Source organism: Rana temporaria, chromosome 8 (assembly GCF_905171775.1).
Source record: "Rana temporaria chromosome 8, aRanTem1.1, whole genome shotgun sequence".
In the NCBI taxonomy this organism is placed as follows: domain Eukaryota; kingdom Metazoa; phylum Chordata; class Amphibia; order Anura; family Ranidae; genus Rana; species Rana temporaria.
In genome coordinates this window covers 189,897,979-190,039,719 of record NC_053496.1, presented here as the reverse complement: position 1 = coordinate 190,039,719, position 141,741 = coordinate 189,897,979, and the positions used below count along the sequence as shown (strand labels likewise).

Genomic DNA, 141,741 nt, shown 5'->3' with positions numbered 1-141,741 from the left:
CCTTTACATTACACAGCCCCTTCACCTTTGGACCCCTTTACATTATTAAACCCTCTGGACCCATTTACATTACTAAACCCTCTGGACCCCTTTACATTACACAGCACCCAGCACCTCTGGACCCCTTTACATTACAAAACCCCTTGCACCTCCTGGACCCCGTTCCATTACACAGCACCCTGCACCTTTGGACCCCTTTACATTACAAAACCCTCTGGACCCCTTTACATTACACAGCACCCTGCACCTCCTGGACCCCTTTACATTACACAGCACCCTCTGGACCCCCTTACATTACACAGCACCCTGCACCTCTGGACCCCTTTACATTACACAGCACCCTGAATCTCTGGACCCCTTTACATTACACAGCACCCTGCACCTCTGGACCCCTTTACATTACACAGCACCCTGAATCTCTGGACCCCTTTACATTACACAGCACCCTGAATCTCTGGACCTTTTTACATTACACAGCACCCTGCACCTCTGGGCCCCTTTACATTACACAGCACCCTGCACCTCTGGACCCCTTTACATTACACAGCACTCTGCACCTCTGGACCCCTTTACATTACACAGCACCCTGAATCTCTGGACCCCTTTACATTACACAGCACCCTGCATCTCTGGACCCCTTTACATTACACAGCACTCTGCACCTCTGGACCCCCTTACATTACACAGCACCCTGCACCTCTGGACCCCTTTACATTACACAGCACTCTGCATCTCTGGACCCCTTTACATTACACAGCACCCTGAAATCTTTGGGTTCACACGTGTGTCCTGGAGTTTGTTGCAGTGTTGGGGTATACGCAGTTTTTCTGCATTTCATCCCCATTTTTAGCTGCAGTGCCACAGACTTCTATTAGCTTGTGTAATTTTACTGTGTTTTCTGAAAGCTCACCAAAGACGCAGTAAAGAGGACATTTAGTGTGCTTTCAGAAAATGTTGCAAAAATGTGTAACCCAATAGAAGTCTGTGGGACTGTAGTGAAAATGGAAGTAAATGCAGGAAAACTGTGTATACACCGACACTGCAACTGAACCGCAGTGCATCAGTGTAATCCCAATTGAGTGCTGGTTCATATATATGCGATGCAGGAATCAGTGCGATTCCTGCATTGCATGTTGCTGGTCGGCCGTTCACGCTGTCTTTTGCAAACTACTACGGGTGTCTATAAATTAATGACACCCCCAGATCGGTTGGCAGATCACAGTGAGAACTGTGAAATGATGCAGGAATCGGATTGCACAGGTATAAACTCCCATTCAATCCGATTCCAGCGCAGACCAAAAAAAGGTTTTGGTGCAAATGCGATTTCAGCCATACAGTTTGTATGTCTGAATTCGCATCGCACAGACATCGCATGTGATATGCACAGAAATGCAGTGCGAATCACATGCAATGTCTATGATCATGCTAGTGAAAAGCCTGGCTAAAAGGAACATGATGTGGCCTATCAGCATAGAGTTAATGACAGGCTCTGCTAGAGGACAACAGAGGAAAGAGGGGGAGTGAAGGATTTGGGGGAGAGAAGAGTCTAGACACAGTGACAGTGCTGATAACTCACTTTATGTTCCCAAGATGATCATATCTCACACGAGTTCAGTCGGTGGCTCTTTAGCTGTTGGCTACTTGTTTAAGTGTTCCCGCCCACACGTTCCTCTCAGATACAGCTGAGCACGGGCTGCACGGAGCATGGAGGACACAGAGGGGAGGGAGGAGGCAGAGCTGATGCAGACTCTTCCATTCCTGTAGAGAGGGGGGGGGAGCTGTACTCACCGAGTTGTTAGAATGTAACAGAGAGTGAGGTGCACAGTAGTGTGTCAGTCTGCCTGAGCTCTCCCTGCACTCTCAGCATATCACATCGCCGCTGCACTACCAAGCCTGCTCTCACTGTTTCATACAGGGGAGGATGGGGGAGACGCCTGACACCCCCCTAATGTGTGGCACCTGGTGCGGTCCGCCCCTTAGTTAGTACGCCTCTGATCAGCAGCGCTCCAAGTCCTCCTAACCTGGGGGGGATTTTACCGTACCTGTCCCCCCCGCATTATTTCCTGGGGGGGATGTGTCCCCCCCGTCCCCCCCGGTTCCTACGCCCATGCCTACGGCACAAGTAAGGGTGAATGGGACCCTTTCGGAGGCCTTTGCATTGTAGAATGGCCCCCGTCAGGGTTGCCCACTCTCTCCCGTAGTTTTTGTCCTCTCCCTGGAACCATTGTTGGCCACCATACGATGGAACCAAGAAATTACCGGCTTAGAAATGACTGGGCTTATACTCAAGTCACCTTTTTGCGCCTGATCTCCCCCCCGATTTGAGGACCCGGCACACATGTATCCCCAATCTTCCTCTACAAGTGTGCAAAGTTTCTTGTCCGGGCGACTTATGGCCGGGTAGCACCAATTTTTCAAAGCTGGGCACCCCTTCCATAGACTCCCATGTTAAATGGTAATTTCTCTGTGGAATTTGAGGACCCCATAATGGCCGGTCGTAGGTCCCCTAGACGCAAAACTTGGCACACATGTAGCCCCACTCTTCCTCTACAAGTGTGCAAAGTTTGTTGTCTGGGGGACCTACGACCGGGGAGCACCGATTTTTCAAAGCCGGGCACCCCTTCCATAGACTCCCATGTTAAATGGTAATTTCTCTGTGAAATTTGAGGACCCCATAATAGCCGGTCATAGGTTCCCTAGACGCAGAACTTGGCACACATGTAGCCCCACTCTTCCTCTACAAGTGTGCAAAGTTTCTTGTTCGGTGGACCTAGGACAGGGGAGCACCGATTTTTCCACGCCAGGCACCCCTTCCTTAGACTCCCATGTTAAATGATAATTTCTCCGGTGACTTTGGGGACCCGTTAATGGCCGGTCGTAGGTCCCCTAGACTGAGAACTTGGCACATATGTATCCCCACTCTTGCTTTATAAGTGTTCAAAGTTTTTTGTCCAGGCGACCTACGACCGGGGAGCACCGATTTTTCAAAGCCGGGCACCACTTCCATAGATTCCCATGTTAAATTAAATGGTAATTTCTCTGGTGGTTTGGAAGACCCGGTAATGGCCTGTCGTAGGTCCCCTTGACCCAGAACTTGGCACATATGTATCCCCACTCTTCCTTTATAAGTGTGCAAAGTTTTTTGTCCGGGCAACCTACGACCGGGGAGCACCGATTTTTCAAATCCGGGTTCCCCTTCCATAGACTTCCATGTTAAACGATAATTTCTCCGGTGACTTTGGGGACCCGGTAATGGCCGGTCGTAGGTCCCCTAGACCCAGAACTTGGCACACATGTAGTCCCATTTGTCCTCTACAAGTGTGCAAAGTTTGTTTTCTTGGGGACCTACGACCGGGTAGCACCGATTTTTCAAAGCCAGGCATCCCTTCCATAGACTCCCATGTTAAACGGTCATTTCTCCGGTGATTTTGGGGACCCGGTAATAGCCGGTTGTAGGTCCCCTTGACACAGAACTTCGCACACTTGTAGCCCAATCTCTCCTCTACAGGTGTGCAAAGTTTCTTGTTTGGTGGACCTATGGCCGGGGAGCACCAATTTTTCAAAACCGGGCACCCCTTCCATAGACTCCCATGTTAAATGGTAATTTCTCTGTGGAATTTGAGGACCCCATAATAGCCGGTCATAGGTCCCCTAGACGCAGAACTTGGCACACATGTAGCCCCACTCTTCCTCTACAAGTGTGCAAAGTTTCTTGTTTGGTGGACCTAGGACAGGGGAGCACCGATTTTTCCACGCCGGGCACCCCTTCCATAGACTCCCATGTTAAATAATAATTTCTCCGGTGACTTTGGGGACCCGTTAATGGCCGGTCGTAGGTCCCCTAGACTGAGAACTTGGCACATATGTATCCCCACTCTTGCTTTATAAGTGTTCAAAGTTTTTTGTCCGGGCGACCTACGACCGGGGAGCACCGATTTTTCAAAGCCGGGCACCACTTCCATAGATTCCCATGTTAAATTAAATGGTAATTTCTCTGGTGGTTTGGAAGACCCGGTAATGGCCTGTCGTAGGTCCCCTTGACACAGAACTTGGCACACATGTATCCCCACTCTTCCTTTATAAGTGTGCAAAGTTTTTTGTCCGGGCGACCTACGACCGGGGAGCACCGATTTTTCAAATCCGGGTTCCCCTTCCATAGACTCCCATGTTAAACGGTCATTTCTCCGGTGACTTTGGGGACCCGGTAATAGCCGGTTTTAGGTCCCCTTGACACAGAACTTGGCACACATGTACCCCTCTCTTTCTCTACAAGTGTGCAAAGTTTTGTGTCCGGGAGACCTACGACCGGGTAGTACCGATATTTTAAACCTGGGCACCCCTTTCTATAGACTCCCATGTTAAATGGTAATTTCTCCGGTGACTTTGGGGACCCGGTAATGGCCAGTCGTAGGTCCCCTAGACCCAGAACTTGGCACACCTGTACCCCCACTCTTCCTTCATAACTGTGCAAAGTTTCTTGTTTGGTGGACCTACGACCGGGGAGCACCGATTTTTCAAAGCCGGGCACCCCTTCCATAGACTCCCATGTTAAACGGTCATTTCTCCGGTGACTTTGGGGACCCGGTAATGGCCGGTCGTAGGTCCCCTTGACACATAACTTGGCACACGTGTACCCCCTCTCTTCCTCTACAAGTGTGCAAAGTTTCGTGTCCAGGGGACCTACGACTCCATAGACTCCCATGTTAAACGTCAGTGTAGTCATGGGCACAGTGAGGAGTGGGCACAGTGGGGTTAAAACAAGTATTTTAAATGTGAGAAGTGGGAGGAGTCTTACCTTCCTCAGCTGTTGGATCTCCGCCCTCATGTCCGCGTTTCCTGCGGCGGTGGTTTCCATTTGGAGGAGAACGGTGGACACCAGATTCCCAAATCCGGGATACTCTTCAGTGCGGGGGAGGGCGTTCTTCAGCACGTCATCCACCGATCTCAGATTGTAAGCTTGCATTGCGATGCTTTGAATTTTAGAATAATAAGTAGAATTTGTCTTCTCAGTAAAAATGTCTCTCTGTAATATCACAGGAGCTTCTCTGTAACACGTCTTCTCTCTTCAACTGTCTACAGTGAAATGACTGAGACCCCTGAGCTCTGCCTTATATTCCCTCCCCCCTGGGTCTCCTGCTGTGACATCACACAGTCTCCATGGAAACCAACTGCCACTCTGCACAGTGTCTATAGGACATCACTGTCTCCATGGAAACCAACTGCCACTCTGCAGGACATCACTGTCTCCATGGAAACCCACTGCCACTATGCACAGAGTTATATGACATCACTGTCTCCATGGAAACCAACTGCCGCTCTGCACAGAGTTATATGACATCACTGTGCAGTGCCCAGAAAGGGGGTTCCACCCCTAAACACAGGGGGTGATATCTGGGAAGAGAATGTTTATTACCCCAACATATTTATATTGTGTGAAAGAGCGTCCCGAGACCTTCGAAATGAGCTGCCATCGCCCTCTGTAGGTGGAGGCGTTGTGGAGGGATGGGGGGTTATAGGTGATGGGGGGAGGAGTTCTTTACTTGGCACAGCACTGACCTGTGATTGGGGGAGGAGCCTTCTGAAATTGGAAGTCGTCACGGCAACAGAATTCCGGCCGTTTTTTTTTTCAAACTACAACTGATCTAATGTAAGTAGATGGGGGGAGGGGAGGGGGGGGCATTATTATTGTGATACTAAAACCTTTCTATTCATGTGTATGGAGTATATATATATATACAGTGAGGAAAATAAGTATTTGAACCCCCTGCTATTTTGCAAGTTCTCCCACTTGGAAATCATGGAGGGGTGTGAAATTGTCATGGTAGGTGCATGTCCACTGTGAGAGACATAATCCAGAAATCACAATGTATGATAACTATTTATTTGTATGATACAGCTGCAAATAAGTATTTGAACCCCTGTCTATCAGCTAGAATTCTGACCCTCAAAGACCTGTTAGTCTGCCTTTAACCACTCAAGCCCCGGACCATATTGCTGCCTAAAGACCCAAGGGGTTTTTACAGTTCGGGACTGCGTAGCTTTAACAGACAATTGCGCGGTCGTGCGACGTGGCTCCCAAACAAAATTGGCGTCCTTTTGTCCCCACAAATAGAGCTTTCTTTTGGTGGTATTTGATCACCTCTGCGGTTTTTATTTTTTGCGCTATAAACAAAAATAGAGCGACAATTTTGAAAAAAATGCAATATTTTTTACTTATTGCTGTAATAAAAATCCCCCAAAAACATTTTTTTTCCTCAGTTTAGTCCGATACGTATTCTTCTACATATTTTTGGTAAAAAAAATCGCAATAAGCGTTTATCGATTGGTTTGCGCAAAATTTATAGCGTTTACAAAATAGGGGATAGTTTTATTGCATTTTTATTAATTTTTTTTTTTTTTTACTACTAATGGCGGCGATCAGCGATTTTTTTCGTGACTGCGACATTATGGCGGACACTTCGGACAATTTTGACACATTTTTGGGACAATTGTCATTTTCACAGCAAAAAATGCATTTAAATTGCATTGTTTATTGTGAAAATGACAGTTGCAGTTTGGGAGTTAACCACAGGGGGCGCTGTAACATTTAGGGTTCACTTTGTGTGTGTTTACTACTGTAGGGGGGTGTGGCTGTAGGTGTGACGTCATCGATCGTGTCTTCCCTATAAAAGGGATCACTCGATCGATACGCCGCCACAGTGAAGCACGGGGAAGCCATGTTTACACGCGGCTCTCCCCGTTCTTCAGCCCCGGGGAGCGATCGCGACGGAGTGGCTATAAACGAATAGCCGCGCCGTCGTCCCGGATCGCTCCTGAAGCCACGGGGACCGCCGCATGTATCGGGGGGGGTCCCGATCGGACCCCCGACCCACGTCAAGCAGGGCACGTATATATACTTGGATGTGCCTGCTGACGTATATGTACATGAGGCGGTCCTTAAGTGGTTAAAATGTCCACCTCCACTCCATTTATTCTCCTAAATTAGATGCACCTGTTTGAGGTCATTAGCTGCATAAAGACACCTGTCCACCCCATACAATCAGTAAGAATCCAACTACTAACATGGCCAAGACCAAAGAGCTGTCCAAAGACACTAGAGACAAAATTGTACACCTCCACAAGGCTGGAAAGGGCTACGGGGAAATTGGTGAAAAAAGGTCCACTGTTGGAGCAATCATTAGAAAATGGAAGAAGCTAAACATGACTGTCAATCTCCCTCGGACTGGGGCTCCATGCAAAATCTCACCTCGTGGGGTCTCAATGATCCTAAGAAAGGTGAGAAATCAGCCCAGGACTACACGGGAGGAGCTGGTCAATGACCTGAAAAGAGCTGGGACCACCGTTTCCAAGGTTGGTAATACACTAAGACGTCATGGTCTGAAATCATGCATGGCACGGAAGGTTCCCCTGCTTAAACCAGCACATGTCAAGGCCCGTCTTAAGTTTGCCAATGACCATTTGGATGATCCAGAGGAGTCATGGGAGAAAGTCATGTGGTCAGATGAGACCAAAATAGAACTTTTTGGTCATAATTCCACTAACCGTGTTTGGAGGAAGAAGAATGATGAGTACCATCCCAAGAACACCATCCCTACTGTGAAGCATGGGGGTGGTAGCATCATGCTTTGGGGGTGTTTTTCTGCACATGGGACAGGTATTAAGGAGAGGATGACCGGGGCCATGTATTGCGAGATTTCTTCCCTGAGTTAGAGCTTTGAAGATGGGTCGAGGCTGGGTCTTCCAACATGACAATGACCCGAAGCACACAGCCAGGATAACCAAGGAGTGGCTCTGTAAGAAGCATATCAAGGTCTCCAGACCTAAACCCAATAGAGAATCTTTGGAGGGAGCTCAAACTCCGTGTTTCTCAGCCCAGAAACCTGACTGATGTAGAGAAGATCTGTGTGGAGGAGTGCGCCAAAATCCCTCCTCCAGTGTGTGCAAACCTGGTGAAAAACTACAAGAAACGTTTGACCTCTGTAATTGCAAACAAAGGCGACTGTACCAAATATTAACATTGATTTTCTCAGGTGTTCAAATACTTATTTTCATCACTGTATATACAGAGGTCACATGACTCCATATATCTAATACTGACCAATCATAGGAGGAGTGTCCCTCCCCCTCTCTATGGATGTACAGGGCTGGGAAAAAGTATTTGCCCCCTTCTCACTGTATCCTTACTAAGGAGGAGTGCGGGGTGTACCAAGATGTCCGCTCTCCCCCTTCTCAGTGTCTCCTTACTATGGAGGAGTGCGGGGTGTACCAAGATGTCCGCTCTCCCCCTTCTCACTGTATCCTTACTATGGAGGAGTGCGGGGTGTACCAAGATGTCCGCTCTCCCCCTTCTCAGTGTATCCTTACTATGGAGGAGTGCGGGGTGTACCAAGATGTCCGCTCTCCCCCTTCTCACTGTATCCTTACTATGGAGGAGTGCGGGGTGTACCAAGATGTCCGCTCTCCCCCTTCTCACTGTATCCTTACTATGGAGGAGTGCGGGGTGTACCAAGATGTCCTCTCTCCCCCTTCTCAGTGTATCCTTACTATGGAGGGGTGCGGGGTGTACCAAGATGTCCGCTCCCCCCTTCTCACTGTATCCTTACTATGGAGGAGTGCGGGGTGTACCAAGATGTCCGCTCTCCTCCTTCTCACTGTATCCTTACTATGGAGGAGTGTGGGGTGTACCAAGATGTCCGCTCTCCCCTTCTCAGTGTATCCTTACTATGGAGGAGTGCGGGGTGTACCAAGATGTCCGCTCTCCTCCTTCTCACTGTATCCTTACTATGGAGGAGTGCGGGGTGTACCAAGATGTCCGCTCTCCTCCTTCTCACTGTATCCTTACTATGGAGGAGTGTGGGGTGTACCAAGATGTCCGCTCTCCTCCTTCTCACTGTATCCTTACTATGGAGGAGTGCGGGGTGTACCAAGATGTCCGCTCTCCCCCTTCTCAGTGTATCCTTACTACGGAGGAGTGCGGGGTGTACCAAGATGTCCGCTCTCCCCTTCTCACTGTATCCTTACTATGGAGGAGTGCGGGGTGTACCAAGATGTCCGCTCTCCCCCCTTCTCACTGTATCCTTACTATGGAGGGGTGCGGGGTGTACCAAGATGTCCGCTCTCCCCCTTCTCACTGTATCCTTACTATGGAGGGGTGTGGGGTGTACCAAGATGTCCGCTCTCCCCCTTCTCACTGTATCCTTACTATGGAGGAGTGCGGGGTGTACCAAGATGTCCGCTCCCCCCCTTCTCTGTGTATCCTTACTATGGAGGAGTGCGGGGTGTACCAAGATGTCCGCTCTCCCCCTTCTCACTGTATCCTTACTATGGAGGAGTGCGGGGTGTACCAAGATGTCCGCTCTCCCCCTTCTCACTGTATCCTTACTACGGAGGAGTGCGGGGTGTACCAAGATGTCCGCTCTCCCCCTTCTCAGTGTATCCCTACTATAGAGGAATGCGGGGTGTACCAAGATGTCCGCTCTCCTCCTTCTCACTGTATCCTTACTATGGAGGAGTGCGGGGTGTACCAAGATGTCCGCTCTCCCCTTCTCACTGTATCCTTACTATGGAGGAGTGCGGGGTGTACCAAGATGTCCGCTTGCCCCCTTCTCTGTGTATCCTTACTATGGAGGGGTGCGGGGTGTACCAAGATGTCCGCTCCCCCCCTTCTCTGTGTATCCTTACTATGGAGGAGTGCGGGGTGTACCAAGATGTCCGCTCCCCCCCTTCTCACTGAATCCTTACTATGGAGGAGTGCGGGGTGTACCAAGATGTCCGCTTTCCCCTTCTCACTGTATCCTTACTATGGAGGAGTGCGGGGTGTACCAAGATGTCCGCTCTCCCCCCCTTCTCACTGTATCCTTACTATGGAGGGGTGCGGGGTGTACCAAGATGTCCGCTCTCCCCCTTCTCACTGTATCCTTACTATGGAGGAGTGCGGGGTGTACCAAGATGTCCACTCTCCCCCTTCTCACTGTATCCTTACTATGGAGGAGTGCGGGGTGTACCAAGATGTCCGCTCTCCCCCTTCTCACTGTATCCTTACTATGGAGGAGTGCGGGGTGTACCAAGATGTCCGCTCTCCCCCTTCTCACTGTATCCTTACTATGGAGGAGTGCGGGGTGTACCAAGATGTCCGCTCTCCCCTTCTCACTGTATCCTTACTATGGAGGAGTGCGGGGTGTACCAAGATGTCCGCTCTCCCCCTTCTCACTGTATCCTTACTATGGAGGAGTGCGGGGTGTACCAAGATGTCCGCTCTCCCCCTTCTCTGTATCCTTACTATGGAGGAGTGCAGGGTGTACCAAGATGTCCGCTCTCCCCCTTCTCACTGTATCCTTACTATGGAGGGGTGCGGGGTGTACCAAGATGTCCGCTCTCCCCCTTCTCACTGTATCCTTACTATGGAGGAGTGTGGGGTGTACCAAGATGTCCGCTCTCCCCCTTCTCAGTGTATCCTTACTATGGAGGAGTGCGGGGTGTACCAAGATGTCCGCTCTCCCCCTTCTCACTGTATCCTTACTATGGAGGAGTGTGGGGTGTACCAAGATGTCCGCTCTCCCCCTTCTCACTGTATCCTTACTATGGAGGAGTGCGGGGTGTACCAAGATGTCCGCTCTCCCCCTTCTCACTGTATCCTTACTACGGAGGAGTGCGGGGTGTACCAAGATGTCCGCTCTCCCCCTTCTCACTGTATCCTTACTATGGAGGAGTGCGGGGTGTACCAAGATGTCCGCTCTCCCCCTTCTCACTGTATCCTTACTATGGAGGAGTGCGGGGTGTACCAAGATGTCCGCTCTCCCCTTCTCACTGTATCCTTACTATGGAGGAGTGCGGGGTGTACCAAGATGTCCGCTCTCCCCCTTCTCACTGTATCCTTACTATGGAGGAGTGCGGGGTGTACCAAGATGTCCGCTCTCCCCTTCTCACTGTATCCTTACTATGGAGGAGTGCGGGGTGTACTAAGATGTCCGCTCTCCCCCTTCTCAGTGTATCCTTACTATGGAGGAGTGCGGGGTGTACCAAGATGTCCGCTCTCCCCCTTCTCACTGTATCCTTACTATGGAGGAGTGCGGGGTGTACCAAGATGTCCGCTCTCCCCCTTCTCACTGTATCCTTACTATGGAGGAGTGCGGGGTGTACCAAGATGTCCGCTCTCCCCCTTCTCACTGTATCCTTACTATGGAGGAGTGCGGGGTGTACCAAGATGTCCGCTCTCCCCCTTCTCACTGTATCCTTACTATGGAGGAGTGCGGGGTGTACCAAGATGTCCGCTCTCCCCCTTCTCACTGTATCCTTACTACGGAGGAGATTTATCTCACTTCCTGTCCCTGTGACACCCATACAAGGAATGTGGGGAGTGAGTGTCATCGGGACAGGAAGTGTGATCTCCTGTGTCCCCATTGGAGATATTCGCCTCCCAGCCCCTCCCACTGCTCCGCCCCCAATACACAATACAAAGAGAGAAGAAAGGAGATCTCACATCGTATGGAAAAGATTTCACATCACATTTTATATTCAATATTCCGGCCCCTCCCCCTTCCCTGAGCTGGAAACCGTCCAATCCAGAAAGGCCGCCTTTACAGAGACCGCCCCCTTTATCAGTGATCAACGTAAAATCAGTCTGAGGATGTGGGCGGAGAGTCTGGTACTCGCAGGCCAATCAGAGAACAGTCATGTGAACGGCAGGCCAATCAGAGAAGTCATGTGACTGGCAGACCAATCAGAGAACAGTCATGTGACCGGCGCACACTCATAGGCTGCACAGCAGATACATCTGTGCCCATCCCCCTCCAGAAGGTGAGACTTCGGGAAGAATGATCCGGCAGATGATGGACTTTGTGTTGTTGAGGTCGGTTTGTCTGTCAATAAAGCTTATTGTCGTCCTTGCAGATTGCATAAAGATTTCCGTGTGTGCCCTCGCTGGGGGGAGGCGGGCCCGGGATGAACACGCCCCCAAGGGGGAGGTACAGAAGAGATGGACACCTCTGGCCAGTGATGGTCATGGTTGGGCAGTGATGGTCACCGTTGGGCAGTGATGGTCACTATTGGCCAGTGATGGTCATGGTTGGGCAGAGATGGTCACCGTTGGCCAGTAATGGTCACCGTAGGCCAGTGATGGTCATGGTTGGGCAGTGATGGTCACCGTTGGGCAGGCCAGTGATGGTCACCGTTGGCCAGTGATGGACATCTTTGGCCAGTGATGGTCACCGTTGGCCAGTGATGGTCATCGTTGGCCAGAGATGGTCACCGTAGGCCAGTGATGGTCATGGTTGTGCAGTGATGGTCACCGTTGGGCAAAGATGGTCTCCGTTGGCCAGTGATGGACACCTTTCTTTGGCCAGTGATGGACACTGTTGGCCAGAGATGGTCACCGTTGGCCAGTGATGGTCACCGTTGGCCAGAGATTGTCACCGTTGGCCAGAGATGGTCAACCTTGGCCAGAGATGGTCACCGTTGGACAGTGATGGTCACGGTTGGGCGGTGATGGTCACTGTTGGCCAGTGATGGTCACCGCTGGCCAGTGATGGTCACGATTGGGCAGTGATGGTCACAGTTGGGCGGTGATGGTCACCGTTGGCCAGTGATGGACACCTTTCTTTGGCCAGTGATGGACACTGTTGGCCAGAGATGGTCACTGTTGGCCAGTGATGGTCACCGTTGGCCAGAGATGGTCATGGTTGGGCGGTGATGGTCACTGTTGGCCAGTGATGGACACCTTTCTTTGGCCAGTGATGGACGCTGTTGGCCAGAGATGGTCACCGTTGGCCAGTGATGGTCACCGTTGGCCAGAGATTGTCACCGTTGGCCAGAGATGGTCAACCTTGGCCAGAGATGGTCACCGTTGGACAGTGATGGTCACGGTTGGGCGGTGATGGTCACTGTTGGCCAGTGATGGTCACCGCTGGCCAGTGATGGTCACGATTGGGCAGTGATGGTCACAGTTGGGCGGTGATGGTCACCGTTGGCCAGTGATGGACACCTTTCTTTGGCCAGTGATGGACGCTGTTGGCCAGAGATGGTCACCGTTGGCCAGTGATGGTCACCGTTGGCCAGAGATTGTCACCGTTGGCCAGAGATGGTCAACCTTGGCCAGAGATGGTCACCGTTGGACAGTGATGGTCACGGTTGGGCGGTGATGGTCACTGTTGGCCAGTGATGGTCACCGCTGGCCAGTGATGGTCACGATTGGGCAGTGATGGTCACAGTTGGGCGGTGATGGTCACCGTTGGCCAGTGATGGACACCTTTCTTTGGCCAGTGATGGACACTGTTGGCCAGAGATGGTCACTGTTGGCCAGTGATGGTCACCGTTGGCCAGAGATGGTCACCGTTGGCCAGAGATGGTCATGGTTGGGCGGTGATGGTCACTGTTGGCCAGTGATGGTCCCGCTGGCCAGTGATGGACACTTTTGGCCAGTGATGGACACTTTTGGCCAGTGATGGTCACGGTTGGGCAGTGATGGTCACGGTTGGCAAGTGATGGTCACCGTTGGCCAGTGATGGTCACCATTGGCCAGTGATGGACACCTTTCTTTGGCCAGTGATGGACACTGTTGGCCAGAGATGGTCACCGTTGGCCAGTGATGGTCACCGTTGGCCAGAGATTGTCACCGTTGGCCAGAGATGGTCAACCTTGGCCAGAGATGGTCACCGTTGGACAGTGATGGTCACGGTTGGGCGGTGATGGTCACTGTTGGCCAGTGATGGTCACCGCTGGCCAGTGATGGTCACGATTGGGCAGTGATGGTCACGATTGGGCAGTGATGGTCACAGTTGGGCGGTGATGGTCACCGTTGGCCAGTGATGGACACCTTTCTTTGGCCAGTGATGGACACTGTTGGCCAGAGATGGTCACTGTTGGCCAGTGATGGTCACCGTTGGCCAGAGATGGTCACCGTTGGCCAGAGATGGTCATGGTTGGGCGGTGATGGTCACTGTTGGCCAGTGATGGTCCCGCTGGCCAGTGATGGACACTTTTGGCCAGTGATGGTCACGGTTGGGCAGTGATGGTCATGGTTGGCAAGTGATGGTCACCGTTGGCCAGTGATGGTCACCATTGGGCAGTGAAGGTCACCGTTGGGCAGTGATGGACACCTTTGGGCAGTGATGGTCACCGTTGGCCAGTGATGGACACCTTTGGCCAGTGATGGTCACCGTTGGCCAGAGATGGTCACTGATGGCCAGGCCAGTGATGGTCACCGTTGGTTAGTGATGGACACCTTTGGGCAGTGATGGTCACCGTTGGCCAGTGATGGACACCTTTGGCCAGTGATGGTCACCGTTGGCCAGAGATGGTCACCGTTGGCCAGAGATGGTCACCGTTGGCCAGAGATGGTCATGGTTGGGCGGTGATGGTCACTGTTGGCCAGTGATGGTCCCGCTGGCCAGTGATGGACACTTTTGGCCAGTGATGGTCACGGTTGGGCAGTGATGGTCATGGTTGGGCGGTGATAGTCACCGTTGGCCAGAGATGGTCACCGTTGGCCCGAGATGGTCACTGTTGGCCAGTGATGGTCACCGCTGGACAGTGATGGTCACCGCTGGCCAGTGATGGACACTTTTGGCCAGTGATGGTCACGGTTGGCCAGAGATGGTCACTGTTGGCAAGTGATGGTCACCGTAGGTCAGTGATGGTCACGGTTGGGCAGTGATGGTCTCCGTTGGTTAGTGATGGACACCTTTGGGCAGTGATGGTCACCGTTGGCCAGTGATGGACACCTTTGGCCAGTGATGGTCACCGTTGGCCAGTGATGGACACCTTTGGCCAGTGATGGTCACCGTTGGCCAGAGATGGTCACCGTTGGCCAGGCCAGTGATGGTCACTGTTGTCCAGTGATGGACACCGTTGGGCAGTGATGATCACCGTTGGGCAGTGATGGACACCTTTGGGCAGTGATGGACACCTTTGGGCAGTGATGGTCACCGTTGGCCAGTGATGGACACCTTTGGGCAGTGATAGACACCTTTGGGCAGTGATGGTCACCGTTGGCCAGTGATGGTCACCGTTGGTCAGTAATGGACACCGTTGGCCAGTGATGGACACCTTTGGGCAGTGATGGACACCGTTGGCCAGTAATGGACACCGTTGGCCAGTGGTGGTCACCGTTGGCCAGTGATGGTCACCGTTGGTCAGTAATGGACACCGTTGGGCAGTGATGGTCATGGTTGTGCAGTGATGGTCACCGTTGGGCAAAGATGGTCTCCGTTGGCCAGTGATGGACACCTTTCTTTGGCCAGTGATGGACACTGTTGGCCAGAGATGGTCACCGTTGGCCAGTGATGGTCACCGTTGGCCAGAGATTGTCACCGTTGGCCAGAGATGGTCAACCTTGGCCAGAGATGGTCACCTTTGGACAGTGATGGTCACAGTTGGGCGGTGATGGTCACTGTTGGCCAGTGATGGTCACCGCTGGCCAGTGATGGTCACGATTGGGCAGTGATGGTCACCGTTGGCCAGTGATGGACACCTTTCTTTGGCCAGTGATGGACACTGTTGGCCAGAGATGGTCACTGTTGGCCAGTGATGGTCACCGTTGGCCAGAGATGGTCACCGTTGGCCAGAGATAGTCATGGTTGGGCGGTGATGGACACTTTTGGCCAGTGATGGTCACGGTTGGGCAGTGATGGTCATGGTTGGCAAGTGATGGTCACCGTAGGTCAGTGATGGTCATGGTTGGGCAGTGATGGTCTCCGTTGGCCAGTGATGGTCACCATTGGGCAGTGAAGGTCACCGTTGGGCAGTGATGGACACCTTTGGGCAGTGATGGTCACCGTTGGCCAGTGATGGACACCTTTGGCCAGTGATGGTCACCGTTGGCCAGAGATGGTCACTGATGGCCAGGCCAGTGATGGTCACCGTTGGTTAGTGATGGACACCTTTGGGCAGTGATGGTCACCGTTGGCCAGTGATGGACACCTTTGGCCAGTGATGGTCACCGTTGGCCAGAGATGGTCACTGTTGGCCAGGCCAGTGATGGTCACTGTTGGCCAGTGATGGACACCTTTGGGCAGTGATGGTCACCGTTGGCCAGAGATGGTCACCGTTGGCCAGAGATGGTCATGGTTGGGCGGTGATGGTCACTGTTGGCCAGTGATGGTCCCGCTGGCCAGTGATGGACACTTTTGGCCAGTGATGGTCACGGTTGGGCAGTGATGGTCATGGTTGGGCGGTGATAGTCACCGTTGGCCAGAGATGGTCACCGTTGGCCAGAGATGGTCATGGTTGGGCGGTGATGGTCACCACTGGACAGTGATGGTCACCGCTGGCCAGTGATGGACACTTTTGGCCAGTGATGGTCACGGTTGGCCAGAGATGGTCACTGTTGGCAAGTGATGGTCACCGTAGGTCAGTGATAGTCACGGTTGGGCAGTGATGGTCTCCGTTGGTTAGTGATGGACACCTTTGGGCAGTGATGATCACCGTTGGCCAGTGATGGACACCTTTGGCCAGTGATGGTCACCGTTGGCCAGTGATGGACACCTTTGGCCAGTGATGGTCACCGTTGGCCAGAGATGGTCACTGTTGGTCAGGCCAGTGATGGTCACCGTTGGGCAGTGATGGTCACCGTTGGGCAGTGATGGACACCTTTGGGCAGTGATGGACACCTTTGGGCAGTGATGGTCACCGTTGGTCAGTAATGGACATCGTTGGGCAGTGATGGACACCTTTGGCCAGTGATGGTCACCGTTGGTCAGTAATGGACATCGTTGGGCAGTGATGGTCACCGTTGGCCAGAGATGGACACCTTTGGGCAGTGATGGACACCTTTGGGAAGTGATGGTCACCGTTGGCCAGTGATGGTCACCGTTGGTCAGTAATGGACACCGTTGGGCAGTGATGGTCACCGTTGGGCAGTGATGGACACCTTTGGGCAGTGATGGACACCTTTGGGCAGTGATGGACACCGTTGGCCAGTGATGGTCACCGTTGGTCAGTAATGGACACCGTTGGCCAGTGATGGACACCTTTGGGCAGTGATGGACACCGTTGGCCAGTAATGGACACCGTTGGCCAGTGATGGTCACCGTTGGCCAGTGATGGTCACCGTTGGGCAGTGATGGTCACCGTTGGGCAGTGATGGTCCTTGGGCAGTGATGGTCACGGTTGGGCAGTGATGGTCACCGATGGGCAGTGATGGTCACCGTTGGGCAGTGATGGTCACCGTTGGGCATTGATGGTCACCGTTGGGCAGTGATAATCACAGTTGGGCAGTGATGGTCACCGTTGGCCAGTGATGGTCACCGTTGGGCAGTGATGGTCACCATTGGCCAGTGATGGTCCTTGGGCACCCAAAGTGAGAAGACCTCCATGCGCCCCTCCTGCATCTTAGATGGGTTGTCCTGATTTTTGGCACCCGTTGGCCCGGTTCCTGAGACCCCCTCACAGGAAGGAGATGGAGGAGCCCGCGTGGAGCCTCTGGTGGACCACCAGGTTGTGGTGGGTGCTGAAACTGCTTCCGCAGTCGGGGCAGGGGAAGGGCTTCTCCCCGGTGTGGACCCTCAGGTGGGCGGAGAAGTGGCCCCGGTGGATGAAGGACTTGTGGCAGTGGGGGCAAGAGAAGCGGCTCTCCTCGGCATGGCTCCTCTGGTGGGCCATGAAGTGCCCGTGGTGGATGAAGGATTTCCCGCACAGGGGGCAGGAGAACTTCTCCTCCTCGGCGTGGAGCCGCTGGTGGGCCAGGAAGTGGCCCCGGTGCATGAAGCTCTTGTGACACAGCGGGCAGGTGAAGGGGTTCTCCATCTGGTGGCTCCTCAGGTGCTTGTTGAGGGTGCTCTTGATCCGGAAGGACTTGGCGCACTGGAAGCAGTGGAAGGGGCGCTCCCCAGAGTGGATCTTCTGATGGGACAGGAAGTAGGACCTCTGCGAGAAGCACCTCCCGCACTCCGCGCAGCAGAAGGGCTTCTCGCCCCCCGGGTGCTGGGGGGACAGGAAGTGGGTCCGGTGGGAGAAGGCCTTCCCGCTGTCGCTGCAGAGGTAGGACATGGGGAACACCGAGCCCTGCAGGGGACGGCCATCTTCCCGCCTGGCGGATTCCAGGTCGGAGCGGTGAGGCGGGCCCCCCTCCATGTTGAGGAAGTCTCCTTCTTCGCGGGGCTCCTCTTTAATGTGGACGGACCTGTACTGGGTATAGGCCACCGGGGTGAAGAGCTCCGAGAAGTTACTGTTGTCACAGGGCCAGTGCTCCTCCTTGATCTGGATGGAGGGGTGCAGCGGGTGGTGTACTGCCCACCCCAGAGCTCCGCCTACGTACAGGAATGGCTCCCTCTTAATGTTCATCATGGTGGGATCTACGGAGGTGTCCCTCTCCTCACAGGAGCGGGGTTCTACTTTAGCTTTAGGAGGTGAATTCCTGGTGGGATTTGGCCCCTCCCCCTCCTGGGTGGAGGCGGATCTCCTCTCAGCCGATGTCCCCGTCAGCGCCCCCTCCTTGTACGCCGTCAGCTTCTCGATGACCTTCTCTAGACAACTGCTCATCTTTGTCCCCGCCGCTGTCATTTCCGGGGGAGTCGCTCCTCCTGGGCGGAGCAACGGCGTCTCCTTCCTGAGTGCTGGAATGCTTTTTTATTTAGGGGAGGAGCAGCAGAGTCTCGCTCTTTATCCTGGGCGGAGTCTCTCACCCTTCTCGCAGACTCTAATCTACTGAGGTGGAGTGTCTATTCCTCATGGGCTGAGTCTCTATTCTACAGAGGTGGAGTCTCTTCCTCAGGGGTGAAGTCTCTCTTCCTCCAGGGTGGAGTTTCTATTCTACAGAGGAGGAGTCTCCCCCCCCCCTCCGGGTGGCGATTCGGAGCCCTTCTCTGTATCCTGGGCCCAGTCTCCCCCTTATACAAAAGTGGAGCTGTTGAGCAGTACTGTCTCTCTCTGTATCCTGGGTGGAGTTTTTATTCCTCAAGGGTGGGGACTGTCTCCCTTATAGGTGGAGCTATTGAGTTTCTCTCTCTCCAGGGTGGAGCAGTGGTGCCTCTCTCTGTATCCTGGGTGGAGTTTTGTTTCCTGAAGGGTGGGGACTGTCTTCCTCATGGGTGGAGTCTCTCTCCCTGATGAGTGGAGCCACTGATTTTCTATCTCTCAAGAGCAGAGCAGTGGTGTTTCTTGCTGTATGATGGGTGACGTCTCTATTCCTCATGGGTGGAGCCACTGATTTTCTATCTCTCCAGGGTTAAAGTAATGGTGTTTCCCTTTTTATCCTGACTGGAGTTTTTATCCCTCAAGGGTGGAGTCTCTCTCTCTCATGGGTGGAGCAGTGGTGTTTCTCTCTATATCCGGGGTGGAGTCTTTATTCCTAAAGGGTGGAGTCTCTCTCCCTCATGGGTGGAGCCACTGATCTCCTATCTTTGCGGGGTGGAGCAGTGGTGTTTCTCTCTGTATTATGGGTGGAGTCTCTCTTCCTCATGGGTGGAGTCTCTCTTCCTCATGGGTGGAGTCTCTATCCCTCATGGGTGGAGTCTCTCTTCCTCATGGGTGGAGTCTCTCTTCCTCATGGAGCTGATGATTTTCTCGCCCTCTCGTATCTCTGGGGTATCTAGAAAGAAGGAAAGCAGAAATGTTATTTCCTGTTTGGAGGGAGGAGTCCTGTGTACGTAGGGTGTGGCCTGCCTTGGAGCACCGCCCCTGAGCTCCTGCGTCTATTCTCAGTCAGTGGAGTGGGAGGAGTTGGGCGGGGCAAGGACACAAATATACCTATACTGGATGTCACTTTTCTAGGTAGAATGACAATGTTGTGTAGTAAGGTGAGTACTGTGGCCCCTGGCAGGATACATCTAGGGGGGGTGGGGCTCTGAATTGTTATTGTACCCGAGGGGGAGGGGCTTTTTTTAAAAACCCATAAAAAAAAATCCCAAACCCCGCCCTGATTTCATCTGAAGTAGATCCTCCGTGTGATTGGACAGAAGCTCCGCCCCGGCGTGTTCCGTCTGTGAATAGCGTCCGCCCATCCCCCCACCCTTATATCTTATGGGGGGGCAATGTGGGGGCTCCATTGTGTGCTGCGAGCGTCTCTGGGAGCCCCGCATACACAATTTATATGGGGGGAGGGGAGGCGGGGGTTATAAATGTAAATACGACCCTGATAGGGATCCTGACCAATGATTGGAGGAGGGGGATTGCTGTGATTGGACGGTGGGGATATAATGACGTTATGTACAGATTACAGGATATTGGAGGGAGGGGGAGGGGAGAGATCAGCCCTCTGATAGTGACATGTTTCACCCCCTCCTCCTCCATCCCGATCACACACAATGCTGAGCTCCTCCCCCTTTATGGAAGAAGACGGAGGGGGAGGGGCTCGTTATACAGGTTCCCCGTCCCGCCCACACCCGGGTGAGCTGTAGGTGTAGGTGGGGGAGGGGGGGTGAGAGGACAGACACTGACCTGATCCGGACCGCCCGGGGAAGACATTCCTCAATACCACACCCACTTCCGCTTCGCGCTTCCGTGTTTGCGTTTCATCCCCACTTCCGGTGACGCCTGCCCATTACAGTTTGCTCCGGAAGTGACGTTCCATCGCCGCCATCTTGCTCCCACCATTGCCCAGTAATGACTGAGTGTGAAGGCGGCAGGCGGACATCTTGTTACACCCACCGGAGTTTTTCATATTTCACAGTTATTTATTTTCAGCACAAAACGGAGTTTATTCGCTTAATTAGAGGATTTGTAAATCCCTCGGACTGTTTACATGCGGAAATCAGAGGTGTTTTCTGTCACATCAGCAGCCATGTGAGGTCAGCAGGTTTAATAAAAATGTAACATGTAAACAGTCCGTGGGAATTACAAATCCTGTATGGAAGCAAATAATCTCCGTTTTGTGCTGAAAATAAATAACGGTGAAATGTAAAACTCCGGTGGGTGTAACAAGATGGCCGCCTGTCCCTTCACTCTCCATCATTACTGTGCAGGGGGTGTAACAAGATGTCCGCCTTCCCCTTCACTCTCCCTCATTACTGTGCAGGGGGTGGAGCAAGATGTCCGCCTCCCCCTTCACACTCCCTCATTACTGTGCAGGGGGGTGGAGCAAGATGGCCGCTTTCCCCTTCACTCTCCGTCATTACTGTGCAGGGGGTGGAGCAAGATGTCCGCCTCCCCCTTCACTCTCCCTCATTACTGTGCAGGGGGTGGAGCAAGATGTCCGCCTGTCCCTTCACTCTCCATCATTACTGTGCAGGGGGTGTAACAAGATGTCCGCCTCCCCCTTCACTCTCCATCATTACTGTGCAGGGGGTGGAGCAAGATGTCCGCCTTCCCCTTCACTCTCCCTCATTACTGTGCAGGGGGTGTAACAAGATGTCCGCCTTCCCCTTCACTCTCCCTCATTACTGTGCAGGGGGTGGAGCAAGATGTCCGCCTCCCCCTTCACTCTCCATCATTACTGTGCAGGGGGTGGAGCAAGATGTCCGCCTGTCCCTTCACTCTCCCTCATTACTGTGCAGGGGGTGGAGCAAGATGTCCGCCTCCCCCTTCACTCTCCATCATTACTGTGCAGGGGGGTGGAGCAAGATGTCCGCCTGTCCCTTCACTCTCCCTCATTACTGTGCAGGGGGTGTAACAAGATGTCCGCCTTCCCCTTCACTCTCCCTCATTACTGTGCAGGGGGTGGAGCAAGATGTCCGCCTGTCCCTTCACTCTCCCTCATTACTGTGCAGGGGGTGTAACAAGATGTCCGCCTTCCCCTTCACTCTCCCTCATTACTGTGCAGGGGGTGGAGCAAGATGTCCGCCTCCCCTTCACTCTCCCTCATTACTGTGCAGGGGGTGGAGCAAGATGTCCGCCTTCCCCTTCACTCTCCCTCATTACTGTGCAGGGGGTGTAACAAGATGTCCGCCTTCCCCTTCACTCTCCCTCATTACTGTGCAGGGGGTGTAACAAGATGTCCGCCTTCCCCTTCACTCTCCATCATTACTGTGCAGGGGGTGGAGCAAGATGTCCGCCTCCCCTTCACTCTCCCTCATTACTGTGCAGGGGGTGTAACAAGATGTCCGCCTTCCCCTTCACTCTCCCTCATTACTGTGCAGGGGGTGGAGCAAGATGTCCGCCTCCCCTTCACTCTCCCTCATTACTGTGCAGGGGGTGTAACAAGATGTCCGCCTCCCCTTCACTCTCCCTCATTACTGTGCAGGGGGTGGAGCAAGATGTCCGCCTCCCCTTCACTCTCCCTCATTACTGTGCAGGGGGGTGGAGCAAGATGGCCGCTTTCCCCTTCACTCTCCCTCATTACTGTGCAGGGGGTGTAACAAGATGTCCGCCTGTCCCTTCACTCTCCCTCATTACTGTGCAGGGGGTGTAACAAGATGTCCGCCTTCCCCTTCACTCTCCCTCATTACTGTGCAGGGGGTGGAGCAAGATGTCCGCCTTCCCCTTCACTCTCCCTCATTACTGTGCAGGGGGTGTAACAAGATGTCCGCCTGTCCCTTCACTCTCCCTCATTACTGTGCAGGGGGTGTAACAAGATGTCCGCCTTCCCCTTCACTCTCCCTCATTACTGTGCAGGGGGTGGAGCAAGATGTCCGCCTTCCCCTTCACTCTCCCTCATTACTGTGCAGGGGGTGGAGCAAGATGTCCGCCTTCCCCTTCACTCTCCCTCATTACTGTGCAGGGGGTGTAACAAGATGTCCGCCTTCCCCTTCACTCTCCATCATTACTGTGCAGGGGGTGGAGCAAGATGTCCGCCTCCCCTTCACTCTCCCTCATTACTGTGCAGGGGGTGTAACAAGATGTCCGCCTTCCCCTTCACTCTCCCTCATTACTGTGCAGGGGGTGGAGCAAGATGTCCGCCTCCCCTTCACTCTCCCTCATTACTGTGCAGGGGGTGTAACAAGATGTCCGCCTCCCCTTCACTCTCCCTCATTACTGTGCAGGGGGTGGAGCAAGATGTCCGCCTCCCCCTTCACTCTCCCTCATTACTGTGCAGGGGGTGTAACAAGATGTCCGCCTTCCCCTTCACTCTCCCTCATTACTGTGCAGGGGGTGGAGCAAGATGTCCGCCTCCCCCTTCACTCTCCATCATTACTGTGCAGGGGGTGGAGCAAGATGTCCGCCTGTCCCTTCACTCTCCCTCATTACTGTGCAGGGGGTGGAGCAAGATGTCCGCCTCCCCCTTCACTCTCCATCATTACTGTGCAGGGGGTGGAGCAAGATGTCCGCCTGTCCCTTCACTCTCCCTCATTACTGTGCAGGGGGTGTAACAAGATGTCCGCCTTCCCCTTCACTCTCCCTCATTACTGTGCAGGGGGTGGAGCAAGATGTCCGCCTTCCCCTTCACTCTCCCTCATTACTGTGCAGGGGGTGGAGCAAGATGTCCGCCTCCCCTTCACTCTCCCTCATTACTGTGCAGGGGGTGTAACAAGATGTCCGCCTCCCCTTCACTCTCCCTCATTACTGTGCAGGGGGTGGAGCAAGATGTCCGCCTCCCCTTCACTCTCCCTCATTACTGTGCAGGGGGGTGGAGCAAGATGGCCGCTTTCCCCTTCACTCTCCCTCATTACTGTGCAGGGGGTGTAACAAGATGTCCGCCTTCCCCTTCACTCTCCCTCATTACTGTGCAGGGGGTGTAACAAGATGTCCGCCTTCCCCTTCACTCTCCATCATTACTGTGCAGGGGGTGGAGCAAGATGTCCGCCTCCCCTTCACTCTCCCTCATTACTGTGCAGGGGGTGTAACAAGATGTCCGCCTTCCCCTTCACTCTCCCTCATTACTGTGCAGGGGGTGGAGCAAGATGTCCGCCTCCCCTTCACTCTCCCTCATTACTGTGCAGGGGGTGTAACAAGATGTCCGCCTCCCCTTCACTCTCCCTCATTACTGTGCAGGGGGTGGAGCAAGATGTCCGCCTCCCCTTCACTCTCCCTCATTACTGTGCAGGGGGGTGGAGCAAGATGGCCGCTTTCCCCTTCACTCTCCCTCATTACTGTGCAGGGGGTGTAACAAGATGTCCGCCTGTCCCTTCACTCTCCCTCATTACTGTGCAGGGGGTGTAACAAGATGTCCGCCTTCCCCTTCACTCTCCCTCATTACTGTGCAGGGGGTGGAGCAAGATGTCCGCCTTCCCCTTCACTCTCCCTCATTACTGTGCAGGGGGTGTAACAAGATGTCCGCCTGTCCCTTCACTCTCCCTCATTACTGTGCAGGGGGTGGAGCAAGATGTCCGCCTCCCCTTCACTCTCCCTCATTACTGTGCAGGGGGGTGGAGCAAGATGGCCGCTTTCCCCTTCACTCTCCCTCATTACTGTGCAGGGGGTGTAACAAGATGTCCGCCTCCCCTTCACTCTCCCTCATTACTGTGCAGGGGGTGTAACAAGATGTCCGCCTTCCCCTTCACTCTCCCTCATTACTGTGCAGGGGGTGGAGCAAGATGTCCGCCTTCCCCTTCACTCTCCCTCATTACTGTGCAGGGGGTGGAGCAAGATGTCCGCCTTCCCCTTCACTCTCCCTCATTACTGTGCAGGGGGTGTAACAAGATGTCCGCCTTCCCCTTCACTCTCCATCATTACTGTGCAGGGGGTGGAGCAAGATGTCCGCCTCCCCTTCACTCTCCCTCATTACTGTGCAGGGGGTGTAACAAGATGTCCGCCTCCCCTTCACTCTCCCTCATTACTGTGCAGGGGGTGGAGCAAGATGTCCGCCTCCCCTTCACTCTCCCTCATTACTGTGCAGGGGGGTGGAGCAAGATGGCCGCTTTCCCCTTCACTCTCCCTCATTACTGTGCAGGGGGTGTAACAAGATGTCCGCCTTCCCCTTCACTCTCCCTCATTACTGTGCAGGGGGTGGAGCAAGATGTCCGCCTGTCCCTTCACTCTCCCTCATTACTGTGCAGGGGGTGTAACAAGATGTCCGCCTTCCCCTTCACTCTCCCTCATTACTGTGCAGGGGGTGTAACAAGATGTCCGCCTGTCCCTTCACTCTCCCTCATTACTGTGCAGGGGGTGGAGCAAGATGTCCGCCTCCCCTTCACTCTCCCTCATTACTGTGCAGGGGGGTGGAGCAAGATGGCCGCTTTCCCCTTCACTCTCCCTCATTACTGTGCAGGGGGGTGGAGCAAGATGTCCGCCTCCCCTTCACTCTCCCTCATTACTGTGCAGGGGGTGTAACAAGATGTCCGCCTCCCCTTCACTCTCCCTCATTACTGTGCAGGGGGTGTAACAAGATGTCCGCCTCCCCTTCACTCTCCCTCATTACTGTGCAGGGGGTGGAGCAAGATGTCCGCCTTCCCCTTCACTCTCCCTCATTACTGTGCAGGGGGTGGAGCAAGATGTCCGCCTTCCCCTTCACTCTCCCTCATTACTGTGCAGGGGGTGTAACAAGATGTCCGCCTTCCCCTTCACTCTCCATCATTACTGTGCAGGGGGTGGAGCAAGATGTCCGCCTCCCCTTCACTCTCCCTCATTACTGTGCAGGGGGTGTAACAAGATGTCCGCCTCCCCTTCACTCTCCCTCATTACTGTGCAGGGGGTGGAGCAAGATGTCCGCCTCCCCTTCACTCTCCCTCATTACTGTGCAGGGGGTGGAGCAAGATGTCCGCCTCCCCCTTCACTCTCCCTCATTACTGTGCAGGGGGGTGGAGCAAGATGGCCGCTTTCCCCTTCACTCCCCGTCATTACTGTGCAGGGGGTGGAGCAAGATGTCCGCCTGTCCCTTCACTCTCCCTCATTACTGTGCAGGGGGGTGGAGCAAGATGGCGGCGACTGAACGTCACTTCCGGAACAATCTGTGCTATCGAGCCGAATGTGACAAAGACTCCGCCCACTTCCGGTGTGCGCTGTGTGTGGAGAGGAGCCGAGTTCAGGTGAGTGATTCCCCTCCCCCTCCCCTGTACACCGGGAGCTGGGCCAGCACAGACAGGTGTCTCCTCCTCCCCCTATACACATCCCTGAGGAGAGGGCGGGGCTCTGTGACCCCACCCCCTGTCAGGTGTGTGTCCCCCCATCACTGAAAGAAGATTCCCCCAATGTATATGGTGTCACCAGAACAGGAAGTGAGGGGGAATCTCACCCATGGGGACACCCCTCACTTCCTGCGGTGTCACCAGAACAGGAAGTGAGGGGGAATCTCACCAATGTGGACACCCCTCATTTCCTGCGGTGTCACCAGAACAGGAAGTGAGGGGGAATCTCACCAATGGGGACACCCCTCACTTCCTGCGGTGTCACCAGAACAGGAAGTGAGGGGGAATCTCACCAATGTGGACACCCCTCATTTCCTGCGGTGTCACCAGAACAGGAAGTGAGGGGGAATCTCACCAATGGGGACACCCCTCACTTCCTGCGGTGTCACCAGAACAGGAAGTGAGGGGGAATCTCACCAATGTGGACACCCCTCATTTCCTGCGGTGTCACCAGAACAGGAAGTGAGGGGGAATCTCACCAATGGGGACACCCCTCACTTCCTGCGGTGTCACCAGAACAGGAAGTGAGGGGGAATCTCACCAATGTGGACACCCCTCATTTCCTGCGGTGTCACCAGAACAGGAAGTGAGGGGGAATCTCACCAATGGGGACACCCCTCACTTCCTGCGGTGTCACCAGAACAGGAAGTGAGGAGGAATCTCACCCATGGGGACACCCCTCACTTCCTGCGGTGTCAGATCTCCAGATGACGGGACTTTATTATTACCAGTAATGGGGGCGGGGCTGGAGCCGCGGGAACTCCTCCCACCACGCCGTCCAATGTACGGGGACGTCCCTTTCCCCAGACGCAGTGTGTATATCACTCCTCGATGTCCTCCCTCTGTACACTGCGGGGACCTCCCAGGACTGTGATAGTGGGCGGAGTCTGGTCAGGAGATCCCACCCCCCCCACCTTCAGCTCCGCCTTCCTTGTGATTCCACAACTGTGACTGGACGGTCCAATATCTATAGACTCCGCCCACTTCTGTCCATCACAAGGCGGGAGGACGGCTGTCACACCAGACTCCTCCCACCACACCACAAAACTCCTCCCATGCCACTACAAAACTCCTCACACCCCACTACAAAACTCCTCCCATGCCACTACAAAACTCCTCCCACCCCACTACAAAACTCCTCCCATGCCACTACAAAACTCCTCCCACCTCACCACAAAACTCCTCCCACCACCACACCACAAAACTCCTCCCACCCCACTACAAAACTCCTCCCACCACAAAACTTCTCCCAACCCATTACAAATCTCCTCCCACCTCACCACAAAACTCCTCCCACCACAAAACTCCTCCCACCCCACTACAAAACTCCTCCCACCACAAAACTTCTCCCACCACACAACTCCTCCCATCCCATTACAAATCTCCTCCCACCCAGTACAAAGCTCCCTGTGGGCTGTGTATTATGTGTCACATTCTCTGCAATGATTTTCTCCCTTCACCCGCCCGTTTCTATTTATAACTCCGGGACGGACGCCATCGGGGGAGGGGCTCTGATTTTACAGTACGAGAGTCCGCCGCACCGCCATTTCTCTAACCACATTTACCCCCCCTTCCTGCCCGCTGTAACTGACAATTGCGCGGTCGTGCGACGTGGCTCCCGGACAAAATTGGCGTCCTTTTTTCCCCACAAATAGAGATTTCTTTTGGTGGTATTTCATCACTTCTGCGGTTTTTATTTTTTGCGCTATAAACAAAAATAGAGCGACAATTCTGCAAAAAAATGCAATATGTTTTACTTTTTCCCGTAATAAATATTCCTAATTTATATATACGTGGTTCCCGCTTCTGTGTCACGGGGAAGGATTGCTGTGTATCGCAGCGCTCCGCCGCCTCGCGGGAGGTCCCCGGTAACCCGCTGTTTAGTTGTTCTCATGCCGAGCGCCGTCTCAGGGAGTTCGATGGGCGCTCCTGCACTGTGCGTCCTCACACAACCATGCTCATAGGTGGCACTAATAGGTGACATTGATAGTGATGGGCACTGATGGGTGGCACTGAAGGGCATTTATTGGTGGCACTGGTGGGCACTGAGAAGTGTTAGTAATAGGTGGCATTGATAGTGATGGGCACTGATGGGCATTTATTGGTGGCACTGGTGGGCACTGAGAAGTGGCACTAATAGGTGACATTGATAGTGATGGGCACTGATGGGTGGCACTGAAGGGCATTTATAGGTGGCACTGGTGGGCACTGAGAAGTGTTAGTAATAGGTGGCATTGATAGTGATGGGCACTGATGGGTGGCACTGAAGGGCATTTATAGGTGGGCACTGAGAAGTGGCACTAATAGGTGGCATTGATAGTAATGGGCACTGATGGGTGGCACTGAAGGGCATTTATTGGTGGCACTGGTGGGCACTGAGAAGTGTTAGTAATAGGTGGCATTGATAGTGATGGGCACTGATGGGTGGCACTGAAGGGCATTTATTGGTGGCACTGGTGGGCAATGAGAAGTGGCACTAATAGGTGGCATTGAAAGTAATGGGCACTGATGGGTGGCACTGAAGGGCATTTATAGGTGGGCACTGAGAAGTGGCACTAATAGGTGACATTGATAGTGATGGGCACTGATGGGTGGCACTGAAGGGCATTTATTGGTGGCACTGGTGGGCACTGAGAAGTGTTAGTAATAGGTGGCATTGATAGTGATGGGCACTGATGGGCATTTATTGGTGGCACTGGTGGGCACTGAGAAGTGGTACTAATAGGTGACATTGATAGTGATGGGCACTGATGGGCATTTATTGGTGGCACTGGTGGGCAATGAGAAGTGGCACTAATAGGTGGCATTGATAGTAATGGGCACTGATGGGTGGCACTGAAGGGCATTTATTGGTGGCACTGGTGGGCAATGAGAAGTGGCACTAATAGGTGGCATTGAAAGTAATGGGCACTGATGGGTGGCACTGAAGGGCATTTATAGGTGGGCACTGAGAAGTGGCACTAATAGGTGGCATTGATAGTAATGGGCACTGAAGGGCATTTATTGGTGGCACTGGTGGGCACTGAGAAGTGGTACTAATAGGTGACATTGATAGTGATGGGCACTGATGGGTGGCACTGAAGGGCATTTATTGGTGGCACTGGTAGGCAATGAGAAGTGGCACTAATAGGTGGCATTGATAGTAATGGGCACTGAAGGGCATTTATTGGTGGCACTGGTGGGCAATGAGAAGTGGCACTAATAGGTGGCATTGATAGTGATGGGCACTAATGGGTGGCACTGAAGGGCATTTATAGGTGGCACTGGTGGGCACTGAGAAGTGGCAATAATAGGTGGCACTGATAGCTGGCAGTGATGGGCACTGATGGGTGGCAGTGATAGGTGCCACTTATAGCTGGCAATGATGGGCACTGATGGGTGGCAGTGATGGGCACTGATGGGTGGCAGTGATGGGCACTGAGTGGCACCACTGGTGGGCACTAATGAGTGTCACTGAAGGGCATTTATAGGTGGCACTGGTGGACACTGAGAAGTGGCACTGATAGCTGGCAGTAATGGGCACTGATAGGCAGCACTGCTAGGTGGCACTGAGTGGCACCACTGGTGGGCATTGATAGGCGACACTGGTGGCCACTGATGGGTGGCACTGAAGGGCATTTATAGGTGGCACTGGTGGGCACTGAGAAGTGGCACTAAAAGGTGCCAGTGATGGGCACTAGTGGTGCAACGGGTCAACCTGTTCGGATCGGCACACCAGGCGATCCGCGGAGCGCTCCGCTGCCTCGTCCATAGGAAAGGCTTCGGCGTAGCTCCGGAGCGGCGACCAACTTGGTCCACCCGGCGGCGGCAGCGCACTGAGCAATGTATGGGGGATTCTGATGATTTTTTTTTTGCCGATCCAAAAAATGATCCGATCCGTGAGTTTTTTGATCCGTTACACCCCCCTAATGGGCACTGATGGGTGTCAGTAATGGGCACTGATGGGTGTCAGTAATGGGCACTGATGGGTGTCAGTAATGGGCACTGATGGGTGTCAGTAATGGGCACTGGGGGGGCACCACTGGTGGGCATTGATAGGTGGCACCGGCAGGGGGTACTGACAGCACAGAGGAGGCTCCTTCCTCTTCGGGGACCGGCTTTTGTTTACATCACGTGATGATCTGTCATTGGCTGACAGCTGGTCACATGGTAAGGAATGGAGGAATAGCAAATATAGAAATATGAAATAAATGATGGTGACTGCGCTGTGTGAGGAAGTGCTGCGTTGTGTGAGGAAGTGCTGCGCTGTGTGAGGAAGTGCTGCGCTGTGTGAGGAAGTGCTGCGCTGTGTGAGGAAGTGACTGCGCTGTGTGAGGAAGTGACTGCGCTGTGTGAGGAAGTGACTGCGCTGTGTGAGGAAGTGACTGCGCTGTGTGAGGAAGTGACTGCGCTGTGTGAGGAGGTGCTGCGCTGTGTGAGGAAGTGCTGCTCTGTGTGAGGAAGTGCTGCTCTGTGTGAGGAAGTGCTGCGCTGTGTGAGGAAGTGACTGCGCTGTGTGAGGAGGTGCTGCGCTGTGTGAGGAAGTGCTGCGCTGTGTGAGGAAGTGCTGCGCTGTGTGAGGAAGTGCTGCGCTGTGTGAGGAAGTGCTGCGCTGTGTGAGGAAGTGCTGCGCTGTGTGAGGAAGTGCTGCGCTGTGTGAGGAAGTGCTGCGCTGTGTGAGGAAGTGCTGCGCTGTGTGAGGAAGTGCTGCGCTGTGTGAGGAAGTGACTGCGCTGTGTGAGGAAGTGACTGCGCTGTGTGAGGAGGTGCTGCGCTGTGTGAGGAGGTGCTGCGCTGTGTGAGGAAGTGCTGCGCTGTGTGAGGAAGTGCTGCGCTGTGTGAGGAAGTGCTGCGCTGTGTGAGGAAGTGACTGCGCTGTGTGAGGAAGTGACTGCACTGTGTGAGGAGGTGCTGCACTGTGTGAGGAAGTGCTGCGCTGTGTGAGGAAGTGCTGCGCTGTGTGAGGAAGTGCTGCTCTGTGTGAGGAAGTGCTGCGCTGTGTGAGGAAGTGCTGCGCTGTGTGAGGAAGTGCTGCGCTGTGTGAGGAAGTGCTGCGCTGTGTGAGGAAGTGCTGCGCTGTGTGAGGAAGTGCTGCTCTGTGTGAGGAAGTGCTGCGCTGTGTGAGGAAGTGCTGCGCTGTGTGAGGAAGTGCTGCGCTGTGTGAGGAAGTGCTGCGCTGTGTGAGGAAGTGCTGCGCTGTGTGAGGAAGTGCTGCGCTGTGTGAGGAAGTGACTGCGCTGTGTGAGGAAGTGACTGCGCTGTGTGAGGAGGTGCTGCGCTGTGTGAGGAGGTGCTGCGCTGTGTGAGGAAGTGCTGCGCTGTGTGAGGAAGTGCTGCGCTGTGTGAGGAAGTGACTGCGCTGTGTGAGGAAGTGACTGCGCTGTGTGAGGAGGTGCTGCGCTGTGTGAGGAAGTGCTGCGCTGTGTGAGGAAGTGCTGCGCTGTGTGAGGAAGTGCTGCTCTGTGTGAGGAAGTGCTGCGCTGTGTGAGGAAGTGCTGCGCTGTGTGAGGAAGTGCTGCGCTGTGTGAGGAAGTGCTGCGCTGTGTGAGGAAGTGCTGCGCTGTGTGAGGAAGTGCTGCTCTGTGTGAGGAAGTGCTGCGCTGTGTGAGGAAGTGCTGCGCTGTGTGAGGAAGTGCTGCTCTGTGTGAGGAAGTGCTGCGCTGTGTGAGGAAGTGCTGCGCTGTGTGAGGAAGTGCTGCGCTGTGTGAGGAAGTGCTGCGCTGTGTGAGGAAGTGTTGCGCTGTGTGAGGAAGTGCTTCGCTGTCTGAGGAAGTGTTGCGCTGTGTGAGGAAGTGCTGCGCTGTGTGAGGAAGTGCTGCGCTGTGTGAGGAAGTGCTGCGCTGTGTGAGGAAGGGCTGCGCTGTGTGAGGAGGTGCTGCGCTGTGTGAGGAAGGGCTGCGCTGTGTGAGGAGGTGCTGCGCTGTGTGAGGAGGTGCTGCGCTGTGTGAGGAAGTGCTGCGCTGCGTGAGGAAGTGCTGCGCTGCGTGAGGAAGTGCTGCTCTGTGTGAGGAAGTGCTGCGCTGCGTGAGGAAGTGCTGCTCTGTGTGAGGAAGTGCTGCGCTGCGTGAGGAAGTGTTGCGCTGTGTGAAGAAGTGCTGCGTTGTGTGAGGAAGTGCTGCGCTGTGTGAGGAAGTGCTGCGCTGTGTGAGGAAGTGCTGCTCTGTGTGAGGAAGTGCTGCGCTGTGTGAGGAAGTGCTGCGCTGTGTGAGGAAGTGTTGCGCTGTGTGAGGAAGTGCTGCTCTGTGTGAGGAAGTGCTGCGCTGTGTGAGGAAGTGCTGCTCTGTGTGAGGAAGTGCTGCGCTGTGTGAGGAAGTGCTGCTCTGTGTGAGGAAGTGCTGCGCTGTGTGAGGAAGTGCTGCGCTGTGTGAGGAAGTGTTGCGCTGTGTGAGGAAGTGCTGCTCTGTGTGAGGAAGTGCTGCGCTGTGTGAGGAAGTGCTGCTCTGTGTGAGGAAGGGGAAAGAGCAGATGCACAGGGAAGTGAGTAATCGCTAGAGCCAGTGGGGGTGGGAGGTCTGTGGGTCGGTAATGGTGAACAGCAATAAGCATAAATACAATATTAACATACACTATAATTAAATTAAATGATGAACATCACAAACATGAGAAGCATGTAAATCCAAACAGCTTAGTTGATGTGAATAGTGCCAAATAGTTCAAATATAACACAATCCAGATGAGGTCCCAGAAGTCCCAGAAGAGGGAAGATGTGGGACCGTAATGAGGTAAAAACGTCAAATAACACAAATGAAATCTTAAAGTGCACTGTGAAGGATAATAGAGGCCCAAGGGGGGGTATCCCGTGGTTGAAGAGCAGACTTCGGTGCGCACACCTCTAGTGGTATAAAAGGCTCACCTCCAGGCCATAGTACGGACAACCTCAAACCAATCACTGTGTGTTCCCGGGCTCAGCAGGGTGGAGGTGACATCAAAGTCTCCACATCAAATGGTCATGTGGAAAGTGAAAGACAAGGGCAGATATGGCATAATACTGTGACTGCAGGTGTGGAAGATAATATGTCACGTGCACTCACATGGAGGTCTCTAGCAGCGCGCCTATCTCCTAGGAACGGCGAGTTCCTGCGATCCGTCTTGATAGGCGCACTTCCTCTATCTTTCCTTACCACCTAGGCATCCACTGGGTATTGGGTGCTCGGAGGGGTATATAAACAAAAGACAAAAGGAAGGCAATGGTGCAGCTCCGCATAAAAAGGTTTAATAAAAGAAAAGTTAAAAACTCACATTTCCAATGGTGAGATGTTTCCAAACAAAACGAGCGCCGTGCTCGTGTTCCTCCTGTTAGGATGTGTGGGGTCTGGTACTTCCTGTCCCTACGCGTGGCGTCACGTCACATGACTTCACCCCCCCTCCGAGCACCCAACACCCAGTGGATGCCTAGGTGGTAACGAAAGATAGAGGCGCCTATCAAGACGGATCGCAGGAACTCGCCGTTCATAGGAGATAGGCGCGCTGCTAGAGACCTCCATGTGAGTGCACGTGACATATTATCTTCCACACCTGCAGTCACAGTATTATGCCATATCTGCCCTTGTCTTTCACTTTCCACATGACCATTTGATGTGGAGACTTTGATGTCACCTCCACCCTGCTGAGCCCGGGAACACACAGTGATTGGTTTGAGGTTGTCCGTACTATGGCCTGGAGGTGAGCCTTTTACACCACTAGAGGTGTGCGCACCGAAGTCTGCTCTTCAACCACGGGATACCCCCCCTTGGGCCTCTATTATCCTTCACAGCGCACTTTAAGATTTCATTTGTGTTATTTGACGTTTTTACCTCATTACGGTCCCACATCTTCCCTCTTCTGGGACTTCTGGGACCTCATCTGGATTGTGTTATATTTGAACTTTTTGGCACTATTCACATCAACTAAGCTGTTTGGATTTACATGCTTCTCATGTTTGTGATGTTCATCATTTAATTTAATTATAGTGTATGTTAATATTGTATTTATGCTTATTGCTGTTCACCATTACCGACCCACAGACCTCCCACCCCCACTGGCTCTAGCGATTACTCACTTCCCTGTGCATCTGCTCTTTCCCCTTCCTCACACAGCGCAGCACTTCCTCACACAGAGCAGCACTTCCTCACACAGAGCAGCACTTCCTCACACAGAGCAGCACTTCCTCACACAGCACAGCACTTCTTCACACAGCGCAACACTTCCTCACACAGCGCAGCACTTCCTCACACAGCGCAGCACTTCCTCACACAGAGCAGCACTTCCTCACACAGCACAGCACTTCCTCACACAACGCAGCACTTCTTCACACAGCGCAACACTTCCTCACACAGCGCAGCACTTCCTCACACAGCGCAGCACTTCCTCACACAGCGCACCACTTCCTCACACAGCGCAGCACTTCCTCACACAGCGCAGCACTTCCTCACACAGCGCAGCACTTCCTCACACAACGCAGCACTTCCTCACACAGCGCAGCACTTCCTCACACAGCGCAGCACTTCCTCACACAACGCAGCACTTCCTCACACAGCGCAGCACTTCCTCACACAGCACAGCACTTCCTCACACAACGCAGCACTTCCTCACACAACGCAGCACTTCTTCACACAGCGCAACACTTCCTCACACAGCGCAGCACTTCCTCACACAGCGCAGCACTTCCTCACACAACGCAGCACTTCTTCACACAGCGCAACACTTCCTCACACAGCACAGCACTTCCTCACACAGCGCAGCACTTCCTCACACAGCGCAGCACTTCCTCACACAGAGCAGCACTTCCTCACACAGCACAGCACTTCCTCACACAACGCAGCACTTCTTCACACAGCGCAACACTTCCTCACACAGCGCAGCACTTCCTCACACAGCGCAGCACTTCCTCACACAGAGCAGCACTTCCTCACACAGCACAGCACTTCCTCACACAACGCAGCACTTCTTCACACAGCGCAACACTTCCTCACACAGCGCAGCACTTCCTCACACAGCGCAGCACTTCCTCACACAGCGCAGCACTTCCTCACACAGCGCAGCACTTCCTCACACAGCGCAGCACTTCCTCACACAGCGCAGCACTTCCTCACACAGCGCAACACTTCCTCACACAGCGCAGCACTTCCTCACACAGCGCAGCACTTCCTCACACAGCGCAACACTTCCTCACACAGCGCAGCACTTCCTCACACAGCGCAGCACTTCCTCACACAGCGCAACACTTCCTCACACAGCGCAACACTTCCTCACACAGAGCAGCACTTCCTCACACAGCGCAGCACTTCCTCACACAGAGCAGCACTTCCTCACACAGCGCAGCACTTCCTCACACAGCACAGCACTTCCTCACACAACGCAGCACTTCCTCACACAGCGCAGCACTTCCTCACACAACGCAGCACTTCTTCACACAGCGCAACACTTCCTCACACAGCGCAGCACTTCCTCACACAGCGCAGCACTTCCTCACACAACGCAGCACTTCTTCACACAGCGCAACACTTCCTCACACAGCACAGCACTTCCTCACACAGCGCAACACTTCCTCACACAGCGCAACACTTCCTCACACAGCGCAGCACTTCCTCACACAGAGCAGCACTTCCTCACACAGCACAGCACTTCCTCACACAACGCAGCACTTCCTCACACAGCGCAACACTTCCTCACACAGCGCAGCACTTCCTCACACAGCGCAGCACTTCCTCACACAACGCAGCACTTCTTCACACAGCGCAACACTTCCTCACACAGCACAGCACTTCCTCACACAGCGCAACACTTCCTCACACAGCGCAGCACTTCCTCACACAGCGCAGCACTTCCTCACACAGAGCAGCACTTCCTCACACAGCACAGCACTTCCTCACACAACGCAGCACTTCTTCACACAGCGCAACACTTCCTCACACAGCGCAGCACTTCCTCACACAGCGCAGCACTTCCTCACACAGCGCAGCACTTCCTCACACAGCGCAGCACTTCCTCACACAGCGCAGCACTTCCTCACACAGCGCAGCACTTCCTCACACAGCGCAACACTTCCTCACACAGCGCAGCACTTCCTCACACAGCGCAGCACTTCCTCACACAGCGCAACACTTCCTCACACAGCGCAGCACTTCCTCACACAGCGCAGCACTTCCTCACACAGCGCAACACTTCCTCACACAGCGCAACACTTCCTCACACAGAGCAGCACTTCCTCACACAGCGCAGCACTTCCTCACACAGCACAGCACTTCCTCACACAACGCAGCACTTCCTCACACAGCGCAGCACTTCCTCACACAACGCAGCACTTCCTCACACAGCGCAGCACTTCCTCACACAGCGCAGCACTTCCTCACACAGCGCAGCACTTCCTCACACAGCGCAGCACTTCCTCACACAGCGCAACACTTCCTCACACAGCGCAACACTTCCTCACACAGCGCAGCACTTCCTCACACAGCGCAGCACTTCCTCACACAGCGCAGCACTTCCTCACACAGCGCAGCACTTCCTCACACAGCGCAGCACTTCCTCACACAGCGCAGCACTTCCTCACACAGCGCAGTCACTTCCTCACACAGCGCAGCACTTCCTCACACAGCGCAGCACTTCCTCACACAGCGCAGCACTTCCTCACACAGCGCAGCACTTCCTCACACAGCGCAGCACTTCCTCACACAGCGCAGCACTTCCTCACACAGCGCAGCACTTCCTCACACAGCGCAACACTTCCTCACACAGCGCAGCACTTCCTCACACAGCGCAGCACTTCCTCACACAGCGCAACACTTCTTCACACAGCGCAACACTTCCTCACACAGCGCAGCACTTCCTCACACAGCGCAGCACTTCCTCACACAGAGCAGCACTTCCTCACACAGCGCAGCACTTCCTCACACAGCGCAGCACTTCCTCACACAGCGCAGTCACTTCCTCACACAGCGCAGCACTTCCTCACACAGCGCAGCACTTCCTCACACAGCGCAGCACTTCCTCACACAGCGCAGCACTTCCTCACACAGCGCAGCACTTCCTCACACAGCGCAGTCACTTCCTCACACAGCGCAGCACTTCCTCACACAGCGCAGCACTTCCTCACACAGCGCAGCACTTCCTCACACAGCGCAGCACTTCCTCACACAGCGCAGCACTTCCTCACACAGCGCAGCACTTCCTCACACAGCGCAACACTTCCTCATACAGCGCAGCACTTCCTCACACAGCGCAGCACTTCCTCACACAGCGCAGTCACCATCATTTATTTCATCCACATATTTCTGGCCAGGACCGGTTCCAGGTAACTGCAGCAGTGCCCCCCCCCCCCCATAGTATTTAGCACCGATAGCGCAAGAGCCCTTCCAATTTATTAAAGCGGGAGTTCACCCAATTATATATTTTTTGCCCTTTCCCCCTTAGATTCCTGCTCGTTTGTCTAGGGGAATCGGCTAGTTGTTTTAAAATATGAGCTGTACTTACCCGTTTACGAGATGCATCCTCTCCGTCGCTTCCGGGTATGGGCTGCGGGAATGGGCGTTCCTTCTTGATTGACAGTCTTCCGAGAGGCTTCCGAAAGAAGCCGAACGTTGGTGCGGCTCTATACTGCGCCTGCGCACCGACGTTCGGCTTCTTTCGGAAAATCGTGACGCGATGGATGCGACCGTCGGAAGCCTCTCGGAAGACTGTCAATCAAGAAGGAACGCCCGCTCCCGCAGCCCATACCCGGAAGCGACGGAAGAAGATGCATCTCGAAAACGGGTAAGTACGGATCATATTTTATAACAAATAGCCGATTCCCCTAGACACAACGAGCAGGAATCTAAGGGGAAAAGTGCCCTCTAAGGGTGAACCTCCACTTTAAATATAGAAATATATTCTATATGACATCGTCATGTTACTCTTATAATTGCTTGGAATTCTCTCCTTCTCTCCAGCAGGTCGGTGAGATTGTGTAGGATCCTCGTTGGAGGAACTACAACATAAGACGGAGGAGACCAAGACCATGGAGTCGCAGAGAAGTGACGGCCGTCTCCACACCGGCAGCTCTACATCCACCTCGTGTTTCTCCGTGATTGACAAGGAGGCCTCCTCACTCCATGTTGAGGAACGCCGATCATCTCATGAAGTCCCACCACCTGGCCGTTCTACGACCACCAAACATCTAAAGGAGGAACCTCCGTCAGATGAAGGACACAACCCCCCAGACCCCGGCCGCTCCGCCCTCCTGGATCACGCAGAGAATGTATTGTCCTGTATTAAGGAGGAACCCCAATCAGATGAAGGAGAAGACCCCCCCAACACTCAGATTAAGAGGGAACCCTTCTCAGGTGACCCGACTCATGTTCACCGTCCACCGATAGAGATAAAGGAGGAACCCCAATCTGATGGAGAAGATCCCACCAACATGGACATCTCTCTACCCGCTGACCACACCCAAGGTCTACCCGTTGACCACACCCAAGGTCTACCAGTTGACCACACCCAAGGTCTACCCGTTGACCACACCCAAGGTCTACCAGTTGACCACACCCAGGGTCTACCCGTTGACCACACCCAAGGTCTACCCGTTGACCACACCCAGATTCCGTCTGTTCGGATTAAAGAGGAGGAAGAAGATTTCCCTCCCGCCGGGATTCGCATCCTGAAAGGGATCATCACCGATTCCGACATTCACTCCTTCACTATCACCGGAGAATACATCAGAGGAAGGAAGGTGAAGACCAAACCCAAGCAGGACAAAGTGGCCGCCGCCTCCTCCAAGCACCCCTGCCCCGTGTGTAAGAAAGGCTTCAGCACCCACGGCAACATGGTGCGCCACCGGGAGTTCCACAACGGGAAGAAGATGTGCTGCCCGGTGTGCGGAGCCGAGTTCTGCAGCAAGATGGACCTCAAGGCCCACACTCAGACCCACAAAGTCAGCAAAGTCCTCCACTGCTCCCAGTGTGACGTCACCTTCCCCGGCAACGTCAACCCCATCGTCCAGAAGAGGATCCACACCGGGGTCAAGCTCCTGGCCTGCTCCCACTGCGGGAAACGCTTCTCCAGCAAGCCCAGCGCCACCGAGCACATGAGCAAACTCTACCTGTGCCTGCTGTGCGGGAAACACGTCGCCCACAAGGCGCTGCTCCTCAGGCACGAGCGGGCGCACGCCGGGGGAGATCCCGTCTGCTCCGACTGCAGTGAGTACTTCTTCTGATGATGAGGTGAACTGACCGGAACATAGGAGGGTCCGCGGGGGTGTGACCGAGGTACTTGGAGGTTCAGCTCAGGGTTCCCGCCTTCTATACCATCAGATGCTGTCATGTGACAGGGGAGGGGGTGTGGTCATGTGACGGAGGATGGTATAGACCAGTGATGGAGAACCTCGGCACCCCGGATGTTTTGGAACTACATTTCCCATGATGCTCAGGCACTCTGCAGAGTAGGTGAGCATCATGGGAAATGTAGTTCCAAAACATCTGGGGGGCCGAGGTTCCCCATCACTGGTCTAGACCATCACATGTCCCACCTGCCGACCACTCACAGTAATTCTGCTGCGAGTCGGCGGCAGGTAGAGGCACAGTCACCTACATTTACGTTGGTAGTACATGGGCATGCTGCTGGTGGCTACAGTGGATGACCGTCACCGCTCCCCATAGAGGCCGGGGTATCATGTGATCGCTGTGATTGGTCATACAATGTAAATAATCATACACTAAGCCTTGCTTAGTGTTGTGAAGCTGTGATTGGCTCACAGCGATCACATGGTACCAGGCTACCTGTACCATGTGATTAGCTGTAGCCAATTATCGCATGATAACAGTTAATGAAGGTTAACCCGTTCTTGACAGCTAAAACTATTGATTAGAGTGATACTAAAGGTTATATTTTCCGGCTCTGTATAGGTTTTGCACAGAGCAGCCCCCGATCCTCCTGGTGGTGCTATGGGCACGGGCCTCCTGATGGAACCCAAGGGAATCCCGGGCCTCCTGATAGAACCCAAGGGAATCCCGGGCCCCCTGAGGGAACCCAAGGGAGTCCCGATCCACCTGAGGGAACCCAAGGGAGTCCCGATCCACCTGAGGGAACCCAAGGGAGGCCCGGGCCACCTGAGAGAACCTAATGGAGGCCCGGGCCTCCTGAGGGAACCCAAGGGAATCCCGGGCCTCCTGAGAGAACCCAAAGGAGACCTGAGGGAACCCAAGGGAGTCCCGGGCCTCCTGAACCACCAGAAAACCACCTGTGCTCCGATCCCACTAGGGGAGATGGGTCGCTCCTGGCCCCTCCCCCCTGCTGAGTGCCCCCAGGGTAAGCTGCTTGATTGCTCCTGAGCCACCTCTGTGTGTCTATGGGAACACAAGGGAGGCCCAGGCCTCCTGAGGGAACCCAAAGGAGTCCCGGGCCTCCTGAGGGAACCCAAGGGAGTCCCGAGCCTCCTAAGGGAACCAAAGGGAGTTCCGGGCCTAATGAGGGAACCCAAGGGAGTCCTGAGCCTCCTGAGGGAACCCAAGGGAGTCCCGAGCCTCCTGAGGGAACCCAAGGGAGTCCCGGGCCCCCTGAGGGAACCCAAGGGAGGCCCGGGCCTCCTAAACCACCTGTGCTCCGATCCCACTAGCTTGTGCATGGATATCATCTACCAGGTGATAAAGGGGTGTGTAGGGGGAGACGGGTCGCTCCTGGCCCCTCCCCCCTGCTGAGTGCCCCCGAGGGTAAGCTGCTTGATCGCTCCTGAGCCACCTCTGTGTGTCTATGGGAACCCAAGGGAGTCCCGAGCCTCCTGAGGGAACCCAAGGGAGTCCCGGGCCTCCTGAGGAAACCCAAGGGAGTCCTGGGCCTCCTGAGGGAACCCAAGGGAGTCCCGGGCCTCCTGAGCAAACCCAAGGGAGTCCCGGGCCTCCTGAACCACCAGAAAACCACCTGTGCTCCGATCCCACTAGCTTGTACATGAATATCATCTACCAGGTGATAAGGGGCGTGTTGGGGGAGATGGGTCGCTCCTGGCGCTGAGTGCCCCCAGGGCAAGCTGCTTGATCACCCCTGAGCCACCTCTGTGTGTCTATGGGAACCTGGGGGAACCCATGGGAGTCCAGGGCCTCCTGAGGGAACCCAAGGGAGTCCCGGGTCTCCTGAGGGAACCCAAGGGAGTCCCGGGTCTCCTGAGGGAACCCAAGGAAGTCCCGGGCCTCCTGAGGGAACAAAAGGGAGTCCCGGGTCTCCTGAGGGAACCCAAGGGAGTCCCGGGCCTCCTGAGGGAACCCAAGGGAGTCCCGGGCCTCCTGAGGGAACCCAAGGGAGTCCCGGGTCTCCTGAGGGAACCCAAGGGAGTCCCGGGTCTCCTGAGGGAACCCAAGGGAGTCCCGGGCCTCCTGAGGGAACCCAAGGGAGTCCCAAGCTTCCTGAGGGAACCCAAGGGAGACCCGGGCCTCCTGAACCACCAGAAAACCACCTGTGCTCCGATCCCACTAGCTTGTACATGGATATCATCTACCAGGTGTGTAAGGAATGTCCACCCCCCACTGGAGCATTAATATGACCCTCTAAGGAAGACCCTGAAAGGAGATTGGTGGGCTGGCTTGTCCATACATTCCTATAGGGTGACGTCATCTAAGGTGACCATCTTCATATATCTTGTGTTGGCCCCAGAATTCATTATTAGATATTATGAGCCAATAGGAAATCAACCATCTGGTCATGTGACGGTGAATCTCCTCCCCTTGCCTATGACATTTCTAATGGGAGGCTCCTCCTGACTTCCTTTTTCTGCTTCTTTCAGATGTCTTCAAGATGGCGGCTCCAACCATCAGGCCGAATGAAGATGAACTCCCATCCAGTGCTATAAAGGAGGAACCCCAATCAGGTGAAGGACACGCCCCCCCAACCACCGGCCAAGACCATAGAGAGAATGTATTGTCCCGTATTAAGGAGGAACCCCAATCAGATGAAGGAGAAGACCCCCCCAACACTCGGACATCTCAGATGAGGAGGGACCCACCTCCAGAAATAAAGAAGGAACCCCAATCTCCGGACAGAGAAGATCCCACCCACGCGGATCCCTCACAGAGTCCGATTAAAGAGGAGGATGAAGGTTCTCCTGCTGCTTCTGGGATCGACATCCTGAAAAGGACAATCACCGACTCCGACATCCGGTCCTTCACCGGAGAAAACAAGAAGATCAAACTGGTGACCAAACCCACCGAGGTCAAAGGTCAGCCCTCGAAGAACGACCACCTCTGCCCCGTGTGTAAAAGGAACTTCAGTAGCCACGGCAACATGGTGCGTCACCGGGAGTTCCACAACGGGAAGAAGCTGTGCTGCCCGGTGTGCGGAGCCGAGTTCTGCAGCAAGATGGACCTCAAGGCCCACGTCCAGATCCACAAAGTCAGCAATGTTCTCTACTGCGCCGCGTGTAACGTCATCTCGCCGACCACCCTGAGCGTCCTGGTCCATGAGAAGATCCACACCGGGGGGAAACCGTTCTGCTGCTCGCACTGCGGCAAACGCTTCGCCAGCCAATCACAGGTCTCCCAACACATGAGCCTACCATATTCCTGCATCGTCTGCCAGAAGATCTTCACCCACAAGGCGCTTCTCCTCCGCCACGAGCGGACGCACATCGATGGAAAGCCCGTCTGTTCCGACTGCAGTAAGTCACCTGATAGAAGTCCCGCCTCCTGACCCAAGCTTAGGGAGTCCCGCTTCCTGACCGAAGCTTAGGGAGTCCCGCCTCCTGACCTAAGCTAAAGTATCCCCGCCTCCTGACCGAAGCTAAGGGAGTCCCGCCTCCTGACCAAAGCTTAGGGAGTCCCGCCTCCTGACCGAAGCTTAGGGAGTCCCGCCTCCTGACCGAAGCTTAGGGAGTCCCGCTTCCTGACCGAAGCTTAGGGAGTCCCGCCTCCTGACTGAAGCTTAGGGAGTCCCGCCTCCTGACTGAAGCTTAGAAAGTCCCGCCTCCTGACCGAAGCTGAGGGAGTCCCGCCTCCTGACCGAAGCTTAGGGAGTCCCGCCTCCTGACCGAAGCTTAGGGAGTCCCGCCTCCTGACCGAAGCTTAGGGAGTCCCGCCTCCTGACTGAACCACCAGAAATTGTCATGTGACGGAGGATGGTCATGTGACGGTTAGGCCCCTCCCTTGTACCTCTTTATGACGTCATGAAATCCCCGTTTCCTATTGGAGGCTCCTGCTGATTTCTTGTTTTCTGCTTTTTTCTTCAGATATCTGGAACATGGCGATCCCGGCCGTATTATTCAACCCCTCGGTGCCCGCCCCCAATAAAGAACATGGCATTCTAAAGTTTATACAAACCCCGCCTACCTGCAGCACCAATCACAGAGGGCCATCTCGGGTTAAGGCGGAGCTTCTCTCGCCCAATTCATTGACTAATATAGTGGAGGAGGAGCCTGGTCCCGCCGGCTGTGTTCCCCCGAACCCGGACATTAAGGAGGAACCCGCAGAGCCCCCCGTAGACCCCTCCCCCTCATCATCCACTCAGAATAGCCGTTCTCATAAAGAGGACCTGTCTCTCTAGCGAGATCTCCATCCGGCAGCTCCGCCCTCCTCAGATCACATGACAGTTTTACCCAAGTCTCACCCAGGCAGCTTCGTCCTCCAGGATCGTTCCCATCCGTCTTTCCATATCCAGGAGGAGCCCCGACCAGAGGAAGATGTCTTCAAGGGTCTCCCGGGGTGACATTGAGGAGACCCTCCTCCCTGTATGACATCAGAGATGGGCGGATATTAAAGCAGAACTCTCCTTGGATGATGTGGATGGTTCACCTGGCTTCTGGTGTGTCCTGTAGGAGCTACGCCGATCGGTTATAGCCAGCCAAACCCCAGAAGGTTCACTCCGGAGTGAAGCCGTTCACCTCACCTGGAAGGCTGATTTATTGGTCCACCAGCACCTTCATATGGGAGAGAAGCGTCAACGTCCTCAAGAGTGTGGGAAACTGTTCACCAGAAGATCCATTCCGAGGAGAAACTATCCAACCAAAAGCTGACCACACTGGGGAGAAACTGACCACACCGGGGAGAAACTACCCAACCAGAAACTGACCACACCGGGGAGAAACTACCCAACCAGAAACTGACCACACCTGGGGAGAAACTACCCAACCAGAAACTGACCACACCTGGGGAGAAACTATCCAACCAGAAACTGACCACACCTGGGGAGAAACTACCCAACCAGAAACTGACCACACCTGGGAGAAACTACCCAACCAGAAGCTGGTCCTTCACCAGAAGATCCACTCCGGGGAGAAACTATCCAACCAAAAGCTGACCACACTGGGGAGAAACTACCCAACCAGAAACTGACCACACCTGGGGAGAAACTACCCAACCAGAAACTGACCACACCTGGGGAGAAACTACCCAACCAGAAACTGGTCCTTCACCAGAAGGTCCACACCTGGGGAGAAACCTGGGTGGTATAAATGTGGATTCCCGTCAGTCCTCTGACCCCTCCTGGATGACCTCATGTGATAATAACGGGTGGCTTTTATACATTTGTTAGTAATAAATATGTGAACTCTTGGTGAGGATCTCTTCTATTACATGGGGGGTCTTGAATAAAAATGTACAGGGGTCCGGTCAGCACAATTTTCTTTCCAGCAAAGGTCCGAATCTCGTTAGCACTATATCACGTCCCCCCCCTCCCCCCCCGTACATCATCGTATTCAGAGTACCTTTCCCATCGTAGTCCCCTTTACATCACAATGTCCTCAGTTCCCTTTCACAGTACTGACCCACCCCCCATTTACATTGCACTGCCCCCCTTTACACAACATTTCCCCCTTTACATTGCACTGCCCCCCTTTACACAACATTTCCCCCTTTACATTGCACTGCCCCCCTTTACATTGCACTGCCCCCCTTTACACAACACTGCCCCCCTTACATTGCCCTTTACACAACACTACCCCCCTTACATTGCCCTTTACACAACACTACCCCCCTTTACACAACACTACCCCCCCCCCTTACATTGCAGTGTCCCTTTACACAACACTACCCCCCTTTACACAACACTACCCCCCCCCCCTTACATTGCAGTGTCCCTTTACACAACATTTCCCCCTTTACACAACACTGCCCCCCTTACATTGCCCTTTACACAACACTACCCCCCCTTACATTGCACTACCCCTTTACACAACACTACCCCCTTTACATTTCCCTTTACACAACACTGCCCCCCTTTACATTGCACTGCCCCTTTACACAACATTTCCCCTTTTACATCGCCCTTTACACAACACTACCCCCCTTTACATTGCACTGCCCCTTTACACTACACTGCCTCCTTTACATAACAATGCCCCCCCCTTACATTGCCCCCTTACACAACAGTACACCCCTTTACACAACAGTGCCCCCCTTTACATTACAGTGTCCGCAGTTCCCTTTAACAGCACTGCCCCCCCTTTACATTGCATTGCCCCTTTACACAACACAGCTCAGAGCCCCTTTTAATGCAAGCCTCCCCTGCACAGTCTCCTTTGGCAGAGGCACTAATCACCCTGGAGTGTCCTCTCCCGGGTCCTCCAGCCCGGCCACCGATGTCACATCCTCACAGCGTGCTGCAGATCGGGTCAGAGAGTCGGGAGACTTTTCAAATTAACAAGCCGGCGATCACCCGCTCGTTACATAAGAACTCGGGGCACCTCCCGCCCCTCAGTCTTCAGCTCCTCCCACCCCCTGTGAGGATGACGTCAGTGGGGGGTCCGGGAGAGGATACCCAGCCGTGGCACGGTCCGGACAGGACTGTCACTTGGTCTGGTTCCGCGGTCCGCCATGTAGTGACCACTGCTTTATATCGGAGGTCCTTAAGTGCCCCCAACAGGCCGCCATGTTTTGGGAATTTCTCTAAGATAAAATAGCTCTCCAAAATACCAAGCCGTGATGTGATGGAACTAAAACAGAGAAAATGGAGTCTGGAAATGGGAGGAGACATTTGTGGGGGTCATAGAACCTGAAAAGGAAGGTCAGTGACTCCGCCCAGAAGCTCCTCCCTCTTCATAGTCACCCGGAATGTCTTCGTTCCACCAGAACACTGAGAACTTCTATAGAACACGTCGGAGGTCCAACTCCACATCCTTCAGATTATTTATTCTGTACAGTTTACATACAGTGCGCTCAAATCAGTCCCCGCCCCCGAGGAGCTTACAATCGGTCTCCATCCCACAGACACACACATACTGGGACTGGTTTAAACAGGAACCAGTTCACCTTCCAGCAGGTGCGTTCCAATGGAAAACCCAGCGCTGGACTGGAAGGCCCATCCCCAGGACCCCTGAGGTGGGTATGGAGAGCTCCGCCTTGTAATCTGATTGGGTCTCTGGAGGTGGGAGATGAACCATGGAGGCCTCATCCATTCAGGGAGGGAGAACACACTTTACATGGAGGTCCTCTTTATGTTTTTGGCCCCGTCCGGCTCAGCAGAACCCTCCCATGTCCCTGGGTGTCTCACCATAGGAAGCAGATGATGGGCAGCCTCACCTGGAGGAGGTCACCTGATATTTTGTTTCACCCCCCCCCCCCAGACTTCTGTATTTCTATAAGTCCGGGTGAAATGCTGCGCCCACTACGAGGGGACCCTATGTGATGTATGGGGACGGGGCCTTCACAGGGTCCCATGACTAAAGTCTCTCAGGGTCCTACGAGGAATTTGTGTCGTGTCCATTGTCCTTTAGGACCCATAATGACCGGGTGTGGGAGACTCCAGTGTTTGGGTTCACCGTCCATCCCCACCGCTGGCAGCCTGCTGAGCTCTGAGAGGCTGAAAGCTGCTGTGGCTGGAGGGTGCAACAAGTGCTGCTGATATATAGGGCAGTATACATCCAATGTGTGTCCCAGGAAGGGTGGGGGGTTCAACATGACTCCATCAGGGCCGGGGGAACGTTGAGGGGTCCAATATGACTCCATCAGGGGCGAAGAAGGGTGGGGGTTCAACATGACTCCATCAGGGCCGGGGGAACGTTGAGGGGTCCATCATGACTCCATCAGGGGCGCAGAAGGGTGGGGGGTTCAACATGACTCCATCAGGGCCTGGGAACGTTGAGGGGTCCATCATGACTCCATCAGGGTCTGGGAACAATAAAGGGTCCAATATGACTCCATCAGAGTCTGGGAAGGTTGAGGGGTCCAATATGACTCCATCAGAGTCTGGGAAGGTTGAGGGGTCCAATATGACTCCATCAGGGCCGGAGAACGTTGAGGGGTCCAATATGACTCCATCAGGGCCTGGGAAGGTTGAGGGGTTCAATATGACTCCATCAGGGTCTGGGAAGGTTGAGGAGTCCAATATGACTCCATCAGTGCCTGGGAAGGTTGAGGGGCCCAATATGACTCCATCAGGGCCGGAGAACGTTGAGGGGCCCAATATGACTCCATCAGGGCCTGGGAAGGTTGAGGGGTTTAATATGACTCCATCAGGGCCTGGGAAGGTTGAAGGGTCCAATATGACTCCATCAGGGCCTAGGAAGGTTGAGGGGTCCAATATGACTCCATCAGGGTCTGGGAAGGTTGAGGGGCCCAATATGACTCCATCAGGGCCTGGGAAGGTTGAGGGGTCCAATATGACTCCATCAGGGCCTGGGAAGGTTGAGGGGCCCAATATGACTCCATCAGGGTCTGGGAAGGTTGAGGGGTCCAATATGACTCCATCAGGGCCTGGGAAGGTTGAGGGGTCCAATATGACTCCATCAGGGCCTGGGAAGGTTGAGGGGTCCAATATGACTCCATCAGGGCCTGGGAAGGTTGAGGGGTCCAATATGACTCCATCAGGGCCTGGGAAGGTTGAGGGGTCCAATATGACTCCATCAGGGCCTGGGAAGGTTGAGGGGTCCAATATGACTCCATCAGAGTCTGGGAAAGGATGAGGGGTCCAATATGACTCCATCAGGGCCTGGGAAGGTTGAGGGGCCCAATATGACTCCATCAGGGCCTGGGAAGGTTGAGGGGCCCAATATGACTCCATCAGGGCCTGGGAAGGTTGAGGGGTCCAATATGACTCCATCAGGGTCTGGGAAGGTTGAGGGGTCCCATATGACTCCATCAGGGTCTGGGAAGGTTGAGGGGCCCAATATGACTCCATCAGAGTCTGGGAAAGTTGAGGGGCCCAATATGACTCCATCAGGGCTGGAGAACGTTGAGGGGTCCAATATGACTCCATCAGGGCCGGGGAAGGGTGGGGGTTCAATATGACTCCATCAGGGCCTAGGAACAATAAAGGGTCCAATATGACTCTATCAGGGTCTGGGAAGGTTGAGGGGCCCAATATGACTCCATCAGGGCTTGGGAAGGTTGAGGGGTCCAATATGACTCCATCAGGGTCTGGGAACGTTGAGGGGTCCCATATGACTCCATCAGAGCCTGGGAAGGTTGAGGGGTCCCATATGACTCCATTAGGGTCTGGGAAGGTTGAGGGGTCCAATATGACTCCATCAGGGCCTGGGAAGGTTGAGGGGCCCAATATGACTCCATTAGGGTCTGGGAAGGTTGAGGGGCCCAATATGACTCCATCAGGGCCCGAGAACGTTGAGGGGTCCCATATGACTCCATCAGGGTCTGGGAAGGTTGAGGGTCCCAATATGACTCCATCAGAGTCTGGGAAAGTTGAGGGGCCCAATATGACTCCATCAGGGCTGGAGAACGTTGAGGGGTCCAATATGACTCCATCAGGGCCGGGGAAGGGTGGGGGTTCAATATGACTCCATCAGGGCCTAGGAACAATAAAGGGTCCAATATGACTCTATCAGGGTCTGGGAAGGTTGAGGGGCCCAATATGACTCCATCAGGGCTTGGGAAGGTTGAGGGGTCCAATATGACTCCATCAGGGTCTGGGAACGTTGAGGGGTCCCATATGACTCCATCAGAGCCTGGGAAGGTTGAGGGGTCCCATATGACTCCATTAGGGTCTGGGAAGGTTGAGGGGTCCAATATGACTCCATCAGGGCCTGGGAAGGTTTAGGGGTCCAATATGACTCCATCAGGGCCTGGGAAGGTTGAGGGGCCCAATATGACTCCATTAGGGTCCGGGAAGGTTGAGGGGCCCAATATGACTCCATCAGGGCCGGAGAACGTTGAGGGGTCCCATATGACTCCATCAGGGTCTGGGAAGGTTGAGGGGTCCAATATGACTCCATCAGGGCCGGGGAAGGGTGGGGGTTCAATATGACTCCATCAGGGCCTAGGAACAATAAAGGGTCCAATATGACTCCATCAGGGCCTGGGAAGGTTGAGGGGTCCAATATGACTCCATCAGGGCCTGGGAAGGTTGAGGGGTCCAATATGACTCCATTAGGGTCTGGGAAGGTTGAGGGGCCCAATATGACTCTATCAGGGTCTGGGAAGGTTGAGGGGTCCAACATGACTCCATCAGTGCCTGGGAAGGTTGAGGGGTCCAATATGACTCCATCAGGGCCTGGGAAGGTTGAGGGGCCAAATACTCCATCAGGGCCTGGGAAGGTTGAGGGGTCCAATATGACTCCATCAGGGTCTGGGAAGGTTGAGGGGTCCAATATGACTCCATCAGGGCCTGGGAAGGTTGAGGGGCCAAATACTCCATCAGGGTCTGGGAAGGTTGAGGGGTCCAATATGACTCCATCAGGGCCTGGGAAGGTTGAGGGGCCAAATACTCCATCAGGGTCTGGGAAGGTTGAGGGGTCCAATATGACTCCATCATCAAAGCTTTGGAGTGGTGAAGGGGTTCAATGTGTCTCTTTCATCAGGGCCCGGGAAGGGTGGGGGTTCTATGTGCTTCCTTTATATTATATATATAAAATAACAATTAATATAAAAATAAACTTTTATGCATAATGATAAAAATATATATAAATATAAAATATGTAGAACGTATAAAAAATACAAATAATACATAATATATATATATATATAAAAAATCAATTATGAGTAAAATGAATAAAAAATGAATAATACTTTTTTTTAAATTGTAAATAATATAAATAAAAAAAACAAATAGGTAAAACATAAAAATGTAATTGTATATATAAGTTATTTTATATGTATTTATTGATACTAGTATATGTACAATGAAAAAAAAAACAATAATAAATATTTAATAAATAACTATTATAAAACATATAATACATGTGTATAAATAATAATATACAAATATGTAATAATAATAATAATATTTTATACATAATAACTGATTTATGTGTCACGTGTCGCCCTCTGGCGGTCGCTTTGTATTACTGTCAGTCCGGACTCTCCGCCTTCTACAGTGTGGGTGTCGCTGTGGCCGGGAGCCACCAGGTGGCGCTGTGTGTCTGCTAGACCTTCGCAGCCGGTAAAGAGGCGTGAAACGCAGAAGACGGAAAGCGCTGTGGAGCGCACGAAGCGGAAGAGTGAGCGAAGCCCTTGGAACGCAAGTGAACCGCACAAGGCGGAAGCTCCGTGGAACGCAAATGAGCTGAGCCTGACCATGACCCGGAAGTAGAGTGACCCCCACTGTCAGTGGCTGTGGGCTGCAGGTCAGTGTTGCTGGGGGGGATCTGGAGGGGGGTCTCCAATACAGGACCTCATGGGGGGCCCCCAATAACACATTCAGGGGCCCAGTTGTTTCCATAGCAGGTGGCTAGCCAATCAATGAGCAGCTGGAGTGGAGAGTCAGCACCTGATTGGCTGCTGTGTAGGTGGGGGAGCCCCAGGCTTTATAATAAGAAGATATTTCTATAATATGAGGAATATAATGTCCAGGAGGAGGGAAAAGATCAGCCAGACCCCCATTGTTCTACATGGTCACCGGAAGTCTGTCTGCAGATATAAATAATAATAATAGAAATAGAATGATAATTATAATATAGAGACAACGCTTTACAATATAAAGGTCCAATACAAGAGGGTTAGGAGGGACTCTGGTCCCAAGAGCTTACAATCTATAGGACAAGTGATACATAAGCTAATGGAGGATGAGCAGATAGAGAATGATGAAGTTCAGTTGTTGGGTGGAGGTGGGATAGACTTCACTATAGAGATGAGCTCCGGGGATCACCTAAGTAGGAGATAAACAGATTGGGGTAAGGAGTTCCAGAGGAAGGGGGAGGCTCTAGAGAAGTCCTGGAGGTGAGTACGAGAGGAGGAAATGAGGAGCGGATAGGACGGTGGGAACTGACCAGGGAGGAGGTGTAGATAGAGAATAGAGTTAAGGAGGAGGGGGAGGGGGGTGTTCTTCTCTATGGAAAGAAGAAGAAAGGTCCAGGAGTGGGAGGACAGAATGGTGTGCGTTGGTTTTGGCCGTTATCAGATCGTTTGTGAGCTTTGGGAGAGCAGTTTCTGTGGTGTTAAGTGTGAAATCCGGACTGAAGGGGACGAAGGAGGTTATTCTCATGTGTGTCCATTGTGTATTTATTGTGTGTCCATTGTGTATTTATTGTGTGTCCATTGTGTATCCATTGTGTGTCCATTGTGTATCCATTGTGTTTCCATTGTGTATCCATTGTGTGTCCATTGTGTTTCCATTGTGTATCCATTGTGTATTTATTGTGTGTCCATTGTGTGTCCATTGTGTATTTATTGTGTGTCCATTGTGTATCCATTGTGTGTCCATTGTGTATTTATTGTGTGTCCATTGTGTGTCCATTGTGTATTTATTGTGTGTCCATTGTGTATCCATTGTGTTTCCATTGTGTGTCCATTGTGTATTTATTGTGTTTCCATTGTGTGTCCATTGTGTATTTATTGTGTATCCATTGTGTGTCCATTGTGTATCCATTGTGTGTCCATTGTGTATCCATTGTGTTTCCATTGTGTGTCCATTGTGTTTCCATTGTGTGTCCATTGTGTGTCCATTGTGTTTCCATTGTGTGTCCATTGTGTTTCCATTGTGTGTCCATTGTGTTTCCATTGTGTGTCCATTGTGTTTCCATTGTGTATCCATTGTGTATCCATTGTGTGTCCATTGTGTATCCATTGTGTGTCCATTGTGTTTCCATTGTGTATCCATTGTGTGTCCATTGTGTTTCCATTGTGTGTCCATTGTGTTTCCATTGTGTATCCATTGTGTTTCCATTGTGTGTCCATTGGTTGTCCATTGTGTGTCCATTGTGTAACCATTGTGTGTCCATTGGTTGTCCATTGTGTGTCCATTGGTTGTCCATTGTGTGTCCATTGTGTATCCATTGTGTTTCCATTGGTTGTCCATTGTGTGTCCATTGTGTATCCATTGTGTGTCCATTGGTTGTCCATTGGTTGTCCATTGTGTTTCCATTGTGTGTCCATTGTGTTTCCATTGTGTATCCATTGTGTGTCCATTGTGTGTCCATTGTGTTTCCATTGTGTATCCATTGTGTGTCCATTGTGTATCCATTGTGTTTCCATTGTGTATCCATTGTGTGTCCATTGTGTTTCCATTGTGTGTCCATCGTGTTTCCATCGTGTATCCATTGTGTTTCCATTGTGTGTCCATTGGTTGTCCATTGTGTGTCCATTGGTTGTCCATTGTGTGTCCATTGTGTATCCATTGTGTTTCCATTGGTTGTCCATTGTGTGTCCATTGTGTATCCATTGTGTGTCCATTGGTTGTCCATTGGTTGTCCATTGTGTATCCATTGTGTGTCCATTGGTTGTCCATTGTGTGTCCATTGTGTGTCCATTGGTTGTCCATTGTGTGTCCATTGGTTGTCCATTGTGTGTCCATTGGTTGTCCATTGTGTATCCATTGTGTTTCCATTATGTGTCCATTGTGTATCCATTGTGTGTCCATTGGTTGTCCATTGTGTGTCCATTGGTTGTCCATTGTGTATCCATTGTGTTTCCATTATGTGTTCATTGTGTATCCATTGTGTGTCCATTGGTTGTCCATTGTGTGTCCATTGTGTGTCCATTGTGTGTCCATTGTGTGTCCATTGGTTGTCAATTGTGTGTCCATTGGTTGTCCATTGTGTGTCCATTGTGTATCCATTGTGTGTGCATTGTGTTTCCATTGGTTGTCCATTGTGTGTCCATTGTGTATCCATTGTGTGTGCATTGTGTGTCCATTGGTTGTCCATTGTGTGTCCATTGGTTGTCCATTGGTTGTCCATTGTGTGTGCATTGTGTGTCCATTGCTTCAGGTCAAAGGAGGAAGATAATCTCAGAAGTTTAGAAGTAGCCAGAGTGTTCGTATTACAGGGGTGTTGAAGTCACCGGAGTGATTGTGGGGATTTCAGAAGAGAGAACGGCAGAGAAGTCTTCATGGGAGGTTAATACGGGTCCAGGGGGGGTCACTAGATCACATCAATTCTTACAGAATCGGGAGAAAATAGACAAATACAACAATGAGCTTCAAACGAGGAGGGTGACAGAGAGGTAGGTGAGTGAATACCCTGAGAGATGCTCAGTGGTGATAGAAAGATCCACCTCCCTTCCCCCCACTGAGGACTGAGGAGACCACCATGGGAAAGGGCAGCAGGAGAGGCAGAGTCGGAATCCTGAGGCCGGGTTTCAGTAACAGAGAGTAGAATAAAGGAGTTTCAGAGGGTGCATGAGAAAGGGAGGTTGGCTCTGGGAAAAAGGAGAAAACGTAAAATGGATTGTGGCCGCTCCAGGAGGACATCTGTGGTGGGGTGTGGGGGGAGGGGAGTTAGACGGTGGAGGGCCAGGATCAGGGGAAACATCCCCAGAAGTCAGGATAGTGTGGGAGGTGAGATGGGAGTCTGATTTCTGCGAGTGCGCGTGTCAGTGATCGGGAGCTTATGTCACCTTGTGGGGTCCTGACTAGCGGAGGAGAAAGTATTATGGGGTGGAGAGCATTTTATAGGACGGTGAGAGGAGAAGTCAGACTGAGAAGGACGAGGCTGGACCGGCAATACTCGATCACCTGTAGTCTGTAGAACTGATCGTAGACGCCTTCTATGTGCCGGACCCCTAGACTGAACATTGTGGAGAAAAGTTAGAGGAGAAGAGGCCATAGTGGACTTCATTTCACGATACTAAACATTGGCACCATACCGCCACCGGTCAGCCAATCAGTTTTCACCATAGCGCCACCGATCGGATATCACACTGGCAACCATCATTTTACCCATCAGCAGTGTGTAATATATATAATATCTTCGTAGATCAGTTCCAGATGGACATGGAGATGGACCAGAATGACATCACCTACAGGATCCTCAACCTCACCCTGGAGATCCTCTACCTGCTGACCGGAGAGGTGAGGAGGATTCTGGGAGGTCACATGACATCACTCTTATCTCTATTAATAATACAGACCTGACCGGAGGGGTGAGGAGGATTCTGGGAGGTCACATGACATCACTCTTATCTCTAATAATAATACAGACCTGACCGGAGAGGTGAGGAGGATTCTGGGAGGTCACATGACATCACTCTTATCTCTATTAATAATACACAGACCTGACCGGAGAGGTGAGGAGCATTCTGGGAGGTCACATGACATCACTCTTATCTCTATTAATAATACAGACCTGACCGGAGAGGTGAGGAGGATTCTGGGAGGTCACATGACATCACTCTTATCTCCAATAATAAAACACAGACCTGACCGGAGAGGTGAGGAGGATTCTGGGAGGTCACATGACATCACCCTAATCTCTAATAATAATACACAGATCTGACCGGAGAGGTGAGGAGGATTCTGGGAGGTAACATGACATCACTCTTATATCTATTAATAATACAGACCTGACCGGAGAGGTGAGGAGGATTCTGGGAGGTCACATGACATCACTCTTATCTCTATTAATAATACACAGACCTGACCGGAAAGGTGAGGAGGATTCTGGGAGGTCACATGACATCACTCTTATCTCTATTAATAATACAGACCTGACCGGAGAGGTGAGGAGGATTCTGGGAGGTCACATGACATCACTCTTATCTCTATTAATAATACACAGACCTGACCGGAGAGGTGAGGAGGATTCTGGGAGGTCACATGACATCACTCTTATCTCCAATAATAAAACACAGACCTGACCGGAGAGGTGAGGAGGATTCTGGGAGGTCACATGACATCACTCTTATCTCTATTAATAATACAGACCGGAGAGGTGAGGAGGATTCTGGGAGGTCACATGACATCACTCTTATCTCTATTAATAATACAGACCTGACCGGAGAGGTGAGGAGGATCCTGGGAGGTCACATGATATCATTTTTACTATTTTGATACAGAGTTTTCCTCCCGTGAAGTCTGGTGATCGTCTCACCATCACGGTTCCTCCACCTCAGTCCCTGAAACCTGAGAGGAATAAAGATCAGAATATCCTGGAACTGACCACCATGATGGTCCATCTGCTGACAGGAGAGGTGAGGAGGATTCTGGGACATTATCCAGTAACAGACAAGGGATGTGTCTGGATGGTGACTGTATCATTGTGTGTGTCAGGTTCCTATAAGGTGTCAGGATGTCACTGTCTATTTCTCCATGGAGGAGTGGGAGTATTTAGAAGGACACAAGGATCTCTACAAGGACGTCATGATGGACGATCACCACACCCTCCCGGATCCGGGTAAGAGATTGGACATGATCTTCCATGTACATCTCAGCCCTAGTGATGGTCAAATGTTGAATCACTCAATATAAAATCATTACATTTTTATTGTTACAGCATAAATAAAATCACTTGGATAAAAGACAAAGCCATATATATATATAAAAGAGACGTCCCTCAGACCCTCCCATAGAATTACAGACACCAAACATATCACTATAACACAAAGTTCACAACTGGAAACTGAAAGGCGGTTAGAGTTCCCCCATAAATATCAATGCATTGAAAAGCTAGAGTTCCCCCATACTATCAATGCATTATAAGGCTTGCTAGAGTTCCCCCATACTATCAATGCATTATAAGGCTTGCTAGAGTTTCCCCATGAATATCAATACATTGAAAGGCTAGAGTTCCCCCATACTATCAATGCATTATAAGGCTTGCTAGAGTTCCCCCATATTAATTAATGCTTGTATAAAGATGTATCCTTGAGCTTCTAGAATTAGTAACACAAAAGCCAGGATCCTTGCCAGTGTTATTGTGTCCTAAGCAAAGAACATAACATTAGATAAGCTGCAGTAGGAACCAGGATCAGACAGGTGCGGAGAAGACAGATGGTTATATTTTACACACGATGTATAATTGTGAGGAATATTACTTGTATAACCTAATAACTTAGATATGATTGGCTGGGACAAGGGCGTTCCCTTCTTGTATGATTATGAACAAGTACGCATTAGAAAATAAAGCTAGTGTGGACATACCATGTGTGCGTGTGGATGTTTTCACTACCAATGCATTGGGGAGCCTCCATACATCCAGATTGTCCTTAAAACCCCGGGTCTAGTTGAACCAGCAACCTTACAGAAACAATATGGTGGACAGGATGTCTTCCATGGGTAGGAAGTCTCTCTGTGTCCCAACGCGTTTCACAGGAGCACCCTGCTTCTTCAAGAAGTGAGGAGAGCTGGAAGGGTAGAACATACGTAAATCAAAACTAAGCTCACCAAACCGAGACAATGTTGTCTTTTGTTTGGTGCCGGACTGTCCCGGCTTGGTGAGCTTCATTTTTGATTTACGTGATTATCAATTAAAATTGTGTGTTTTATGATTTTGTACTTTGAATTGTAATGTTCTACCCTTCCAGCTCCCCTCGCTTCCTGAAGAAGCGGCGGGTGCTCCCGTGAAACGCGTTGAGACATAGAGAGACTTCCTACCCATGGAAGACATTTGAATCGAATGTCGGTGCTTTTGGCAATCCCTTGGTCCTTTTAAACTTTACAATTTTATGGAGTTGTCTCCCCCCCCCCCAAGTATGGCCAATAACACGGAGTTGCCCCCTCCTCCCCAAGGCCATCAAGAAGTTGCCCCCTTTTGTGTCTAGAACATCCTGAACATTATGATTTTGTACTTTGAATTGTAATGTTCTACCCTTTCAGCTCCCCTCACTTCCTGAAGAAGCGGCGGGTGCTCCCGTGAAACGCGTTGAGACATGTTCTACCCTTCCAGCTCCCCTCACTTCCTGAAGAAGCGGCGGGTGCTCCCGTGAAAAGCGTTGAGACATGTTCTACCCTTCCAGCTCCCCTCACTTCCTGAAGAAGCGGCGGGTGCTCCCGTGAAACGCGTTGACATGTTCTACCCTTCCAGCTCCCCTCACTTCCTGAAGAAGCGGCGGGTGCTCCCGTGAAAAGCGTTGAGACATATGTTCTACCCTTCCAGCCCACCTTGCTTCCTGAAGAGGAGAACAAAAAAATTGTTGACTTCCATTCTGGACTGAAAGTGACGTCGGGACGTCACAACGTCACTCTGGTCCTCCAAGGCCATAGAGGCAATCAAAGACGATCTACTCTTTGATCGCCTCTTGGACCAGCCGGCTGCACCATTGGGTTACTCCTCGGGCTTGCTGGTTCGAATGATAAGCCAGAGAAACACCGGCAAGCGGTGGGAGGGGACGCTTTCATGGGAAAGCCAGCTGACGTCTGAAAGAACGTTCCAGGGGTTATGGCTGATGTCTTCATCCATGACCCCAATAAGCCACTTCAAAGCCGAAACGTATATATACGTAACATTGCAATGATTTCGTGTTGAGCGTGTTTTCTGTTGGCACCTCATTGGAGGACACAGGAGAATGAGGTAATTCTAGATCACAGGCTGAGGGTCAGGGTTCAGGAGACAAATCCGGGTCACAGGCAGAGGGTCGAAGCAATGAGACTGGAGGCAAATCCGGGTTACCGGCAGAGAGTCAAGGCAAGGAGACTGGAGGCAAATCCGGGTTACCGGCAGAGGGTCAAACATTGGAGACAAGGGCAGAGTCCGTTAAGCAGGCCAATGTTCAGGTCCAGGAGAAGATCAGAGTATGTCGGGGTCAATCTGGGTCACAGGCAAAGGGTCGAGGCAAGGAGACTGGAGGAAAATCTGGGTCACAGGCAGAGGGTCAAGGCAAGGAGACTGGAGGAAAATCTGGGTCACAGGCAGAGGGTCAAACACTGGAGACAAGGGCAGAGTCCGTTAAGCAGGCCAAGGGTCAGGTCCAGGAGAAGATCAGAGTAGTCAGGGTCAATCCGGGTCACAGGCAGAGGGTCAAACACTGGAGACAAGGGCATAGTTTGTTGAGCAGGCCGAGGGTCAGGTCCAAGAGAAGATCAGAGTAAGTTGGAGTCAATCCGGGTCACAACAGGAACTAGGAACTTACAGACAGGAATCTGAAGACAAACCAGCGATTTGTTTGGGCGCTTGAGCAGCTTTTATAGTCCAGCCAGGAAGTCACGTCGTGCGTGCACGTCATTCAGTTGGACCGTAAACGCGTGTGTGCCGCGCATGCGCAAAGGAATACGGCCAAATCGGCCGGGCTGAGACGGATTATTTCACGGTAGGTCTCTAGGTTGGGATGATGTTGAAGGTCGTAGAAGTGTGGTGGTTGGGTGTCCACCAACTTGGCCATGCTGAATATAAAACAAAGGCTGAGGGGGGTCACGAAAGGTTCTATTTTTATGGCGATGACCCCTCCCCCTCCCAATCACATATCATTTTGTTTCTACCAATAGATGCTTCCGTTCCGGGTGAAAACGTGGAGGAGGACTTGATGTGGAGGGAAGACGAGGGTCCCCCAGAGGGTCACGATTACGAGGACTCTACTTCCAGTGAAGAAGGGATCTTCACAGACACGGAAAATGATACTTCCAGAGACTGCGCGCGGTATTCGTGTCGGATCCTCGCGGAGGATTCCGGTGAAGAACGGCGCCTCCCACAGGAAGACATCCTGCCCCAGACCTCATCTGGTCTGGCTAAGTCAGAGCTCCCCCCAAACCAAGAAGCCGGCCTCCCATGTAGGGACACCGTGACCCCTACAGATCCCACACCGGTCACGTCTAGTCGTGTGAAGGCGGAACCCAACTTGTACAAAGACTTGGACATCGATAGTCCGGCGTCTGCCGACAGGAGACCTTATACACCCCCCCACATAAAGGAGGAACCCCTCTCAGATGAAGAGGGACACATCCCGGAGTCAGACCTTTCGGACCCCATGGATTGTTCCCGGCGTTCCTCTATAAGGGAAGAGTCTTGGGATGAAGGCGATTTCCCGAATAGCGGTCTTTACACCCACCATGGACAATACATATCGGCCCATATCAAGACGGAATCGGCCTCCGGCGGCAACAACCTGCGGAAGCGGTGGCCTTGCTTCGAATGCGGGAAGACGCTGTCCACCAGATCCAATCTCTTCGTCCACCAGAGGTCGCACGTCCGGAAGAAGCCGTTCGCGTGCGCGGAGTGCGGCAAAGGCTTCTCCAGCCGCGGCTACCTGGCCATACACCGGCGGAATCACACGGGGGAACGGCCCTTCGCCTGCTCCGAGTGCGGCGAGAGCTACACGGCCAAGTCCCAGCTGCTGCGCCACCAGACCAAACTGCACAGCGACCGGCGCTTCGTGTGCGCCGACTGCGGACGCTGCTTCATCGTCAGGTCCGCGCTTAACGAACACCGCAAGATCCACTCGGGGGAAAAACCCTTCAGCTGCGCCGAGTGCGGCCGCTGCTTCAACAGGAAGTCCAACCTGATGTCCCACTACAAGGTGCACACCGGAGAGAAACCGCACGGCTGTCCCGACTGCAGCAAGAGCTTCACCACCAAATCAGTGCTGAGGGCCCACCAGAGGATCCACATGGGGCTGAAATTCAGATCCTGACCCTGGAGGACTGACCTAAATGTGGCCCCGAGGGAAAGACTCCTCTGACTGGGAACCATAGGGACTGGCCTAAATGTGGCCCCAGGGGACAGACTCTTCTGACTGGGAACCACGGGGACTGTGCTAAATGTGGCCCCAAGGGACAGACTCTTCTGACTGGGAACCATGGGGACTGTCCTAAATGTGACCCCAAGGAACAGACTCTTCTGACTGGGAACCATGGGAACTGTCCTAAATGTGGCCCCAAGGGACAGACTCTTCTGACTGGGAACCATGGGGACTGTCCTAAATGTGGCCCCAGGGGACAGACTCTTCTGCCTGGGAACTAGGGGGCTGTCCGAAAGACTCCTCTGACTGGGAACCATGGGGACTGGTCTAAATGTGGCCCCAAGGTACAGACTCTTCTGCCTGGGAACTAGGGGGCTGTCCTAAATGTGGCCCCAAGGGACAGACTCTTTTGACTGGGAACCATGGGTACTGTCCTAAATGTGGCCCCCAAGGGACAGACTCTTCTGACTGGGAACCATGGGGACTGTCCTAAATGTGACCCCAAGGGACAGACTCTTCTGACTGGGAACCATGGGGACTGTCCTAAATGTGGCCCCAAGGGACAGACTCTTCTGACTGGGAACCATGGGAACTGTCCTAAATGTGGCCCCAAGGGACAGACTCTTCTGACTGGGAACCATGGGGACTGTCCTAAATGTGACCCCAAGGGACAGACTCTTCTGACTGGGAACCATGGGGACTGTCCTAAATGTGGCCCCAAGGGACAGACTCTTCTGACTGGGAACCATGGGAACTGTCCTAAATGTGACCCCAAGGGACAGACTCTTCTGACTGGGAACCATAGGGACTGGCCTAAATGTGGCCCCAAGGGACAGACTCTTTTGACTGGGAACCATGGGTACTGTCCTAAATGTGGCCCCAGGGGACAGACTCTTCTGCCTGGGAACCATGGGGACTAGTCCCAAATGTGGCCCCAAGGGACAGACTCTTCTGACTGGGAACCATGGGGACTGTCCTAAATGTGGCCCCAGGGGACAGACTCTTCTGCCTGGGAACTAGGGGGCTGTCCTAAATGTGACCTCAAAGGACTGTTGTTCTAACTGTTGCCCCATTGGGATATACACTGTTGACTGGGTTCCTTGAGGACTGTCCTAAATATGACCCCAAAGGACTGTTGTTCCAGCAGTGGCCCCTTGGAGACAGGCTCTACTGACTGGGCCCCCAGGGGGGGGGGGGGTTGTTCTACCTTTCCCCCGAGGACTTTCTATGCTGTGGGTGATATTTATACCTTTTAATTTAATTGAGTTTTAGATAATAAAGCTGATAAAACGATTATTTCTGAGTGATCGATGTCTCCTGGAAAGCTTCTCCAAGTATCCTGGTTCTTCCTAGGAGGAGCCTGACAACATGTATAGCCAGTGATCGGCTCTTCCTAGGAGGAGCCTGACAACACGTATACCCGGTGATCGGCTCTTCCTAGGAGGAACCTGACAACATGTATACCCAGTGATCGGCTCTTCCTAGGAGGAGCCTGACAACACGTATACCCAGTGATCGGCTCTTCCTAGGAGGAGCCTGACAACATGTATAGCCAGTGATCGGCTCTTCCTAGGAGGAGCCTGACAACACATATACCGAGTGATCGGCTCTTCCTAGGAGGAGCCTGACAACACGTATACCCAGTGATCGGCTCTTCCTAGGAGGAGTCTGACAACACGTATACCCAGTGATCGGCTCTTCCTAGGAGGAGCCTGACAACACGTATAACCAGTGATCGGCTCTTCCTAGGAGGAGCCTGACAACACGTATACCCAGTGATCTGCTCTTCCTAGGAGGAGCCTGACAACACGTATAACCAGTGATCGGCTCTTCCTAGGAGGAGCCTGACAACACGTATACCCGGTGATCGGCTCTTCCTAGGAGGATCCTGACAACACGTATACCCGGTGATCGGCTCTTCCAAGGAGGAGCCTGACAACACGTATACCCAGTGATCGGCTCTTCCTAGGAGGAGCCTGACAACACGTATACCTAGTGACCGGCTCTTCCTAGGAGGAGCCTGACAACACGTATACCCAGTGATCGGCTCTTCCTAGGAGGAACCTGACAACACGTATACCCAGTGATCGGCTCTTCCTAGGAGGAACCTGACCACACGTATACCCAGTGATCGGCTCTTCCTAGGAGGAGCCTGACAACACGCATACCCAGTGATCGGTTCTTCCTAGGAGGAGCCTGACAAAGCGTATACCCAGTGATCGGCTCTTCCTAGGAGGTGCCTGACAACACCTATACCCAGTGATCGGCTCTTCCTAAGAGGAGCCTGACAACACGTATACCGAGTGATCGGCTCTTCCTAGGAGGAACCTGATAACACGTATACCCAGTGATCGGCTCTTCCTAAGAGGAGCCTGACAACACGTATACCCAGTGATCGGCTCTTCCTTGGAGGAGCCTGACAACACGTATACCCGGTGATCGGCTCTTCCTAGGAGGAGCCTGACAACACGTATACCCGTTGATCGGCTCTTGCTAGGAGGAACCTGACAACACCTATACCCAGTGACCGGCTCTTCCTAGGAGGAGCCTGACAACACGTATACCCAGTGATTGGCTCTTCCTAGGAGGAGCCTGACAACACGTATACCCAGTGATCGGCTCTTCCTAGGAGGAGCCTGACAACATGTATACTCAGTGATCGGCTCTTCCTAGGAGGAGCCTGACAACATGTATACCCAGTGATCGGCTCTTCCTGAGAGGAGCCTGACAACATGTATACCCAGTGATCGGCTCTTCATGAGAGGAGCCTGACAACACGTATACCCAGTGATCGGCTCTTCCTAGGAGGAGCCTGACAACATGTATACCCAGTGATCGGCTCTTCTTAGGAGGAGCCTGACAACACGTATACCCAGTGATCAGCTCTTCTTAGGAGGAGCCTGACAACACGTATACCCAGTGATCGGCTCTTCCTAGGAAGAGCCTGACAACACGTATACCCAGTGATCGGCTCTTCCTAGGAGGAGCCTGACAACACGTATACCCAGTGATTGGCTCTTCCTAGGAGGAGCCTGACAACACGTATACCCAGTGACCGGCTCTTCCTAGGAGGAGCCTGACAACACGTATACCCAGTGATCAGTTCTTCCTAGGAGGAGCCTGACAACACATATACCCAGTGATCGGCTCTTCCTAGGAGGAGCCTGACAACACGTATGCCCAGTGATCGGCTCTTCCTAGGAGGAGCCTGACAACACGTATGCCCAGTGATCGGCTCTTCCTAGGAGGAGCCTGACAACACGTATACCCAGTGACCGGCTCTTCCTAGGAGGAACCTGACAACACATATGCCCAGTGATCAGCTCTTCCTAGGAGGAGCCTGACATGACGCATACCCAGTGATCGGCTCTTCCTAGGAGGAGCCTGACAACACGTATACCCAGTGATCGGCACTCTTCCTAGGAGGAGCCTGACAATATCACTGCTCTCTGCGGGGGGAGGACTACACATCTATAAGGATATACAATACACATACACACACAGCACAAGGCCGTGGTCACACTACAAGACGTTTCTCGGGGGTGCAGGTCCTCTGAGCTCCACAAGGTGGTGATTTTCTCACTTATTCCCAGACAGGAAGTCTCTGTGGAAAACAGAAAGTGATATCAGGCACAGGCAGGAAGTGATGTCAGGCACAGACAGGAAGTGATGTCAGGCACAGACAGGAAGTTCCGGGTGAGAGGTGAGTCGGGGGGAATTAGTGAGGAGACATCTTTGGAATCGGCAGCAGAGGAGGTAATAAGATCTTATCTTCTATTTACACCCAGTAACCCCGTCATGTCCGTCCTCTTCCTCCATAGTCACTGTGACGTCTTTTATCTCCAGCAGATGGTGATACACACATATATATTATTATTATACAGGATTTATAACAACACGGGGGCAAACAGTACAGTAATGATACACAAGAATACCTGAGGTAATCAGAGGCCCGGATTCAGAAACGAGATACGACGGCGTATCTCTGAGTGCGAGCCGTCGTATCTCTGAGTGCGAGCCGTCGTATCTATGCGCCTGATTCATAGAATCAGTTACGCATAGATATCCCTAAGATACGACCGAAGTAAGTGTCTTACACCGTCGTATCTTAGGCTGCATATTTACACTGGCCGCTAGGTGGCGCTTCCGTATAGTTACGCGAGAAATATGCTAATTAGGTATTTACACCGATTCAGAAACGTACGTCCCGCCGGCGCATCTTTTTTTTACGTTGTTTACGTTAGGCTTTTTTCTGCGTATAGTTACCCCTGCTATATGAGGCGTAGCTAATGTATGGACGTCGTTCCCGCGCCGAGCTTTGAAAATTTTAAGTCGTTTGCGTAAGTCGTTCGCGAATAGGGCTGGACGTCATTTACGTTCATGTCGAATCCAATACGTCCTTGCGACGTACTTTGGAGCAATGCACACTGGGATATTTCACGGACGGCGCATGCGCCGTTGAAAAAAAAACGTAAAAAACGTGGGGTGAAATTAAATTTAAATAAAACACGCCCACAACATCACCATTTGAATTAGGCGGGCTTACGCCTAATCACACATACGTTACGCCGCCGTAACTAAGGGCGCAAGTTCTTTCTGCCTACGGAACTTGCGCCCAAAGTTACAGCGGCGTAAGGTATCTGAGATGCGTTACGCCCGCAGAAAGATGCGCTCATCTTTCTGAATCCAGGCCAGAGAGTCCAACCTAAGAGGAAGGTTCAAAGGAAACAAAAGGCAATATCAGGGGGAGAAAATAAAAGTCCAATATAGGAAAAGGAAAAATGGGATTTTGAAGGTGCAAATTACACAAACAAATATATATATAAAAAAAAGATTTTATTTATAAAAGTTAAAAAATTGACAGAATAAAATCCATCCAGAGGTATACAATACAATTTCAGAGTGTGCAGGATGACAAAACTCTCTAACATGTTTCATCACTCTCAGTAGCTTCCTCAGGAGAATTATATTTGTCAAGCACTATCTACTGAAAAATAGAAAAAGGAAAATAAAACAATACATATAATCACAAATTAATACAGAGATACACATGTCATAAGAAAATAAACACAAATGTAATTCTCCTGAGGAAGCTGGTGAAACATGTTGAGTTTTGTCCTCCTGCACACTCTGAAAATGTATCGTATAGCTCCTGGATGGATTTTATTCTGTAAATGTTTTAACTTTTATAAATAAAATCTTTTTTGATATTTGTTTGTGTAATTTGCACCTTCAAAATCCCATTTTTCCTTTTCCTATATTGTTACCAATTAAGGGCATGTGGTGCCAATAAGGAGCCAGCTATAAAATGAAGGAGCCAGGAACGCGCCCCGTCCCGACGAGCTCGCGCGCAGAATCGAACGCATACGTGAGCAGCGCCCGCATATGAATAGCGGTGTTCAAACCACACATGTGAGGCATTGCCACGATCGTTAGAGCGAGAGCAATAATTCTAGCCCTCCTCTGTAATACGGTGTTACAGAAAGTATTGCAACGACCGCCATTTTATTCTCTAGGGTGTTAGAATAAAAAATATATATATAATGTTTGGGGGTTCTAAGTAAAGGGAAGGAGATGGGTGGGCAGTGACAACAGCTCCATTAGCATTGCTGGTTGTCTTGTCATACCAACGGCCACCACAAGAGGGCGCCAGATTCCAGACGGAAGCGTATGACTGCAGAAGGCCGCAAAGCCGCAGCCTTAATTACCAGCCGGCGCGGCCCAACGCGATCGCAACCAGTGGGGTGCGCACGGAGAAAGGATACCCCAGCTGTGCCGCCCCAGGTTGCTAATTCTAGTCGTGACCTGGTGCCCAGGGTTTGTCGAGCCCTGCCTTAAAATTAAAGTCCATTTGTTAGGTGGGGGGCAGGATAGGCTTCTCATAGGAGAAGGGTTTTCAGGGATCGTCTTAAAGGGGACAGAGTAGGAGATAGTCAGACAAATTGGGATAGGGAGTTCCAAAGGATGGGAGAGGCTCGGTAGAAGTCCCGAAGATGACCAAAGGTGGAAGTGACAGGGAGAGCTAGTGAACCGGACATTTTGGGAGGATCGAAGAGAATGATTTGGTTGGTATTGTGAGACTAGGTTAGTGATTTAGCAGGGGGCGGAGTTCTGGATGACTTTATAAGTTCAAAAGCCTGTGGCGTGTGAAACACCCAAAAACTCCACCCGGTGCCAAAAAAAGTGCACCACATAAAGAGAGACACAAAAAGCAGGGAATCCCGACCGTGTGTATGCTCCTTTGCAGTTTTTACGACGGGAAAACTGCCAAAAAAACACCGGACAAAAAAAAAAGAGAACCAGCTCTCTTTTTTCCCGCCGGGATTCCCAGCTGACTTAGTTTTCCTATGGGAAACTCTCGTGTTTAGGGGGGAAATACTGACCCCTCGGGATTTCCGACGGGAACTTTTCCTGTCGGAAATCCCGCACGTGTGTACGGGGCATCAATCACAGACTGTGTGCTGAAAGCCCCCGGGGGAAAACCTGTCAGAAGTGACTCATGCAGATAGCAGAGGAACTAGACAACATACAGAAATCACACTCCGTGCTTTGGCTTGAGGCAAGTAGACACTACAGAGAGATATACTTTGTTCATATTTCATAGGTTTACAACCACCTTGCAGTCCAAGGACCATGGCTATGTTCCATGGCACGTTTCCACAAACATCCGCATGGAAGAAAACCATCGGGCCTTCAGGAAAAAACTTAAGACTCATCTCTTCTGAAGGATCAGGACGCTATACAAGTTATTCACTCACTCACTTATAGCATCAAATACAGACAACACGTTTCAGGGGAAAAGCCTTCCCCTTTCTTCAGGGCTCCCATATATATATATGCTGTATATGACAATAGGGGTCACAGCAGAGGCAGCAGCTTTATTTTATTGCTCATTAAACATAGAGGTATTTATAATTGGGGTGTGATCCCAATATGGTGGGGTATAAATGCGGGGGTATCTTTTCAATATGGTGGAGTATATATATATATATATGGAGGTTAGCAAGGAAAGGAATTTGGGACTTTAAATGAGGTAGAGACCTGTTATGGTCTCAAACCTCCATCCCGGTTACGTGAGAATTTTTTTTCTAGAAGCCTTCCAAGATGTGTTTAGGCCACCATCTGCCACTGCTCTGTATGAGCCACCACTGTATGGATAACCTTCCTCCCCCTGTGTGGCCATGTGGGGGCCCTGCTTGCGCCACACACTGCCACAGCTCCCGGACAAGATGCCCTTAGGGGAATTTCCAGCTCTCAGGGTTGCACCTCCACATGGCGGTTGTGAGTACTTCTCAGATAAGGATATATTTCCCAACTACATCCCTCCCTATGGCCTCTCTCCCCTTAAAGGCAGTGACTCCGACACCTTTATGTCTCATTTCAGATTAAGACATTGCTGCTCCTGAAGAGTGGATATAAATACTCCACGAAACGCGTCGAGCCTCTGTATAGGCAATGTTCAACCGACCATGTATCTCGTTTTATTCACATGGATATTTATATATTATTATGGTCAATAAGAATTTTATGTAATAGGAAGTTTCTCAGGCGGTATAGCATTAACCCCTATCCACTGTCATGTGTTATCATGTTCCCATATGCGCATAGATCAATTTTACTGTGATGTTGTGTATTTAATTGTATGAATTTATATCATGATTTACCATTCAATATACCAGTTTTTTGCCCCCCCCCCCACTATTGACTGCGTGTTTTATTTAAAGTCCCCCCCCCCTTCCTCTTTTTCTATTATATATGGAGGTAGTTCTTCGTATGGTGGGGTATGAATGTTGGTGTAAATGGTGATTGCTCCCGGTCCGTGGTGTGTGTGTATATATATATATATGGAGGTAGTTCTTCGTATGGTGGGGTATGAATGTTGGTGTAAATGGTGATTGCTCCCGGTCCGTGGTGTGTGTGTATATATATATATGGAGGTAGTTCTTCGTATGGTGGGGTATGAATGTTGGTGTAAATGGTGATTGCTCCCGGTCCGTGGTGTGTGTGTATATATATATATGGAGGTAGTTCTTCGTATGGTGGGGTATGAATGTTGGTGTAAATGGTGATTGCTCCCGGTCCGTGGTGTGTGTGTATATATATATATGGAGGTAGTTCTTCGTATGGTGGGGTATGAATGTTGGTGGAAATGGAGATTGCTCCCAGTCCTTGGAGTATGAGTTGGGTAAGTTCCCGATATTTGGATGAGGGATAAAATGACTTTCAAATTACAGAAGAAGACAATCAGATGGATGTGACTAAATACTACCAGATATCGGGAAAGATTTGATTAGGATTCATTTATTTCTGAGAATTCTCATTACAAGAAATACAAATATTGTATAAAAATTGTACAATGTAACAAAGATCACATTTAATCATCATGGAAATTTCACGCGTTTTATTGTACATACAGTATATCCTCAGGTATCTTTATAAATCTATTATTGTACATACAGTATATCCTCTCGTATCTCTATAAATCTATTATTGTACATACAGTATATCCTCTCGTATCTCTATAAATCTATTATTGTACATACAATATATCCTCACGTATCTCTATAAATCTATTATTGTACATACAATATATCCTCACGTATCTCTATAAATCTATTATTGTACATACAGTATATCCTCTCGTATCTCTATAAATCTATTATTGTACATACAATATATCCTCACGTATCTCTATAAATCTATTATTGTACATACAATATATCCTCACGTATCTCTATAAATCTATTATTGTACATACAGTATATCCTCTCGTATCTCTATAAATCTATTATTGTACATACAGTATATCCTCTCGTATCTCTATAAATCTATTATTGTACATACAGTATATCCTCTCGTATCTCTATAAATCTATTATTGTACATACAGTATATCCTCAGGTATCTCTATAAATCTATTATTGTACATACAGTATATCCTCAGGTATCTCTATAAATCTATTATTGTACATACAGTATATCCTCTCGTATCTCTATAAATCTATTATTGTACATACAATATATCCTCAGGTATCTCTATAAATCTATTATTGTACATACAGTATATCCTCAGGTATCTCTATAAATCTATTATTGTACATACAGTATATCCTCTCGTATCTCTATAAATCTATTATTGTACATACAGTATATCCTCAGGTATCTCTATAAATCTATTATTGTACATACAGTATATCCTCACGTATCTCTATAAATCTATTATTGTACACATATCCTCACGTATCTCCCATTACCCTGTATAGTGTCATTGCTATTCCCGTTGGGTTATGGCTTTTCAGAAATGTGGCACATTGAGCCAGATTCACGTAGGACTTACGCCGACGTATCTTCTGATACGCTGCGTAAGTCCACGGATGCGCCGTATTCTTGAACTAAGATACGCCTGAATTCTGGCTCCATCCGACCAACGTAAGTCTCCTACGCCGTCGTATCTTGGGCGCATATTTACGCTGGCCGCAAGGGGCGCTTCTATAGATTTATGCGTCGAATATGTAAATGAGCCACATACGCCGATTCACGAACGTACTTGCGCCTGTCGCAGTAAGCTACGCCGTTTACGTAAGGCGTGCGTCCGGCGTAAAGTTATTCCTCATAAAGCAGGTGTAGGTCATGTTAGGGTACGGACGTCGGAACAGCCATCGGATTTTACGTCGTTTACGTTAGTTGTACGTGAATGGGGCTGGGCGTAGGTTACGTTCACGTCGTATGCATTGAGCCATCGTTTCTTAGGGAGTATATGCGACGTGATTCTGAGCATGCGCGCACATGCGCCGTTCGATTGGCCATTCATTTACATGGGGTCACGGTTAATTTTAATACAACACGCCCACTACCTTCCTAATTTGAATTAGGCGGGCTTACGCCGGCCCATTTACGCTAGGCCGCCGTAACTTAGGGAGCGAGTGCTTTGTGAATACTGCTCTTGCCTCTCTATGTTACATCGGCGTAGCGCATATGAGATGCGCTACACCCGCTCAACGATACGCCAAGCTACCTGAATCTGGCTCTATATGTAATCCTTGGTGAGTTCCATGGAATGTCTCCATCTTTTTTTGAAAGAAGACATTTGCTGTCCAATTTTCATGTAGTGGTGGAATCTGTAACCTTTTCCGGATACAGCAGCGCCCACCGTAGGCGAAAGTTCATTTTGCAAGTTGCCCACAGCCCGCTGCCATAGTGAAAAGATCGGTTCTGTCTGTCCAGTAATGCTTGTTAGTCCTGCGGCTGTCCAGGATTTTTTTTCTTCCTCCGTAATGTGAGTAGCCTCATCAAGGAGAAAAGTATGACCTTTAAAAAAACATAAAGGGTTAGTGCCAGCATTCCTGCACTACAAGGAATGAAATAAGAAATGTAAAATCGCAATCAGGACGGCTGAAAAAAAAAAAGATTACGAGACACACATGTTTGCCTATCAGTGCCTCGAAAGTCCCAACCAACACCCCCCTTGTTGACCCATTAGTGTTGATGCCAATTGGCCTCAAGCAGCCTCTTGTATCCCTAGCTGGGTCTCACCTTCTACATATTAAACGGGATGCTGGCACATTTTATTTACTCTTATAGTTAGTTAACAGAGGTGATACTCTCCCTTTTTGACGAGAGACACATAGCAAAAGAAAGGAAAAATAACCCCAAAAATGTTTTTTAGATATATTAAGAGTAATTCGGAGCACATTGCACACATAAAAGACGAGGATGGGAGGATGGTTACAGATGACACAAAGAAGGCAACTCTACTAAATGCCGCCTTCTCCTCAGTTTGTACACAGAAAAAAGAAGGGTTTTCCAACATGCGGGATTTCAGATGGGAAAATTCTGAGGGGAAAGCCAAGAACCTTCTCAGTCACTTTTCCCCCCTACACACGAGAGGCTTTCCCGACAGGAAAACTGTGATGAAGCTTTGGTCGGGAAGTTTTCCTATCGTATGTACAAGGCTTTAGTGGCACAACACAAGACATACCTACGTGGCTAAATTCGGAGTCAAGGGAATACTTAATAAATTTACCATAAATAAATTACCAGGACCAGGTGGCTTACACCCGCGAGTCCTCAGAGAACTCACTCAGGTTATAGCCAGGCCATTGTTCCTGATCTTTGTGGACAGCATACTGACAGGATTGGTACCAGCTGATTGGAAAAAGGTCAACTTGGTACAATATTAAAAAAAAAGGGCAGAGACATATTCCTGGGAATTATAGGCCAGTCAGCCTAACATTAATAGTATGTAAATTATTGGATGGGATAATTAGGGACTATATCCAAAGTTTTACTGAGGAGAACAATATCATTAGTAGTAATCAGCATGGGTTTATGAAGGGTCGTTCCTGCCAGACCAATCTGCTAACATTCTACGAGGAAGTAAGTAGCCATCTAGATGGGGGATTGCTGTGAATGTGGTGTATCTGGACTTTTCAAAAGCATTTTATACAGTCCCCCCATAGACGCTTAATTTACAAGCTGAGGTCGGCAGGCTTGGGCCGTAGGGTTTGTTCGTGGGTAAAAAAAAAATGGTTACAGGGACGGGTCCAAAGGGTAGTGATAAATAACGTGTACTCAGACTGGTCTGGAGTGGTGAGGGGGGGGTACCCCAAGGTTCTGTCTTGGGACCAAATCTATTCAACATATTCGTAAATCATGGGTCTTCAAACTATGGCCCTCCAGTTGTTCAGGAACTACAATTCCCATCATGCCCAGTCATGTCTGTGAATGTCAGTGTGTTACAATGCCTCATGGGATGTGTAGTTCTGCAACAGCTGGAGGGCCGTAGTTTGAGGATCCCTGATATAGAGTATGAGATGAATAGTTCAGTGTCAGTCTTTGCGGAAGACACAACATAAGCAGAGTAATAAACTCTCATCAGGACATGGAAATTTTGCAGAATGTTCTGAATAAAATAAAAGAAATGGGCAGACAAATGGCAAATGAGGTTTAATGTGGAGAAATGTAAAGTAACGCACTTGGGGGTCAAAAAACATTCATGAAAAATACTCACTGGGTGGAGAACCGATGGGGGAGTCAAGGATGGAGAAGGATATGGGGGTGCTAGTAGAGTGCCAAGCTGCAGCTACCATAGCCGGCAGAATATTAGCATGCATAAAAAAAGGGATACACTCCAGGGACAAAGCTATAATTCTGCCACCTCTGGTCAGACCTCATGTGGAGTTCTCCGTTCAGTTCTGGACGAGCAGAATTCAACCTAATAGGGCCTGCAGTACCGCATTTGTCCTGACGTACGGGGGCGCCGGAGCTGAGCAGAGTCGAACGGCAGCGATCGCCACCGTTCGGCAATGCTCTGAAAGACACAGAAATACTCAGTTTCCGAGCCTTTCCGACGTTTGTCAAGGTCAGCCGAGGTGTCCTCGGGCCTTTCCAGCCGTTTCCGAGGCTCTCCGGCGTCCCCCCCCCCCCCACCTCTGGCCACATACGGTATTGCATCCCATTGAAGTCAATGCGGAACTAATTATTTTCATTTCCATTGACTTCAATGGGAAAACTCGCTTTGATATGCGAGTACTTTGGATTACGAGCATTCTCCTGGAACGGATTATCCTCGTAATCTGAGGTTCAACTGTACCAGTATATATAAATTACCTTTATAAAAGGGTGTGACGGGAGTCCGTTTGGCCGGGGGGCTTGTGGAACCCAGCTAACCTTGAAGAGCACTGGAAACTCCTTGTCCAGCTCCCCGACCCCTCTTCTGTGTAAGTCATCCTGTGTCTATTAGGGGGCCACAGGGTGACCGAGAACCCCAGTTGGGTCTGCTTAACCCGACTCACCATAGAACCACACTGGACGCAGCATTTGTTGTCCTTGATTCTGTGTGTGGTTTGTGCTGAAAGAGTGAAGGGGGCTTTTTCACTTGGGACATTAATATTTCTGAAAAATATCCCTCCAGAAATAAATCAAGATAAATAATTTCACCTTTCCAACTGCTGATATGATTTATGAGTTTGGTCTCATTGACTGTTGTGGACTTTTTACTAGATTGTTTGGAGTGTGGCTGTTTCCCATTGTTCTATTGTTTCTCTCTGCCTTGGGAGCCACCTATTATGGGATGTTTGTTTCTAGCATTTAGACCAGTGGGAAGGGTGGAGAGGGCAGTCTACTGATGAGAAGTTGAATACCCCTGTGTGTCTCTTATTACGGAATGTAGTTTACCCCGCCCTGTGTCATTATAAAAATAGGGGGGATTGTCCCCTGAGTTTATGTCTGTTGGTACCTGAGTATGAATAAGTTTTCCACCCAGACTGGAAGCTCACACCTATGAATGGGTGGACCAAGGGAACTTGGATCATGCTGGAACTGAACAAGGGAAGCTGGTACGGTGGACAGACACTTGTGGCGTAGGGTGGTCAGTGACAAAGTGTATATCCAGATCTCCTCATCTCCATCGTCATCTGTGACCTTATATCTAACAGACAGAAATGTTAATGATTAGGGTTCAAATTTTGTCCAAGAAACACACACACATTGTACTGACCATCGACTGTTGACTAGTGACCCTTGATCATTGACCACTGACCATCAAGCATTGATCATTAACCACTGACCATCGACCATTAATTATCAACCATGGATTCTTGACCACTGGCTGTTGACTATGAAGCATTGATCATTAACAACTGACCATTGATCATCAACCATTGATCATTAACCATTGACCATCAAGCATTGATTATCCATCACTGACCATTGATCATTGGCCATTGACTATCCACCACTGATCACTGACCATTGATCATTGGCCATTGACCACCATTAATCATTGACCATTGACTCTCCACCACTGATCATTGGCCATTGACTATCCACCACTGACCATTGATCATTGGCCATTGACTCTCCACCACTGACCATTGGCCATTGACTATCCACCACTGATCACTGACTATTGGTCATTGGCCATTGACTCTCCACCACTGATCACTGACTATTGGTCATTGGCCATTGACCACCATTAATCATTGACCATTGACTCTCCACCACTGATCATTGGCCATTGACTATCCACCACTGACCATTGGCCATTGACTATCCACCACTGATCACTGACTATTGGTCATTGGCCATTGACTCTCCACCACTGATCACTGACTATTGGTCATTGGCCATTGACCACCATTAATCATTGACCATTGACTCTCCACCACTGATCATTGGCCATTGACTATCCACCACTGACCATTGATCATTGGCCATTGACTCTCCACCACTGATCATTGGCCATTGACTATCCACCACTGACCATTGGCCATTGACTATCCACCACTGATCACTGACTATTGGTCATTGGCCATTGACTCTCCACCACTGATCACTGACTATTGGTCATTGGCCATTGACTCTCCACCACTGATCATTGATCATTGGCCATTGACTCTCCACCACTGATCATTGATCATTGGCCATTGACTCTCCACCACTGATCATTGATCATTGGCCATTGACTCTCCACCACTGATCACTGACTATTCATCATTGGCCATTGACTATCCTCCACTGATCACTGAATATTCATCATTGGCCATTGACTATCCACCACTGATCATTGACTATCCACCACTGATCATTGACTATCCACCACTGATCACTGACCATTGATCATTGGCCATTGACTATCTACCATTGATCATTGACTATCCACCACTGATCACTGACTATTCATCATTGGCCATTGACTACCCACCACTGATCATTGGTCATTGACTATCCACCACTGATCACTCACTATTCATCATTGGCCATTGACTATCCACCACTGATCATTGACCATTGACTATCCACCACTGATCACTGACTATTCATCATTGGCCATTGACTACCCACCACTGATAATTGATCATTGGCCATTAACTATCCACCACTGATTATTGACCATTGATCATTGGCCATTGACCACCATTAATCATTGACCATTGACTCTCCACCACTGATCACTGACCATTGATCATTGGCTATTGACTATCCACCACTGATCACTGACCACTGATCATTGACCATTGACTATCCACCACTGATCATTGGCCATTGACTATCCACCACTGATCACTGACTATTCATCATTGGCCATTGACTACCCACCACTGATCATTGGCCATTTTCTATCATCTACTGTTAGTGGTACTTGGAGAGCTGATCTGGACACACACTGGAATTGCAACAAATAATGTAAAATCATCCACCATCATGGAACTCCTTTCTGCCCCATGTGTTCCACATTTCTCACCCGATTAATTGGTTCAGTCGCTGGCACCACAAGGAGCAGGTATGTAAAACGCGTCCTAGGAGGCGGAGTCTCTCAAACTTTCTCTGTGCTTCGTATACCGACATCTCATCTTCAATATAAAACATCACATCCAGTTTGGTCTGAATCCCATGTAAAGAGTAGATTTTGTCACACGTCTTCTGGTTCAAGTTGCAGCAGAACCTGTAGAGGGAACAGATAATGTCACCGACCAATCACCAGCCTGAATGTTAATCAGTTATATTGCAGCTTTATTTTATGAATGCCATGTAAAATGTGACCGAGCCGGCATAGAGTTCTCTCTGCTTACCCTCCCACAGAGAACTTGGCGATGGAAGTCGGTCATATGACTAGACATGTGCGATGTGTTTCATTTCAATAAAAAATTTGCACAAAAAATTGTTTTTTCGGGGGATTCGGATGTATCCAAATCACAATAGTAAGGAATTTAAATGAATGTGAAATAACGAAATTGGTCCAACAAGTCCAACCCGTACCCAATGTACCCCTACTCAGTGTCCCTGTACCCGACGTACCCATACCCAACCCTGTACCCGACGTACCTGTATCCAACGCTCCTGTACCTGATGTACCCCTACCCAGCATCCCTGTAACTGATGTAGCCATACCCAATGTCCCTGTACCTGAGGTACCCATGCTCAGCTTCCCTGTACCCGACTTAATCGTACCCAACTTCCCTGTACCCGTACCCAATGTCCCTGTACCCAACGTACATGTACCCAACATCCCTGTACCCGATGTTCCCCTACCCAGCGTCCCTGTCCCCGACAAAACCATATCCAATGTTCCTGTATCCGACGTACCCATACCCAACATCCCTGTACCCGACGCACCCATACCCAATGTCCCTGTACCCAGTGTACCCCTACCCAGGTCCCTGTACCCGATGTACCCATACCCAACCCTGTACCCGACGTACCCATACCCAATGTTCCTGTACCTGACGTACCCATACCCAATGTTCCTGTACCTGACGTACCCCTAGCCAGCATCCCTGTAACCGATGTAGCCTTACCCAATGCACCTGTACCCAATGTCCCGGTACCCGAGGTACCCCTGCTCAGCGCCACTGTACCTGATGTACCCATAACCCATGTCCCTGTACCCAACATGCCCAACTTCCCTGTACCCCGACGTACCCGTATGTTGCTTGGCGGCAAGCGGATATTTGCAGGGGTCTCCTAACTATGGCCCTCCAGTTGTTCAGGAACTACAATTCCCATCATGCCCAGTCATGTCTGTGAATGTCAGAGTTTTACAATGCCTCATGGGACGTGTAGTTTCACAACAGCTGGAGGGCCGTAGTTTGGAGATTCCTGACTTATAGTATAATTTTCACCTCTGGCCTGGTACAGCCCAGGGTCTGAGCCCCTCACACAGACAGTTTTTAATTTAAATTTATAATATAATTCTCACCTGACCATCTCCAGTGTACATCCGGGACGTCTGAGCGCATCGCATAAATCGCAGACTTCAAAATCTTCCAGAGAGGGGCGAAACAGGACCAGCTTTTTCAGAGATTTGCTTGTTGACATCAAAGACAGGAGACCTTCACTTACTATGGAGGCGTCACATTTAAACCTACAGAGATACCACCAAGTAGACGTCAGCCAATCACTGAAATCCAATAAAGATTTAACACCTTCATGTCATTTCAAAAGTCATTTTCAATTATTTTTTAAATCTGCAGCTTTCATTCAAATAGTCCCCGGTGATCCCGCCGGTCCTTGTTCAGGGACTTCCTGTTTTAGGGTGACAGCTCTCTGTACTCCTTTGTTGTCACCTTCTCACACTCTACCCATGGAGACTACAAGCGGGTGTGAGAATGTTCATTGCATAGACATGGTCCACCGATGTCACCATCAGGAAACCCACCCTGAGTCATGTCCAGGGGCGGACTGACCACTCGGGCACTGCCTGAGGGCCCCATGCCACTAGGGAGCCCCATCAGGAAACCCACCCTGAGTCATGTCCAGGGGCGGACTGACCACTCGGGCACTGCCTGAGGGCCCCATGCCACTAGGGAGCCCCATCAGGAAACCCACCCTGAGTCATGTCCAGGGGCGGACTGACCACTCGGGCACTGCCCGAGGGCCCCATGCCACTAGGGAGCCCCTTCAGGAAACCCACCCTGAGTCATGTCCAGGGGCGGACTGACCGTTCAAGCACTGCCCGAGGGCCCCATGCCACTAGGGAGCCCCATCAGGAAACCCACCCTGAGTCATGTCCAGGGGTGGACTGACCACTCGGGCACTGCCTGAGGGCCCCATGCCACTAGGGAGCCCCATCAGGAAACCCACCCTGAGTCATGTCCAGGGGCGGACTGACCACTCGGGCACTGCCCGAGGGCCCCATGCCACTAGGGAGCCCCTTCAGGAAACCCACCCTGAGTCATGTCCAGGGGCGGACTGACCGTTCAAGCACTGCCCGAGGGCCCCATGCCACTAGGGAGCCCCATCAGGAAACCCACCCTCAGTCATGTCCAGGGGTGGACTGACCGTTCAAGCACTGGTAGGATTTTATAAGATAACATGACGAAGTAGTTATGTATTGTGATTTTTGTAATGAAAAAGTTTAAAGAAGTACTCACTCAATCAATGAACATTTTTGCAGGAATGGAAATAACATTTGCAGATCCTTGCTGTCCATTTTTTCGCAGGAAAATTGCATCCTTTGAAAAGGTTTGCAGTTCTTCAAGAAGTAGACCAGTTGCCGAACACAGTTCATGTCCCGGGAGAAACTAACTTTAAAGAATTCCATGACAGACATCACTTTCCTCACTACGTTCTCATCCTGCATCTCATACAAGCAGCAAACCCGGTCATTGGTCAACTCTACATCAAATGAAAATGAACCAAGCCAGCTTCTCATGGCAGGAGTGGCTTGGAATGAAATATCACAGCTCAGAATTTCGGACAATTCCTTCGCCTGATTAATATCTGAGAGGCCGTACAGAAATTGAACCATTAATGATAAATGGGGTTGAACATGAAAGGTTGAAATGAAAGGTTTCCCAAAATACATATGCGGGGAGGAAAGAACTTCTTTTGCTCTAGAGACCTCCTGGTCCGCCGCCAGTGCCTCTTCCAGCACGTAATACAGAGCAGCAAAGAATTCCTGGACAGTCAGGTGAATGAAGCCGTAGGAGGTGCTAACCCCAATGTCCTGGTGAAAGATGCTCTCATTCAGAAATACAGACTCCACCTCTGTCATGGAGAGTCCATGTCTTCTCAGATCCGCCTCCTCAAATAGAATTTGCTTCCTAAAAACTCCCTCATTGGCTAAAGCGCACACCCGCCTTAGACACGTGAGCACCAGTTGCTTCCTCCCGTGGTACTTTATCAGACCCTTCAGGTAGAGGACGTAGATGGAGGTGGTTGTTCTGCACCGGGATAAATCAAAGTCCCTTTTCATTTCTTGTTTCATCACAGTACACACAATCCAGCATGAGATAGGGATGGAGCACATGGCGAATATAATCCGATTCTCTTTTATTAATCCAAGAACCTTCTCTGCTACATCTTTATCATCAAAGAAATTGTAGACGTATTTCTCACAATCTTCTTCTGTAAATCCCAGAATTTCCACATGGCGTGACTGTTGGAGGAGGTTTTCCAGTTCCTTCAGCACGAACGGTCTTGTGGTGACGATCGCAGAAGATCCATAAAGAACTTGTTTGTTGAGTAAACTTCTCAAAATAACTTTGAGGTGGGTTTCCTGAAAAGGATCCTCACAAACCTCCGATGGATCCTCCAGAGACCATCTGAGCTCATCCAAACCATCAATGATGAAGAGTAACTTTCTAGGGTTACTCAGAACTGACCTCATCATCTCCTCCGGACATTGCAATGTACACAGTCTGGACAGAAGTCCCGCAAGGCTTATTTTTCTGGGTATGTTATTGAGTTCTCTACAGCTCAGACTAAACACAAAATCAAAACAGTCTTGAAAGAGATTCCCAGAGGCCCAGTCCAGTACGATCTTCTGGGAAGTCATGGTTTTGCCAATCCCGGCAGGTCCTTGTAGCACCACTATCTTAGGAGTAAAGCCATCCTTATCAGGATCGAAGAGAGCCTGGATGGTGGTTGGGGAGTCTTCAGCAGAAGATCTGTCATCTCTTCGTTGAAGAGGCCTTATACTACTTATTCCAAACTCTCTCTCTTGCTGGTTCTGATAGTTCTTTATCAGCAGGAGCTGTGTATATCTTTTGTCTAGATTAACAGATTCCCCAATACGTGAGTTATGTTCTTTGACACGTCCATATCTCTCTTTCATAGATGTCATGTATTGTATACTCAAGTCTGACGTAAAGAAAACAAAAAAAAAATACAATAGTTAAATATTGCTCAAAAAGACTTAAGGGAGTCTACTTAGGGGCGTACATACAGGGGTTGCCATTGCGACCCTGTCTTATGCTCCAGGGGGCCCATGTGACCCCCTGTATGACTGAAAAAGAGGGGCGCTTCTCCTCCACTCCCCCGGTAGACATTTAGTTGCTGCAGGAGGGAAATGGAGGGCATTGGTTCCTCTACAGCAGGGGTGCCCAACCTTTTGAAGAGCGAGGGCCACTTAAGCAACTTGGTAACCAGTCAAGGGCCACAATGAGCAGAGCGGGCGGATGACAGGTCACGGCTACTTTATAGGCACAGATGAAAGGGGACAAATTTTCTTCTGTTTTTTTGGATTGGAGGTAGGCAGGCGTAAACAGACATCTGTCGCTCTATAGGAGGTGAATTGAGGGTCCCATTTGGTCGGGCTGATCGTGTGAAAAGGGCCTAAGACTGCTTTCACACTGAAGTGCTGCGGTTTACCCACACCGCGGGTGCAGCGTAGTGCACCTGTATTTATCCTGCAGGTTAGCTGAACTTTTGCCATAGACTCCACCTGTGGCAAACACCGGCACAGTAGAGGAAGCATCGGCTTAAGGGGCTCTGCACTGCAGCTGTTTTCTTCCTCTACCACCAGCTTCATTCACAACACTGATGGTGTGGTGTAGCGGGTCGGCACCCTGCGCTCTGGGCTTGACATCCCACCATTCCAGAGCAGGAGGTCACGGGCCACAACAGAAGGCTCCGCGGGCCACATGTTGGCCACCCCTGCTCTACAGGCTGTTGCTGCCACCTGCCGACCTGCTGCCCCAGGCTCCTGTGCGCTCTCTCCTGGCCTCCCCCCTTGCCCTCCTGCAGTGCTGCTGGGTTTCCTCCCCACCTCCCGCCGGCTTGCTGCGGGGGATCTGTCGGGATAGGGAGCAGGGAAAGGGCTGGTAAATGTACCATATCCCGACTTCTTCCTTGTCTTAATGGATAGAGTCAGTGAGCCTCTGTACAGAGCTCTTCCTGTTTATTCATTCTGTGAAGCTGAGGCCCCAGAAAAAGGGACTGATGAATATGTTCTCACTCCCTTTCTCTGTCTTAACAGTGATGCCTAGTACACACGTACGGGATTCCCAGCGGAAAAGGTCCGCTGGGAATCCCGAGGGAAAGCCGAGAACCTGCTCGGTAAGCTTTTCCCCCTACACACCCGAGGTTTTCCTTGACAGGAAAACTGCGATGGAGCTTTGGTCGGGAATCCTGGCCGTGTGTACGCTCCATTGCAGTTTTTCACATAGGAAAACTGCTGGGAAAAAGACCGCCGGAATTCCGGCGGAAAAAAAGAGAGCTGGTTCTATTTTTTTTTCCCGGCACTTTTCCTGTTGGGAAAACTGCGATGGAGCGTACATACGTCCCGGTTTTCCCGGCCAAAAGCTCTCATGACAGTTTTCCCGACGGGAAAACCGGTCGTGTGTACGAGGCTTGAGACATCATGGGTCTGTTTAGACTCCCGATATTTCACCAAAGCCCTCAATGTGGGTCCTAAAAATATGTAAAAAGTTATAAAATATAACACTGTAAATAAGTAAAATAATATGGTTAAAAAATAAACAACAAAAATAAAAAAATACCAACACCGGTGGCAGAACTACCAGGGTGGCAAAGGTCTCAATTGTGACTGGGCTCTGGCATTCAGCAACCATGGCGGGAATACGGCCATACTGGGTCAGTTGCCTTTACCCTTCCGTACTCTATCCAAAAACTACAAAAAAAGTTTTGACGTTTTTTATACATGTTTGTGTTTTGTAGATTTTACGCACCTTGAATTCGATCATCAGCCACGATCTTCCGTAATCCTAAAGAAAAATTTCCACAATTAGTCGAGTAAAATTGTTAATCCGATCTACACCAAAACAATGGTGATGGCTAAATCAATTGACACTTATGTGGGACAAGGATTCAATCTGAGACCCTCTCAGTAAAGAAATCCATCTGAACATAAAGCTCCTCGGAGGAGTAATCATATGATTGTGAGAAGGTCACATGGCCAGAATGGCCAATAAACCCAAAGTGTGGACCTGTCTTAATTTATTAGCTGAGAACTTCACCACATATTGTAGTCCTTCTAAGAAAGGTGACCAAGAGTAGAAGAGTTCCAGCAAGTCTAAGCACCAAATTGTAGGAGGACTTAGGAGACCGCTAGAGAACATCACTTCTAAAATGTTGGTTTATTATCCATAAAAACCTTCTATCCTGGAAATAAAAAGGTCAAAAGAGTCTCCAACTGTGTCTACATTGAGTGTCCATTTACAAGAATTGGTCAAACGTTGGACCAGTGAAGAATAGCGTGCCAGAGACCTCAGATCCTCTCCAATTCCTTCACCCCGAAGATCACCCCAATTCCTGTAACTTCACCTCGAAGATCACCCCAATTCCTGTATCTTCACCCCGAAGATCCTTTTCAATTCCTTTAACTTCACCCTGAAGATCACCCCAATTCCTGTAACTTCACCCTGAAGATCCTCTCCAATTCCTGTAACTTCACCCTGAAGATCACCCCAATTCCTGTAACTTCACCCCGAAGATCACCCCAATTCCTGTAACTTCACCCCGAAGATCCTCTCCAATTCCTGTAACTTCACACCACAGATCCTCTCCAATTCCTGTAACTTCACCCCGAAGATCACCCCAATTCCTGTAACTTCACCCTGAAGATCACCCCAATTCCTGCACCTTCACCCCGAAGATCACCCCAATTCCTGTAACTTCACCCCGAAGATCCTCTCCTATTCCTTTAACTTCACCCCGAAGATCACCCCAATTCCTGCAACTTCACCCCAAAGATCCTCTTCAATTCCTGTAACTTCACCCCGAAGATCACCTCAATTCCTGTAACTTCACCCCGAAGATCATCCCAATTCCTGTAACTTCACCCCGAAGATCATCTCCAATTCCTGTAACTTCACCCCGAAGATCCTCTCCAATTCCTGTAACTTTACCCCGAAGATCCTCTCCAATTCCTGTAACTTCACCCCGAAGATCATCTCCAATTCCTGTAACTTCACCCCGAAGATCATCCCAATTCCTGTAACTTCACCCCGAAGATCCTCTCCAATTCCTGTAACTTCCCCCCCGAAGATCATCTCCAATTCCTGTAACTTCACCCCTAAGATCACCTCAATTCCTGTAACTTTACCCCGAAGATCCTCTCTAATTCCTGTAACTTCACCCCAAAGATCCTCTCCAATTCCTGTAACTTCACCCCGAAGATCCTCTCCAATTCCTGTAACTTCACCCCGATGATCACCCCAATTCCTGTACCTTCACCCCGATGATCACCCCAATTCCTGTAACTTCCCCCCCGAAGATCATCCCAATTCCTGTAACTTCCCCCCCGAAGATCACCCCAATTCCTGTAACTTCACCCCGAAGATCACCCCAATTCCTGCACCTTCACACCACAGATTACCCCACTTTCTGCGCCTTCACACCTCAGGTCATCTCCCATTCCTGCATCTTCACCTCGAAGATCCTCTTCAATTCCTGTAACTTCACCCTGAAGATCCTCTCCAATTCCTGTAACTTCACCCTGAAGATCACCCCAATTCCTGTAACTTCACCCCGAAGATCACCCCAATTCCTGTAACTTCACCCCGAAGATCCTCTCCAATTCCTGTAACTTCACACCACAGATCCTCTCCAATTCCTGTAACTTCACCCCGAAGATCACCCCAATTCCTGTAACTTCACCCTGAAGATCACCCCAATTCCTGCACCTTCACCCCGAAGATCACCCCAATTCCTGTAACTTCACCCCGAAGATCCTCTCCTATTCCTTTAACTTCACCCCGAAGATCACCCCAATTCCTGCAACTTCACCCCAAAGATCCTCTTCAATTCCTGTAACTTCACCCCGAAGATCACCTCAATTCCTGTAACTTCACCCCGAAGATCATCCCAATTCCTGTAACTTCACCCCGAAGATCATCTCCAATTCCTGTAACTTCACCCCGAAGATCCTCTCCAATTCCTGTAACTTTACCCCGAAGATCCTCTCCAATTCCTGTAACTTCACCCCGAAGATCATCTCCAATTCCTGTAACTTCACCCCGAAGATCATCCCAATTCCTGTAACTTCACCCCGAAGATCCTCTCCAATTCCTGTAACTTCCCCCCCGAAGATCATCTCCAATTCCTGTAACTTCACCCCTAAGATCACCTCAATTCCTGTAACTTTACCCCGAAGATCCTCTCTAATTCCTGTAACTTCACCCCAAAGATCCTCTCCAATTCCTGTAACTTCACCCCGAAGATCCTCTCCAATTCCTGTAACTTCACCCCGATGATCACCCCAATTCCTGTACCTTCACCCCGATGATCACCCCAATTCCTGTAACTTCCCCCCCGAAGATCATCCCAATTCCTGTAACTTCCCCCCCGAAGATCACCCCAATTCCTGTAACTTCACCCCGAAGATCACCCCAATTCCTGCACCTTCACACCACAGATTACCCCACTTTCTGCGCCTTCACACCTCAGGTCATCTCCCATTCCTGCATCTTCACACCTCAGATGCTCTCAAATTCATGCACCTTCACTCCAAAGATCACCCCAATTCCAGCACCTTCACACCTTAGTTCCCCCCACTTTCTGCACCTTCACTCCTCAGGTCATCTCCAATTCCTGCACTTTTACCTCAGATCATCTCCAACTTGTATACCCTTACACCTCAAATCCCCCCAATTTCTGCACCTTCGCACCTCAAATCCCCCCAATTTCTGCACCTTCGCACCTCAAATCACCCCAATTTCTGCACCTTCGCACCTCAAATCACCCCAATTCCTGCATATTCACACCTTAAACCACCCCAATTTCTGCACCTTCATACATTGGATCACCCCAATTCCTGCACCGTTACTGCAGGTCATACCTTTGGGTCATCTCCAATTCCTGAATCTTCAAACCTCAAATCACCCCGATTCCTGTACCATTACCTCAGGTCATCTCTAATTACAGCACCTTCTTACCTTGGGTCATCTTCGCACCTTAGAACACCCCAATTCCTAAACCTTCACATCTCAGATCCCCCCATTTCCTGCACCTTCACACATCAGATTCCTCCCAATTCCTACACCATCACACCTTAAACCTCCCCACTTCCTGCACCTTCATATCTTGGATCACCCAAATTCCTGCACCATTACTGCAGGTCATCTCTAGTTCCTGCACCTTAATACCTCAAATAACCCCACTCCCTGCACCTTAATACCTTGGGTTATCTCCAATTCCTGTACGTCCACACCTGAAATCACCCCAACTCCTGTACCGCGGTGATCAAGTCAGGGACCCAACCAGCGGAAGTGACACTTGCAGAGCAGCTTTGTGTGTCAAGCCAGGGACCCAGCAAGCCAATGGGGTGACGCTTGGGAAGTATCTGGAGTGCCAAGCCAGGGAATCAACAGGGAAGCGGGGGTGAAGCTTGAAGGAGATACCACCACTAAGCTTTGAAGAGCTCAAGGGATTCAGAGTCAGTGAATCAGAGAGTCCAGTGAGAGACCAGGAGCTCAAGGGGCTACCTTGCGGACGTATAACCCCCCTAAACTCTTCACTCTGTGTGTAACCCCCCTGAACTCTGCATGTAACCCCCTGAACTCTGCACTCTGTGTGTGACCCCCCTGAACTCTGTATGTAACCCCCCTGAACTCTGTATGTAACCCCCCTGAATGCTGCACCCTTTATGTAACCCCCCTGAACTCTGCACTCTGTGTGTAACCCCCCTGAGCTCTGCACTCTGTATGTAATGCAATCCTGGTATTTAATGCCATTTAAGCCTACTGTTTGGGAAATCTGACCACACCCACTATTTGATGTGATTTGGAGGATGTGTGTGGGGGCAGGTTTTTTTTTGGGGGGGGGGGGTCGTGGTTGGGTTCCAGCACCTATAGTTTGAGAAAAAAAGCCCTGCCTAGAAGTATCTCTATGCGTGTGTCTCCACAATGGGAAATCGGCTGTTAACGATTACTTGCTGGAACTCCGACTCCATATCTTTGATGTGATGGAGACCTGCTGAATAACATTACCTGATAATGATGTTCCTTCCAGGTGTTCCATGACCCCGGGGTTGCTGGCTTGGAGGGCTCCGTAGAAGATGTCCTTGTCAGTGAAGCTCCATCCTCTGCTGAATTGATACAGACCCCTCATCTTCTCCTGGGGGGTCTCCTTAGCCTTCACCGTGTCATAATGTTCCTGAGTCAGAAGACCTTCTTGTAGTAGAATGTCCAACACTGGAGGTATCATAGTGATCCGCTGGATGAGCTTCTCCCGGTGCTGATCCACAAAGTGCTTCTCACCTTCAGTACATGAATATAAATCACATGGTCACATGACTTCTACTTCCTATATAACAGATCACATGTGTATAGATGGTGTGACGGGAGTCACTTTGTGTGGGGGGTTTGTGCTGATGATAATATGTGTTCTCTATGGATTATTTATTAGAGGGCTAGTGAATCTTCCCGGGTTCCATTCACCAAGGGGTTGGTGATTTCTGTTTGAACATTCTAGAATAGGAACTTAGGGCCAGATTCTTGTAGTTCCTGCGGCGGCGTCGCGTAAGCCATTTACACTACGCCACCCCAACTTACAGGAGCAAGTGCTGTATTCCCCAAACACTTGCTCCGTAGTTTGGGGCGGCGTAGTGTAATTGGCCCGGCGTATCCCTGCGTAATTCCAAGGGGGCGGCTTGTATTTAAATTAAGCGCGCCCCGTGCCGTTCGAACTGCGCATGCGCCGGGCTTAAAATAGCCCAGTGCGCATGCTCCAGTTCTCGACGGAAAACGTCAATGACGCCGAAGTGTGCGTCATTGACGTAAAGTCGTATTCAAGAACGACTTAGTAAAACGACGTACCCGACGGGAAAAGACGACGCGGACCCGACGCCATACTTAACATGGCATACGTGGGACTGGCGTAAGGTTACCCCTCATATAGCAGGGGTAACCTTACGCTTACGCAAACGACGTAAGCGACGGTTACGCGACACGATTTCATTTGGGAATCGGCGTATCAGGCTCATTTGCATAAACAAATGAGACCTGAATGTAAACGCCACCTAGCAGCCGGCGGCGAATTACATTTAAGATCCGACAGTGTAAGTGACTTACACTAGTCGGATCCTAGCCTAAATCTGGCGTATCTTGTTTTGTGAATACAAAATGATACGCCGGCGGGAAATTCGATTTACGCCGGTGTATCAGTAGATACACCGGCGTAACTTGTTTGAGAATATGGCCCTTAGTGGTTAATCCTAGTGTGATGGGAGGGCCCGTGGAACCCAGAATCCCTGAAAAGTGTGGGGGGGGGGGGGGCATTACATCGCTGGAGATCGAGAATGGATTACATCGCTGGAATCTTTTTTTTTTCTTTTTTAATAAAGGACTTGTCCCAAGCCGTCTCCTGACGTTTTTACACTTTGACCTTTTTTTTGTGAAATGGTAGGGGTACAATGTAGCCGGACAGTCTTCTCCTACTATAGTTTGTTGCTTACTAGGTTGAGGAGGGGGGAGATCACTGTTTGTATTGTTAATTGTAATTAGATTTGCTATTGTGAGAAGGTTTTCTGTGTTTCTAATTATGATAACGTTGATTGTGTCTTCTGAGCTAAAAGACGGCAAGTCTGTCCTAAAAGTTCATGCCTCTGAGTCACCTAGGATTATATAATTGGCTCATGTTAATTGGGTTTCTGGTTACAGTTTGTATTGTTTATTGTAATTAGATCTTCCGCTATTGTGAGAAGGTTTTCTATGTTTCTATATATGATAATGTTAATTGTGTCTTCTGAGCTACAAGACGGCAAGTCTGTCCTAAAGGTCATGCCACTGAGTCACCTAGGATTATATAATTGGCTCATGTTAATTAGGTTTCTGGTCACAGTTTGTATTGTTTATTGTAATTAGATCTTCCGCTATTGTGAGAAGGTTTTCTATGTTTCTATATATGATAATGTTGATTGTGTCTTCTGAGCTACAAGACGGCAAGTCTGTCCTAAAGGTCATGCCACTGAGTCACCTAGGATTATATAATTGGCTCATGTTAATTAGGTTTCTGGTCACAGTTTGTATTGGTAATTGTAATAAAGATCTTCCGCTATTGTGAGAAGGTTTTCTGCATTTCTATATATGATATTGTTGATTGTGTCTTCTGAGCTACAAGACGGCAAGTCTGTCCTAAAAGGTCATGTCTCTGAGTCACCTAGGATTATATAATTGGCTCATGTTAATTAGGTTTCTGGTAACAGTTTGTATTGTCCTCCTTGTGTCTATATTTGAGTGAGATCACAAATAAAAAGGGCGATTCCTGATGTACTCCAAGACTGGTGTGGTCTGGTGACTGGGTGGGTTAAGGAGTCTTGGACAGTGCTGGTTCTGGACAGAGGAAGCATGGACGGGGGACATAGTCCTGTTGAGGACGAGGGTTCTTCACACCTACTGAAGGTCTATGGGGGGGCAAATCTTGACATTGTGGACATTTTTAGGGCTAATAGGAAAACTGGTTTGAGTCAAACTTTCATCAACATTCCAGATAGCCAGTCCTTCGATTATCCTACTAGAAGACGACCCTGAGGAAGTCTACTGGCTCCACGACGACTGACTGGTGCCTGAATTGTATAGGTATCGGTCCCCCTTCTGTTTTACATTATATTTATAGAAATACATTCTACAACACAAGTCACACCAAAGACCTCTCCGGGATGGTAGTTCTCACCTGCAGGAACATTGGACGCCATTGTCTATCATAGGAGACCCCCCGATCAGATGAGGACCTGGACATTAAAGGAGACAATTATTATAGCTAAACTGATTACATTGTAACACTTTATAATAAATCCAGACATCAGACCTCCAGAGTGATATCACAGCTATATTAAGAGCCGGTTCACACGGGGGCGGCACGACTTTGGGGGCGACTCGGCAAGGCGATCTCAAGACGACTTCAGAGGCGACTTTGCAAAAAGTCGTACAAGAACCTTTTTCTAAGTCAGAGCGACTTGAGTCGTTCCTATTAGAACAGTTCCATTGAACAGAGGGGAGCGTGACTTGTCAGGCAGCTGAGTCGCCCCTGTGTGAACCGGCTCTAAGGTGACCAGATTTTTTTAATCACAGCCTGTCAAGTCTAGTGCCGCGTACACACGCTCGGAAATTTCCGACCATGTGTAGGCCCTTTGCTGTGTCAGACATTTGCTGTCGGAATTTTCCGACAACAAAAATTTGAGAGCTGGTTCTCAAATTTTCCGACAACAAAATCCATTCTCGTAAAATTCCGAGCGTGTGTGGACAATTCTGACCCACAAAATTCCACGCATGCTCGGAATCAAGTACGAGACGGGAGCGCTAGGTCTGGTAAAACTAGCGTTTGTAATGGAGATCACACAGTCGTCACTGAAAAGCACGAATCGTCTCTCGCCAAACTTTTACTAACACGACTGGTATTGAACTTCCCTTTAATAGTGCCGTTGTACGTGACTGCGTTCTTGGCGTTCGAAATTTCCAACAACATTTGTGCGACCATGTGTGTGCGAGACAAGTTTGAGCCAACATCCCGTCGAAAAAAAAATCCACGGTTTTGTTGTCGGAATGTCTGATCGTCTGTACGCGGCATTACTCTCCGGGCCCCTGGCTACTACTGGGTGGGGAGCGGAGGAAGATCACTCTGGGGAGCGGAGGAAGATCACTCTGGGGAGCGGAGGAAGATCACTCTGGGGAGCGGAGGAAGATCACTATGGGGAGCGGAGGAAGATCACTCTGGGGAGCGGAGGAAGATCACTCTGGGGAGCGGAGGAAGATCACTCTGGGGAGCGGAGGAAGATCACTCTGGGGGGCGGAGGAAGATCACTCTGGGGAGCGGAGGAAGATCACTCTGGGGGGTGGAGGAAGATCACTCTGGGGAGCGGAGGAAGATCACTCTGGGGAGTGGAGGAAGATCACTCTGGGGAGCGGAGGAAGATCACTATGGAGAGCGGAGGAAGATCACTATGGGGAGCGGAAGAAGATCACTCTGGGGAGCGGAGGAAGATCACTCTGGGGAGCGGAGGAAGATCACTCTGGGGAGCGGAAGAAGATCACTCTGGGGAGCGGAAGAAGATCACTCTGGGGAGCGGAGGAAGATCACTCTGGGGAGCGGAGGAAGATCACTCTGGGGAGCGGAGGAAGATCACTCTGGGGAGCGGAAGAAGATCACTCTGGGGAGCGGAGGAAGATCACTCTGGGGAGCGGAGGAAGATCACTCTGGGGAGCGGAGGAAGATCACTCTGGGGAGCGGAGGAAGATCACTCTGGGGAGCGGAGGAAGATCACTCTGGGGAGCGGAAGAAGATCACTCTGGGGAGCGGAGGAAGATCACTCTGGGGAGCGGAGGAAGATCACTCTGGGGAGCGGAGGAAGATCACTCTGGGGAGCGGAGGAAGATCACTCTGGGGAGCGGAGGAAGATCACTATGGGGAGCGGAGGAAGATCACTCTGGGGAGCGGAGGAAGATCACTATGGAGAGCGGAGGAAGATCACTCTGGGGAGCGGAGGAAGATCACTATGGGGAGCGGAGGAAGATCACTATGGAGAGCGGAGGAAGATCACTCTGGGGAGCGGAGGAAGATCACTATTGAGAGCGGAGGAAGATCACTCTGGGGAGCGGAGGAAGATCACTCTGGGGAGCGGAGGAAGATCACTATGGAGAGCGGAGGAAGATCACTCTGGGGAGCGGAGGAAGATCACTCTGGGGAGCGGAGGAAGATCACTATGGAGAGCGGAGGAAGATCACTCTGGGGAGCGGAGGAAGATCACTATGGGGAGCGGAAGAAGATCACTCTGGGGAGCGGAGGAAGATCACTCTGGGGAGCGGAAGAAGATCACTCTGGGGAGCGGAGGAAGATCACTCTGGGGAGCGGAGGAAGATCACTCTGGGGAGCGGAGGAAGATCACTATGGGGAGCGGAGGAAGATCACTCTGGGGAGCGGAGGAAGATCACTATTGAGAGCGGAGGAAGATCACTCTGGGGAGCGGAGGAAGATCACTCTGGGGAGCGGAGGAAGATCACTATGGAGAGCGGAGGAAGATCACTCTGGGGAGCGGAGGAAGATCACTCTGGGGAGCGGAGGAAGATCACTCTGGGGAGCGGAGGAAGATCACTCTGGGGAGCGGAGGAAGGCAAGGAGATAAGCAGGCAGGCGGCTGGCCGGGACTTGAGCCAAGGCAGAAGAACATGCGAGCGGAGCTGAATGGGCTTTCCCCCCCAAACCAGAAGGAATATTCCCTCCTCTCTGACCAGCACATGATCATCAGAAAGGGGCACAGAAAGGGGCACAGAGCGTAGAGTGGGGTGTGTAATTCAGATTTTTTTTCAGTTCTGCACTGACTGTCTTTAAAATTGCCCCCTGTTCCGGGGGTAAACCCAGGGACAGACTTGGTCCAGGACAGTGTCCTCAATCCGGGGACTGTCCCCGGGAACAGGGGATATCTGGTCACCCTAAGCTAGATGAATACCCAACACAGACTGTAGATGACCCCCCCCCCCCCCAGCCGCCACCATACAGGACCCCAGACCACTCTTCATCTATTGCAGGGATATGCAATTAGTGGACCTCCAGCTGTTGCAAAACTACAAGTCCTATCATGCCTCTGCCTCTGGATGTCATGCTTGTGGCTGTCAGGGTCTTGCTAAGCCTCATGGGACTTGTAGTTCTGCAATGACTGGAGGTCCGCTAATTGCTTACCCCTGATCTATTGTATGTGACAAGTCAAAGATCTGACCTACAAGTCACAACCAACATGAATATCTGAATGATGAACTTCCCAACCTCCCTCTCCTTCCCCTTTATATCCCGTACCAGGACGGTACTGTGGTCCCGTGATTTGGCCAGAGAAACTCTGTGCTAGTATGTGGTGGTGATACGACCTCTTACGGGTAAAGCCCCGGACACACGGGCCCGGATTCTAAGGAAACAAATGTTGTTTTTACTGACGAGATTCCTGGCAAGATTTTCTTGCCGGCCGGGTGTACAGACACTCCATTGAAAAGAACCGCCGTTGTTTTACATGGCACGAACGCGGTGACGTCATAGACTACAACGAGCATTCGATGCCGTCACCGCCATGTTGCTTCACCCTACCTATGCCTTGGAAGCTGTCGCGCATGCGTCAAAGTCATTTCGAGCATGTGCGGGTTTCCATGGAGACAGGTAAGTATACACACGCTCGGGTTTCTCGGCAGGAAAACACGGCCGAGAATCTCACGACGAGACAATAGAGAGCAGGTTCTCCATTTTCCTCATTGAGATTCTGGGCAGTTTTCTTGATGAGAAACCTCAAAGCCTCGTACACGCGCACGGTTTACTCGGCTTAAAAGTCTACAACACAAAAAGAATCCTTAATAAAAGTTCTTATCTGTGCGCTCCCTGCAGTATTTATATGGAAATGGTTCCATCTCCGTTCCCCTAATCTATGGAGCAGATCTATGAAAAGAGTTCCTAACACCCAATCATAGAATACCCCGACATCTACCCCCCGACATCTACCCCTCCTCCAACACCTACCCCCCCGACATCTACCCCTCAACAACTACTCACCTGTCATCTACCCCTGAAACCTACCCACCCGACATCTACCCCCCTCCGACATCTACCCCCCCAACATCTACCCCCCTCCGATATCTACCCCGCCTCCCACATCTACCCCCCTCTGATGACATCCCCCCAACATCTACCCCCCCGACACCTACTCCTCAACAACTACTCACCTGTCATCTGCCCTCCAACACCTACCCCTGAAACCTACCCACCCGACACCTACCCCCCCAACATCTACCCCCCCTCCGACACCTACCCCCCCGACACCTACTCCTCAACAACTACTCACCTGTCATCTACCCCTGAAACCTACCCACCCGACACCAACTACTCACCGACTCTTATTCCTCTTCTCTTCTACATTAGATGCCAATCAGATCAGCCTCTCCCCGGTATAGGGAGGTGTAATGGCGACGTGTTTATTTCATAGAAACTGAAACCAAATTCCATTTCCTGTTCTGTAAATTTCACAATAACAGCCGAGCTCTTTTCATTGTCAGCAATCTACTGTCCCCTCCCCCTTCCCTCCACTGACCAATCATATCCCCCGAATGACTATTTCCTCATATTTCTCTACATTCCAGAGAGAGAGAGAGAAACCTCCGATACCAAGAAACAGTCTACATTTATATAGCTCTGACATATACCGGAGCGCTGTACAGAGAACACTGAGCCAGTCACATCAGTCTCTGTACAGAGGAGCTTACACTCTAATGTCCCCTCCCCCCCACAGTCACAGCAGTCTCTGTACAGAGGAGCTTACACTCTAATGTCCCCTCCCCCCACATCACATCAGTCTCTGTACAGAGGAGCTTACACTCTAATGTCCCCCCCCCCCACATCACAGCAGTCTCTGTACAGAGGAGCTTACACTCTAATGTCCCCTCCCCCCACAGTCACATCAGTCTCTGTACAGAGGAGCTTACACTCTAATGTCCCCTCCCCCCCACATCACATCAGTCTCTGTACAGAGGAGCTTACACTCTAATGTCCCCCCCCACATCACATCAGTCTCTGTACAGAGGAGCTTACACTCTAATGTCCCCCCCCCCCCACATCACAGCAGTCTCTGTACAGAGGAGCTTACACTGTACATGTACATGTAGCGCCCCCTTACTTCCGGTATGGGCACTATGCTAAATTTAGTGGGGAATGGGAGAGTTATTTTTTTGCTCCCATTCACAATTTGTCAAATTTGGGCTGCTGTCATTCCAGAAACGTCCTGTAGGTCAGCCTGCGCTCCAGGGGTGTTGTTTCCACTCCTGGGCGACAGGTGGCGAGACTGACCTGCCCTCAGTGTGAGGAACTGTCCGTCAAGGTTCAGCCTTTCGCTCGATGCCAGAGTTGTCGGGCCTACATGTTCGTCGCTACATCACCCGTAAAGACTCCAAGGGAGTACAGGGTGAATTTCATTACAGCTGCTGTCACCGCGGAGGAGGAACCCACCAGGCCGGAGCCATCCCCATCGGCGGAGCTCGTAGAGTCAGAGGCTTCCAACATAGAGGTCATCTCGGTCTCATCAACCCTGACCTTGCAATCGGCTACCCCGTCATCCTGCTCTCCAGAGGTAAGCCCTATGACCGAAGATGACCCAACAAGCGTGACCAGCTTATCGGACGTGACCAGTCTACCGGACGTGACAAAATTACAGGCCGATACCACTTTGGAAAATATCCCCTCCACAGCGATCTCTGTGTGGCGTACCTCCATCCAAGTGGGGCCTGTTTCAGCCTCCCGCGGCTGCGGTCGAGACCTACCCTCCTGCCATTCCTCACCGGATCGGGTCAACGATCCCACCGCCAAGCCCTGCGGCTATGTGCCTGCGAAGGAGCTACACTCCTCTGAGCTTGATTCTGTATCCGAAGATGAGGACACTTTGGAAAGTTTATTCGAACCAAGGTTCCCGGAATCGCAAGGCCGGAGCGCATCCCGTGGGTCTCGGCATCAGTCCGTAAACGTTCGGCAGCTAACCTGGGGAGTCGGTGAGTCTGTTTCTATTCCCTCTACCTTACTCACCACCCCTGTGCCCCTTGTTGCGCCCGGTTTGAAAAGGGCACCAGATGCTTTAGTGCTGCTGGGACGAGGAGACCCGCGGAACATGCCCAATTTAGCTTGCTTACATCGGGTGGTGATCCAACGGGTCGCCACTGAATTTGGATACAAATACCCATATGTGCCACCTTCCCTTTTGTCGCGGATTGACCAGGAACGGGAAGCTTGGTGCCAGGAAGCCGTTTTGGTCATATTTGAGAGTACCTCGGATCCTTGTGGGAGCTGACTCAAGGCTACTTCATTTGAAGGACGGGTTTGAGAGATGCCACCGTGATTGGAGCTGGGGCCGACATATTTACAGAGACCGGGTTGTGCTGAAATTTCCCGGGAGGGAGGATCAGACCTTTTCGATCCCATCGACTACTGCAAGAGGGGATACTGTTATGTTGCCCGACCACCGATTTTATAAATAAAACACATGCGGGCGTGGTGTAGCTTGCCCACCTTCAAGAAGTTTGGACAAGGATTTTTGCCCCATTCAGTTTGTTTTCTCCAAGTTTCCCCTTTCCCCCCTGCTCCTTCCAGATCCACATGGACATTTTTGTGAAGAACTCTTGGGAGGGGTTTGGGTTCGGTCAGTTAGAGGGGGGGAGGGGTCCTTGCCAACTTCTTTGCAGCAATACAGGAAGACTTTACAAGAAAGGAAATGTTCCACCTTTTTTTTTTCTACTTCCTCTTTGCTGCCATTTCTTACACTTGAACTGAACTGCCGCAGTACCAGCGCACTGACCGCTAGGGGCAGTGTTCTGCAACGATTATATTGCAGGATGAAAATGTATATACAGTTCTTTACCGTTTATATTTTTGCAAACAGAGTAATATGCTCAAGCACTTACATTAGGATTTTCTTTGGGAGGGATGGAAATTTCGCGTTCAGACGTGAGCGCGCAGTTTTCACTCTGACCTTGGAGGTTGTATATAGAAAATTATGGCCCAGATTCTCAAAGGACTTACGACGGCGTATCGCCATGTACGCCGTCGTAAGTCCGAATGAGAGCCGTCGTATCTATGCGGCTGATTCTTAGAATCAGTTACGCATAAATTTGGCTAAGATACGAGCGGCGCAAGTCTCTTACGCCGTCGTATCTTAGTTGCATATTTACGCTGGCCGCTTGGTGGCGCTTCCGTAGATTTCCGCATCGAATATGCAAATTAGCTAGATACGCCAATTCACGAACGTACGTGCGCCCAGCGTAGCAAGATACATTGTTTACGGAAGACATACGCCGGCGTAAAGTTACCCCTCTTAAAGCAGGGGTAAGTCATGTTAGATATGGACGTCGGAAACGTACGAACAGCGTCGTATTTTACGTCGTTTGCATAAGTCGTCCGTGAATGGGGCTGGACGTAAGTTACGTTCATGTCGAAAGCATTGACTATTTGCGGCGTAATTTTGAGCATGCGCACTGGGATATGTTCACGGACGGCGCATGTGCCGTTAGTTAAAAACATCAATCACGTCGGGGCACGAATCATTAGCATAAAACACGCCCACACTAGCCTACTTTGAATTAGGCGGGCTTATGCCGGCACAGTTACACTACGCCGCCGTAACTTTGGGCGCAAGTTCTTTGAGAATACGGGACCTGCCTCACTAAGTTACGGCGGCGTAGTGTATCTGAGATACGCTACGCCCGCCAATAGATAGGCGCGTCTTCGAGAATCTGGGCCTATATTGATACATTAGGATGTGTATTGTGTATTTTGTATGCTTTTATATCTTTCCTATACAGGTTTTTCTGGACCCACCTACTATCAACACTGCGGAGACTGGGCAGCTAGATAGATAGGGTTGTGTATGTTTGTATGTCTCCTGATATTTAATTAATGTCAATATTGTAATGCAATGTTTTACATTCTGTCCTTTCTTCTTTTCAACCTTTTTCTGTACTGTTTAGTAAGTATCAGGCTGGCATTCAGGCTTGAATGCCTTAGGACACTGGGGACAGTGTCATTTCAAGTGGGGGGAGTATGTAGCGCCCCCTTACTTCCAGTATGGGCACTACGCTAAAGTTAGTGGGGAATGGGAGAGTTATTCTTTTGCTCTCATTCACAATTTGTCAAATTTGGGCTGCTGTCATTCCAGAAACGTCCTGTAGGTCAGCCTGCGCTCAAGGGGTGTTGTTTCCCCCCCTGGGCGACAGGTGGCGCTAGAGGGGTTCTGGCAGAGTTGCTTTTCCCCAGCAGCCAATTAGAGGAGTTTTCCTTCGCAGAGCATGCTGGGGGAGAGTATATCTGAGACAGACGCCATCTTTATTGGTTCTTCCCGCGGGTTTCCCGGGTTCCACCGACAGAAGAGATCGGGGGGAAAACGGTGTTCTGTCCACCAGATTTCTATCTATCTGATTATCTGTGTTGTTTAAAATAACACGTAAGGTTTTCTAATGTACAGAAGTCAATCTTATGCAGCGTGCAGGCGCCATCTATCGCTCTCTATTGGTATTGCTTCAGTTGAATGAAACTGACACATCCACCCCCCCCCCCCCCCGGGCCAATCTGATGCTCCCAAAAAAGGCTGCCACATCACCACTTTACTCACTGACAGTACTTGTCCTGGCCGGCAATGCCTGGAGGTGCACAGTCCCCGCCCCCTGCTTGTGACTGGAGAAATCATAAATCCCGCCTCTTGTGTCCAATCACTGTGCTGTGTTTTGTTACACCACAAGCTGATTTTTGGGAAGGGGGGGTGTCAATGAATGGTAGTTTGGAAATGTGGTCACCCTATCTGTGTGTGGTTAATAAAGTTGTTAGTAAGCAGGGAATTCTGGGTAGAATCTTCACAGGAAGTGAATCAGACCTAAGAAATATGGTATCTGAAGTTTATGGGACAGGAAGGTTTAGCTCTCTGTCCTAGAGACAGGACAAACAGGGCACTGCAGCGATGTCTACATGAGTGGAAAGTACAAGGTGCACCTCAAATCATTCATGAAATAAATTCCCAAAGCCCGAATTCCTACAAAAGACACGTTTAGTAACATGGATGAAGGCTACAACCCAGTTATGACATTGGTGAGGTCCGGGTTCCGGGTCGAATGTTTTCCAGCTGTAGTTTGCGGAGTTCAGCTCGGAAGCGGAGACAAAGTCCGAGGGCGGTAATGGGATTTAACGTGGGCCAAAAACTTCCCCGTCCTCACAAAGCCCATCCCGCACTCGGCGCAGAAGAAGCGTTTCTCCGCCCGGTGAATCTTCTGGTGCCGGGTGAGGACGGAGCGGCTGACGTAACTTTTGCCGCACTCGGGGCAGATGTGCGGCTTCAGGCCGGTGTGGCTCCTCTGGTGCTTGACCAGGTCGGAGCTGCTGACGAAGCATTTGCCGCATTCAGAACAAGGATAGGGCCTTTCCCCCGTGTGAATCCTCTGATGGATCACCATCTCTGAACGCGTCAGGAAACTCTTCCCGCACTCGGAGCAGATAAACTGTTTGTCGCCGATGTGCATCTTCTTGTGCCGGAAGAAGTGAGAACTGGAGGAGAAGAATTTCCCGCACTCGGGGCAGGAATACGGTTTGAGTCCGGTGTGGGACCTGCTGTGTTTGGTCAGATCTGACCTGCTGGTGAAGCACTTCCCGCACTCGGTGCATGTGTACGGTTTCTGTCCCGTGTGGATCCTGTGGTGCATGGTTAAGGTGGACTGTTGGCTGAAGTGTTTCCCGCACTCTGAGCACTGGAAAGGTTTCTCCCCTGAGTGTACTCGGCTGTGCTGAATAAGATCGGCATTGCTCCGGCAAGACTTCCCGCACTCGGTGCAGGAAAACTGCTTTCCTTTCACCACGATGTGACCGGGTTTCTGGAGGATTTGTCTCGCCCCTTTTTCTATGTCATCTCCCTGAGGGCCAACAACGTTCCACTTATAGCAAACTGTCTCTCCTTCTGTGAATTCTCCTTCCAACGAGGCCCCCTGAGGAATAAGAGCCGATTGAAGGCGTTGTGTGGGAACATCAGGTTCTTCTAGAGGTCCTTCATCGGAAACTAAGAGTTCCTCCTTAACCTGAGTAGGTGTCTGGTGAGTGAAGACACGGAGGTGTAAGAGATCTCTAGCCATGTGTAGAAGATTTCCCTCCTCAGGACCCTCCATAATACGACTTATTACCGGTTCACCTTGACCCGAGTCTGGTTCCTTCTTGATCCCAACAGATATATGCTGGATGAGGTCTGTGGGGGGAGGGAAGTCATTGTGAAGGGGGTTCCGTTCTTCCAGGGGCTCTTCTTTACAGAACGGATATCGCTCATAATGTGTGGCTTCTTCAGGATGATCTGCAGGAATGAGACAGTTGGATGAATGAGGAGGAACATGGAGGGGGGGAGACAGCACAGAGCACGGAGGGGGGAAGACAGCATGGAGCACAGAGGGGGGGAGACAGCACAGAGCACGGAGGGTGGGAGACAGCACGGAGGGTGGGAGACAGCACGGAGCACGGAGGGTGGGAGACAGCACGGAGCACGGAGGGTGGGAGACAGCACGGAGGGTGGGAGACAGCACGGAGCACGGAGGGTGGGAGACAGCACGGAGGGTGGGAGACAGCACGGAGGGTGGGAGACAGCACGGAGGGTGGGAGACAGCGCGGAGCACGGAGGGGGGAAGACAGCACGGAGCACGGACTGGGGGAGACCGCACGGAGCACGGACTGGGGGAGACCGCACGGAGCACGGACTGGGGGAGACCGCACGGAGCACGGACTGGGGGAGACAGCACAGAGCACGGAGGGTGGGAGACAGCACGGAGCGGGGAAGACAGCATGGAGCACGGAGGGGGGAAGACAGCATGGAGCACTGAGGGGGGAAGACAGCAGGGAGCACGGAGGGGGGAATACAGCACGGAGCACGGAGGGGGGAAGACAGCACAGAGGGGGGAAGACAGCACGGTGCACGGAGGGGGGAAGGGAGCACGGAGGGGGGAAGGGAGCACAGAGGGGGGAAGGCAGCACAGAGGGGGGAAGGCAGCACAGAGGGGGGAAGACAGCACAGAGGGGGAAGGCAGCACAGAGGGGGGAAGACAGCACGTAGGGGGGAAGACAGCACGGAGGGGGGAAGACAGCACGGAGGGGGAAAGACAGCACGGAGGGGGAAAGACAGCACGGAGGGGGAAAGACAGCACGGAGGGGGAAAGACAGCACGGAGGGGGGAAGACAGCACGGAGCACGGAGGGGGGAAGACAGCACGGAGCACGGAGGGGGGAAGACAGCACGGAGCACGGAGGGGGGAAGACAGCACGGAGGGGGGAAGACAGCACGGAGCACGGAGGGGGGAAGACAGCACGGAGCACGGAGGGGGGAAGACAGCATGGAGCATGGAGGGGGAAGACAGCACGGAGGGGGGAAGACAGCACGGAGGGGGGAAGACAGCACGGAGCACAGAGGGGGGAAGACAGCAGGCAGCACGGAGGGGGAAGACAGCATGGAGCACGGAGGGGGGAAGACAGCATGGAGCACGGAGGGGGGAAGACAGCATGGAGCACGGAGGGGAAAAGACAGCACGGAGGGTGGGAGACAGCACGGAGGGGAGAAGACAGCAGGGAGCACGGAGGGGGAAGACAGCATGGAGGGGGGAAGACAGCACGGAGGGGGGAAGAATGCACGGAGGGGGGAAGACAGTACGGAGCACGAGGGGGGAAAAGGAGCAGGGAGGGGGAAGACAGCACGGAGGGTGGGAGACAGCACGGAGCACGGAGGGTGGGAGACAGCACGGAGCACGGAGGGTGGGAGACAGCACGGAGCACGGAGGGTGGGAGACAGCACGGAGGGTGGGAGACAGCACGGAGGGTGGGAGACAGCACGGAGCACGGAGGGTGGGAGACAGCACGGAGCACGGAGGGTGGGAGACAGCACGGAGCACGGAGGGTGGGAGACAGCACGGAGGGTGGGAGACAGCACGGAGGGTGGGAGACAGCACGGAGGGTGGGAGACAGCACGGAGGGTGGGAGACAGCACGGAGGGGGGAAGACAGCACGGAGCACGGACTGGGGGAGACCGCACGGAGCACGGACTGGGGGAGACCGCACGGAGCACGGACTGGGGGAGACAGCACAGAGCACGGAGGGTGGGAGACAGCACGGAGCGGGGAAGACAGCATGGAGCACGGAGGGGGGAAGACAGCATGGAGCACTGAGGGGGGAAGACAGCAGGGAGCACGGAGGGGGGAAGACAGCATGGAGCACGGAGGGGGGAAGACAGCAGGGAGCACAGAGGGGAGAAGACAGCATGGAGCACGGAGGGGGGAATACAGCACGGAGGGGGGAAGACAGCACAGAGGGGGGAAGACAGCACAGAGGGGGGAAGGGAGCACGGAGGGGGGAAGGCAGCACGGAGGGGGGAAGGCAGCACAGAGGGGGAAGGCAGCACGGAGGGGGGAAGACAGCACGGAGGGGGAAAGACAGCACGGAGGGGGAAAGACAGCACGGAGGGGGAAAGACAGCACGGAGGGGGAAAGACAGCACGGAGGGGGAAAGACAGCACGGAGGGGGGAAGACAGCACGGAGCACGGAGGGGGGAAGACAGCACGGAGCACGGAGGGGGGAAGACAGCACGGAGGGGGGAAGACAGCACGGAGCACGGAGGGGGGAAGACAGCACGGAGCACGGAGGGGGGAAGACAGCACGGAGCACGGAGGGGGGAAGACAGCATGGAGCACGGAGGGGGGAAGACAGCACGGAGGGGGGAAGACAGCACGGAGGGGGGAAGACAGCACGGAGCACAGAGGGGGGAAGACAGCAGGCAGCACGGAGGGGGAAGACAGCATGGAGCACGGAGGGGGGAAGACAGCATGGAGCACGGAGGGGGGAAGACAGCATGGAGCACGGAGGGGAAAAGACAGCACGGAGCACGGAGGGTGGGAGACAGCACGGAGGGGAGAAGACAGCAGGGAGCACGGAGGGGGAAGACAGCATGGAGGGGGGAAGACAGCACGGAGGGGGGAAGAATGCACGGAGGGGGGAAGACAGTACGGAGCACGAGGGGGGAAAAGGAGCAGGGAGGGGGAAGACAGCACGGAGGAGGGAGACAGCATGGAAGAGGGAGACAGCATGGAGGGGGGAAGACAGCAGTACAAGTACTCGGGGAAATGCTCTGTATCGGTACTGATACTAGTATCAGTATCGGGACATCCCTAATTTTGAGTGTCCCCAACAGCGTCCACCTTACATTAGTGTCCCCAACAGCGTCCCCCTTACATTTGAGTGTCCCTCCCACGTGTACTCACAGTTCAGAAGGCATCGTCGTTCCTCTCTCCAGTCATGTGACAGAGAGGAAGGAAAGTCTGCCGATTGTCTGTCTCCCCCTGCAGGCTGGAGGGAGCAGAAAGCCTAATCTTCTCTACAGCAGGTGACGGCAGCTGCTCTTCCTGACAGGAGTGACATCGCGATCAGTCGCTGTCATAGAGGAGCGGCTGCAGGACTGCACCTGACAGGCCCACTGAGCCATCGGCCCACCGGGAAACTCCGGTTAGTCCCGATGGCCAAGTACATGCCTGGCTGAAGACGTTTCTCCGCTCATCCAATCGTCTTCCTCAGATCTAATTAGATGCGAAAAAGGTGGTTGGATGAGAGTTGAGACGTCTGACCAAAACGACGAGATCTTCATGACTACTGGAGCCAAGGAGACTTTTCTGGCATCTTGTGGATTTACATTTGGCCTTCAAATTTGTTTTCATCTCCCGAGAGGAACAACCCAAGTGGGTGAGATCCCGGAATTCCCACCCGACTCTTCTCACCATACAAAGCTATGGATTCATCTTCCTCCAATCAATGAGAGCTTTGTGTGTGTTCATGACGTGTCTATAAAGGGTGAGAATGTTCCATGTATGTCCAGAGAGACCTCCTTACCCCATGACGAGAGGGACTGCCGATCCTCCATCACATCTCCTACGAGACCTCCCTGTAGAGAGACCGACAATTATATCCGACACCTTATAGGAACCCGACACCCACAATGATATCCAGACACCATCCAGACACACCCCTTGTCTGTTACTGGATAATGTCCCAGAATCCTCCTCACCTCTCCTGTCAGCAGCTCCATCATCTTCTTGGTGACTTCTAGAATCTTCTCCATGTTGTGTCTCTCAGGTTTTAGGGAGTCACATGGAGGCACTGTGATGGTCATGTGATCACCTGACTTCACAAGAGGAAATCTCTGTATTGGAGAACCAATAGAAATATCATGTTAGACTCCCAGAATCCTCCTCACCTCTCCGGTCAGGTCTGTGTTTTATTAATAGAGATAAGAGTGATGTCATGTGACCTCCCAGAATCCTCCTCACCTCTCCGGTCAGGTCTGTGTATTATTAATAATAGAGATAAGAGTGATGTCATGTGACCTCCTCCCAGAATCCTCCTCACCTCTCCAGTCAGGTCTGTGTATTATTAATAGAGATAAGAGTGATGTCATGTGACCTCCCAGACTCCTCCTCACCTCTCCGGTCAGGTCTGTATTATTAATAGAGATAAGAGTGATGTCATGTGACCTCCCAGAATCCTCCTCACCTCTCCGGTCAGGTCTGTATTATTAATAGAGATAAGAGTGATGTCATGTGACCTCCCAGAATCCTCCTCACCTCTCCGGTCTGTGTATTATTAATAGAGATAAGAGTGATGTCATGTGACCTCCCAGAATCCTCCTCACCTCTCCGGTCAGGTCTGTGTATTATTAATAATAGAGATAAGAGTGATGTCATGTGACCTCCCAGAATCCTCCTCACCTCTCCGGTCAGGTCTGTGTATTATTAATAGAGATAAGAGTGATGTCATGTGACCTCCCAGAATCCTCCTCACCTCTCCGGTCAGGTCTGTATTATTAATAGAGATAAGAGTGATGTCATGTGACCTCCCAGAATCCTCCTCACCTCTCCGGTCAGGTCTGTGTATTATTAATAGAGATAAGAGTGATGTCATGTGACCTCCCAGAATCCTCCTCACCTCTCCGGTCAGGTCTGTGTATTATTAATAGAGATAAGAGTGATGTCATGTGACCTCCCAGAATCCTCCTCACCTCTCCGGTCAGGTCTGTATTATTAATAGTGATAAGAGTGATGTCATGTGACCTCCCAGAATCCTCCTCACCTCTCCGGTCAGGTCTGTATTATTAATAGAGATAAGAGTGATGTCATGTGACCTCCCAGAATCCTCCTCACCTCTCCGGTCAGGTCTGTATTATTAATAGAGATAAGAGTGATGTCATGTGACCTCCCAGAATCCTCCTCACCTTTCCGGTCAGGTCTGTATTATTAATAGAGATAAGAGTGATGTCATGTGACCTCCCAGAATCCTCCTCACCTTTCCGGTCAGGTCTGTGTATTATTAATAGAGATAAGAGTGATGTCATGTGACCTCCCAGAATCCTCCTCACCTCTCCGGTCAGCAGGTAGACAATCTCCAGGGTGAGGTTTAGTATCCTCTCAGTCATGGTGTCCGCCATCTTTGTTCCGATCTTCGGAGGTGAGCAGGCATGCTCGGCTCAGCTCTACACAAAGGAAGATAAATAGGAGGTATGAATTGTATCTCCAGGAGGCTCTCAAATGTTTGTAGGAAAAGTCTCCAGTCCTCCTAAACACATAATTCGAACTCGAAACCCAACATAAATCCAGAGCCAATAGCCCACCATGTACCCAACCCCCACGAAGAGCCAACTGTTGACTAATACTTAGAGCTTAAGCTCAGGCCCCGTCCCCACTGGTTGGAAATAAGCAAGAAGAGCGTCTTCAGGTGAAGGTCACCACAACAACCGTCATTGGTCACTAAGGAAGCAGCAGGTGCTGTTATCCACCGTATCCTTAGCAACCAGCGTCATCACATGACCCCATTCATTTACTGGGCAGGGACCCCCGTCTGAGTAAACAAAAAGGGTGGGGATACCTCCCACATCATTGTCCAAATATTGCCACATGACTATATTTGGTCAATGGCATCACCTAGGGAAACCCCCCTCCTCTTTGTGTACTTTTAGCATCGGGGGGCCTGAGAATGGTCATTCGGCAGGAGAAGACATACGGAGTAGTCATGTGTGTTGGTCTGGTGGGGTTTTCTCTGTCAGCGAGTGTTGGTCATCATTCATTACCATTGATGTACATCTACAAAATTGAACCCACTGACCCCCAAAATCTCCAGGCCAGGGTTGTAGGGAAGAGGCACTTGCTTTCATCAACATGGGGACAAGGTGCTTTGTCATGGGGGTTTTCTTCCCTGGCAACGTACCCCCCCCCCCCATGTTGAGGGCATGTGGCCTTGTATGGTTCAGGATCGGGCAACACGCTCCTTTCCTGGCCTGCCAGGCTGCATGCTTGGATAAGGGTCTGGTATACTTTTTTATGGGGACCCCACTTTTTCTTTCTTGTTTTTGCATGAGATTCCCCGTGTGTGGGGTCCACCTAGAAATCCATACCAGGGACTCATCATAGATAAGGGTCTGATATGTATTCTTAGGAGGAACCCCAGGCTTTTTTTTTTATTTGAGGTCCTCATTAACATCTATACAGGATCCTCATCCAGCACAAGGGTCTGGTATGGAATTCAAAGGGGGAACCACACTTTTTTTGCTTGGGGTCCACCTATATTCATACCAGAGACTCATCATAGATAAGGGTCTAAGATGGGTTTTTGGGGGGGGAACTCCAGACTTTTGTTGGTGTGAGGTCCTCATTAACATCTGTACAGGACCCTCATCCAGGATAAAGGACTGGTTTGGAATTTAAAGGGGAACCCCACTTTTTTGCGTAAGGTCCATCTAGACATCCATACCAGGGATTTCATCATGGATAAGGGTCTAATATGTATTTTTAGAGGGAACCCCAATGTTTTTTTTGGGGTGTGAGGTCCTCATAAACATCTATACAGGACCCTCATTCAGGATAAGGGTCTTGTCTGGAATTCAAAGGGGTAACCCCACTTTCTTTTGCGTGGGGGTCACCTATATCCATACCAGGGACTCATCATGGATAAAGGTCTGATATGTATTTTTATGGGGAACCCCAAGTTTTTTTTGGGGTGTGAGGTCCTCATTAACATCTATACAGGACCCTGATCCAGGATAAGGAGACGGGGGTTCCTGAAGTAACTGTCATTTTCCAGCTTTTTTTTTTTTAAGATTCTGATACCCCCCCCCCCTGTTTCCAGACCCCCAAAAAACTGCTGGTCCAGGGTTTTCGGTAGGAGACCCTCCTCCTCATCAGTGTCATCAGTGGGGACAAAGTGCTTTGCCAGGGGGGTCCCCCCAAGCAAGATATCTTCCCCATGTGGAGGACATGGGGTCTGATATGGATCACAGGGGGGGGGGGGGGTGTACACTTATCCTCCCCCTTCCTGATCAGATTTGGGGTCCACTATGGATTTCCTGAGGAACCTCAAACTTTCTTTATGTTGGAACCACTCAGGGAAGTCGGCTGATCCTTATCTGTCATCCATCCCTGGGAATGTCCTCAGAGATCCCACAGATGTTCCCCCCCTCCCATCGTGTGATGTCATATCTGTGAGGACTGTCAGTCATCCCTGGAACCGTCCTTATAACCCCCCCTGGGGCCCCCCAATCTTATGATGTCATAGGTGTGAGGACTGTCATCTGTCCCTGGATCTGTCCTGAGGAGCCCCCCCTCCCCCAGCACTCCCGTCATTCCTCACCTCCATCCACCATCTGCTGCCCTCACAGGAAGTGCCCCCTCCCCCACCCCACTGCATTATGGGAGTTGTAGTCTCCTCCTGTGCAGGGATTGGTGGATGACTGTGTGTGAGGGGAGCTGAATACAGCCAATCAGATCACACATCTCCCCCGATATTATCATCCTGTGTATGGGGAGATCATATCGGCGATTGGAGGTGAAGATAATAAAAGTGGAAAATCACGTCTTTGTTCTGCACTGGGGAGGGAAAATCACATAGAAATGTACAGAGCGCGTCTAAAAGCGTTCGAAACGCGTCTGTAGAAAAGCGTCCGAAACGCACGCCGACTGCGATTCTCCGGGGGGACCTCGTCCTCTGGAAGGACACCAATGTTCTGCTCCGTTCATCTGCATTTTGTGCGTTTTTTATTTGTGCATTTTGTTTTGTTTTTGGTGCGTTTTTTATGTTTGTTTGGTGCGTTTTTATGTGGTTTTTGTACGTTTTTGGTGCATTATTCGCGTAATTTTTTTTAATGTGCTTTTTGTGAGTTTTTATGTTTGTTTGGTGCACTTTTTGTGTGTTTTTGATGTATTTTTTTATGTGTTTTTCATGTATTTTCTATGTTTGTTTCGTGCATTTTTTATGTGTTTTTTTTTGCGTTTTTTGTAAATTTTTGGTGTGTTTTTGGTGTATTATTCATGCATTTTTTTATGTGCTTTTTATTCATTTTTATGTGTTTTTTTGGTGTGTTTTGATATATTTTTAATGCGTTTTTGGGGCATTTTCTATGTGTTTTTATGTTTGTTTGGTGCGTTTTTTATGTTTGATCGGTGCCTTTTTTATGTGTTTTTGGTACATTATTCGTGCATTTTTTTTAAATGTTCTTTTTTTGCATTTTTGATTTTTTTTTATGTATTTTTATGTGATTTGGTGCATTTTTTAATGTGTTTTTGGTAAAAAAAAAAAAATGTGTTTTGGTGCATTTTTTTCTTGTGTATTTTTTATGTGCTTTTTGGTTTGTTTTTGATGCCTTTTTTGTGTTTTTGATACATTTTCTTTTGTGTTTTTGATGCATTGTTTTGTGATTTTGTGCATTATTCTTGCATTTTTTTAATGTATTTTTGGTAAAAAAAAACAATTGGTGCATTTTTAAAGTGTTTTTGGTGCTTTTTTATGTGTTTTTAATGTGCTTTTGGTGTAATTTTGATTTTTTTTTTGGGTGCATTATCATTTTTTTATGTTTTTGATACATTTTTTATGTATTTTTGTGCGTTTTTTGATGCATTTATGGTAAATTTTTGATGTGTTTTGGCACAATTTTTGTGCATTTTTGATGCAGCCCAGTGCACCCCCCCCCCCCCTCTTGTTTTCTTATGTGCGTTTCGGTGCGTTTTTGGTGCGTTTTATGGCGTTCCACTACAATCCAGTGCAGGGTTTTGCAGAGATATTGAAGGGTAAAAGTTTGTCGCCATTCCACGAGCGGACGCAATTTTGAAGACCCGTTGGCTAAAAAAACAATAGATGATGGTTCCTGAGATATTTGGATGGGGGAGGGGGAGGGGAGGAGAGCGATGGATACAATGTATACAATCTCCATACAATGTATACCAGTGATGGCGAACCTTGGCACCCCAGATGTTTTGGAACTACATTTCCCATGATGCTCATGCACTCTTCAGAGTAGCTGAGCATCATGGGAAATGTAGTTCCAAAACATCTGGGGTGCCAAGGTTCGCCATCACTGATGTATACAATGCCTCCGGTCATTCCCCCTCCCCCCTCTGACATCACAGATCACATGACTTCCTCCCCCCTGGAGAAAAGGACACCTCCCAGAATGCAGTGCGGTGGTGGAGGGGGAGGGGCACTTCCTGTGAGCTGAGTGTGGATGGAGGTGAGTGGTGGGGGGAGGTGAGGACACTTCTCATACATCAGTATGGGGGGGGGGGGGGGGGGATTGTAGTATATATATATATATATATATATCAGAGGACGGTCTTCCATCGATCCCCCCCCCCCCCCCCACACACTCCAATCCTCCTCATTGGGGGACATCCTGGGATTTGTTTGCCCCCCCCCCTCCCCCTAATATCCCTGCAGCTGTCTCTGGGAACAATGGGGGGAGGGGGTGTAGGGAGTGGAGCCCCCGGGGGGGAGGGGGTGTAGGGAGTGGAGCCCCCCCCAGATCGGTGTGTTTATTGCTGATGAACCCCCCCCCCCCCCAGGAATCAGATTGGAGGAAGTTGAGAGACGAATGTTATTCATTCCCCCCCCCCCCCCCCCCATGAGATTATGTGAGGAACGATCGATTTCCCCATCGCACTGCGAACCAATGGGGGAGGGGGGGGGGGGGGCGGTGTAAAGTTAATAACCCCCCCCCTCCCCCCCAGATCAGATCGCAGTGCGCCCCGCCATGAGCGCCAATTCCAGTGAACCGTCTTGCTGTGAATGGAATGCGATTTACAATATGCAATGTCTGCGATCGTATCGGTGAGAACCGACCCCCCCCGAGAGACGATCTTCTACCGAGACGCCGGAGCCCCCTCATAGAACACGCTAAGGCTCCGCCGGGGGGACTCTGGACACGTAAGTCACATGACAAGTCACATGACATTGATATTCAATGGGAAAGGTTCCCCTCTGTGGGACTCTGAGAAGACGCCCGGCACCACTTCTCACCCGGAGAGCCGAATCCAAAGTCACATGACCTTGGGGGTCCCGATAGAGGAAACGTCAGAGAGGGGGCGGCATCCCTCCCCCTCTCCCTCCCCCTCCCCCTACAACCAGCCGGCAGAAGGAGAAACATGGAGGATGTCAGTAGGGGGCGCTGTACTAATGATAAATAGTAATGGGGGCCCCCATAATATACATACCAGACCCTTCTCCTAGAATGTAATATAGGTATTAATGGGGACCCCCACATTTAAAAAGGACAGTGGGCACTGATGGGGGTAGTGATGGGCACTGGTAGGTGACACTGTGGGCAGAACTGGGGGCACTGATGGGTTGATGGGTGTTGTGGGCACTGATAGGTGTCATTGTGGACACTGATGGGTGGCACTGTGGACAGAACTGTGGGCACAGACAGGTGGCACTGTGGGCAGAACTGTGGGCACAGACAGGTGGCACTGTGGGCAGAACTGTGTGTACTGATGGGTGGCATTGTGGACACTGATGTGTGGGACTGTGGGCACTGATGTGTGACACTGTGGGAAGAAATGTGGGCAGAACTGTGGGTGCTGATGGGTGGCCCTGTGGGCACTGATGGGTGGCACTGGGTGCTGATGGGTGGCACTGTGGGCAGAGATGGGTGACACTGTGGGCAGAACTGTGGGCACTGATGGGTGGCACTGGGTGCTGATGGGTGGCACTGTGGGCAGAGATGGGTGGCACTGTGGGCACTGATGGGTGGCACTGTGGGCAGAGATGGGTGACACTGATGGGTGGCACTGGGTGCTGATGGGTGGCACTGTGGGCAGAACTGTGGGCACTGATGGGTGGCACTGGGTGCTGATGGGTGGCACTGTGGGCACAGATGGGTGGCACTGTGGGCACTGATGGGTGGCACTGGGTGCTGATGGGTGGCACTGGTGGTCACTGGTAGGCAGCACAGTTATTCAGGTGGCACCTCTCCTTCATGGGGATCGATGTCCCTCTGACAGTCGCCGGTGATCGGCTCTTTTCTCTCTTCATGTTATCGGTGGGAGGAGAAAAAATATCCAATTACCGGCTCTGTTTACATCACATGATCAGTTGTCATTGGCTGACAGCGGATCACATGGTACGGGGTTCTGGATCGTCCCCTTGCTCCGATCTGTGATCAGTCGAGTCTCATTGTTTTGGGTGATCACAGAGCGCGCCCTGCAGGGGGCGCACAGGCTGCTCGAGCACTGGAGGATGTCCAGGGACCCCTCCTCCCGACAATTCAGGTCCGCACTGCGCCCGTCTTTCGGCTGTACCGCAGATCTGAAGAGGTCAAAGTCCATGGAGTGATCGTCTCTGAGCAGCCTGTGGGTCAGCCTGTGATCATCCTCGATGGACACCCTCCCCCGCTGGTGGATGAGGCGCTGAGGCGCACCACAACCCACCCTTAGAGCAGCAGAGCGCCCGCCAGGCACTGCCAATGTCCTCCTGTGAATGAGTCCCACAGAAGAGTGTGATAGGCGTCTGTGGTTCCAAGTCTTTAGGTTCAGGTTCCAGGACCCTCAACAGGTCCCGGGCAAAGGGGGCCCCCCCCCCCATACATGAATGTCCTCAGCACAACCCCCCCCCCCCTTGGATTTCCATCAATGCCAGATCTTTGTGCCTGCTGGTGAGTCTCGTGGAAGAAACATTCCTCCAGACCACTTTGCATGTGAGAGAGTCTGGAGAATGTCCGATGCTCCAATCAACTTGTGGATAGGTTGTGGCTTCCACAAGTCGGGGGTTAAAGGTGAGAAGACAATTCATTGGACGGTTGTGGTCTCCATTCCATGGAAGGTTGTTGGCTAAGAGTTGGTTGTTCTAAGTGACCGCGGGACGTGGGCAAACCTAGAGGTATGGGGCTTGTGGAAGGAAGAGTCCCCACATCGGTGACTGAAGACAAACTCCATGTAGATACAACTCATTGCCTCTCATTTTCCTTCTCATTCAGTCATGAGCTGAGAGTGACCACCAAAGATCCGACCAACATGGAGGAGACCGTCACCGAGAGGATCCTCCACCTCACCCTGGAGATCATCTACCTGCTGACAGGAGAGGTGAGGAGGATTCTGGGAGGTCACATGACATCACTCTTATCTCTATTAATAATACAGACCTGACCGGAGAGGTGAGGAGGATTCTGGGAGGTCACATGACTTCACTCTTATCTCTATTAATAATACAGACCTGACCGGAGAGGTGAGGAGGATTCTGGGAGGTCACATGACATCACTCTTATCTCTATTAATAATACAGACCTGACCGGAGAGGTGAGGAGGATTCTGGGAGGTCACATGACATCACTCTTATCTCTATTAATAATACACAGACCTGACCGGAGAGGTGAGGAGGATTCTGGGAGGTCACATGACATCACTCTTATCTTTATTAATAATACACAGACCTGACCGGAGAGGTGAGGAGGATTCTGGGAGGTCACATGACATCACTCTTATCTCTATTAATAATACACAGACCTGACCGGAGAGGTGAGGAGGATTCTGGGAGGTCACATGACATCACTCTTATCTCTATTAATAATACACAGACCTGACCGGAGGGGTGAGGAGGATTCTGGGAGGTCACATGACATCACTCTCATCTCTATTAATAATACAGACCTGACCGGAGAGGTGAGGAGGATTCTGGGAGGTCACATGACATCACTCTTATCTCTAATAATAATACACAGACCTGACCGGAGAGGTGAGGAGGATTCTGGGAGGTCACACGACATCACTCTTATCTCTATTAATAATACACAGACCTGACCGGAGGGGTGAGGAGGATTCTGGGAGGTCACATGACATCACTCTTATCTCTATTAATAATACACAGACCTGACCGGAGAGGTGAGGAGGATTCTGGGAGGTCACACGACATCACTCTTATCTCTATTAATAATACACAGACCTGACCGGAGAGGTGAGGAGGATTCTGGGAGGTCACATGACATCACTCTTATCTCTATTAATAATACAGACCTGACCGCAGAGGTGAGGAGGATTCTGGGAGGTCACATGACATCACTCTAATCTCTATTAATAATACACAGACCTGACCGGAGAGGTGAGGAGGATTCTGGGAGATCACATGACATCACTCTTATCTCTATTAATAATACAGACCTGACCGGAGAGGTGAGGAGGATTCTGGGAGATCACATGACATCACTCTTATCTCTATTAATAATACACAGACCTGACCGGAGAGGTGAGGAGGATTCTGGGAGGTCACATGACATCACTCTTATCTCTTAATGATACACAGACCTGACCGGAGAGGTGAGGAGGATTCTGGGAGGTCACATGACATCACTCTTATCTCTATTAATAACACAGACCTGACCGGAGAGGTGAGGAGGATTCTGGGAGGTCACATGACATCACTCTTATCTCTATTAATAATACACAGACAGACCTGACCGGAGAGGTGAGGAGGATTCTGGGAGGTCACATGACATCACTCTTATCTCTATTAATAATACACAGACCTGACCGGAGAGGTGAGGAGGATTCTGGGAGGTCACATGACATCACTCTTATCTCTATTAATAATACACAGACCTGACCGGAGAGGTGAGGAGGATTCTGGGAGGTCACATGACATCACTCTTATCTCTATTAATAATAACACAGACCTGACCGGAGAGGTGAGGAGGATTCTGGGATTCTAACATGATATTCCTATTGGTTCTCCAATACAGAGATTTCCTCTTGTGAAGTCAGGTGATCACATGACCACCACAGTGCCTCCATGTGACTCCCTAAAACCCGAGAGACACAACATGGAGAAGATTCTAGAAGTCACCAAGAAGATGATGGAGCTGCTGACAGGAGAGGTGAGGAGGATTCTGGGACATTATCCAGTAACAGACAAGGGGTGTGTCTGGATGGTGACGGTATCATTGTGGGTGTCGGGTTCCTATAAGGTGTCGGATATAATTGTCGGTCTCTCTACAGGGAGGTCTGGTAGGAGATGTGATGGAGGATCGGCAGTCCCTCTCGGCATGGGGTAAGGAGGTCTCTCTGGACTTACATGGAACGGTTTCCTGGCTGATCGCTTCTAGCAGAAGCAGTGCAGCCTTTTTTACAGGGCATCAGATTGCCTCCCTGCCCCCCGGCCCAGTCCACCCCCGTACCACACTTTCCCTGACTTAGTTGGGGTTGGCGGTACACTTTGGGGGTGGGTCAGCCATGCCCTGTGACCTTTGACCTCTGGGAACCCGCCTTCTGACCTTTTACCTATGGGGGAGGTTCCTGTTCCGATTCTTGAGTCCTAGCCTTAATCTTTAAGGGGAAACCTCAACCCCTAACACCTTAATCCCAACCCTAAGACACTAACACCCGCCCTTAACCCTAACACTCTAACACCCTAACCCTAAGACCCTAACTCCCACCCTTAAACCTATTTCCACTCACCTAACGTGAGCGGGGGAGTGGAAATTTTGAGGGCTGATCTGTCCCATGACCTGCATGCACGAGAACCTTCACATAGACATTGGAAATGTTCCTCCTCATTCACCCAACTGTCTCATTCCTGCAGATCCTCCTGAAGAAGCCACACCTGATGAGCGATATCCGTTCTGTAAAGAAGAGCCCTTGGAAGACCGGAACGCCCTCCACAATGACTTCACTTCCCCCACAGACCTCTCTCAGCATGTATCTGTTGGGATCAAAGAGGAACCCGACTCATGTCAAGCTGAACTGGTAATAAGTCCTATTATGGAGGGTCCGGAGGGGGAAAGTCTTCTACACACCGAGGTCTCGATGTCTGGAGATGTCTTGCACCTCCGTGTGGTCACTCACCAAACACCTACCCAGGTTAAGGAGGAACTCTTCGTTTCTGATGAAGGACTTCTAGAAGAACCTGATGTTCCCCCACAATGTCCATCGGCTCTTATTCCTCAGGAGGCTTCGTTGGAAGGAGAAGTCACAGACGTGGTTTGCTTCAAGTGGGACGTTGTTGGTCCAAAAAAAAAGCCGCGGCAGATCCTCCCGAAACCCGGTCACAAAGCAGTGAAAGGAAAGCGGTTTTCCTGCGCCGAGTGCGGAAAGTGTTTGCGGAGTAATGCGGATCTTATTCGGCACAACCGGGTTCATTCGGGGGAGAAACCTTTCCAATGCTCGGAGTGCGGGAAGCTCTTCAGCAAACAATCCAGCCTCGCCATACACCACAGGATCCACACGGGCCAGAAGCCGTATTCGTGCGCCGTGTGCGGGAAGTGCTTCACCAGTAGGTCAGAGCTAACCAAACACGGCAGGTCCCACACGGGACTCAAGCCGTACACGTGCCCCGAGTGCGGGAAATTCTTCACCTGCAGCTCCAACCTCTTCCGCCACAAGAAGATCCACACGGGCGAGAAGCAGTTTGTCTGCTCCGAGTGCGGGAAGAGCTTCCTGACCCGCTCTCAGATGGTCATCCACCAGAGGGTCCACACCGGGGAGAAGCCGTACCCGTGCTCGGAATGTGCCAAGTGCTTTGTCAGCAGCTCCGACCTGGCCAAGCACCAGAGGAGCCACACAGGACTGAAGCCGCACATCTGCCCCGAGTGCGGCAAAAGTTACGTCAGCAGCTCCGTCCTCACCCGGCACCAGAAGATTCACCGGGCGGAGAAACGCTTCTTCTGTGCCGAGTGCGGGATGGGCTTTGTGAGGACGGGGAAGTTCTTGTCCCACATCAAAACCCACGGCCGGCCTCGGACTTCCTCCAGGACTCCGAAATTAAATCTTGTCCCACGGCCGGCCTCGGACTTCCTCCAGGACTTCGAAATTAAATCTTGTCCCACGGCCGGCCTCGGACTTCCAGGACTCAAAAATGAAAGCTTGTCCCACATCAAAGCCCACGGCCGGCCTCTGACTTCCTCCAGGACTCAGAAATGAAAGCTTGTCCCACATCAAAGCCCGCGGCCGGCCTCGGACTTCCTCCAGGACTCCGAAATTAAATCTTGTCCCACGGCCGGCCTCGGACTTCCTCCAGGACTCCGAAATTAAATCTTGTCCCACGGCCGGCCTCGGACTTCCTCCAGGACTTTGAAATTAAATCTTGTCCCACGGCCGGCCTCGGACTTCCTCCAGGACTCAGAAATGAAAGCTTGTCCCACATCAAAGCCCACGGCCGGCCTCGGACTTCCTCCAGGACTCATAAATGAAAGCTTGTCCCACATCAAAGCCCTCGGCCGGCCTCGGACCTCCTTCAGGAATCCGAAACTAAATCTTGTCCCGCGGCCGGCCTCGGACTTCCTCCAGGACTCAGAAATAGTTACATAGTTACATAGTTAGTCAGGTTGAAAAAAGACACAAGTCCATCCAGTTCAACCTCAAAAAAATAAACAAACAAAATAAAAAACACAATACAATCCCATACACCCAACTCCATACCCACAGTTGATCCAGAGGAAGGCAAAAAACCCCAGCAGAGCATGATCCAATTTGCTACAGCAGGGGAAAAAATTCCTTCCTGATCCCCGAGAGGCAATCGGATTTACCCTGGATCAACTTTACCTACAAATCTTAGTACTCAGTTATTTTATGTACATTTAGGAAAGAATCCAGGCCTTTCTTAAAGCAATCTACTGAGCTGGCCAGAACCACCTCTGGAGGGAGTCTGTTCCACATTTTCACAGCTCTTACTGTGAAAAAACCTTTCCGTAGAAAGAAAGAAATGAAAGCTTGTCCCACATCAAAGCCCACAGCCGGCCTTGAACTTCAATCCAGGACTCAAAAATGAAAGCTTGTCCCACATCAAAGCCCACGGCCGGCCTCGGACTTCCTCCAGGACTCTGAAATGAAATCTTGTCCCACGTCAAAGCCCACGGTCCGGCCTCGGACTTCCTCAGAACACCAAAATGAAAGCTTGTCCCACGTCAAAGCCCACGGCCGGCCTCGGACTTCCTCCAGGACTTCGAAATTAAATCTTGTCCCATGGCCGGCCTCGGACTTCCTCCAGGACTCAGAAATGAAAGCTTGTCCCACATCAAAGCCCACAGCCGGCCTTGAACTTCAATCCAGGACTCAAAAATGAAAGCTTGTCCCACATCAAAGCCCACGGCCGGCCTCGGACTTCCTCCAGGACTCAAAAATGAAAGCTTGTCCTACATCAAAGCCCACGGCCGGCCTCAGACTTCCTCCAGGACTCTGAAATGAAATCTTGTTCCACGTCAAAGCCCACGGTCCGGCCTCGGACTTCCTCAGAACACCAAAATGAAAGCTTGTCCCACCTCAAAGCCCACGGCCGGCCTCGGACTTCCTCCAGGACTCCGAAATGAAATCTTGTCCCACGTCAAAACCCACGGCCGGCCTCGGACTTCTTCAGAACACCAAAATGAAAGCTTGTCCCACGTCAAAGCCCACGGCTGGCCTCGGACTTCCTCCAGGACTCCGAAATGAAATCTTGTCCCACGTCAAGGGCCACGGCCTTCCTCGGACCTCCTCCAGGAATCCGAAACTAAATCTTGTCCAACGGCCGGCCTCGGACTTCCTCCAGGACTCAGAAATGAAAGCTTGTCCCACATCAAAGCCCACGGCCGGCCTCGGACTTCCTCCAGGACTTCGAAATTAAATCTTGTCCCACGGCCGGCATCGGACTTCCTCCAGGACTCAGAAATCCAGGACTCAGAAATGAAAGCTGGTCCCACATCACAGCCCACGGCCGGCCTCGGACTTCCTCCAGAACTCCGAAATGAAAGCCACACGAGACGTCGGACCTCCGAAATCTCATATCTGGTGACTTTTTATAAGAGTTCTTCCAAGACCCCCAAAACCATTAACTACTTCAGCCCCGGAACCATTTGGCTGCCCAATGACCGGGCCATTTTTTGCGATTCGGCGCTGCGTCGCTTTAACTGACAATTGCGTGGTCGTGCGACGTGGCTTCCAATCAAAACTGACGTCCTTTTTTCCCCACAAATAGAGCTTTCTTTTGGTGGTATTTGATCACTTCTGCGGTTTTTATTTTTTGCGCCATAAACAAAAATAGAGCGAGAATTTTAAAAATAAAAAAATAAATGTTTTACTTTTTTCTATAATAAATATCCCCAAAAATATATAAAAAAAATATTTTTTCCTCAGTTTAGGCCGATACGTATTCTTCTTTTTGGTAAAAAAAATCGCAATAAGCGTTTATTGATTGGTTTCCGCAAAAGTTATAGCGTCTACAAAATAGGGGATAGTTTTATGGCATTTTTTTTTATTAGTAATGGTGGTGACCTGCGATTTTTTTTTTTTTTTTCGGGACTGCGATATTGCGGCGGACACATCGGACACTTTTGACGCTATTTTGGGACCATTCGCATCAGAGCTATAAAAATGCACTGATTACTGTGAAAATTACACTGGCAGGTAAAGGGGTTAAACACTAGGGGGGCGAGGAAGGGGTTAAGTGTGTCCTAGGGAGTGATTCTAACTGTGTGGAGGCGTGGCTACAAGTGACACAACATTGATCACCGCTCCTGATGACAGGGAACAGACGATCTCTGTCCTGTCACTAGGCAGAACAGGGAGATGCCTTGTTTACATGGGCATCCCCCTGTTCTGCCGCTCTGTGACACACCGGCGGACATGGAGTCCCGCAGCTCGCGGCAGGGGCATATATATACACGCCCATTCTGCCGACGTAAAAGTGCGTGCGACGGTCGGTCGGCAAGCGGTTAAAGTTTTGTTTTGAGGGCATTTTCGGTTTTTGGAGCTCCAGTCCACCTCACTTCCTGGTGATCTGGGAACCGCCCCAGCTTATGATGAGGGAGGAGTGTTCTTGGACACACCCACTATCCTCGCTATCCCTCCCACACGGAACATATCAAAGCAGGTATTTTATTTTTTACAGCCACTGTGATTGGTGGCTCATGGTGCGGAGAGAGCGAGGATGGAACCCAAAGCCGGGATCAGGATGGAGAACCGACCACCCACCATGTGGGGTGCTCTCTGGACTTTGGCTGCAGAGCTACAATTAAAGGGCGTGTAACCCCCAACCACGAGCATCTTTTTATTTGACCTCTCTCTGTTTATTTTTTGGAATATCCCATTGAAAGCCTTTTGTTATATCTGTTCGGTAAGGACGATCCTGCCAGAAAGCTTGTGAGCTGAGAACTTCCTGTGCTCTCTGCTGCACTCCCGACTTTAGTAGAGGTGGGGGGGGTGTTATGTAGTCCTGTCCTAGGGTGACAACTCTGCTCCTCTTCCTCCATAAGTACAGTGCAGTGAGTGAGCGTTGTCACCCTGGGACAGGAAGTGCATGACTGGCAGGATCACCAAGTGAAAGTTAAAAAAAGGGGAACAGCCTGAAAAAAAAGAAAAGGAATGCAGCCGCCCCATACAAGGACTGGTAAGCTGCAGTATAGGACATTTGTGCTTTGAAAGCAACCAGGTGACCTCTGTGGTCCTAGGGGTCCCCCCCCCTCCCCCACACATACTAATAACATCCCAGGTCTGGGGACACTGCTAACCCACAGACACCCCCAAAATCCTGTGTATTCAGAAGGGTGGAGGAAGATATGGCCTCAAAGGGGGCACCTCCATATGAATGGCCATGGGGGGGAGGGCAATGCAATATTCATGACTGTGGCCATGAGGGTCGGGGGTCAGTTCCATAATAATGACCAAGGGGGTTGGGGGTCTATTCCATAATAATGACCGGGGGGGGGGGGGGGTTGGGGGTCTATTCCATAATAATGACCGGGGGGTTGGGGTCTATTCCATAATAATGACTGGGGGGTTGGGGGTCAGTTCCATAATAATGACCAGGAGGGTTGGGGGTCAGTTCCATAATAATGACCAGGGGGGTTGGGGGTCTATTCCATAATAATGACCGGGGGGTTGGGGTCTATTCCATAATAATGACCGGGGGGTTCGGGTCTATTCCATAATAATGACCGGGGGGGTTGGGGTCTATTCCATAATAATGACCGGGGGGGTTGGGGTCTATTCCATAATAATGATCAGGATGGGGGTGGGGCAGTGACCAAGCTGTGCTGATTGGCCTCAGTGGAGGAGAGTGTGGTCACCGGTTTCCAACGTGCAATACGATGGGCGGCCCTCCGGCCAGAAACAAAAATTCCCCTGGTCCTAGCCAAAAGGCCCGGCCCTAGAGGCAGGTGTTAAAAAGGTGTATGTGGAGATCGTGACCAAAGTGCCACACAGTAAGTGCCCCTCACACACTCAGTGCAATGTATGGCACCCCTGGACTGCTACTCCAGGGGTACTATCTCCACAGGCTCGGTCCCTGACCCCCGTTCCGGACCGGCAGCACCCTTCCCAGCCAGGAAGGTAGGAGAAGAGATCGGGGAGAGCCCACCTCAGCAGGCACTACCCCCATCCCACCTAATCACATTCGGGAAATACTAACCGCTCCTCCCGGGGGAAAAGAGAAGGGTTCTCTCCCGAACAACTGACTGAGGCAGGACAGGGGCCCAGCCCTCCAGCTTCGACCTCATGCCTCTCCGTCCAAATCAGAAGGCTTCCACCCCCACGCCAGCAGGCTTAGCGTCCGCCGACCGCCATCCCTTTCCACCTCACCGAGTACTAGGGACGGTCAGCAGAGCGCCACCTACTGGCAACTGATAAGAACAGGTACTACACTTGATCTTAGCCAAAAGGCCGAGAAGATTTCTTTCGTTCTGAAGAGAAACCAGAGTAGGGGTGCAGGTGTTGTTGAAGCCACTAGAGGTCCCCAGATGTAAGATAGGACCTTCTAAGCATGCCTGCCAGCCCTGCCCCTACCAGTGGGAACCTGGGGTAGAGGGCTGTATGTAATACCAACTGAAGAACATTCGAATCCCTCTATGTACCTGACTACGTTCCTCTCAATGGGGGGGGGGGGGGCTCAGTAGGTGTGTCTAGTAAAGGGGCTTCTGGGTGAACAAACCTGACCACCATCACTAAGGGATGGATTTTTAAAAACAATTCTCAGAGCTATTTATTGTACGTTCCTATTGGGCAACAAATGAATGAAGGACACCTGACCTGGAGAGAAAATAATCGAATAACAAGTCAATTTGCACAGAACATATAGAGGTGCCCTGCACATTATTTATCAATACCCCCCCCCCCCCACCTATATCATAACTGGCCCAACGGGTTATAATAGGCATGCTCAGGGCCTGGGTAAGCAGGAGGGGCAGCTGCCCTGGGCACTGTGGTATAATGTGAAGTTCGGGGGCACCGCAAGGAGATTGGGGAGGGGGATTTGTGTTGGGAGGGCAGCAGGAGGTAAGAAGTGTTCTTGGAGGGGAAATTTGTGGAGATGTGCTACGAGAAGGGATTTGGGAGAGGGGGGGATTTTTTTTGTTGAGAGGGGGAGATTTGTGCTAATGGGCATGATTGGGGGGCATTTGTGCTAGGAGGAGAAATTGGGGGGGGGGGGGCGGCGAAATGTGCTAGGATGGGGGATTTGAGGGGTCGAGGATTTGGGCTAGGAAGGGGGATTTTTGCTGGGAGGGGCTTTGAGCTAAGCATGCAGATTAGCGCTAATTATTTTTTTTGTTTGGGGGGGGGGGGGGGATTTTTGCTGACACAATGGTCAAAAATCTTGAGGACTGGGGGGGGGGGGGGACAACGACAATTTGGGGCATGTTTGCCCTGGGCTCTTGATGACCTTGTCCCGGTGTCTTGACGATCTAGTTCCCCTATCGATATGATTCCCTGCTTGACTACACAGGCGCAGACGAAGCCCACGGAAATCTACGAACCTCGGGTGGCTTTCAGGCTCATTCCTTAACATCCCTGTGGATTGGAGGATGTTAAAAAGAGAGCCAGGAGGCCGAGCAAGCGCAGCAGTGAGGCCGAATTTCACGTCGCCCTGGACCTCGAGCTACAGCTGCTCAGTTTCAGTGATTTCCGTCGGCTCGGATTGCGCCTGCAGTCAAGACGGGAACCATATCGATAGGAGGAACCATATTGTCAGATCACAGGCACTGGACATGCTACAGTCCAGGCGTCTCAAACTGGTGGCCCTCCAGATGTTGTGAAACTACAAGTCCCATCATGCCTCTGCCTGTGGGAGTCATGCTTGTAACTGTCAGCCTTGCAATGCCTCATGGGACTTGTAGTTTCGCAACAGCTGGAGGGCCGCCAGTTTGAGACCCTACACGATAAGGAAATGAGTATGACCTTCAGAAGAACCTATAGAAGAACTCTGGAACTGTTGAGTCGCCCGTTCCAGATCTGAACCGGATATCGAGAGGCCATTCTATTTATTGTGGCCGGTAATACGTATACCGGGTCGAATACCTATACCGGGTCAAATTCTTATACCCGGTCGGTAACTTCGGCTTTTGCCAATGGTGGATGAAACCCAACCCTTCATGAGGCCTTGTAACACCAAGACATGGACATGGTTTGGTAAAAGACTTTTATTAGACGTATATGGGATGGATAAGACACTTAGGAAACGTTTGTCCCAATCATTGAGAGTGGTGGAGCCTCTCATGTAAGGCCAGGTGGGGTTTCTGAGAAAAACTTTGACCGCACTGCAAACACATATACGATCTGTCCCCGGCGTGGACACTCAGATGCTGGTCCAGAGTGGCCTTCCCCTTGAAGCCTTTGCCGCACTCGGGGCATATGAAGGGCGTGTCCATCTCATGCGTTTTCTGGTGTTGTAGGAGGATAGTTTTCTGTTTGAAGGACTTGCCGCACTCGAGACACGGAAAGGGCTTGCTGTCTGTGTGGATGGTCTGGTGCTCGGCGAGGTAGGATTTGGAGGAGAAGCCCTTCCCGCAGTCTGAACACGCGTACGGCCTTTCCCCCGTGTGAATGCGCTGATGAGGAATGAGGTTGGCTACGTGGGCAAAACGTTTACCGCAGTCGGTGCAGGGGTACGGCTTTTCCCCCGTGTGCATCCGATAGTGCCTGGCAAGAGCCGAGTTGTCCCTGAAACTTTTCCCGCACTCGGTGCAGGCGTAGAGCCGCTCGCCCGTGTGAATCTTCATGTGCATGCTGAGCGCCGAGCTCTGCTTGAAACACTTCCCGCAATCAGGGCACGGGAAGGGCTTCTCGCCCATGTGAATGATGCAGTGTGAGATGAGAGCGGACTTCTGCTTGAAGCTTTTCCCGCACTCTGAACATGAAAAGGGCTTCTCGCCCAGGTGGACCCTTTCGTGGGTCACCAGATTGGACATGTGCTTGAAACACTTCCCGCAATACGAACAGGAAAACACGTCACAAGTCCTCTGATGCCTCCTGACTTCTAAGGGTGACGATAAGCCGTTCCCGTACGTGGTGGACGGAGGCGGCGGCGCCTGCCCTCGGTGTACAATCTGATGCTGGACCAGGTTTGACTGATGGGCAAAGGCTTTTCCGCAGTGAAGACACTGGAAGGGCTTCTCACCCGTGTGGATTCTCCGGTGGACAATCAGGTTGCCGCTTTGCTTGAAACATTTGCCGCACTCGGGACACTGATATATTCTTCGTTCTCTGTGCGGCGGTTTCTGCGATGGGCCACATTGCCTGTTGAGAGTCGGTTCTGCCCTTTTAGGGGATTTCGGGGATCTCTCCTCTGAAGTAGAATCTCCCGGATGGACATTTGAGTTAACCAGATTTGATTTAAAAGAAGAATCCATAAAATGAAAGGGATCCGGTAATAAATCTGGACGGTGAAGATGCCTTTTCGAGACACTGGAATGGGAGTTGCCGTTAGAAGACCCCTCAGGATCATTGGGATCTGCCGATTTGTTCAAACTATGAAGTCCTGGTTGGGTTTTATGGTTGACAGTATGTGATGTAAAAGGTAAAGGTTCTGTCCGATATGAGAGGTCGGGTACGCTACCCATGCCCATTGTTCCATAGATATCTGAGGGAACGTCATGACTAGGAGAGAGATCCACTGGATCTGGTGATCCCTCTGCACTGGGAAGTTCCGAATGGATATTTGGAGTGATGATATTGGACTTATCCAGGGAAGATTCCACAGGACGAGGGGTTGTTGGTGATCTTTCCCCAGGTCCGAGATTCATATTGGAGGCAATGGGGTTTTCCTCTGGAGGATCTTCTGAGATGTCTTCATATTCCACTTTACAGTCCGGAGACGGAACACAACGCCACTCGGAGGCTCTCCTGGTGGGATGTCCATCTGCAGGGCAACAAAATAGGCATATCAGTACGGAGAGGAGTAGAAGAGCACAAAGCTGAGGACGATAAGGAGAAGAACGATAGGAGGAGGAGAAGAACCTCAGAGGAGAGGAGTAGAAGAGCACAAAGCTGAGGAGGAGAAGAACCACAGAGGAGAGGAGTAGAAGAGCACAAAGCTGAGGACGAGAAGAACCTCAGAGGAGAGGAGTAGAAGAGCACAAAGCTGAGGACAATGATAAGGAGAAGAACGATAGGAGGAGGAGAAGAACCTCAGAGGAGAGGAGTAGAAGAGCACAAAGCTGAGGACGATGATAAGGAGAAGAACGATAGGAGGAGGAGAAGAACCTCAGAGGAGAGGAGTAGAAGAGCACAAAGCTGAGGACGAGAAGAACCTCAGAGGAGAGGAGTAGAAGAGCACAAAGCTGAGGACAATGATAAGGAGAAGAACGATAGGAGGAGGAGAAGAACCTCAGAGGAGAGGAGTAGAAGAGCACAAAGCTGAGGAGGAGAAGAACCTCAGAGGAGAGGAGTAGAAGAGCACAAAGCTGAGGAGGAGAAGAACCTCAGAGAGGAACATGGAAAGAGTATAGAAGAGAGTCACACAAAGAGGGGATCCGAGAGGAGGAAGGTTAAGGAATAGAGAATAAGGAGAGTAATACGAGGGGTGGAAAGAGTTATACAGGGGAGAGGGAAGAGGTCGACACAGGGAACGAGGAAAGGGAGAAAAGTCACAATGAGAAGGAGAGTCATAGAAGAGAAGGATAGTCACACCTGGGGAGCTGAGGAGCAAAGGGGGTGGAGGGCCACACATCAGAGGAGAAGTGTTACAGGGGGGAAGAGGAGGTGGGCCACACATCAGAGGAGAGGGGAGGTGGGCCACACATCAGAGGAGAGGGGGAGGTGGGCCACACATCAGAGGAGAAGTGTAACAGAGGGGAAGAGGAGGTGGGCCACACATCAGAGGAGAGGGGGAGGTGGGCCACACATCAGAGGAGAAGTGTAACAGAGGGGAAGAGGAGGTGGGCCACACATCAGAGGAGAAGTGTAACAGAGGTGGAAGAGGAGGTGGGCCACACATCAGAGGAGAGGGGAGGTGGGCCACACATCAGAGGAGAGGGGGAGGTGGGCCACACATCAGAGGAGAGGGGGAGGTGGGCCACACATTAGAGGAAAGGAGGAGAGGGGAGGGGAGCCACACATCATAGGAAAGGAGAGTATGGACCACACATCAGAGGAGAGGGGGAGGAGGGTCACACATCAGAGGAGAGGGGGAGGTGGGCCACACATCAGAGGAGAGGGGGAGGTGGGCCACACATCAGAGGAAAGGAGAGGATGGACCACACATCAGAGGAGAGGGGGAACAGGGTCACACATCAGAGGAGAGGGGGAGGTGGGCCACACATCAGAGGAGAGGGGGAGGTGGGCCACACATCAGAGGAGAGGGGGAGGAGGGTCACACAGAAGAAGGAGAGGGGAGTCATGCATAGGAGTAAGGGAACACATTGCAGAGTGGAGCGTAATTATGAAAATACGTCACAAGCCATCTGTTGTCTCCTGGCTCCCAGTATCGGAGATAGGCCGCTCCCATACAAAGCAGATGGTGATGTTGTCTGTCCTCCTACGCCATTTCCATATACGGTGGACTGTGATGATGCCGTTCCTCCTACGCCATTTCCATACAGGGTGGATGGTGGTAGTGCCGGTCCTTCTAAACTGTTGCCATACATAGCAGATGTTGAGGCTGCCTGTCCCCTTATGCCATTTGCTTGCCCAGTTGATGGTGGCCCTGCCTGACCTCTTAGGTCATTCGTATACACCACGGATGGTGGCCCTGCCTGTCCTCTTAGGTCATTCTTATACACCATGGATGGTGGCCCTGCCTGTCCTCTTAGGTCATTCTTATACACCACGGATGGTGGCCCTGCCTGTCCTCTTAGGTCATTCTTATACACCACGGATGGTGGCCCTGCCTGTCCTCTTAGGTCATTCTTATACACCACGGATGGTGGCCCTGCCTGACCTCCTAGATCATTCTTATACACCACGGATGGTGGCACTGCCTGACCTCCTAGATCATTCTTATACACCACGGATGGTAATGGTGCCAGTCCTCTTAGTCCATTCTTGTACACCATGGATGGTAATGGTGCCAGTCCTCTTAGGCTGTTCCTATACACCATGGATGGTAATGGTTCCTCTCCTCGGTGTACGATCTGATGCTGGACGAGATTTGACCGATGAGCGAAAGCCTTTCCACAATGAAGACACTGGAAGGGTTTCTCTCCGGTGTGGATCCTGCGATGTACAATGAGGTTGCCGCTGTGGTTGAAGCTTTTGCCACATTCTGGACACTGGTAGGTCCTGCGGCCTTTGTGTGCCAGCCGTTGGGTGAAGTTGCTCGGTTCCTGTTGCAGAAATCCTACCTGGTGTCTATCCATGTGGTAAGGATCGAAATCTGAGGTAGTAGGCTCGGATTTGATGGATTGTATCAGATTGGAAGAATCCAGAAATCGGCCCACGCCGTGCAGTTCTGGAAGGATATTCAGGGTACCGGAATCTAACGGAAGGGGAGAAGATTCCTCGGGCTCAGAGGGATCCGGGAAGGTGATCCCTCGGTGAGGATTCAAAGTCAATGCATGTGATCTATTCGGAGAAGATTCCACTGGATTGGAAGGATCGGGTGATCTATCCACACGGCAAAATCCTGAAAACATATCTGGGTTAGGATTGTGTTCTCCTGGAGGATCACAGAATAGATCTTCTTCTTCTTCTTTACAATATGGAGGGAAGACGAGACGGCAACTTGGATTTTCTCTGATGTCATTCTCATCTGTCCGTAAAAAAATAAATACGTTTTTACAATTGAAAACGACAACCCAGAGGAAGAAAAAGAGATCAATACAGAGAAAGAGAAGAGCAACAGAGGAACAAGAAGAGACCATCAAAGAGGAAGAGAAGAGTAACAGAGGAACAAGAAGAGACCAATACAGAGGAAGAGAAGAGGAACAGGAAGAGACCAATACAGAGGAAGAGAAGAGGAACAGGAAGAGACCAATACAGAGGAAGAGAAGAGGAACAGGAAGAGACCAATACAGAGGAAGAGTGGCAGAGGAACAGGAAGAGACCAATGCAGAGGAAGATAAGATAAACTGAGGAAAAGGAAGAGACCAACATATAGGTAGAGAAGAACAACTGAGGAACAGGAAGAGACCAACATAGAAGAAGAGAAGAACTGAGGAACAGGAAGAGACCAACATATAGGAAGAGAAGATGGACTTAGGAACATGCGGGGACCAACATAGAGGAAGAGAAGAATAACTGAGTAATAGGAAGAGACCAACACAAAGGAAGGGACCAGCAACTAAAGAACAGGAAGAGACCCTTCCAGAGGAAGGGAAGAGTAACTGAGGAACAGGAAGAGGTCAACACGAGGAAGAGAAGAGGAATAAAGGAACAGGACAACACAGTGGAAGAGAAGAACAACTGAGGAACAGGAAGAGACCAACAAAAAGAAAGAGAACAACAACTATAGAACAGGAAGAGACCATTCCAGAGGAAGAGAAGAGGAACAAGAAGAGGTCAACACGGGGAAGAGAAGAGGAACTGAGGAACAGGAAGAGACCAACACAGAGGAAGAGAAGAACAACTGAGGAACAGGAAGAGACCAACACAGAGGAAGAGAAGACCAATAGAGGAACAGGAAGAGACCAATACAGAGGAAGAGAAGAACAATGGAGGAAGAGGAAGAGACCAACACAGAGGAAGAGAAGAACAATAGAGTAACAGGAAGAGACCAACACAGAGGAAGAGAAGAACAATAGAGGAACAGGAAGAGACCAACACAGAGGAAGAGAAGAACAATAGAGGAACAGGAAGAGACCAACACAGAGGAAGAGAAGAACAATAGAGGAAGAGGAAAAGACCAACAGAAATTTCTGGAGTTGGAGAGTGTCGGGAAGGGATTGGTGTCATACAATGATACGGGTGGTGGAGATCCAGTGTTCTGGTTTTGTTTCTCACCTGCGCTAATCTCTGAAATATTTTCCTCCTCTTTATAAGACGGGCTGCTCAGTGGTGACCTTTGTGTTTTCTCCTCGTTTTCTTCTGTTTGAGGAATTTGGTCTTCATCCTAAATTATGGGCAACACAACAATACAAATGTAATTAAAAACTATACAATATAATTACATTGTTTTTCTTTGATGGTTTAGGATTTTTTAGGCCAATCTACCTCATAATACTGATCTTCCTGTGTGGAATCCCGGGAATACAGAGGACGGGGACATCTCTCTGGTGGGTTCCTGGTATTAGGTGACTCCATAATGTCATTGTATCCATCAGAAAACTCCTCCATCACTCCATACTCCTCATCCTCTTCTTTATAATCTCCCTTAACTACAATATTATAATCCCCGAGGTCTCCACTCTGAATATATAATAAATATTCATTGTAACAAACAACCTTGTGTATAATATATAACAACCAGTGATTGTTCCTCATCTACCTGATGATGGTGGGGGATGGTGTGACCTTCCTGTGTGGAATAATCCCTGGAATACAGAGGACGGGGACATCTCTCTGGTGGGTTCCCGTTACTGGATCCATCTGTAGGAAACACACACACTGACTGAATACATTGTTTCTATGTGTTTATCAGATGATGGGGGATCTAGGTGGAGCCTCCGTACTGCTCTCTCCTTTACAATAAAGTCTCCTCTTACCCGGTGATGTGAGGGGCGGCTGATTGTCCATCATGACGTCCTTGTAGAGATCCTTGTGTCCTTCTAAATACTCCCACTCCTCCATGGAGAAATAGACAGTGACATCCTGACACCTTATAGGAACCTGACACACACAATGATACCGTCACCATCCAGACACACCCCTTGTCTGTTACTGGATAATGTCCCAGAATTCCCAGAATCCTCCTCACCTCTCCTGTCAGCAGCTCAGTGATCATATTGGTCAGTTCCAGGATCTTCTGGTCACTGTCCCCCTTAGGTTTCAAGGACTGAGGAACCGTGATGGTGAGACGATCACCAGACTTTACAGGAGGAAAACTCTGTATCAAAAAAGGAACAATGATATCATGTGACCTCCCAGAATCCTCCTCACCCCTCCGGTCAGGTCTGTGTTTTATTAATAGAGATAAGAGTGATGTCATGTGACCTCCTCCCAGAATCCTCCTCACCTCTCCGGTCAGGTCTGTATTATTAATAGAGATAAGAGTGATGTCATGTGACCTCCTCCCAGAATCCTCCTCACCTCTCCGGTCAGGTCTGTATTATTAATAGAGATAAGAGTGATGTCATGTGACCTCCCAGAATCCTCCTCACCTCTCCGGTCAGGTCTGTGTTTTATTAATAGAGATAAGAGTGATGTCATGTGACCTCCCAGAATCCTCCTCACCCCTCCGGTCAGGTCTGTGTTTTATTAATAGAGATAAGAGTGAAGTCATGTGACCTCCCAGAATCCTCCTCACCTCTCCGGTCAGCAGGTATATGATCTCCAGGGTCAGGTGTAGTACCCGGTCCATTACATGGTTCTGGTCCTCGTCCATCCTCTTGGAGTTGGTCATGTGATCCACAATATTCTTTATGTAGAAAAAAAAACACATATTGACCTTGGAATCTTCTTTATAGTCCACACATCAGAGACAGGATTCATATAGTTTGAACAGAACTTTAGAATATAAGGGGGGACAATACAATTCAATACAAGAGGGTTAGGAGGGCCCTGCACCTGGGAGCTCACAATCTAATAGGGAGGGGCTGATGAAACAAAAAGTAATAACTTGGAACAGATGAACTGATGGGAGAAATAGAAGATTCGGTTATTATCTGAAGGCAGGATAGGCTTCCCTGAAGAGATGCGTTTTCAGGGATCGCCTAAAAGTGGACAGAGTAGGAGGTAACCGGACAGATTGGGGTAGGGAGTTCTAGAGGATGGGAGAGGCTCTGGGAAAGTACTGGAGATGAGCATGGGAGGAGGAGGAGACATGGGAACTAGAGAGTAGGAGGTCTTGGGAGGAGCAGAGAGGACGGTTTGGGTGTGTGAAGGACTTTTTGCCTATATGCTTCAGTCTAATTCTCTCCCTGCTAACTTAATGCTGTGGGTTAGAGGTAACAGGTGTTTCATGTGTGATTCATCTCTCTCTGTAAAGACTGTTCATATGTTAAATAAGGCTAGCTTTTGAAAGGCCTTTAATTGTGTGACAACGCTGTCTACAACCTAGTGATACTCAGAGGTGTTAATAGGTGTCAAACTGGATGCAGACGAAACGTCTGCTTAGGAAACTCAGTGTGTGAAGGTGGTTTGTTGTTATGCTGTTTAAGGAATGTGCAGTGATTAGACATGATAATTGTCGGTCGGTGCCGACCTGTCTAGAATGTTTTAGTAATTAGCCTTAGAGTGTGATTAGGGGGGGTGGAGATTTCATTGTTGCTTCAATGTCTTGGACTGTATAAAAAGCTGAGAAGAAAACCATTAAAGTCTGTGTTGTTCCAGCAGTAAGCTTGTCTCATGTGTGGCTTTTTGGGGCGACTCCAGGAATATCCCTCCTTGTGGAATATTGGGGTGATTTTCGTTATGGGAAGAAGGGAACGTTGACGGGGATATCATTCTAATACCGTCACAAATGGTGGCAGCAGTGGGATTTTCCCTTCTAATCTCCTTTACACCCGGATTCCAAGCAGACACTGGGAACAGTGAATGGAAGGCTGGTACACCCGGCTTAAAAGAAATACACTAAAAGAACTACTGGAAGTTCGTGGAAGGATTGCTAGCAACAAAACCAAGCGGGTCATCATAGCAGAATTAATGGAGCTAGACCAGGAGAACGTGATTGCAGCAACGCCAGCAGTACAAGAGATGGAGACACCAGTGATTCAGGAAGAGGAATCGCCAGCCAACAAAGTAATGAAGGCTTGAGAATGATCTTTTTAAGTTCAGGAAGCTTTTAAAAACTGAGCTTTTCAGTCTAGCCTATGGAATTACATAGGTTTTTATAGTTCTTTGATCTGCTACTATTTTAAATTTGATCTGTTCCGCTGCCTGTGTGTGTTTTTTTGGTTGTTGCTGTATTGTTGTTCTCGGCGCATCGAGGCCTACGGGTAACTGACTGCGTTTTGTACTTTTTTGTACTTTTAAGAATTTTAATAAATAAATAATAAATAAATAAATAAATAATGAGAGAAAAGCTAGCATGGTTCGGTCCGAACCCAACGGCGGATATGGTGCTGAAAGTGATGGAGCTACAGGAGGATAAACAAATAAGAGACGCAGAGCTACAGTTAAAACTGGCAGCAGTCCAACAAGCAGCCGCACATTCTCCGAACAGTGAGTACAGCACAGCAGACACAAGGAAGATTCCGTTTAGCGCTTTTAAAGCTTTTGATGAAAAGGACTGTGAGATTGATAACTACCTGGCAGACTTTGAGCGACAATGTAACCTGCACCGAATAGCTAGAGGAGAGTGGGTTGCAATATTGTCAGGCAAACTGTCAGGCAAAGCTTCTGATGCTTTCCGGACCGTGCCAGATCAGGATATCCATAGCTACGCCCGGGTTAAAGAAGTGCTCCTGGCTCGTTATGCAGTAACCCCAGAGTCCCACCGACAGAAGTTCAGGGACTCACGCAAAACCACGAAAGACTCTTACACGGAATGGGCATGCCAGTTGTCCCTGTCGGCCTCTAACTGGGTTAACAGCAGCCAGGCCACCACCGCAGAGGACATTTTGCAACTAATGCTCCTGGAGCAATTTTACAATCACATCCAGACGGATGTCAAAGACTGGGTGAGAGATCGCAGGCCCATGACTCTACCAGAGGCCGCGGAGTTGGCGGATGAATATGCTGATACTCGCAAGACAAACCAGGTCACACCACGGGTACAACCTCCACGACCAACGGCACCCTCACACCCACCAGCTGCTAGGTACCAACCTTCTAACAGACCGGTGACATCTAGCCCTCGCTATCCACGCCAGGGGGACAATGAACAACGCTGCTTCCGGTGCAAACAGCTGGGTCACTTCAAGCAGAATTTCCCCATGAACGACAACACCAGGTCAAATTGGTCTCAACCGGGGTACCGCCCACCAGCAGCAGCCCATTGTGTAGACTCGGCTTGGGATCCCCAGGAGCTGGGTCAGGAAGAACCATTGGGCACCCTTTACGAAGCCCTCATGGTACAATCTGTTATTACGGACAACAGGAAACACCATTGTCAGCTGGTCATGGTTAACGGAACAACCGCCCGGGGATTAAGAGACAGTGGGGCGACCATCACGTTGGTACAAAGACACCTTATTAAGGCGTCAGAGAAACTGGGGAAATCAATTGCTGTGAGAGTGGCAGGGGGGGCAGTATACCGTATTCCTACTGCACAGGTACACCTGGACTGGGGTGCGGGAGCTGGCAATGTTCATGTGGGTGTCATGAAAGTCTTACCTTCTGAAGTCATCTTGGGCAATGACCTTGGCCCCCTGACTTCAGCGTTCGCCTATACCACCGCTCAGGAGGCCCACGCAGTAACCACCAGAGCACAAAGTCGCGCTGCCGAGAGCCATCCGCTTCCTACTGAGACCCAGGTAAGCCAACCCAACCTACCCTTGACTGTAGAACCCCTACCCTGGGACACCCCAGAGGACTTTGGGCGGGAGGTGACCGGAGACCCTTCCCTCAGAAAGTATCGAGAGAAAGCCAGGAGGGACCAAGGGGGGTTAGAGAAGGAGCAATTTATCTGGGAGGAAGGCCGCTTGTACAGGCTCACCGAGACCCGGGGTAATGCACCAGGGCCTAAGCAAAAACGCCAGCTGGTAGTTCCCCGGAAGTACCGGCAGAAGTTATTGAGGATTGGGCACGACGTACCCTTGGCAGGCCATTTGGGAATACGCAAGACGGGGTATCGGATAACCCAGAACTTCTTCTGGCCTGGGGTATCCGACGACGTCAGGGCGTATTGTCAAACGTGCGAGGTATGCTAACGTATAGGTAAAAAGGGAGACCACCCAAAGGCTAAACTAGTTTCCATGCCCATTATTGAAGAACCATTCACAAGGGTAGCCGTGGACATTATAGGGCCCCTGGCCCAACCTAGCCGTTCCGGCAAACGGTATATACTCACCATAGTAGACTACGCCACCCGTTACCCCGAAGCGGTAGCGCTCTCTAACATACAGGCTGAGACCGTAGCAGAGGCCCTAGTTAAAGTATTTTCCAGAGTAGGCTTTCCCAAGGAGGTTCTGTCCGACCAAGGTACCCAATTCACGGCCGAAGTAACCCAGCAGATATGGAAAACCTGTGGAGTTAAATCCCTGACTAGCTCCCCATACCACCCCCAGACTAACGGCCTGTGCGAGCGCTTCAACGGAACGCTAAAGCAAATGTTGAAGTCGTTCACGGGGGCGTACAAGGATTGGGAGCGATTCCTGCCACACCTTCTCTTTGCCTACCGAGAGGTGCCGCAGGAATCGACCGGATTCTCACCCTTCGAACTTCTCTATGGGAGGCGGGTGAGGGGGCCCTTAGATCTCATCAAGGATCACTGGGAGGGGCAAACAGAAATTGAGGGGACCCCGGTTGTACCTTATGTCCTGGAGCTGAGGGACCGCATGGAGGAATTAGCCCAGACAGTGCGAGAGAACCTCCAGGCGGCCCAACAGCGCCAGAAGGTATGGTATGACCGACAGGCTAGGCACCGGAGCTTTCAGATAGGCCAAAAGGTCATGGTATTAAGGCCGGTCCGAACAGACAAGCTCCAGGCCGCCTGGCAGGGCCCCTATAAAGTTATAGGAAAGATATGCAACACTACCTACACGATAGCCAGTTGCGAGGATGAAGATGTGAAACGAACCTTTCACATCAACATGCTCAAGGCCTATCAGGAACGGGCAGAGGAGGTAGCCGCTATCTGTGCACCAGCAGGAGAAGACACAGAGACCCTACACCTTCCCGACCTATTGGGCAGTAGCGAAGGGACGACCCAGATAGAGAAAGTCCAGCTAGGTGAACAGCTGGAGCCGCAAGAGCGGGCTCAAGCTGGCCGCTTACTAGAAACAAAACAGGCCACATTCTCTCAGGAGCCTGGATACACACGCCTAGCCGTACACAAGGTGGAGACTCCAGGACAGGCACCCCTGAGACAGCCTCCTTACCGTATCCCCGAAGCAGTCCGGGACGGGATGCGGAAGGAAATAGATGAGATGCTTCGGCTAGGCGTAATCGAACCCTCAGAAAGTCCTTGGGCCTCGCCGGTAGTCTTAGTGCCAAAGAAGGATGGGACAACCCGCTTCTGTGTAGATTACCGGCGCCTCAACGACAAAACAGTTACGGACGCCTATCCGATGCCATGGATGGACGAGCTGCTTGACCGTATCTCTGCAGGGAAGTATCTGACCACAATAGACCTATGCAAGGGATATTGGCAGATTCCCCTAGCAGAAGATGCCAGACTCAAGTCGGCCTATACCAATTCCGGGTTATGCCGTTCGGGATGAAGAACGCCCCGGCCACCTTCCAACGGATGGTGGATCAGTTACTTGGGGGTCTCCAGAGCTTCGCCTGCGCTTACCTGGATGACATCGCCATCTACAGCGATACATGGGAAGCGCACCTAGAGCACGTAGGGGTAGTATTGGATAGGGTCAAGGGGGCCGGGCTGACCCTGAAACCCGACAAATGTCATTTGGGTATGGCGGAGGTACAATATTTGGGCCACCGAGTAGAATGTGGTAAGCAACGGCCGGAGCCGGCTAAGATTGAGGCCGTTGCCAATTGGCCCACTCCCCACACCAAGACACAAGTCATGGCTTTCTTGGGCACAGCCGGCTATTACAGACGCTTTGTACCCGACTATAGCGCCCTGGCCAAACCCCTGACCGACTTGACCAAAAAGAAGCTACCCCGACAAGACCTGTGGTCCCCGGAATGCGAGGTGGCTTTCCAAACCCTAAAGACTGCTCTGGTTAATGCTCCGGTGTTGGTTACCCCAGATCCTAACAAAAGATTTATTGTCCACACAGATGCTTCAATGTTTGGACTGGGGGCAGTACTAAGCCAGATCGGGGAGGATGGAGGAGAGCACCCGGTGGCATACCTGAGTTGGAAACTGTTGCCAAGGGAGGTCAGTTATGCCACCATTGAAAAAGAGTGTTTGGCCTTGGTATGGGCACTCAAAAAAACTCACACCTTACCTTTATGGCCGGGCTTTCACTCTCATCACCGATCACAACCCCTTGGTGTGGCTTAACCGGGTTTCAGGGGACAACGCCCGTTTGCTACGCTGGAGCTTGGCCTTACAGCCCTATGACTTTACGATTCATTATCGCCCAGGCAAGCAAAACGGGAATGCCGATGGATTGTCACGCCAAACGGAGTTAACCTCGGACTAAAAGCTTGGAACCCGTCACCCCTACTGGACCAGGAAAGGTCCAACCGAGTTGCCGGAGCAGGGAGAAAAAGGGGGGCCATTGTGAAGGACTTTTTGCCTATATGCTTCAGTCTAATTCTCTCCCTGCTAATTTAGTGCTGTGGGTTAGAGGTAACAGGTGTTCATGTGTGATTCATCTCTCTCTGTAAGGACTGTTAATATGTTAAATAAGGCTAGCTTTTGAAAGGCCTTTAATTGTGTGATAACCCTGTCTAAAAACCTAGTGATGCTCAGAGGTGTTAATAGGTGTCAAACTGGAAGCAGACGAAACGTCTGCTTAGGAAACTCAGTGTGTGAAGGTGGTTTGTTGTTATGCTGTTTAAGGAATGTGCAGTGATTAGACATGATAATTGTCGGTCGGTGCCGACCTGTCTGGAATGTTTTAGTAATTAGCCTTAGTGTGTGATTAGGGGGGGTGGAGATTTCATTGTTGCTTGAATGTCTTGGACTGTATAAAAAGCTGAGAAGAAAAACCATTAAACTCTGTCTTGTTCCAGCAGTAAGCTGGTCTCATGTGTGGCTTATTGGGGCGACTCCAGGGATATTCCTCCTCGTGGAATATTGGGGTGATTTTCGTTATGGGAAGAAGGGAACGTTGACGGGGATATCATTCTAATACCGTCACAGGGTGATATTTGGAGACAAGGAGGAGAGAGATAGATTTGCGTGTCACCAGCAAAGAGGTGGAACCGGAAGCCATGGGAGTTTATTAATTGACCAAGGGAGGAGGTATAGATAGATAGAGAAGAGAAGGTGTTCAAGTACAGAACCTTGGGGTACCCCTACAGAAAGAGGAAGTGGAGAGGAGGAGGACAGCGAGGAGAAAGCAGAGTCTTGAAGGCCAAAAGAGTGGAGTTTATTGAGGAGGAGGGAATGGTCAACAGTATCAAAGGCCGCAGAGAGGTTTAGTAGTACGAGTACAGAGTAGTACGAGTACGGAGTAGTACGAGTACTGAGTAGTACGAGTACGGAGTAGTAAGAGTACGGAGTAGTAAGAGTACGGAGTAGTACGAGTACGGAGTAGTACGAGTACGGAGTAGTACGAGTACGGAGTAGTAAGAGTATGGAGTAGTAAGAGTACGGAGTAGTAGGAGTACGGAGTAGTAAGAGTACGGAGTAGTACGAGTACGGAGTAGTACGAGTACGGAGTAGTACGAGTACGGAGTAGTACGAGTACGGAGTAGTAAGAGTACGGAGTAGTACGAGTACGGAGTAGTAGGAGTACGGAGTAGTAGGAGTACGAGTACGGACTAGTAAGAGTATATAGTAGTGGCCATTGGTTTTAGCAGTTAGTAGATCATTAGTGGGTTTTAGTAGGGCAGTTTCAGTGGAGTGTAGTAAGCGAAAGCCAGATTGTAAGGGTTGAAGACGGTTGGCGTCGGTAAGGTAGGAGCTCAGAGAAGGTTGGTGGTGGAGAAAGTAGAGACGAGACGACAAGGACTGGAGGACGGAGTATTAATGAGGGGTGACAAAGTGGGTGTGTTTGGCAGTATGGAGGCAGGAATTGTATTTTAGGGGGACACATTGTTTTGGGGTAAATTGTAGCTTGAGATTTGGTTTTACGCCACACTTCGCTCTAGTGCCCGGCTATGTCTCTTGAGATTTCTGGTGTCGTCAGTCTGCCGGGATGGTCGGGGCCTGATACTTTGTGTATTGAGAGGAGCAAGTGAGTCCAGGAAAGTGTTGTAGACGGAGGCGGCCAGGTCAGCACAAGACCAGGGGGGAGATTTCGTCACGGAGGTGGTCAGTTTCCGAGTAGAAAAGAGAAGGAGTAAAGTGGTGGCGGATTCTGCGGGTTAAGTGTTTCCTGTTTGGTGGGTCAGGTGGTTGGAGACACAGACTCCGCCTCCTTTCCATCCACTGGGTCTGAGTGAGTCCAGTGGCGACCTTCATGGGAGAGGGCAGCGGGAGAGGCAGAGGCAGATTCTTCAAGTCAGGTTTCCCTGGGCCGGATTCAGAAAGAGATACGACGGCGTATATCCTGATACGCCGTCGTATCTCTGAGTTCCGACGGTCGTATCTATGCGGCTGATTCATAGAATCAGTTACGCATAGATATCCCTCTGCGAGTGTCTTACACCGTCGGATCTTAGGCTGCAATTCCAGGCCGGCCGCTAGGTGGCGCTTCCGTATTATTACGCGACGAATATGCAAATGAGGAGTTACGCCGATTCAGAACCGACCGACCGCCCGGCGTTTTTTTTTTTTACGTCGTTTGCGTTCGGCTTTTTTCGGCGTATAGTTACCCCTGCTATACGAGGGGTAGCTAATGTTAAGTATGGCCGCCGTTCCCGCGCCGAGTTTTGAAATTTTTACGTCGTTTGCCTAAGTCGTTCGCGAATACGGCTGGACGTAATTTACTTTCACGACGAAAGCAATGACGTCCTTGCCACGTCATTTAGAGCAATGCACACTGGGAGATTTTACGGACGGCGCCGTTCTAGTAAAACGTAAAAAAACGCGGGGTCAAGGGAAATTTAAATAAAACACGCCCCCTACATCCTCATTTGAATTACGCGGCCTTGCGCCGCAACACATGCGCTACGCCGCTCTAACTAAGGGCGCAAGTTCTTTGTGAATAAAGAACTCGCGCCCGAAGTTAGAGCGGCGTAACGTATCGGAGATACGTTACGCGGGCCGGACAGATACGCCATTGTATCTGATTCCGGCCCATAGATTGCAAGAAGGTAAAGGGAAATAAAAAGGACAGGAGGGAGCTTGTTGCAGACAGAGAGCGGGGACATGAGAAGGGGGGGGGGGTAAATATATCAATTCCACGCTGGCCGCTAGGTGGCGTTTACGACGATTTCTCATTTGTCTATGCAAATGAGCCTGATACGCCGATTCCCAAACGTTTTTGCGTCGTCGTTTGCGTAGTTTCCGTAAGCGTAAACTTACACCTTGCTATATGAGGGGTAAGTTTACGAAGGGCCGTCGTATGCCATGTCAAGTATGGCGTCGGGACAGCGGCGTCTTTTTCCGTCGTTTTACTAAGTCGTTCGCGAATAGGGCTTTACGTAAATGACGCTCACTTCGGCTTCATTGACGTTTTCCGTCGTGAGCTGGAGCATGCGAACTGGGCTATTTTTACGAACGGCGCGGGGGCGCGCTTAATTGAAATAAAAGCCGCCCCCTTTGAATTACGCGGCCTTACGCCGGCCCATTTACACTACGCCGCCGCAAATTACGGAGCAAGTGTTTTGAGAATACGGCACTTGCTCCGGTAAATTGCGGCGGCGTGGTGTAAATGGCTTGCGCTACGCCACCGCGGATTCTACGAGAATCTGGCCCTTAAATTATAATAATCATATAGATAAATGAATCAATCACAATCATTGGCGCGCTCTATAAATCCTGTATAATAATAATAATAATAATAATAATAATAATAAATATATAAATTATAATAATCATATAAATAAATGTATCAATCCCAATCATTGGCGCTCTATAAATCCTGTATAATAATAATTGTAATAATAGAAGTAAAAATAACAAATACAAATATAAATGATATTAAACATATCAATAAATGAATCAATTACAATCGTCATTTCTTGATGCCGCCATATGTTATAATACGCCCCCCGGGGGTCGGTTCACACCGGATTTTAAGATAAAAAGGGGGCTGTGCGCCGGCGGTGAGGGGGAGGTGCCTTTCATTTTTTAAGATGTATTTTTATTTAATTATTATAATAACCAATTGGGAGGGACGGGACGATCACATCAGACGATCTCCGGTGCCTGGTGATAAAAATGTATTTTTCGATCCCTCGCGGTGTGAACGATTGTTTCCTGTGTTGCCCTTGGGGTGACTGGTGTCGCTCGGGAGCAGAAAAACGCGCCCCGGTGTGAATGACTCCTAGATCTGCCGATCGCAGTGTGTGATGTGAAGACGCGCGCTGTGTACAGCGGATCTCCGCCCCGGTGTGAATGCGCCCTAGATCTGCCGATCGCAGTGTGTGAATGTTTTGCGCTCCGTCTATAGATGTGAAGACGCTCGCTGTGTACAGCGGATCTCCGCCCCGGTGTGATTGCGCCCTAGATCTGCCGATCGCAGTGTGTGAATGTTTTGCGCTCCGTCTGTATATGTGAAGACGCTCGCTGTGTACAGCGGATCTCCGCCCCGGTGTGATTGCGCCCTAGATCTGCCGATCGCAGTGTGTGAATGTTTTGCGCTCCGTCTATAGATGTGAAGACGCTCGCTGTGTACAGCGGATCTCCGCCCCGGTGTGAATGCGCCCTAGATCTGCCGATCGCAGTGTGTGAATGTTTTGCGCTCCGTCTGTATATGTGAAGACGCTCGCTGTGTACAGCGGATCTCCGCCCCGGTGTGAATGACTCCTAGATCTGCCGATCGCAGTGTGTGAATGTTTTGCGCTCCGTCTATAGATGTGAAGACGCTCGCTGTGTACAGCGGATCTCCGCCCCGGTGTGAATGCGCCCTAGATCTGCCGATCGCAGTGTGTGAATGTTTTGCGCTCCGTCTATATATGTGAAGACGCTCGCTGTGTACAGCGGATCTCCGCCCCGGTGTGAATGACTCCTAGATCTGCCGATCGCAGTGTGTGAATGTTTTGCGCTCCGTCTATAGATGTGAAGACGCTCGCTGTGTACAGCGGATCTCCGCCCCGGTGTGATTGCGCCCTAGATCTGCCGATCGCAGTGTGTGAATGTTTTGCGCTCCGTCTATAGATGTGAAGACGCTCGCTGTGTACAGCGGATCTCCGCCCCGGTGTGAATGCGCCCTAGATCTGCCGATCGCAGTGTGTGAATGTTTTGCGCTCCGTCTGTATATGTGAAGACGCTCGCTGTGTACAGCGGATCTCCGCCCCGGTGTGAATGCGCCCTAGATCTGCCGATCGCAGTGTGTGAATGTTTTGCGCTCCGTCTGTATATGTGAAGACGCTCGCTGTGTACAGCGGATCTCCGCCCCGGTGTGATTGCGCCCTAGATCTGCCGATCACAGTGTGTGAATGTTTTGCGCTCCGTCTATAGATGTGAAGACGCTCGCTGTGTACAGTGGATCTCCGCCCCGGTGTGATTGCGCCCTAGATCTGCCGATCGCAGTGTGTGAATGTTTTGCGCTCCGTCTGTATATGTGAAGACGCTCGCTGTGTACAGCGGATCTCCGCCCCGGTGTGAATGACTCCTAGATCTGCCGATCGCAGTGTGTGAATGTTTTGCGCTCCGTCTATGTATGTGATGACGCTCGCTGTGTACAGCGGATCTCCGCCCCGGTGTGAATGCACCCTAGATCTGCCGATCGCAGTGTGTGAATGTTTTGCGCTCCGTCTGTATATGTGAAGACGCTCGCTGTGTACAGTGGATCTCCGCCCCGGTGTGATTGCGCCCTAGATCTGCCGATCGCAGTGTGTGAATGTTTTGCGCTCCGTCTGTATATGTGAAGACGATCGCTGTGTACAGCGGATCTCCGCCCCGGTGTGAATGCGCCCTAGATCTGCCGATCGCAGTGTGTGAATGTTTTGCGCTCCGTCTATAGATGTGAAGACGCTCGCTGTGTACAGCGGATCTCCGCCCCGGTGTGAATGCGCCCTAGATCTGCCGATCGCAGTGTGTGAATGTTTTGCGCTCCGTCTGTATATGTGAAGACGCTCGCTGTGTACAGCGGATCTCCGCCCCGGTGTGAATGCGCCCTAGATCTGCCGATCGCAGTGTGTGAATGTTTTGCGCTACGTCTGTATATGTGAAGACGCTCGCTGTGTACAGCGGATCTCCGCCCCGGTGTGAATGCGCCCTAGATCTGCCGATCGCAGTGTGTGAATGTTTTGCGCTCCGTCTATAGATGTGAAGACGCTCGCTGTGTACAGCGGATCTCCGCCCCGGTGTGAATGCGCCCTAGATCTGCCGATCGCAGTGTGTGAATGTTTTGCGCTCCGTCTATAGATGTGAAGACGCTCGCTGTGTACAGCGGATCTCCGCCCCGGTGTGAATGCGCCCTAGATCTGCCGATCGCAGTGTGTGAATGTTTTGCGCTCCGTCTGTATATGTGAAGACGCTCGCTGTGTACAGCGGATCTCCGCCCCGGTGTGAATGCGCCCTAGATCTGCCGATCGCAGTGTGTGAATGTTTTGCGCTCCGTCTGTATATGTGAAGACGCGCGCTGTGTACAGCGGATCTCCGCCCCGGTGTGAATGCGCCCTAGATCTGCCGATCGCAGTGTGTGAATGTTTTGCGCTCCGTCTGTATATGTGAAGACGCTCGCTGTGTACAGCGGATCTCCGCCCCGGTGTGAATGCGCCCTAGATCTGCCGATCGCAGTGTGTGAATGTTTTGCGCTCCGTCTATGTATGTGAAGACGCTCGCTGTGTACAGAGGATCTCCGCCCCGGCGATGTGACATTGCGTGGGATAATTTGCGGGCTGTGATGGGAGAAATCTCAGCAGATATTTATATACATTGTTACCTTCTCCTTCCAGGTCCAGCGATGACTTCCTCCCTTCCAGAAAGGAAGATCTCTGCGTTCCAGGATCCTTCTTCCTGTCTCTGCGTTCCATTCCTCGCTGGCTCCGCCCAGTGGTGATCACCAGAACTGCAGCCGACGTCGCTGACTCCTCGCTCCCATTTACGCTTCTTCCTTCGTGTTCCAGGAAAATGGCCTTTCGCCCCCCAAACAGCGCAGACTGGCTTCTGGGAAAGCTACAGCTGAATATTCAATATTGGGGCAACAAAAAAAATTGGGGCAAAACATATTTGGTGCAAAAAAAATTACGCAGCGTGTAAAAATGATACGAAGAAATCTGTAATTATGATGACATAATTATGTGCGCGGCTCGTTGTCGTCAGCGGTCTAATTACATATTTACATATTACATTAATTTACAGATTTATTTATTTTAATATTTATATTTATGTTATAACATATACTGTATTTTATATCATATTTATATTCATTTACATATTACACAAATTTACATATTTATTTATTTTAATATTTATATTTATATTTATGTTATAAGATATTAAGAAATATAATATATATATATTATAACATATTTATATTCATTTACATATTTACATATTACATTCATTTACATATTTATTTATTTCAATATTTATGTTATAACATATTAACAAATACAGTATATATATATATATATATATATATATATATATATATATATATATATATATATATATATATATATATATATATATATATATTATAACATATTTATATTAATTTACATATTACTTTAATTTACAAATGTATTTATTTTTATATTTATATTTATGTTATAACATATTAACAAATATAATATATATATATATTATAACATATTTATATTCATTTACATATTACACAAATTTACATATTACATTAATTAACATATTTATTTATTTTAATATTTATATTCATGTTATAAGATATTAAGAAATATAATATATATATTATAACATATTTATATTCATTTACATATTACATTCATTTACATATTTATATTTATGTTATAACATATTAACAAATACAGTATATATATATATATATATATATATATATATATATATATATATATATTATTTACATATTACTTTCATTTACAAATGTATTTATTTTAATATTTATATTTATGTTATAACATTAAAACATCTATATTATTATATATTTTATATTATTATATATTTATATAAATTTACATATTCACATGAAGTTACATATTATATTATTATAATGACATATTTATGACATAAGCCAGTATCGGGATGGTTTATAAATCTGCAATGCACTAATATGACCCCCCCCCGAGTATGGGGGTTCCCCATAATATTCCAACCAGACCCTCACCCAGTCATATAACCCGGGGGGGGGGGGGGGCAGGAAGGGGAGGATAGCGCCCCCTCCTTTCCCGTACCCAGACCAGGTCATCGGCCTTTCATGGCACAATGTGCCCCCCCTCCCCCCACCCTTTACAAAGTCCCATTGTTCTATGTTGAGAGACAACAAGGGCCCCTCCCCCACCCCCGTGTTCTCCGAGGAGAAGGTGGGAGTAATGGAGGGAAGGAGAACATTAGTATCCGGAATCCGGGAGGGGAACGTCTGTCAGATTAGCAAACCTGTGAGATGAGAAGGCTTTCCGCTGCTTTTAAAATTCAACATCATAACAGTCAGACGGATTTCATTATAGAAACTCACTTTACTGTTAGATATGTAAGTGTAAAATGCAAAACTCCGGTGGGTGTACCAAGATGGCCGCTCTCCCCCTTCTCTCTG

At 50.7% G+C, this 141,741-nt stretch overlaps 8 protein-coding genes, 3 long non-coding RNA genes and 1 pseudogene across 13 annotated transcripts in view; 4 read left to right on the top strand and 8 right to left on the bottom strand.

The window, feature by feature from the left end:
• Positions 1 to 5,372, bottom strand: part of LOC120910669 (golgin subfamily A member 6-like protein 7) — an 8,049-nt gene extending 2,677 nt beyond the window's left edge. Inside the window, exon 1 of the mRNA XM_040322422.1 lies at positions 4,796 to 5,372. Within this exon, the coding sequence (XP_040178356.1) occupies positions 4,796 to 4,963 (168 nt within the window). The 5' untranslated portion in view covers positions 4,964 to 5,372. The remainder of the gene's footprint in view (positions 1 to 4,795) is intronic.
• A 6,108-nt stretch (positions 5,373 to 11,480) lies between these two features.
• LOC120909776 lies at positions 11,481 to 13,508 on the bottom strand. Its single transcript, XR_005741376.1, has 2 exons — positions 12,372 to 13,508; positions 11,481 to 12,327 (listed from the first exon to the last, which is right to left on the bottom strand). It is a non-coding gene; the product is annotated as an uncharacterized LOC120909776 (long non-coding RNA).
• A 231-nt stretch (positions 13,509 to 13,739) lies between these two features.
• Positions 13,740 to 16,235, bottom strand: LOC120909775. Its single transcript, XR_005741375.1, has 3 exons — positions 16,120 to 16,235; positions 14,678 to 16,000; positions 13,740 to 14,218 (listed from the first exon to the last, which is right to left on the bottom strand). It is a non-coding gene; the product is annotated as an uncharacterized LOC120909775 (long non-coding RNA).
• Positions 16,236 to 16,252: 17 nt separating this feature from the next.
• On the bottom strand, positions 16,253 to 20,441 carry LOC120909774 (gastrula zinc finger protein XlCGF8.2DB-like). Its single transcript, XM_040321504.1, has 2 exons — positions 20,371 to 20,441; positions 16,253 to 19,522 (listed from the first exon to the last, which is right to left on the bottom strand). Exon 2 carries the CDS (start codon positions 18,493 to 18,495, stop codon positions 17,380 to 17,382), a length of 1,116 nt encoding a protein of 371 aa, XP_040177438.1. The 5' UTR covers positions 18,496 to 19,522; positions 20,371 to 20,441; the 3' UTR covers positions 16,253 to 17,379.
• A 5,290-nt stretch (positions 20,442 to 25,731) lies between these two features.
• LOC120909773 (zinc finger protein 133-like) lies at positions 25,732 to 44,051 on the top strand. 2 transcript variants are annotated; one of them, XM_040321503.1, is made up of 5 exons: positions 25,732 to 25,772; positions 37,757 to 38,332; positions 38,381 to 39,001; positions 41,575 to 42,444; positions 43,012 to 44,051. In XM_040321503.1, exons 2-5 carry the CDS (start codon positions 37,825 to 37,827, stop codon positions 43,323 to 43,325), a joined length of 2,313 nt encoding a protein of 770 aa, XP_040177437.1. In that variant the 5' UTR covers positions 25,732 to 25,772; positions 37,757 to 37,824; the 3' UTR covers positions 43,326 to 44,051. The 2 variants fall into 2 exon arrangements, with proteins under 2 accessions (XP_040177437.1, XP_040177436.1); XM_040321502.1 differs by having other exon boundaries at positions 37,757 to 39,001.
• A 6,171-nt stretch (positions 44,052 to 50,222) lies between these two features.
• Positions 50,223 to 59,779, top strand: LOC120909772 (oocyte zinc finger protein XlCOF8.4-like). Of its 2 annotated transcripts, XM_040321501.1 has the most exons (4): positions 50,223 to 50,295; positions 53,863 to 53,957; positions 54,941 to 55,075; positions 58,305 to 59,779. In XM_040321501.1, the coding sequence occupies exon 4, from the start codon at positions 58,343 to 58,345 to the stop codon at positions 59,444 to 59,446; it is 1,104 nt and encodes a 367-aa protein (XP_040177435.1). In that variant the 5' UTR covers positions 50,223 to 50,295; positions 53,863 to 53,957; positions 54,941 to 55,075; positions 58,305 to 58,342; the 3' UTR covers positions 59,447 to 59,779. The 2 variants fall into 2 exon arrangements, with proteins under 2 accessions (XP_040177435.1, XP_040177434.1); XM_040321500.1 differs by lacking the exons at positions 50,223 to 50,295; positions 53,863 to 53,957; positions 54,941 to 55,075 and adding an exon at positions 55,177 to 55,278.
• Positions 59,780 to 69,444: 9,665 nt separating this feature from the next.
• LOC120909771 (NACHT, LRR and PYD domains-containing protein 3-like) lies at positions 69,445 to 92,167 on the bottom strand. Its single transcript, XM_040321499.1, has 9 exons — positions 92,037 to 92,167; positions 87,850 to 87,907; positions 85,167 to 85,436; positions 80,907 to 80,942; positions 77,367 to 79,077; positions 76,193 to 76,357; positions 74,738 to 74,938; positions 72,731 to 72,922; positions 69,445 to 69,801 (listed from the first exon to the last, which is right to left on the bottom strand). The coding sequence occupies exons 2-9, from the start codon at positions 87,869 to 87,871 to the stop codon at positions 69,783 to 69,785; spliced, it is 2,616 nt and encodes an 871-aa protein (XP_040177433.1). The 5' UTR covers positions 87,872 to 87,907; positions 92,037 to 92,167; the 3' UTR covers positions 69,445 to 69,782.
• Positions 92,168 to 96,703: 4,536 nt separating this feature from the next.
• On the bottom strand, positions 96,704 to 101,767 carry LOC120910755 (oocyte zinc finger protein XlCOF6.1-like). Its single transcript, XM_040322488.1, has 3 exons — positions 101,743 to 101,767; positions 101,568 to 101,619; positions 96,704 to 98,005 (listed from the first exon to the last, which is right to left on the bottom strand). Exons 1-3 carry the CDS (start codon positions 101,764 to 101,766, stop codon positions 96,813 to 96,815), a joined length of 1,269 nt encoding a protein of 422 aa, XP_040178422.1. The 5' UTR covers position 101,767; the 3' UTR covers positions 96,704 to 96,812.
• A 5,383-nt stretch (positions 101,768 to 107,150) lies between these two features.
• Positions 107,151 to 111,757, top strand: LOC120910754. Its single transcript, XR_005741562.1, has 3 exons — positions 107,151 to 107,226; positions 109,966 to 110,071; positions 111,721 to 111,757. It is a non-coding gene; the product is annotated as an uncharacterized LOC120910754 (long non-coding RNA).
• Positions 111,758 to 111,831: 74 nt separating this feature from the next.
• LOC120909770 (gastrula zinc finger protein XlCGF57.1-like) lies at positions 111,832 to 114,094 on the top strand. The gene is made up of 3 exons (XM_040321497.1): positions 111,832 to 111,855; positions 111,977 to 112,028; positions 112,560 to 114,094. The coding sequence occupies exons 1-3, from the start codon at positions 111,832 to 111,834 to the stop codon at positions 113,894 to 113,896; spliced, it is 1,413 nt and encodes a 470-aa protein (XP_040177431.1). The 3' UTR covers positions 113,897 to 114,094.
• Positions 114,095 to 118,489: 4,395 nt separating this feature from the next.
• On the bottom strand, positions 118,490 to 118,618 carry LOC120912549 (annotated as a pseudogene).
• A 1,724-nt stretch (positions 118,619 to 120,342) lies between these two features.
• LOC120909769 (zinc finger protein 62 homolog) lies at positions 120,343 to 126,616 on the bottom strand. Its single transcript, XM_040321496.1, has 5 exons — positions 126,582 to 126,616; positions 126,308 to 126,502; positions 126,098 to 126,206; positions 123,615 to 124,907; positions 120,343 to 122,078 (listed from the first exon to the last, which is right to left on the bottom strand). Exons 2-5 carry the CDS (start codon positions 126,428 to 126,430, stop codon positions 120,412 to 120,414), a joined length of 3,192 nt encoding a protein of 1,063 aa, XP_040177430.1. The 5' UTR covers positions 126,431 to 126,502; positions 126,582 to 126,616; the 3' UTR covers positions 120,343 to 120,411.
• Positions 126,617 to 141,741: the final 15,125 nt, after the last annotated feature.

Coding starts and splice junctions, on each gene's coding strand:
- LOC120909774 (XM_040321504.1), bottom strand. CDS start 18,495: ATGACAGCGGCGGGGACAAAGATGAGCAGTTGTCTAGAGAAGGTCATC.
- LOC120909773 (XM_040321502.1), top strand. CDS start 37,825: ATGGAGTCGCAGAGAAGTGACGGCCGTCTCCACACCGGCAGCTCTACA. Junction 39,002..41,574: donor TCCCGTCTGCTCCGACTGCA/GTGAGTACTTCT, acceptor TGCTTCTTTCAG/ATGTCTTCAAGATGGCGGCT. Junction 42,445..43,011: donor GCCCGTCTGTTCCGACTGCA/GTAAGTCACCTG, acceptor TTTTTTCTTCAG/ATATCTGGAACATGGCGATC.
- LOC120909772 (XM_040321500.1), top strand. CDS start 55,194: ATGGAGGAGTGGGAGTATTTAGAAGGACACAAGGATCTCTACAAGGAC. Junction 55,279..58,304: donor CCACACCCTCCCGGATCCGG/GTAAGAGATTGG, acceptor TTCTACCAATAG/ATGCTTCCGTTCCGGGTGAA.
- LOC120909771 (XM_040321499.1), bottom strand. CDS start 87,871: ATGGCGTCCAATGTTCCTGCAG. Junction 79,078..80,906: donor GGCTGATGATCGAATTCAAG/GTGCGTAAAATC, acceptor TCTTTACGTCAG/ACTTGAGTATACAATACATG. Junction 74,939..76,192: donor TGTACACTGGAGATGGTCAG/GTGAGAATTATA, acceptor TTCCCTCTACAG/GTTCTGCTGCAACTTGAACC.
- LOC120910755 (XM_040322488.1), bottom strand. CDS start 101,766: ATGATGGAGCTGCTGACAGGAGAG. Junction 101,620..101,742: donor TGGAGCTGCTGACAGGAGAG/GTGAGGAGGATT, acceptor GTCTCTCTACAG/GGAGGTCTCGTAGGAGATGT. Junction 98,006..101,567: donor GCAGTCCCTCTCGTCATGGG/GTAAGGAGGTCT, acceptor TCATTCCTGCAG/ATCATCCTGAAGAAGCCACA.
- LOC120909770 (XM_040321497.1), top strand. CDS start 111,832: ATGATGGAGCTGCTGACAGGAGAG. Junction 111,856..111,976: donor TGGAGCTGCTGACAGGAGAG/GTGAGGAGGATT, acceptor GTCTCTCTACAG/GGAGGTCTGGTAGGAGATGT. Junction 112,029..112,559: donor GCAGTCCCTCTCGGCATGGG/GTAAGGAGGTCT, acceptor TCATTCCTGCAG/ATCCTCCTGAAGAAGCCACA.
- LOC120909769 (XM_040321496.1), bottom strand. CDS start 126,430: ATGGAGGAGTTTTCTGATGGATACAATGACATTATGGAGTCACCTAAT. Junction 126,207..126,307: donor AGGAAGATCAGTATTATGAG/GTAGATTGGCCT, acceptor CCCATAATTTAG/GATGAAGACCAAATTCCTCA. Junction 122,079..123,614: donor CAGGAGACAACAGATGGCTT/GTGACGTATTTT, acceptor GTTGCCCTGCAG/ATGGACATCCCACCAGGAGA.